The 143,611-nt window shown below is 42.8% G+C and overlaps 8 protein-coding genes across 14 annotated transcripts in view; 2 read left to right on the top strand and 6 right to left on the bottom strand.

Annotated features, from left to right (window-relative positions):
- Window positions 1–14,463: 14,463 nt before the first annotated feature.
- On the bottom strand, window positions 14,464–30,629 carry gng7 (guanine nucleotide binding protein (G protein), gamma 7). Of its 2 annotated transcripts, XM_084684506.1 has the most exons (4): window positions 30,104–30,627; window positions 27,826–27,966; window positions 17,516–17,628; window positions 14,464–17,334 (listed from the first exon to the last, which is right to left on the bottom strand). In XM_084684506.1, exons 3-4 carry the CDS (start codon window positions 17,594–17,596, stop codon window positions 17,209–17,211), a joined length of 207 nt encoding a protein of 68 aa, XP_084540632.1. In that variant the 5' UTR covers window positions 17,597–17,628; window positions 27,826–27,966; window positions 30,104–30,627; the 3' UTR covers window positions 14,464–17,208. The 2 variants fall into 2 exon arrangements, with proteins under 2 accessions (XP_084540632.1, XP_084540633.1); XM_084684507.1 differs by lacking the exon at window positions 27,826–27,966 and having other exon boundaries at window positions 30,104–30,629.
- Window positions 30,630–40,198: 9,569 nt separating this feature from the next.
- diras1b (DIRAS family, GTP-binding RAS-like 1b) lies at window positions 40,199–41,050 on the bottom strand. The gene is made up of 2 exons (XM_084683255.1): window positions 40,742–41,050; window positions 40,199–40,486 (listed from the first exon to the last, which is right to left on the bottom strand). The coding sequence occupies exons 1-2, from the start codon at window positions 41,048–41,050 to the stop codon at window positions 40,199–40,201; spliced, it is 597 nt and encodes a 198-aa protein (XP_084539381.1).
- Window positions 41,051–48,932: 7,882 nt separating this feature from the next.
- Window positions 48,933–54,006, bottom strand: LOC146299169 (receptor expression-enhancing protein 6). 2 transcript variants are annotated; one of them, XM_084684505.1, is made up of 7 exons: window positions 53,895–54,006; window positions 53,644–53,784; window positions 53,402–53,546; window positions 51,509–51,602; window positions 51,139–51,277; window positions 50,859–51,027; window positions 48,933–50,690 (listed from the first exon to the last, which is right to left on the bottom strand). In XM_084684505.1, exons 3-7 carry the CDS (start codon window positions 53,517–53,519, stop codon window positions 50,653–50,655), a joined length of 558 nt encoding a protein of 185 aa, XP_084540631.1. In that variant the 5' UTR covers window positions 53,520–53,546; window positions 53,644–53,784; window positions 53,895–54,006; the 3' UTR covers window positions 48,933–50,652. The 2 variants fall into 2 exon arrangements, with proteins under 2 accessions (XP_084540631.1, XP_084540630.1); XM_084684504.1 differs by having other exon boundaries at window positions 53,681–53,784.
- Window positions 54,007–66,813: 12,807 nt separating this feature from the next.
- On the bottom strand, window positions 66,814–75,796 carry LOC146299168 (uncharacterized). Its single transcript, XM_084682871.1, has 2 exons — window positions 75,683–75,796; window positions 66,814–70,512 (listed from the first exon to the last, which is right to left on the bottom strand). The coding sequence occupies exons 1-2, from the start codon at window positions 75,794–75,796 to the stop codon at window positions 69,961–69,963; spliced, it is 666 nt and encodes a 221-aa protein (XP_084538997.1). The 3' UTR covers window positions 66,814–69,960.
- tspan37 (tetraspanin 37) lies at window positions 70,369–84,390 on the top strand. Of its 3 annotated transcripts, XM_084684503.1 has the most exons (8): window positions 70,369–76,311; window positions 80,317–80,508; window positions 80,634–80,717; window positions 80,845–80,919; window positions 81,005–81,103; window positions 83,494–83,646; window positions 83,878–83,961; window positions 84,145–84,390. In XM_084684503.1, exons 1-8 carry the CDS (start codon window positions 76,252–76,254, stop codon window positions 84,220–84,222), a joined length of 825 nt encoding a protein of 274 aa, XP_084540629.1. In that variant the 5' UTR covers window positions 70,369–76,251; the 3' UTR covers window positions 84,223–84,390. The 3 variants fall into 3 exon arrangements, with proteins under 3 accessions (XP_084540629.1, XP_084540628.1, XP_084540627.1); XM_084684502.1 differs by lacking the exon at window positions 80,634–80,717 and having other exon boundaries at window positions 80,317–80,486; XM_084684501.1 differs by lacking the exon at window positions 80,634–80,717.
- A 1,609-nt stretch (window positions 84,391–85,999) lies between these two features.
- elavl1a (ELAV like RNA binding protein 1a) lies at window positions 86,000–95,773 on the top strand. 2 transcript variants are annotated; one of them, XM_084684499.1, is made up of 7 exons: window positions 86,000–86,245; window positions 87,089–87,148; window positions 91,870–92,050; window positions 92,649–92,752; window positions 93,483–93,651; window positions 93,794–94,019; window positions 94,205–95,773. In XM_084684499.1, exons 2-7 carry the CDS (start codon window positions 87,113–87,115, stop codon window positions 94,527–94,529), a joined length of 1,041 nt encoding a protein of 346 aa, XP_084540625.1. In that variant the 5' UTR covers window positions 86,000–86,245; window positions 87,089–87,112; the 3' UTR covers window positions 94,530–95,773. The 2 variants fall into 2 exon arrangements, with proteins under 2 accessions (XP_084540625.1, XP_084540626.1); XM_084684500.1 differs by having other exon boundaries at window positions 86,001–86,245; window positions 93,483–93,636.
- A 1,884-nt stretch (window positions 95,774–97,657) lies between these two features.
- Window positions 97,658–109,332, bottom strand: slc1a8b (solute carrier family 1 member 8b). Its single transcript, XM_084684498.1, has 13 exons — window positions 109,168–109,332; window positions 108,383–108,462; window positions 107,687–107,902; window positions 102,671–102,713; window positions 102,286–102,496; window positions 102,008–102,107; window positions 100,795–101,028; window positions 100,362–100,556; window positions 100,093–100,227; window positions 99,871–99,988; window positions 99,189–99,224; window positions 99,046–99,078; window positions 97,658–98,870 (listed from the first exon to the last, which is right to left on the bottom strand). Exons 1-13 carry the CDS (start codon window positions 109,330–109,332, stop codon window positions 98,724–98,726), a joined length of 1,713 nt encoding a protein of 570 aa, XP_084540624.1. The 3' UTR covers window positions 97,658–98,723.
- Window positions 109,333–137,686: 28,354 nt separating this feature from the next.
- Window positions 137,687–143,611, bottom strand: part of LOC146299164 (serine/threonine-protein kinase PAK 2-like) — a 9,237-nt gene continuing 3,312 nt past the window's right edge. For both annotated transcript variants that reach the window (XM_084684494.1, XM_084684495.1), the window contains exons 2-15: window positions 142,694–142,884; window positions 142,502–142,608; window positions 142,268–142,415; window positions 141,637–141,653; window positions 141,415–141,531; window positions 141,158–141,278; window positions 140,899–140,962; window positions 140,765–140,813; window positions 140,569–140,681; window positions 140,349–140,466; window positions 140,169–140,268; window positions 139,753–139,949; window positions 139,348–139,485; window positions 137,687–139,211 (exon numbers count right to left, since the gene is read on the bottom strand). In XM_084684494.1, the coding sequence (XP_084540620.1) occupies window positions 139,125–139,211; window positions 139,348–139,485; window positions 139,753–139,949; window positions 140,169–140,268; window positions 140,349–140,466; window positions 140,569–140,681; window positions 140,765–140,813; window positions 140,899–140,962; window positions 141,158–141,278; window positions 141,415–141,531; window positions 141,637–141,653; window positions 142,268–142,415; window positions 142,502–142,608; window positions 142,694–142,868 (1,551 nt within the window). In that variant the 5' untranslated portion in view covers window positions 142,869–142,884 and the 3' untranslated portion in view covers window positions 137,687–139,124. The remainder of the gene's footprint in view (window positions 139,212–139,347; window positions 139,486–139,752; window positions 139,950–140,168; window positions 140,269–140,348; window positions 140,467–140,568; window positions 140,682–140,764; window positions 140,814–140,898; window positions 140,963–141,157; window positions 141,279–141,414; window positions 141,532–141,636; window positions 141,654–142,267; window positions 142,416–142,501; window positions 142,609–142,693; window positions 142,885–143,611) is intronic.

The following is a 143,611-nucleotide window of genomic DNA, read 5'->3' as shown; positions in this document are numbered from 1 at the left end:
TGTAGGAGGAGTAGGCTTTCAAAGGTTTTTGATAAAACCGGAAATGGCGGGAAATCTATATAACCGGAAATTAACGCCATGGTGTGCGTTGAACTCGGCTTGATCCAGGGAATCCAATGGTACCTCATTTTTGAAAATGAGTCATACGGTTCAAAAGTTGCGTGTGTAAACACAAGTCCAACTTTGACCCATTGGTGGCGCTAGAGTGGTCTAATGGGAGACATGAAACTTGGTGTAGGTATAGAAGAAACTGTCCTTAATGAGTGTGCCAAATTTCACAAAAAGTTGTCGATGGGGTCTAGGGGCTGCCATTGACTCCCATGGTACAAGAATTACAAATAATAAAACCACCAATAACAATAGGTTTCCTCCTTACGGAGGAATCCTAAATATAACTGCAAGCAGTAATGGCGGATTCCTCCAAACACTGCGAACCATTGAAAAATGTTTATTTTTGACAAATTGTAACTGTATAGAAAAATGTATGCTGCAGAATTACCAATGGCATACCAAATCTGAAATGCAATACCATCAAGATCCACAAGGGCCTTTATTTCAAGCCAGTAAGTGAAGGAAGGGGGCTTGGTGAGCTTATCCATTCCAGAAAGCCTTGTATCTTTATGCATTAAGGCGTGGCCTGTAGCGCCACCTATGGGTAATGGTGGACCATTTGTGGTGTGGTAGTTACTCTTGGCCTATACTATTAATGTTTCAGGATTTTAAAAACTTTTTACCATTGCATATAAAATCGGAAATGCAATACCAACAGGATCCACATGGGCTTTGGGTAAAGTGTGGTAGTTACTCTTGGCCTGTACTGTCAATGTGTCAGGATTTGGAGACCTTTTTACTATTGCATACAAAGTAGGAAATGCAATGACACCAAGGTCCTCAAGGGCCTATGCTGATATTCAAGGAATGAGTCGGGGCTTGGTCAGCCCACACAGTCCTGATATGTTGCGTGTGTGTCTTGCCAAGCCCGCGCGTGTCAAGGGAAGAATGAGTGTCTGAGAATTTGGAGCATGCGCGGGGAGGAGCAGGGGACACATTTCATTGTAAATTTCCCTAGAAATTAGCCAAGCATGCATGTTTCAAAGATTCACCAAAAATCGACCTTTCATCTTAGAGTCAACTTTTTCTCAGATTTGTGTACTAAACATTCTTAAGAGTCTTCATATGAACTTGTTTGACTGGCTTACGTGTAAAGCATTGCGAACCATTGAAAAATGTATATTCTTGACAAATTGTAACTGTATAGAAAAATCAATGCTGCAGAATTTCCAATGGGATACCAAATCTGAAATGCAATAACATCAACATCCACAAGGGCCTTTATTTCAAGCCAAGAAGTGAAGCGCTTTAATCTTCACAAGAAGTGAAGTGCTTTGCGCTTTAGGGCGTGGCCTGTAGCGACACCTATTGGTAATGGTGGGCCATTTGTGGTGTGGTAGTTACTCTTGGCCTATACTATCAATGTTTCAGGATGTTTTTAACTTTTTACCATTGCATACAAAATCGGAAATGCAATACCAACAAGATCCACATGGGCTTTTGTTAAAGTGTTGTTGTTACTCTTGGCCTTTACTATCAATGTTTCAGGATTTGGATAACTTTTTACCATGGCAAACAAAATCTGAAATGCAATACCATCAAGATCCACATGGCCTTTGCAAAAGACCAAGGAACACTCTCCTGAAATGTTGCGTGTGCGTCTTGCCAAGCCCGCGCGTGTGTCAAGGGAAGACCTATGGGTAATAGTGGGCCATTTGTGGTGTGGTAGTTACTCTTGGTCTATACTATCAATGTTTCAGGATTTTTATAACTTTTTACCATTGTATACAAAATCGGAAAAGCAATACCAACAAGATCCACATGGGCTTTTTGTTAAAGTGTTTCTTTGCCTATACTATCTATGTTTCAGGATTTTGAGACCTTTTTACCATTGCATACAAAATCGGAAATGCAATACCATCAAGAGCCACATGGGCCTTTTTTTCAAGCCAATAAGTGAAGGGAGGGGGCTTGGTGAGCCTATCCATTCCAGAAAGCCTTGTATATTTGTGCTTTTTGGCGTGGCCTGTAGCGCCACCTATGGGTAATGGTGGGCCATTTGTGGTGTGGTAGTTACTCTTGGTCTATACTATCAATGTTTCAGGATTTTTATAACTTTTTACCATTGCATACAAAATCGGAAATGCAATACCAACAAGATCCACATGGGCTTTTGTTAAAGTGTTTCTCGGCCTACACTATCAATGTTTCAGGATTTGAGACCTTTTTACCATTGCATACAAAATCGGAAATGCAATACCATCAAGAGCCACATGGGCCTTTGCTAAAGACCAAGGAATGAGTGGGGGCTTGGTCAGCCCACACTCTCCTGAAATGTTGCGTGTGCGTCTTGGCCGCGCGTGTGTCAAGGGAAGGCTGAGTGTGTGTGAGATTTTGGAGCACGCGCGGGGAGGAGCAAGGGAGACATTCATTGGAAATTTGCCTAGAAATTAGCCAAGCAAGCATGTTTCAAATATTCACCAAAAATCGACCTTTCATCTTACAGTCAACTTTTTCACAGATTTGTGTTATGAACATTCTCAAGAGTTTTCATATGAACTTGTGATTGAATCAGAGTATCAGTTTTTGAATGGCTGATGTGTAAAGCATAATTTTAGCGTTAGCGATAAGTTCAATTTGCTTTATATCAATCATTTTTTGAGATATGAATTTGCCTTTGCACATGGTAACATGTTGTAGTGTCTTCCTCCGATCTACCAAGTTTAGTGTTGATATCTCAAAGATTTGCTGAGACATGACTTCACATCCTGTTTTGCGGCTTTTCTGATGAATTTGATTGGCTGTACCGGACAGACGGTTATGAGGATCAAAATTCCTTTGATAACTTTTGTGAGGCTTGGTCTGAAGATCATCTCTGGTGATTTTGAAGAAGATATGACAAAAATTGTAGGAGGAGTAGGCTTTCAAAGGTTTTTGATAAAACCGGAAATGGCGGGAAATCTATATAACCGGAAATTAACGCCATGGTGTGCGTTGAACTCGGCTTGATCCAGGGAATCCAATGGTACCTCATTTTTGAAAATGAGTCATACGGTTCAAAAGTTGCGTGTGTAAACACAAGTCCAACTTTGACCCATTGGTGGCGCTAGAGTGGTCTAATGGGAGACATGAAACTTGGTGTAGGTATAGAAGAAACTGTCCTTAATGAGTGTGCCAAATTTCACAAAAAGTTGTCGATGGGGTCTAGGGGCTGCCATTGACTCCCATGGTACAAGAATTACAAATAATAAAACCACCAATAACAATAGGTTTCCTCCTTACGGAGGAATCCTAAATATAACTGCAAGCAGTAATGGCGGATTCCTCCAAACACTGCGAACCATTGAAAAATGTTTATTTTTGACAAATTGTAACTGTATAGAAAAATGTATGCTGCAGAATTACCAATGGCATACCAAATCTGAAATGCAATACCATCAAGATCCACAAGGGCCTTTATTTCAAGCCAGTAAGTGAAGGAAGGGGGCTTGGTGAGCTTATCCATTCCAGAAAGCCTTGTATCTTTATGCATTAAGGCGTGGCCTGTAGCGCCACCTATGGGTAATGGTGGACCATTTGTGGTGTGGTAGTTACTCTTGGCCTATACTATTAATGTTTCAGGATTTTAAAAACTTTTTACCATTGCATATAAAATCGGAAATGCAATACCAACAGGATCCACATGGGCTTTGGGTAAAGTGTGGTAGTTACTCTTGGCCTGTACTGTCAATGTGTCAGGATTTGGAGACCTTTTTACTATTGCATACAAAGTAGGAAATGCAATGACACCAAGGTCCTCAAGGGCCTATGCTGATATTCAAGGAATGAGTGGGGGCTTGGTCAGCCCACACAGTCCTGATATGTTGCGTGTGTGTCTTGCCAAGCCCGCGCGTGTCAAGGGAAGAATGAGTGTCTGAGAATTTGGAGCATGCGCGGGGAGGAGCAGGGGACACATTTCATTGTAAATTTCCCTAGAAATTAGCCAAGCATGCATGTTTCAAAGATTCACCAAAAATCGACCTTTCATCTTAGAGTCAACTTTTTCTCAGATTTGTGTACTAAACATTCTCAAGAGTCTTCATATGAACTTGTTTGACTGGCTTACGTGTAAAGCATTGCGAACCATTGAAAAATGTATATTCTTGACAAATTGTAACTGTATAGAAAAATCAATGCTGCAGAATTTCCAATGGGATACCAAATCTGAAATGCAATAACATCAAGATCCACAAGGGCCTTTATTTCAAGCCAAGAAGTGAAGCGCTTTAATCTTCACAAGAAGTGAAGTGCTTTGTGCTTTAGGGCGTGGCCTGTAGCGACACCTATTGGTAATGGTGGGCCATTTGTGGTGTGGTAGTTACTCTTGGCCTATACTATCAATGTTTCAGGATGTTTTTAACTTTTTACCATTGCATACAAAATCGGAAATGCAATACCAACAAGATCCACATGGGCTTTTGTTAAAGTGTTGTTGTTACTCTTGGCCTTTACTATCAATGTTTCAGGATTTGGAGAACTTTTTACCATGGCAAACAAAATCTGAAATGCAATACCATCAAGATCCACATGGCCTTTGCAAAAGACCAAGGAACACTCTCCTGAAATGTTGCGTGTGCGTCTTGCCAAGCCCGCGCGTGTGTCAAGGGAAGACCTATGGGTAATAGTGGGCCATTTGTGGTGTGGTAGTTACTCTTGGTCTATACTATCAATGTTTCAGGATTTTTATAACTTTTTACCATTGTATACAAAATCGGAAAAGCAATACCAACAAGATCCACATGGGTTTTTTGTTAAAGTGTTTCTTTGCCTATACTATCTATGTTTCAGGATTTTGAGACCTTTTTACCATTGCATACAAAATCGGAAATGCAATACCATCAAGAGCCACATGGGCCTTTTTTTCAAGCCAATAAGTGAAGGGAGGGGGCTTGGTGAGCCTATCCATTCCAGAAAGCCTTGTATATTTGTGCTTTTTGGCGTGGCCTGTAGCGCCACCTATGGGTAATGGTGGGCCATTTGTGGTGTGGTAGTTACTCTTGGTCTATACTATCAATGTTTCAGGATTTTTATAACTTTTTACCATTGCATACAAAATCGGAAATGCAATACCAACAAGATCCACATGGGCTTTTGTTAAAGTGTTTCTCGGCCTACACTATCAATGTTTCAGGATTTGAGACCTTTTTACCATTGCATACAAAATCGGAAATGCAATACCATCAAGAGCCACATGGGCCTTTGCTAAAGACCAAGGAATGAGTGGGGGCTTGGTCAGCCCACACTCTCCTGAAATGTTGCGTGTGCGTCTTGGCCGCGCGTGTGTCAAGGGAAGGCTGAGTGTGTGTGAGATTTTGGAGCACGCGCGGGGAGGAGCAAGGGAGACATTCATTGGAAATTTGCCTAGAAATTAGCCAAGCAAGCATGTTTCAAATATTCACCAAAAATCGACCTTTCATCTTACAGTCAACTTTTTCACAGATTTGTGTTATGAACATTCTCAAGAGTTTTCATATGAACTTGTGATTGAATCAGAGTATCAGTTTTTGAATGGCTGATGTGTAAAGCATAATTTTAGCGTTAGCGATAAGTTCAATTTGCTTTATATCAATCATTTTTTGAGATATGAATTTGCCTTTGCACATGGTAACATGTTGTAGTGTCTTCCTCCGATCTACCAAGTTTAGTGTTGATATCTCAAAGATTTGCTGAGACATGACTTCACATCCTGTTTTGCGGCTTTTCTGATGAATTTGATTGGCTGTACCGGACAGACGGTTATGAGGATCAAAATTCCTTTGATAACTTTTGTGAGGCTTGGTCTGAAGATCATCTCTGGTGATTTTGAAGAAGATATGACAAAAATTGTAGGAGGAGTAGGCTTTCAAAGGTTTTTGATAAAACCGGAAATGGCGGGAAATCTATATAACCGGAAATTAACGCCATGGTGTGCGTTGAACTCGGCTTGATCCAGGGAATCCAATGGTACCTCATTTTTGAAAATGAGTCATACGGTTCAAAAGTTGCGTGTGTAAACACAAGTCCAACTTTGACCCATTGGTGGCGCTAGAGTGGTCTAATGGGAGACATGAAACTTGGTGTAGGTATAGAAGAAACTGTCCTTAATGAGTGTGCCAAATTTCACAAAAAGTTGTCGATGGGGTCTAGGGGCTGCCATTGACTCCCATGGTACAAGAATTACAAATAATAAAACCACCAATAACAATAGGTTTCCTCCTTACGGAGGAATCCTAATAACTGCAAGCAGTAATGGCGGATTCCTCCAAACACTGCAAACCATTGAACAATGTTTATTCTTGACAAATTGTAACTGTATAGAAGAATGTATGCTGCAGAATTACCAATGGCATACCAAATCTGAAATGCAATACCATCAAGATCCACAAGGGCCTTTATTTCAAGCCAGTAAGTGAAGGAAGGGGGCTTGGTGAGCTTATCCATTCCAGAAAGCCTTGTATCTTTATGCATTAAGGCGTGGCCTGTAGCGCCACCTATGGGTAATGGTGGGCCATTTGTGGTGTGGTAGTTACTCTTGGCCTATACTATTAATGTTTCAGGATTTTAAAAACTTTTTACCATTGCATACAAAATCGGAAAAATATACCAACAATATCCACATGGGCTTTTGTTAAAGTGTTGTTGGCCTTTACTATCAATGTTTCAGGATTTGGAGAACTTTTTACCATGGCAAACAAAATCTGAAATGCAATACCATCAAGATCCACAAGGCCTTTGCAAAAGACCAAGGAATGAGTGGGGGCTTGGTAAGCCCACACTCTCCTGAAATGTTGCGTGTGCGTCTTGCCAAGCCCGCGCGTGTGTCAAGGGAAGACCTACGGGTAATAGTGGGCCATTTGTGGTGTGGTAGTTACTCTTGGTCTATACTATCAATGTTTCAGGATTTTTATAACTTTTTACCATTGTATACAAAATCGGAAAAGCAATACCAACAAGATCCACATGGGCTTTTTGTTAAACTGTTTCTTTGCCTATACTATCTATGTTTCAGGATTTTGAGACCTTTTTACCATTGCATACAAAATCGGAAATGCAATACCATCAAGATCCACATGGGCCTTTTTTCAAGCCAATACGTGAAGGGAGGGGGCTTGGTGAACCTATCCATTCCAGAAAGCCTTGTATCTTTGTGCTTTTGGGCGTGGCCTATAGCGCCACCTATGGGTAATGGTGGGCCATTTGAGGTGTGGTATTTACTCTTGGTCTATACTATCAATGTTTCAGGATTTGAGACCTTTTTACCATTGCATACAAAATCGGAAATGCAATACCATCAAGAGCCACATGGGCCTTTGCTAAAGACCAAGGAATGAGTGGGGGCTTGGTCAGCCCACACTCTCCTGAAATGTTGCGTGTGCGTCTTGGCCGCGCGTGTGTCAAGGGAAGGCTGAGTGTGTGTGAGATTTTGGAGCACGCGCGGGGAGGAGCAGGGGAGACATTCATTGGAAATTTGCCTAGAAATTAGCCAAGCAAGCATGTTTCAAATATTCACCAAAAATCGACCTTTCATCTTACAGTCAACTTTTTCACAGATTTGTGTTATGAACATTCTCAAGAGTCTTCATATGAACTTGTGATTGAATCAGAGTATCAGTTTTTGACTGGCTGATGTGCAAAGCATTATTTTAGCGTTAGCGATAAGTTCAATTTGATTTATATCAATCATTTTTAGAGATATGAATTTGCCTTTGCACATGGTAATATGTTGTAGTGTCTTCCTCCGATCTACCAAGTTTAGTGTTGATATCTCAAAGATTTGCTGAGACATGACTTCACATCCTGTTTGGCGGCTTTTCTGATGAATTTGATTGGCTGTACCGGACAGACGGTTATGAGGATCAAAATTCCTTTGATAACTTTTGTGAGGCTTGGTTTGAAGATCATCTCTGGTGATTTTGAAGAATATATGACAAAAATTGTAGGAGGAGTAGGCTTTCAAAGGTTTTTGATAAAACCGGAAATGGCGGGAAATCTATATAACCGGAAATTAACGCCATGGTGTGCGTTGAACTCGGCTTGATCCAGGGAATCCAATGGTACCTCATTTTTGAAAATTAGTCATACGGTTCAAAAGTTGCGTGTGTAAACACAAGTCCAACTTTGACCCATTGGTGGCGCTAGAGTGGTCTAATGGGAGACATGAAACTTGGTGTAGGTATAGAATAAACTGTCCTTAATGAGTGTGCCAAATTTCACAAAAAGTTGTCGATGGGGTCTAGGGGCTGCCATTGACTCCCATGGTACAAGAATTACAAATAATAAAACCACCAATAACAATAGGTTTCCTCCTTACGGAGGAATCCTAATAATAAAACCACCAATAACAATAGGTTTCCTCCTTACGGAGGAATCCTAAATATAACTGCAAGCAGTAATGGCGGATTCCTCCAAACACTGCAAACCATTGAACAATGTTTATTCTTGAAAAATTGTAACTGTATAGAAGAATGTATGCTGCAGAATTACCAATGGCATACCAAATCTGAAATGCAATACCATCAAGATCCACAAGGGCCTTTATTTCAAGCCAGTAAGTGAAGGAAGGGGGCTTGGTGAGCTTATCCATTCCAGAAAGCCTTGTATCTTTATGCATTAAGGCGTGGCCTGTAGCGCCACCTATGGGTAATGGTGGGCCATTTGTGGTGTGGTAGTTACTCTTGGCCTATACTATTAATGTTTCAGGATTTTAAAAACTTTTTACCACTGCATATAAAATCGAAAATGCAATACCAACAGGATCCACATGGGCTTTGGGTAAAGTGTGGTAGTTACTCTTGGCCTGTACTGTCAATGTGTCAGGATTTGGAGACCTTTTTACTATTGCATACAAAGTAGGAAATGCAATGACACCAAGGTCCTCAAGGGCCTATGCTGATATTCAAGGAATGAGTTGGGGCTTGGTCAGCCCACACAGTCCTGATATGTTGCGTGTATGTCTTGCCAAGCCCGCGCGTGTCAAGGGAAGAATGAGTGTGTGAGAATTTGGAGCATGCGCGGGGAGGAGCAGGGGACACATTTCATTGTAAATTTCCCTAGAAATTAGCCAAGCATGCATGTTTCAAAGATTCACCAAAAATCGACCTTTCATCTTAGAGTCAACTTTTTCTCAGATTTGTGTACTAAACATTCTCAAGAGTCTTCATATGAACTTGTTTGACTGGCTTACATGTAAAGCATTGCGAACCATTGAAAAATGTATATTCTTGACAAATTGTAACTGTATAGAAAAATCAATGCTGCAGAATTTCCAATGGGATACCAAATCTGAAATGCAATAACATCAAGATCCACAAGGGCCTTTATTTCAAGCCAAGAAGTGAAGTGCTTTAATCTTCACAAGAAGTGAAGTGCTTTGTGCTTTAAGGCGTGGCCTGTAGCGACACCTATTGGTAATGGTGGGCCATTTGTGGTGTGGTAGTTACTCTTGGCCTATACTATCAATGTTTCAGGATGTTTTTAACTTTTTACCATTGCATACAAAATCGGAAAAATATACCAACAATATCCACATGGGCTTTTGTTAAAGTGTTGTTGTTACTGTTGGCCTTTACTATCAATGTTTCAGGATTTGGAGAACTTTTTACCATGGCAAACAAAATCTGAAATGCAATACCATCAAGATCCACAAGGCCTTTGCAAAAGACCAAGGAACACTCTCCTGAAATGTTGCGTGTGCGTCTTGCCAAGCCCGCGCGTGTGTCAAGGGAAGACCTATGGGTAATAGTGGGCCATTTGTGGTGTGGTAGTTACTCTTGGTCTATACTATCAATGTTTCAGGATTTTTATAACTTTTTACCATTGTATACAAAATCGGAAAAGCAATACCAACAAGATCCACATGGGCTTTTTGTTAAAGTGTTTCTTTGCCTATACTATCTATGTTTCAGGATTTTGAGACCTTTTTACCATTGCATACAAAATCGGAAATGCAATACCATCAAGAGCCACATGGGCCTTTTTTTCAAGCCAATAAGTGAAGGTAGGGGGCTTGGTGAGCCTATCCATTCCAGAAAGCCTTGTATATTTGTGCTTTTTGGCGTGGCCTGTAGCGCCACCTATGGGTAATGGTGGGCCATTTGTGGTGTGGTAGTTACTCTTGGTCTATACTATCAATGTTTCAGGATTTTTATAACTTTTTACCATTGCATACAAAATCGGAAATGCAATACCAACAAGATCCACATGGGCTTTTGTTAAAGTGTTTCTCGGCCTACACTATCAATGTTTCAGGATTTGAGACCTTTTTACCATTGCATACAAAATCGGAAATGCAATACCATCAAGAGCCACATGGGCCTTTGCTAAAGACCAAGGAATGAGTGGGGGCTTGGTCAGCCCACACTCTCCTGAAATGTTGCGTGTGCGTCTTGGCCGCGCGTGTGTCAAGGGAAGGCTGAGTGTGTGTGAGATTTTGGAGCACGCGCGGGGAGGAGCAAGGGAGACATTCATTGGAAATTTTCCTAGAAATTAGCCAAGCAAGCATGTTTCAAATATTCACCAAAAATCGACCTTTCATCTTACAGTCAACTTTTTCACAGATTTGTGTTATGAACATTCTCAAGAGTTTTCATATGAACTTGTGATTGAATCAGAGTATCAGTTTTTGAATGGCTGATGTGTAAAGCATAATTTTAGCGTTAGCGATAAGTTCAATTTGCTTAATATCAATCATTTTTTGAGATATGAATTTGCCTTTGCACATGGTAACATGTTGTAGTGTCTTCCTCCGATCTACCAAGTTTAGTGTTGATATCTCAAAGATTTGCTGAGACATGACTTCACATCCTGTTTTGCGGCTTTTCTGATGAATTTGATTGGCTGTACCGGACAGACGGTTATGAGGATCAAAATTCCTTTGATAACTTTTGTGAGGCTTGGTCTGAAGATCATCTCTGGTGATTTTGAAGAAGATATGACAAAAATTGTAGGAGGAGTAGGCTTTCAAAGGTTTTTGATAAAACCGGAAATGGCGGGAAATCTGTATAACCGGAAATTAACGCCATGGTGTGCGTTGAACTCGGCTTGATCCAGGGAATCCAATGGTACCTCATTTTTGAAAATGAGTCATACGGTTCAAAAGTTGCGTGTGTAAACACAAGTCCAACTTTGACCCATTGGTGGCGCTAGAGTGGTCTAATGGGAGACATGAAACTTGGTGTAGGTATAGAAGAAACTGTCCTTAATGAGTGTGCCAAATTTCACAAAAAGTTGTCGATGGGGTCTAGGGGCTGCCATTGACTCCCATGGTACAAGAATTACAAATAATAAAACCACCAATAACAATAGGTTTCCTCCTTACGGAGGAATCCTAAATATAACTGCAAGCAGTAATGGCGGATTCCTCCAAACACTGCAAACCATTGAACAATGTTTATTCTTGACAAATTGTAACTGTATAGAAGAATGTATGCTGCAGAATTACCAATGGCATACCAAATCTGAAATGCAATACCATCAAGATCCACAAGGGCCTTTATTTCAAGCCAGTAAGTGAAGGAAGGGGGCTTGGTGAGCTTATCCATTCCAGAAAGCCTTGTATCTTTATGCATTAAGGCGTGGCCTGTAGCGCCACCTATGGGTAATGGTGGGCCATTTGTGGTGTGGTAGTTACTCTTGGCCTATACTATTAATGTTTCAGGATTTTAAAAACTTTTTACCACTGCATATAAAATCGAAAATGCAATACCAACAGGATCCACATGGGCTTTGGGTAAAGTGTGGTAGTTACTCTTGGCCTGTACTGTCAATGTGTCAGGATTTGGAGACCTTTTTACTATTGCATACAAAGTAGGAAATGCAATGACACCAAGGTCCTCAAGGGCCTATGCTGATATTCAAGGAATGAGTTGGGGCTTGGTCAGCCCACACAGTCCTGATATGTTGCGTGTATGTCTTGCCAAGCCCGCGCGTGTCAAGGGAAGAATGAGTGTGTGAGAATTTGGAGTATGCGCGGGGAGGAGCAGGGGACACATTTCATTGTAAATTTCCCTAGAAATTAGCCAAGCATGCATGTTTCAAAGATTCACCAAAAATCGACCTTTCATCTTAGAGTCAACTTTTTCTCAGATTTGTGTACTAAACATTCTCAAGAGTCTTCATATGAACTTGTTTGACTGGCTTACATGTAAAGCACTGCGAACCATTGAAAAATGTATATTCTTGACAAATTGTAACTGTATAGAAAAATCAATGCTGCAGAATTTCCAATGGGATACCAAATCTGAAATGCAATAACATCAAGATCCACAAGGGCCTTTATTTCAAGCCAAGAAGTGAAGTGCTTTAATCTTCACAAGAAGTGAAGTGCTTTGTGCTTTAAGGCATGGCCTGTAGCGACACCTATTGGTAATGGTGGGCCATTTGTGGTGTGGTAGTTACTCTTGGCCTATACTATCAATGTTTCAGGATGTTTTTAACTTTTTACCATTGCATACAAAATCGGAAAAATATACCAACAATATCCACATGGGCTTTTGTTAAAGTGTTGTTGTTACTGTTGGCCTTTACTATCAATGTTTCAGGATTTGGAGAACTTTTTACCATGGCAAACAAAATCTGAAATGCAATACCATCAAGATCCACAAGGCCTTTGCAAAAGACCAAGGAATGAGTGGGGGCTTGGTAAGCCCACACTCTCCTGAAATGTTGCGTGTGCGTCTTGCCAAGCCCGCGCGTGTGTCAAGGGAAGACCTATGGGTAATAGTGGGCCATTTGTGGTGTGGTAGTTACTCTTGGTCTATACTATCAATGTTTCAGGATTTTTATAACTTTTTACCATTGTATACAAAATCGGAAAAGCAATACCAACAAGATCCACATGGGCTTTTTGTTAAACTGTTTCTTTGCCTATACTATCTATGTTTCAGGATTTTGAGACCTTTTTACCATTGCATACAAAATCGGAAATGCAATACCATCAAGATCCACATGGGCCTTTTTACAAGCCAATACGTGAAGGGAGGGGGCTTGGTGAACCTATCCATTCCAGAAAGCCTTGTATCTTTGTGCTTTTGGGCGTGGCCTATAGCGCCACCTATGGGTAATGGTGGGCCATTTGAGGTGTGGTATTTACTCTTGGTCTATACTATCAATGTTTCAGGATTTGAGACCTTTTTACCATTGCAAATTACAGACAATATTAAAATAATCCAGTTTGAAACATTAATTTAGATTGAATTATGGCCGTTAAATGACATCTATAGATACAGACTTTATTATTCCCATCATGAAGGGCAATTTATTTGAGAAGCTTGCACACACACCAAAATATCTATTGGATCTATTGGAACTGTACGTAATTTGGGTCAATGTTCTGTGTTACTGTCATTTATTGGTATATGACATATTTTTATACATACTGTATATATCACAGTATATATGTATATATCACATGCATTGTGTACATCCTACAGAGCCAGGGCCCTCTCAGGTCACTGGGTTACAGAGAGGGTTAGAGTGTGTGTGGTGGGGTGGTGTGAGGGTTTACTTGTCTCCTTGTGAGTGTTTCAGGGAATGTTACCAGGAAATGACCAGTTGCTCCATAGTAACTGTGAAGGTCTAAAAACAGAACTGAGATTGTGAATATTCTAGAAATGTAGGCTTGGCATTTAAACCATTTTCTGATATGACCTAGTTGGGGAATCGCATCACCCATTAGAACTGACCCAGGTTCAGATATGCTGGTCAAGATGATTGTAGATGATGATATTATCTGCCTTGTGTGCTCTGGAAGAAACAACTGAAAGCCTTTGCTTTTGTTAAATAATGCTTCAACTAAATATATTTTTAAAATCCATTCACAACAGTTGTTAAAAAAAAAAAAAACTTCTGGGGGTTCACATGTCAATCATTTCACTTTACTCTCTCCACCTTTATAGGCTACCTGTAGGAGCAGACCTAAAATCTTCTCATGAATCCTGATCCATCCTCACAGTAATGGAGTCAGGATAAGCTTGTATTTTTTTTATTTATTTTTTTATAAAAAAATAAAATACATTTGGATCAGCATCTGAAAACAGCTCTTTCACCAGGTGGCACAACTAAAGGTCTGGCCCAGTAGGAGGCACAGGCTAGGAGAATTGAACCAAATGCAGAACAATTAAAACAACTGAACGACTGTTTGTCAGCTTATAGATAGCCTCACACAGCATTTCTCCAATTGTTAACTCAACTGATTCTATGCACACCATGTAAAGTTTTGCATGTACACAATATGTGTTTGTCCCAGCTTTCAGTGTGTGTGTAAAAGAGAGATTAATTGAACATTCTTGAGTTGTGTGAGTATTAGTCCATACTGCATGTGAATAACATATTACTTAAGTTAACCCTGCAAACAAACCAACACAGCACTGTAAAAAAACTAAGAGTCTGCACCTATTATATCATGTTTTTATTTCATGTTATCTACTTTTCAATATATTTTTAAACAGCAATATCCATAAAATATTAACAGTGTGCAAGAAAACATGAGTTATGGCACATTAGAGAACAGTTACAAAAAATATATATATTTTCTTTATAATCAATCAAGGCAAAAAGATACATGTACAATATATGTATACACAGGAGATCAGAACTAAAAAGATGAGTCTCAGGCAGGGCACAGAGCCGACTGGTTGATGTTTGATACTATACTGTAGGTCCACCAATAACAAACCTCTATTCACCTCAAATGACCAGAAATGTATTTTGGGGTACAACACACACAGCAGATGTTATTCCTCGAGTTCAATCTAGAGCTGAGTGTTCTCTTTTAGACTGTTATTGTCAAATGAGTCAATCAGGTGCCAGAAGACAACCATGGAACAAAATTCACAAATATAAGGCAAACAATCAACCAACCAATTAATCAAGACAAGCCACCAGTCAAGCAGTTACTTCAGTTGGTTGTCATTGATATGAACCCAACAACTGTTGGTATTAATGACAACATAAAATATCCTTCTGAGTTTTGGCCTCAAACAGTTTCAGTGAGTGAACTGTGAAAGCTGTGTCTGTTTCTGAAGCACAAAGAGAAACAGAATCTGTGTGTGACTGTATTAATGCTCAATGTTTGCCTTCACAGTGCTTCAGCAGCAAAAATGAAGCCATAGTTATCTCCACAACTACTACATAGATACTATCCTGTGGTAGTACAGGCACCAGATGCTGGTTTTACTGCTCAACTGCAGCTCTTCATCATCAGACAACCTTTTGTGACATTTGAGAGAACATTTTGATTTGACTGTTTAGCTCCTATTCTCTCTCAATGCTTGATGCTTCCATACCAGTCTTTGTTCTCTTTCAGGAACCCTTGTTCTGTGTTTCTGCTGGTCCCATACTGTCTATGGCCACACTCAAACTTCTGATCTCAGATATCTGTACTAACAGCACAGTCTGTTCTTTTTTGTGTTTGTGTAAGGTAAAAGACAGTGGCCCAAAATTAACAACCATCCCGAGCAGTCTATTTCTCACACACACACACACTACTCACCAACACACAAAGTGTGTGTTAATAACAAAAACAAACATGCACACACAAATGTGGTTGAAAGCACATTCAGTCATGCACACACAACACCTCCCACACTATCCATAGTTCTCCTGCAGTCCGGATTCCTGTACAATGGTCACTCACACACATACAAACACACAGTTATCACTGATCCTGCATTCAGGCTCAGCACAGAAACCTGGAGTTTTTCAAACAAAGCCACTGACCAATGCAGACTTCTGTCCTCACCCAGCCCAACACAACATAATCCTCTGCCGAAGTACTGAGACTGCTTCATTCTTATTCTGATCACCCTGCTTCTCTGCCTTGTGGAGTTCGAGAACATAAACTTCTCTCCAGAAGGTAGTGGTGACCCTAACCACTTCCTGTTGGCCAGAGTGTTTCATGTGTGATGGGCCTATGCTTCAACCATCGGAGATGGGAGGTAACATCTACCTCGAGCTGCTCTGGCCTGAAATGACTTAACAAAAATACGGACAGAATCCTGACAGAACAGAACCGCTTACGCAAAACAATAAAATACTAAAAGAATGAAGATTCCATGTTAGTTTTTATCTTACAAACACAACAGAGTAATACTCCACTGATCAGGTGCCATGGACTTCATATAGAGGAAACTCAAACTAACCCAAAACAACTACTCTCCATTGATTCACTTCATCACGTGTCTGAAATAAAGTTTATACACTTATTTTGTTTCTTCTGGCATCGTTTTCCTTCTTGTCCTTTTATACAATCAAGTGTGTTTTAAGTTTGGAGAACAGAACCATTGCGGTGGAGACAGAGGACAGCAAACTGTTTGCTGGTGCTCCACATTTGCACTAGAAGCCAGACAAAGCAATCCGCTGGCTCTCATTGGGTTACAGAGACGGTTTGAGGGTGTGTGTGAGTGTGTGTGTGTGTGTGTGGGGGGGGGGGGCAAGTATGGAACTGTCTGGTTTTACTTGTCTCGTTGTGAGTGTTTCAGGGAATGTTACCACGAAATGACCAGTTCAGTGACTAAAGGTCAGGGGATCAGTACCCTCGCCTTAGACCAGAATACTCAGGTTCACTTCCAGGGCTAAAATATTATTATTGGCTTAGCTCAGTGAGCCAACAAATTAGACAGACAATTACAGTTAAATAACTGACTGGTTTTACACTCACACTCTTCCTTATTTTCATCCCACCATCGGCCTACACTATCCTTCCCTATTCCGTCCCTGTTCTTTACCGTCCTCTCCTCCAATATACAGCCAACCCATCACATGTACAACAAATTATATCAGTCTAATGCTCACTGTATGCAGATTACTAGAAATTATATAAATCCAAATCCCTTCTTAAAATGAATCCAACCCCATCCAGTAATGAGATCAGGATGTGTGAATGCAACCCAGACTATAAACACTGCCCGGTCATACTTAGGAACGCAGATAAATTGAACTCAGGCCAGAATGTGTCTAATTCTTTGCCCAGACCTGCCCTTAACTGTGGCTGTGGTGTTGTTTAGAATGCAACCAGCGGGAGTGAGCTTGTAGAGGGCTAAGTACATGTTCTGTATGTGTTTAATTGTGGGAGTGTGTGTTTATGTTTATGTGAGTCTATGTGTGTATGTGTAGGTATATTGTAGAAGGGGACAGGCACGGCTATAGGATGATGCAGGGTTTCTTGTCCTTGAAGGGGTTTTCAGATGTGGGCACCCCCACCAGCAGGGGATCACTACGAGCATGCTGCTCACAGTAACTCATCAAGTCTGCTGCTGCTTTGGACACCTGTACAGAGATAAGGGATTGTGTGTGTGTGTGTGTGTGTGTGTGTGGGGGGGGGGGGGGGTGGAGGTAGAAAGGAAGAAAAGGAAAAAGTGTGTGAGAGAGGGAGGGAGAACAGACTTAAGATTTAATATACAGTATTTGTTCTGATTTGATCTGTAGACGCACACACCCCATACATTACCTTAATGCGTTCTATTCCAGCCTCAATCCTCAGTTGCTCAACCAGTTTTCTGGCCTGGGCGATGTTATTAGTGGTAGACATGATCCATCAGTGTTCACCACACTGGAGAAGAACTGAAAGAGAGTGGGGTTGGGAAAGAGAGAGTACATTATCTACATTGTATCTTGTTGATTATGTTTACTGTTTAAGTATTCCGGTTTAAGTATTCCGGATGTCCGACGTGCGGCCATTAAAAGGAAGTTGCATGCAGTTTAATATTTTCGAGTCCATTGATTTCACCTACCTACCAATCATATGCGAGGAACACAGCTATAACTAATGTTAATAAACCAAATTCGGATTCAGATTCTGTTACAAGCCTATCAGAAGTAGAGCAGGGCGGGTCCTGGCAACCTAGTGTGAATGAGATCCATACGTCACGTTAGCCTTGTTGGTGAAGCATGGAGCGCAAATTTGTGAAGCACGTTGGTTTGTGTCTTACGCTGTTGATGGGGGCGTGGCCCAATATTTTGGGAAATGGGGCTTAAGTGACAAATGACAACATAAGACGACTTGATAAAAAAATACTAAGGCATTTATTTCTGCTTTATACAGTTTCTGTTCGGGATGTTTTTTTTGTTTTGTTTTTCGTGCCGTGAGGTTGGGGGGGCCGGCAGGGTGGCCAATCTTTGACCAATGGTGGCCATCATAATTAAAATAATCACTTGTGATTGGAAACGGATGACAAGTTAACTAAATTAAGCATGAAAACACAATTTCATCAATTCTATTCTTTATAGCTAATTTTTTTTCTTAAATCCATCATGGAACATATGATCAGGTCATGATGTTTCTGTCAGGAGAGTGGTGTAATGTGGATGATTGCAGAAACAGGAAACGATTTCAAAGTGAAAAAAGAAATAAGAAAAGGGAGAAGTTGAAATTACCTAAGCTAAGGCAGTTTTTCCAATCAAAGAATGCGTCCGTGGAAGATGAAGACATTTCTGATAACATTTCAAGTGCTGCTGGGCCAAGTTTAGCTATTGCTAGCAGCAGCAGATAAACAGCCACTTCAACAGCAACTAACGTATTTTAAGGAAAATAAGCTGCGGATTGTAGGCATACTGTGGCCTTTTTACAGTTTTCTTGTGCTTGTGTGGCTTATAGAGGGTTTTCACGGCGCGTCACCAGACCGGAAGTCGCCATATTGGAGTCACTCCGCATCACAACAAAGCACAGGCACTGAAGTATATACCGCACGTCGTCAAGGAAAATTGTTAATTATTGCCGTGTTTCAGGTTGCAACAATAGGACAGATCTAGAAATACACATGCAATAATATAGCTTCAAGCAACGATGCAGGTTCCTCCGCAAATTGGCAAAATACTATAAACATGTACACTGCCCAGAATGTGACGTCGGTGAAAACCCTCTATATTTCGAAGCGGGTTTTAGAACAAAAAAGTGGCTTTGTCACGGTCTCAAGATCTCTACAGAACGTACAGCTAATTTCAAGCTCGACACTTGAACAAGGGCTTATTATTTGAAAGAGGAATTATTTACTGTGTATTTACTATTACTGTGACGTGCTCAAGTAGGCAAATGGCGAGTAGAACATAACATTTCATAATAATTTCAGTAAATCAAACAGCTGCAAGACCCAATGAAATGTTATAGGTTAGCTAGCAAAATAACGCCAGCATCGTTAACAACATTACTTATTCAACTTTGGTAGTGTAACCGAGCTCTTTGTAAGTTTGTTTTTGTCCACGCCATCATAATTGTATATGATCGTGTGGACAATAAGACACGGACATGGGGGTGTTCCATCAACGTAGATTAAGGAAAAGCAAGACTTATTTCGCCAAGTCTCACTTACTTTAGCGAGAGTTCCGTTCCATTAAGGTGGATTATTCTAGTTGTAGCTACGTAACCAAGGTTCGGAACTAGCCTGACCCGTGTCAGGCTAAAAGTCAAGCTAAACCAAAATGTGTTGCAAATAATTTCAAACAGGTGTAATCAGAATCTCAAAAGACAGTTCCATCGAGTAAATTCCTGCAAAGCACTTTAACAGAGCCTGATTAAGGATTAGACATTCTCTGACTTTTTGAAGTGCAGACATGAATGATTCACGTGTTTAGGCCTACTTCATCTCCAAAAAATATATTAATTTAAATGAACAAGTTAAGAAATAATGTCACTTTATCTGTTTTCAAAAGCCATTGGTTAATTGACATGAAATAAGGCCTTAGAAACTAAGCAGAGCGTCAAGACAACATACAATCAATTATGGCATATCCGTTCTTTGACAAGCCTGTGGTGGATGAAGGTGCTCAGATTATACAAAGAGCGTTTATCCCACCAGCCTCAATATGACCTCTTGTCGGCTTCCCCAATATTATAGGTGTAATATACTGTCCCCATGGGTGTTTCCAGGCCCGATGGAAGACTCAGGGGGTGACTGCTTGGTGCCCCCATGGTTGAAAGTGTTTCTAAAATGCCCTCGAGTGGCAAAAATCAGACCAAGTGCCCTACTGTCTGCCATTCAAATTGTGAAATATTTTTGAGTGCCCAGGATGTCTCACACAATAAATGACAGTGTGCCCTCTATAAATGTAAAAACATGTCTTAATGAGTTCCTTTATAGTATAGAAAATGTGATGCAGTACCCTATAAGGTGCCCTTATAATGGCCTAAATTGGACTGTTCCCATGCCCTTACTTCCAATGGAAACGGGTGCTGTTATGAAGTGCCCTTTATGCTGCCCCTACATGACAGTGTCCCAAATGTTGCCCTTTCCAAAGAAGACAATTAGATGCTGTGCCCAACAGTCTCCCCTAATGTTCCCAAAAGGGCATGCTTTCCTAGAGTGAGTTTGTCACTGTCCAAGCCCCCTCTGGATCTGTGGAGGCAGACTATGTTAATTGGAAATACTCGTAATATAATAATGATAGTCGTGCTGAGCAATTGTGTGCAGTTTGGGTCACCTTCTAATCTAAAAAGTCAGTGCTGGATCTGTGCAATAGTCATTCTAGTGAATCCCTATTTTAGTCATGGTTATCTTTCCATTTTATACGGTGGCCCTGAAGTGCAAAACACCCCCCCTAATATGAGTACATCCCCCAAATGAAAACACTCCCCCGAATACGAGTCAACTCCCCCCAAATCTGATGACTTCTTCACCTCCCCCCAATACAAAAACACGCTCCCCCAAATGGAAAACAACATTACATTAACTCAAAAACACATTACATTAACTCTGAACAGAAAGGGTAGGTACTGCACTTCAGCACTGATTGGATGCAGTAGGCTAACAGTGCGTGTCCACTGCAGCGTCACGATGCAAGCGACAACATGTTTTCCATCCATTTTCTATGGAGCCAGGCGAATCGCTTGCGTGGTGCATTGTGGGTAGCGACGCGACACAACAGAGTTGACATTTTCTCAACTTTATGCAAATGAGGAGCGATTTTCGCTAGCGATGGCCAATCGGAGTGTTTTCTTGTTTCTCGTAACGTAGCAACCATGGTAAACATTTCTAACTTTCTAGGTTTCAACAGATCCTGTTTAAGGAGAGCCTTGCCACTCCCTATTATGCCCCATTGTACCGAATTTGGCTGCAGTTCCACCAAAGTTCCACTGGGGGTGATCGTGAGCGAGTGCATGGGAATGGGAGTCTATGGAGCTAAACGGCTAAATTTGTCTCTTTCGCCTGATTGTCGTTGAGAAATCTCCGAATTGATTGTAGTTTTTGCATGTTCAACATGGATTATAGGTCGAAAGTTGAATGAACGAGTACTTATGTCCTTTTGATTTCTTACAGGGTGAGTCGTTGTTGCCCATAACACGCTAGCATTCTGCTAATAAATGCTGATTGGTTAGTGAAGGACTGATACGACCAGAGCTCCCGCTTGATGGCATCCGAATCAGAATGCCAGAGCATTAGCAACATTAGCAACAACATTAGCAAGCCAAAAACTCTTTCTAGCATGTGTATTGACAGGGAGAGCCTAACCTGTCAGCTGTGTTGTCGATGCCCTGAGAGAAAAAAGTAAGTGACCAGAGCTTGCCGTAAAGCAGTAGTTCTGGTCGTACAATGTGTATGACGTCAATGACATTTTCAAAAGCTTTTTAGAACAGAAAAGCGACTTTAAAACAATCTAACAGCCAGCAGTGTGTATTATTTTTGCCTCCCCTTTCGAATTCAAATTACCAGACAAAAAATTATATCCTAAGAAGTGGATTTTGAGGGGTATAGTTCCATAGACCTCCATTCATTCTGCACTCGCTCGTTAGCACCCTCACATGGAACTTCAACCAGTTCAGAACCCGGAAGTTTCCCGAGAGTGGCAGTTCTCTCCATATTAGACATTCTCTGGTTTCAAGGTGGAGGAGAAACTAATCGTTTGTGTGGTTGCTTACCTGTACATAGCTGTATTTGTACAGAGATGTTAATAATAAAAAACGATGCATGGCGCAAGCTTGCCGAAGTTGTTGGTGCTTGTACTTTCTAATTCAGACATTACGTAACTTCGTTCTGTAGTAACTAGCTAGCTAGCCCGGCTGGAACTCACTATCGTATCGACAGATTAGCAGAGACTGAGGAATATAGTAAAACGTTTTTTACACATGTCAACGTGTATGTCTATTAAGCAGTTTTGTATTTTGTATACAAGTTGTATTTTGATCGATGTTGCAACTACGTACACCAAGTCTGCACACTTGGCCATGACAACTACAACAGCGATTTTAGAGAACTACATTCTACGTTCATCCGTTTGAAACGCCCCCGAGCGTGGTGAACTGTGGGAAGGCGAGCGATGGCAAGCGATTTGCGTCGCTGCAGTGGACACGCACTGTTACTGGCCAATTTATACTTCTGCGTTTTTACGCACACGCACACGGGGAACGCCCTCTCCGTCAAGAAACGCTCTCTGCGTGTCCTCGTAGAGCCCTCGCAGAGCTCTGCGTGCGCTTCCTGATTTTCCTGACTGTCCGTCGGTCCGTGCGTCTTTTTACGGATACCCCTTGGCTATGATTGGTCTGTATTACGAACCGTTTGCGTCAGGGGTGGGGGCGGGGTTGCCGTGACCAACAAGAGAACAGAATCCTTTGACCGCCATTGTTAGGGTAAGGGTTAGGGTAAGTTTTTACAACTCTTATTTCAGCTAAACAGTACATGTAAATCAGCATCTGAATTAAAATGTGACGAGAAATGGGCAGTGTAGTTGCTGAAAATGTGCTTATTTTATTGATGAAATGGTTCATTTGTTCATCTGCTCCGACCTTTCGATAACCTAGCTAGCATCGCAGTGCAGCGTCATCTACTGTTCTGGCTGTGAATTGCTTTCAGCACGCAGAGCCGTCGGAGTAGTATAAATTCAACCAGTCCGTCCGACTCCGTGCGTGCGTCTGTCCGTTAACGGAGACGCAGAAGTATAAATCGGCCTTAACAAGAAATATGAAATTGATCGACAGAAGTACAAAATGCAATCGCCTGGCAGAGTTACGTGCACCAGGACATTTGTTTGGCTATCGAAGAATGTAGCAAATTAGTATGCTACTTAGGCAAAAGTATTTAGTGTTAAATGTAAAAATCGATAGTCAAACAATAACTATCCACATTACTCAGTCGTTGTGGCATTTCGGTGTTCTGTAGTGGAATATTAGTTTTTTCTTCTGAGAAGTCCTGCTTCCTTCAACTGCGTTTTAAGCGTGCGCATAGGCTAGGCCAGTGTTTCCCAAAGACTGGGTTGCGACCCTCGGGTGGGTCGCAAGAGATTTTTGGGGGGTCGCCTTGTCACGATCTGAATCTCTGCCAGTGGCGATTTCTTAAACTAATTAATGGTCTAATATTTACTATTGTGTTAACATTTTAAATGCGTTAGAACACGTTCATATCGAAGACGAGTTCATTCAGAATCAGCTACATAAATTAGCAGGTCGACTGACTGATTTCCTTCTCATACATTCCCGTAGCGCCACAGTGCATTTCCCTGTTGAAGCTCAGCTTCTATGGACTTCAAAGGGGCTGCTTTGAACTGTTTTTTTCAGTGCTTCGAAACTATACGGTCATTGGATAAATGCTGCGATTATGTCCCGCCCATGGACGCTCAGGTGGGGGTGAATGGAGGAGTGGACTGGCCTGGATGCAGGGCTTCCGCGTGATGATTGGAGGGTCTGTTGAGAGACATCTCCTTTTGATTGACAATAATTTTGTACTATAAAAAGTCACCGAAGCTATTCAAGCTCAGTCCCATCGCGGATTCTGTAAGTGTAGTCGAATTGTCGAAAGAGCTGCTGCAACTTATCTCTTGGTATTTTCTTGGCGAAGTTGCTAGCGAGTTTTTATCATACATTTCAGACAATTATACACCACATGCCTTGTTTCTGTTTAACTTAATTCACACATTTTCTTCGAGTTTAATATTGTTTCGTTGATCGTTCCTTCATTCATTCATTCATTCATTCATTCATTCATTCATACATAGGCCTACTATACATACAGTAGGCTCGGCTAGTGTCCTAAGGGCCAGTGAACTAGAAAAACAATGTAAAATATATATGATTTATGAAAATGAACTTCCCCTATTTGAAAGACCAGCAGCCGTCTGTGCGTAATAAAACTCTTCTCGTTGCGCTCATTGTGAACTTTGATCGCTATTTTCCAACAGCGAGGTATGCCTTTCTGAATGATGAAAGGTGGATGCAAAATCCCTTCGAATTTGAGAGTCCTCAGGCTTAACTTGAGTTGACGCTTAGTCCTACAGAAGAAACCGAGTTGTTGCAGCCCAGCTGCGATCGCACTGACGCTATGGATCTGTGACCTTATCATTCTGGATAAGCATTTTGTCAGAATATCCTGTCCTCAGTAGGGCCAGTATTTCTAATTCTATGCTTATTCTTTTCACTACCACGTACATGTGCGAATTGGGATTTTCTGTGCTCACAAAAATGAAGACAAGCACAGAAACTGACTGAATGCTGCGTCTGATATGCGTGTTGCGCTCTCCTCCTGCACCACGGACTGAAACGCACTACAAAAACGCAGACAGGCTCACCTATCCCATTAGCAATGTTGAAAAGGATACAACATGTTTTGTATAATTTGTAATCTTTTTGTAATTATTTCATATTTTGTTCCAATATTGCTGGTTCAATTGAATGTTGAAAATAAGAATACATGGGCTATATGTTTTTTATAGCTGTATGTCCAATTAGGCACTTATTGGATACCTTCTTTAAACATTGCTGTTTCAATTGTTCAGAGAGAAGTGATCACTCAGTCTGAGATAGCTTATTAACAATGGCAGTAGGCGTACAAGTTCTGAAATAACAATACAATAACAGTAAAATATCCTCACTATTGTGCAATAATGGTCAAATCCACCTTTATTTTGTGATTTACGAATAATCTCTATTGGCTTGGGTCGCGAAGGCTTGTGACTTTTAAAATATGGGTCCCCAGAAAAAAAGTTTGGGAAACACTGGGCTAGGCTACTTATTGTAATATTGTGAAACATTAACAGCATATTTAAGATTATTTCATAGGAATGACCCTGATTAAAATAAAGAGTAGTGTCATGACTCTGAATTGTTAACACAAATGTTTCCTCTTTCCTTCCAACCAAAACGATCAAGTTCATGATAATGACAGAGTTACGTGGACTAGTTGTTTGGCTATCGATGTTTAAGTTTAACACGCAATTTATGCTTTTGCATAAGTAGCCTATGCTACATGCTTCGATACCCAAATAAATGTCCCGGTGCACGTAACTCTGTCAGGCTATTGCATTTTGTACTTCTGTCGATCAATTTCTTATTTCTTGTTAGTTAGCCTACTGCATCCAATCAGCGCTGAAGTGTAGTACCTACCCTTTCCGTTCAGAGTTAATGTAATGTGTTTTTGAGTTAATGTAATGTCGTTTTCCATTTGGGGGAGTGTTTTTGTATTGGGGGGAGGTGAAGAAGTCATCCGATTTGGGGGGAGTTGACTCGCATTTGGGGGTGGGGGGGGTTTTTCATGTGGGGGATGTACCCATATTGGGGGGGTGTTTTGCACTTCAGGGCCACCGTATAAAATGGAAAGATAACCATGACTAAAATAGGGATTCACTAGAATGACTATTGCACAGATCCAGCACTGACTTTTTAGATTAGAAGGTGACCCAAACTGCACACATTTGCTCATTGCTTTTATCCCAAAGCTCAGCATTTAGCCTATCACTTAATAAATGCGTGTGGCAAAGTCATTTTGCCAGATTGATCTGTGTTATGAACCGCTGACACAAGCCCATAGATAAAGGACTAAAAAATAAATGCCGCTGGGCATGGATAGAAGTGGATAGAAGAAGGTAGACGGCGAGCCTTTTGGCATTTGGCAGAAACTAAGAGAGCCTGGTGCTTGTTTCTGCGCGTTTTGCTCGAGGAAGCTACTATATGCTAGCAGCAGTAAGAAAGTGCTTGCCACGATGTTGCCGGAAGCAGCTGACCTTTGTCTATGACTGACCGTGTCTGCGACTTAAAAATATGTTTGTGCACATTTATTGCAGAACATGACTTGTCATTCACAATTTGTTAGCTACTGTTCACCTTGTGCAGAAAACTAGCAGAAAACAAAAATGCATTTCTCCCCCCCCCCCCCGCACCTGCCCACCTAAGTAAATTTCTTGTTTCTGGCCACTTATTATTCGAAGCTGGGAGGGCCGCCGGCCCTCCGACCCATAATTTTTTACTACTAATAAAAATGTCGGGGGGGGGGGGGGGGGTGTTTTCATTTGGGGGATGTACTCATATTAGGGGGGGTGTTTTGCACTTCAGGGCCACCGTAATTTTATCTTAAAGCTCAGCATTTAGCCTATCACTTAATAAATGCGTGTGGCAAAGTCATTTTGCCAGATTCTTGTTTCTGGACAGTTATTATTCGAAGCCGGGAAGGCCGGCCCATAATTTTTTACTACTAATAAAAATGTTGGAAGAAGATTGAGCAACACGGTTTGCCGGCCCCCCTTTCCCCCAGGCCGGTTGGTCTATTCCAAATGAACGTCTATGCAGCCCTTAGTGCCGCTTATACACAACAGTGACACTGACACATCGAAAGTTAGCTATAGAGACAATATGAAGATGGAAAACCAGGTTAAGAAACGTAAACGTAATTACCTTCACTAGACAATGTCTTACCAATTGGACAAAAGGCTTTGTTTGTTTGTTTTACATCAAGCTCAAAAAACTACTTTTCGCTCAAATCAGCCAAAATAATTTGCTTGTGTGCTACGCGCGCTCGCATTAAGCGTGGAAGTCCCAAAGCATCACATCAGGCACAGAATTTGCATGCATTAGCAGGGCGCTCGCTGTGGTGGCGTATACGGGACCAGTTCTGGTAGTCTGGTCTGGATCAAAGTCCAAGGCCTATTTTTACTCCCAGTCCGTCCCTGTAGGTAATGGATAGAGAGAATCCTTGAATCACTTAATCTTAATGGTTTTATTCTGTCCTCCTGTGGCCTAAACAAAAACATGTCAGGGCTAACCAGGATGCTCAAATCCTTCCCTAAATAAATCAAATGAAAACAAACACCTGAACCCTGAAAAATTATGTTAATAAAGTAGATCCACATGCCTTCACACTGTATGGCATTTACACTTTGGGATGTCACTGAATAACTAACATCACACCCCTCCACTGTCTGGTTGTAAGTCAGGTATTGCAGGATTTCCGGATGTGACTTGAGACACATCTAACAGCGGCAGAGCAGGGAATCAGGGCTTTATTTTTCGGACTGGTTTCTATGGAGATGGTTTGTCTCTGGCCAGGGGCAGTTTTAGGCACGGGCAGACTGCCATCTCACCGCCATGTCACGTGGGGGGCGCACGAGCATTTAAAAAAAAGAAATCTCTGAGCGGTTTTCTCTTATCGATCATTTCAGTTTGTGGGGAATTGGCATATTGGCGCCCCCTTCAGGCAGCTGCAGGCAACCTCTGCTTGCTGAGACGGTGCCATGCAGCATTTTCCTTCATTTGTCGCTGCCAGGTAGTAGCTGCTCCTCCCGTGGGCTGTGGCCGACGGGGTAGGGGGCGGCACAAGATTGTCTCTGGCAGAGTCAGGTTAAACTGTGTCTGAGGTGCTGGCACAGCCATGTGGTCAGAATATGTTACTGCAGGTCTTGAGGCTGTCATAGAATAGCAATTCTCAATCCTGGTGTTTGGGACCCCCTGCCCTACATGTTTTAAAGGGGTGGGGGGGGGGGGTGGCTTTGCAGTCCTTTCTGATAGCTGCAGCTGCTTACCTCTGACACACACACACATACACAGACACAACAGCCTTATGGGCTTACCTGGCTGATGGTGTGCAGATGGGGTTCTGCTCTGTATGACTGAAAACAACAGGTCAATGACAGGTGAGTTGTGGCAGGGGGATGTGCAGGGTTGGTTAGATAGACATACTCAGGTGTGTATGACTGTTGGACAGGAGAGAGCTGTGGACAGAAAAGAGCATGTATAGAGAATACTACATACAGTATTCATCTTACTGAATGTTACAGTCACACACACACAAAGAGAACAAGTACTTTACACTTCAATTTCCCAACCTCCAAATCAGATTGATAAAAGGTATTTTCAAGGCAGGATAGGTATGTTTTGCTAACTATTTTGACCTGAGTTTTAAGTATCTAAACCTAAATATCCCACACCCTCCATTCAAAGACACTCCCCTAAAACACATGAACTACCGTCAGCTCTGACAGTTCTTTTTTACTTTCAGAGCATTTGATAAATTGATTACTATCAGGATGTGAAGTGTATTTAATCAAAAAGTGCTATTCAAGAACATTACCTATCGTAGCTTTTCGTTAACAGACTACAAAGTCCTAAAATTACTGTAAAAACTACAAAAACTGAAAATATTTGAAGTATGACAAATAGAAAGAATTGTTGAGGGAATGTAAAGAAAACATGAACGTCTCTGGGAAAACTGACCTTGTACAGGCCATATTAATTCTGTAATTAAAACATGACTATGTCAAATTATCAGTCCTCTTCTGCCCAACTTCTCTCATCCTCTCTTCGTGCCTCTTTACAATCTACACTTTACCCACCCGCCCCCTCTCCCTCCATTTCTCCCCCTGGAGAAGGAACAGGAGTGTCACTTTAATTACTTCTCCTGTGCAGTAGCTAAGTAATTCATATATGTAATTGTGGAGCTTTGTCAGTTAGTGTGTATGTGTAAAAGAGAGGAAAGGAGAGAGACAGAAAGGAGAGAGGAGACAGGATGCAGAAAAGAGAGAGGATGGAGTGAGAGAGTAGAGAGAAATAGGATATATTCTAAAATGGCCACATGTTGGTTTATGAGTCTTCCCTCCCGCAAAATGAATATGCACTCTCCGTTTGGGTTTCTGCACATTTGTTAGGTTTAACACTAGATTTTTTGTGTCATAAAAATATGAAAGGAATTGTGTAGTAAAAAATAATAACAATAGGCCTAATAATAAATAATCCGTTTTTCATTTTCTCATTGAAATTTGCAAACTATATTTTAAGGAATCCAGTTTCTAAAAAATAGATCGAGGCTACAATGCTGTTTCACATTTAAATACAAGGGTGGTCACCATTTAACGTTAAGATCTGACAATAATTAGCTATGTCGCAAACTTTATTTTAAGCAATCCAGTGTCAAAAATATGCGCACGTAAACCTTCTACACTGAATCTGAAACACAGACAGCTATTCTGTATCCATTTCAAATTGACCGTATGGACCCGGTGACGTTAGAGGGCCTACAGCAGGAGACATCAATCGATAACATTCACGAAAATTCATTTATCCCCTGGGTATATAGGCCTGTCAATGTCAGGCCTATGTAACGGTACAGCCTGCTAGCACAGGTATCACTACAGTGTTGTCCGGGATCAGCCTACTCTCACACACCAGTTAACACCTACCATGCAGACGCAAACGTTATTCGTATAGGTAAGGGACAGCTTTATCAGCATCAGATTGCAGTGATATGTTCGCTCGGTGTTGCCGAGTCCCCAGATCCATAGACCAGGCATTCTACCGTGTGAAAACACAATGCGGGCATTTTGATAGATAGAACAGCATGTCCTCTCTCATGGCTATCTATACCCGCTTACACACACAAACAGACCCTGGGAAAGCACATACGGCCATAGGTCTAACGTAAAATGTATGACCGCTTGATAAAAGAGGTAGACAAATAGGCCCTATTCCGATAATAATTGTTTGCTATGAGAACAGGGTGGTGACATGTTTTAAAGCCGTCAATGTGAACCTATAGCCCAGCCATCGGGATACAATAGCCAATGCATTTATTTCACAGCAGTATTAAAGTAAAACAGACACTCCAAAGACATGTGTTACAATTCGATTTTCTGTAGTCAGCTACAGCGGTCTATCTTCGGCTGACCCTGTCCCCAGTCCTCCCCAACCTCACGCGGACAAGGCTTGGGAAATCTGAATTCGTGACACCGATGAAGCCTTCTCAGCAAACAGCCGCCCTCGGTGGCCAAAATCAGGAGTGACAAGCGCACTTAATTGAAAAAGAGAGACATGCTAAGAGATATTGACAGAATCTCCAAATATTTCTAAACTCACCTCCGAATGCGCTGATTTTGTGACTTAAAGGGCCAGGTTCGCTTCTTCCCCTCTCCTCGTTCACTTCACGTCTTTGCCGAGCCAAACGCCACCCCCTCCGTTACCCATGTCTGTCCACTGCCCCCCTCCCTTCGTTTCTCCGCCGCTTGTGACAAGCGTGGCAAGCGTTCTCTCACACACAAACTTGCTTTCCCCTCTTTAGATAAGGAGGTCGGAATAAAATAGATGAGGGCTTCTTATTGCAGTTCTATTGTCAGTTTGACATTTTTCCCACCAATGACCTAGACAAGAATGTGAGCTCGTGAGCTGACTCCCGATCTGTTGTTGAGAAGAGTGCAATAGGGCGGCCCTTGTCTCAGCACTGAAACCAATCGGCATTACAAAACGGCTTTCCCTCCACCTCCCTTACTCTAAAGTGACCGTTAGGTTGAGGTCACATACTCGATATTTCAAAATACTCTCTTATTGTCAGTAGGTACATTGCCTGTCTGAACGCCCATGGCCAGATTTCCCAGATTCGTTAAGAAGCTCTTAACGCTCGAGCTTCTTAGAGTTCTAAAAACGCTCTAAAACGCTCTTAGCGTTAAGAGCTTCTTAATAACCAATCTGGGAAACCCGGCCCCTTTCGTTGTTGTGTCACCACATGTTTGTGCAGATGCGGTGGCAGCCTGAATTGGAGAAAACCCACGTCTAGCAATAACACATAGTGACACTAGAGCACGCCATTACTCAAGTACTTCGACTATGTACTTGCACGACAAATGACACCCCATCGCAATTTTCATCCTTTCCTTAGAAGGCCAAATATGCTCTAATTCAACATGGATTACTATTCTCCTTCCATTCAATTCCTTGAAATCAAGATATAACACTTGACAAGCTTATACCTGGAATACTGAGAATAGCACCAAATGCAGGTCATAGTCCTGCAGATCCTTGGTCTTTTCCTACTTCAGCCAGTGGTTTATGTTTGACATGACAGGTGGATATAAACTATTGAAATGAATTGTTATTTTAGTTTAGTTAAGGGAATAATCCAGTTAAATGTTGGCACGAAGGTGAAGACATACAACTCACCAGCCGTTTTATTAGGTGCGCCTGTTCAACTGTACATTAACGTAAATATCTAAGCAGCCAAATTTGTGGTCACTCAATGCATTCAGGCATGTAGACATTGGTCAAGACAATCTGCTGAAGTTCAAATCAAGTATCAGAATGATTAACAAAGGTGATGTAAGTGAGTTTGAATGTGGCATGGTTCTTGGTGCCAGACAGGATTATTTGAGTAATTCAGAAACTGCTGATAAACTGAGATTAGCACTCATAACCAGGGGAGTTGCTAGGGTTCCTGGGGCTGCTGGCTATTTTCTTTTTTACTTATAAAAAGTAAAACAAATGTAAAAAGCACTTTTCAGCTAAGAACAGGAGACTGGCAACAATTTGCACAGACTCACCAAGAAGATTGGAAAAATGTTGTCTGGTCTGAAGAGTTTTGATTTCTGCTGCAATGGTGAAGTCAGAATTTTGCATAAACAAGAGCATGGATCCATCCTGCTTAACATCAATGGTTCAGGCTGATGGTGGTGTTATAATGATGTAGTAACTATTTTCTTAGCACACTTTTGGCCCCTTGAGCATTGTCTAAATCCCACATCCTACCTGAGTACTGTTGCTGCCAAAGTCCTTCCTTTTCTGACCAGAGTGTACGAGCTGTCACAAAGCTCAAATCATCTCAAACTGGTTTCTTGAACATGACAATAAGTTCACTGTCCTTATATGGCGTCCACAGTCACCAGATTTAAATCCAACAGAGCACCTTTGGGATGTGGTGGAACGGGAGATTCACCTAATGGATGTGCAGCCAACAAATCTTCAGCATGTGTGTGATGCTATCATGTCAATATGGACCAAAATCTCTGAGGAATGATAAACCTTGTTGGTCTGTGCTCAATAATTAAGTCAGTTTTGAAGGCAAAAGGGCAGTGTGCGAAATACGGGGGGGTCTGGGAGGGCTCGACCTCCCCGATTACCCCATGAACCCCCCTGAAAGCCTCAAAAGCAAAATTTGAAGGGGGTCTCAATGTTATTCAAAATAAATTAATATTGTCACTAATGGTCACTAAAATGTTTTTAATCTCACCATGTCCAGTATTCAGAATTCAAAAAATTTACTCACAATTCTTTTGGCCAAGCGGAGCCAGCCAGTCCTGTGTACGTATAGTTCGCCAAACCGAAATGTTGAGAAGTCAAGGGCTAGCAAGCGAAAGTAGAGTGTATCATTCACACACTTTGGGTTCACATCCAAAAAGTTGGCACCCAGAGATGAAGAAGAGGCACCGAATGCTGTTGCAGCTAGCACAGTGGGCCCACTCACTACCAGAACAGAGGATCCTCTCCCACACAGTGATTCCCCATAAGAACAACGTTTAGTTGAGGCCGAGTGTTCCGAAGACGCAGCAGGTGCTGAGGTAACGTTAGCTGCTACTGCTGCTAGAACAAGTGACTTGCCGGCTGGTTGGTAAACGAAGCAGGTGGGCGCATGGAAAGACCGCAACTGTATCCGATAGGCTACCTGGCATTTATTCAGTTAATTGCTCTTGTAAATGCGCCAGGTTGGTGCCAATTATTTGTCATGTCTGCATTGTAATGCACAACTTTGCTTCCTTGTTATAAAACCAGGGCCAACCCAAGGCATAAGCGAACGAAGCGGCTGCTTAGGGCCCCCTTGGCCACCAGAGGGCCCCCAAAAGCACATGAAATTACAGTTTAATGTACCGTGTTTATTCGATTAAACGCTGCCCTCGATTAAATGCCGCACCAAAAATTTAAAATGAGCGATGAACCAGAAATACGGTAGGGGCAGCATGTCCTGAAATACCTAGTAGCAGCATGTCATTTTAATAAACATTCTGTTGTGTTGCATTCGGGGTCCACTGCTAGCTATGCGTTTCAAATATCTAAATACCTTAGGCGACTTAGCAAATAGCTCTAGCTAGAAGGAAATAGAAGCTTACAAAAAAAAATCCAGAAAACGAACAGCAGTCTTGCGTATTGCTAACGCCTGTCTAGATTATCTATTGAAAGAACTGGAGAGAGAAGCAGGAACTCTTGTGTTACCAAGCTAAACCAGTTTACATGGCTACAGTAGGTAGACTAGGTGTTTTCGCTATCTAGCTGTTCTTGCATTCCTTGCAAATCAGCATTAACAAAAAGCAGATGAGATAGAGCTAACTAGTCTAACTAACATTGACATTTGATTGTTGTTTAATCTGTGATTTAGAATACCGTACTGTTCAAACTATCTGTACGAACATTTAATGTACCAAACTAACACGTTAGCATGCTAGCGCAGACAGCCTAGAATACCATATTTCTTAGAATAAACGTCACCCTCATACGGTAATTAAGAAAATATTATAATAATTGGCGACGCCGATAGGCCCCCAAATCAATTCTGCTGAAGGCCCCATAAAGGCTTGGGCCGGCCCTGTATAAAACAACGTGCATCCAAACAACTTTAGCCAATGCAACCTCTTATGTCAGTGTTGCTTTACGAATACTAGCCTACCAAATAGAATAATACTAGAATACTAGAATAATAGCATATCGGATGATCAAGAATGGTTAAGTGTGTGCGTGTGTGTGTTGTCATGTATGTAATATACTGATTGTCTTGGCATGCATCCATGAAATAGGTTCTATTTTATACCTACGGCCAGTAGCGGACTGGCCATCGGTAGCGCCATGTTTATTTTACATTAAGCTCCAAAAACAATTTTTCACTGAAATCCAAGCCAAAAAAGGAACTCCCTACTAGCATCACATCAAACCCAGAATGTACATGCATTAGTAGGGCACTGTGGTGGCGTATACGCAAGCCGGTTTTGGTGGGCCGGTCTGGAATCCAAGTCCAGGTCCTATTTTGACTCCCAGTCCGTCCTTGCCTACTGAATTTTTTAGCAAATTTAGATTGGTATTGCGCAACAATCGCGAGATGGGGACCCCCCCGGATATTGACGGGTATTTTGCACACTGCAAAAGGAGATCCAACCCGATACTAGCAAGATGTACCTGATAAAGTGTCTGGTGAGTGGTATATACGGTGGCCCTGAAGTGCAAAACACACCCACTAAGAAGAGTACATCCCCCAAATGAAAACACTCCCCCCAAATAGGATGACTTGCTCACCTCCCCCCAAATACAAAGACATGTTCCCCCCAAATTGGAAACGACATTACATTAACTCAAAACGGAAAGGGTAGGTACAACCCTTTCGTTGTTGATTGGATGCACAGTAACTAACAGGAAATAAGAAATTGAGAAGAAGTATGACATGCAATAATGACAGAGTCCAATCAGCGACAAAAGTGTTGTACCTACCCTTTCTGTTTTGAGTTAAGGTAATGTTGTTTCACATTTGGATGTACTTGTATTAATGGGTGTGTTTTGCACTTCAGGGCCATTGTAGGTTTCCCTTACAATCACTAACATAGATGAGATACAACATTCATGTACACACACATGCATAAACATATTTACATACACACACACATACATGCATGCATAAACACACTCACACACACCCATTAATTACAATTAACATCCATGTACACACTATCTAGGTCTACTGTCCCAGGTTTCTCTAACAGTGTTTCTTTGGTATTATGGACCCTCAGCACAGTCACTTACAACCACAATAGTACTATTTATAGAAAGAGAGAGAGAGCATTTACCGCATTGGCCTAATTTCCTTTGGAGCGTGAAATTATGCTGATGCCTATAAAACTTTTCCTTTGAAGTCTCTCTCTCTCTCAGTCTCTCTCTCTTTTTCAATCTCTCCGATTTCTTCCCTCACTCTCTCTTCCACTTGTTCTGTGACATTTGGTTTGAAGGAACTGCATCACTCAGTCTGAATGAAGACTACACTAGAACCTGGCATTACACTTAGTCTGGGTATTGTGACACATTTTAGCTTACAAGAACTCAGAACATTTAGTGGAACCCCATGACCCCCACTTTCTTCACTTTGGTGTGTGTGTGTCTGTATGTGTGTGTTTGCCTGTATTGTGTGTGATTATCTATTGTCTGGTAAACTCCACATCATGTCTCTGTGCATGTAAGGCATGAGAGTGTTTGTTTTTTAAGACTCTTTTTAAACACCAGATTACATGTCGACAGACAGTGATTAGCTAGATTTTGAGAGAGGGTGAAGTGTGTGTGTGTTTGTCATTAGAGTAGAGCACTACCTCAAACACAAGCAAACAGAGGGATGCTATCCCTTGGGCTCTCTCTCAGTAGACAATACATACACACCTACACACACGTACATACTTGTGTACGCCTCCACACATACAGCTTGTCGTAACACGTCACTCTCTTCACCAGGGTCACACCACGCAGTGATGCAACAGCCGTCACAGTGTGTCTCCATTGCAACCACGCTGGGTGCAGAATTCCCAAGTAAATGTTAACTAAAGAGAGAGGTCGAGTGAAGAAAATAGAAAAAGAGAGAAGAGAGAGAGGGTGGGTGGGTGACTGAGCGGCTGAAAAATTGACTCCTCCTGGACCAGTGTACAGAGGATAAAGATAAAGAAGACTGATAGGGTTTTGAATCATCCAGGTCCATCCAGAAAATGTTTGCACAAGCCAACTGAACCAAAACCCATGCTTTCATGGTTCAGGCGGTCAAATCACAGAAGTTTCAAAACTATCTCTGCTACATTTAAAAACAAAAACAAACAATAGACACAATCCAGCCATTTTTCAATTCACATTTTTATTAGGAAAATCATTTTGCAGATTGGATTATTGTTATCTATTTATATATATATGATATTTTCAGTTTGTCAGAGGATGCGTCAGCACAGTATATCTTAATAGGAAGACTATTGCTAGAATAATTATCTATACATTAGAATAAGGTAAAAAAAAAGGTTGCAACATAATTTCTTTTTACAAAAAATGAAAGCGATAAAACCAAAGCCATTAATGCTGCAAAGTCATTAAAAATACAAAGATGATTCACAGTTTGTGTCCTTGTTCTCATGCTGGCTGGAACACCAATAGGGACCATGCAGGGATGAGGGGTCAGAGATGTAGGATAATTCTCAACTACATTACCCAGAATTCTATAGACCCCAGAGGCCCGGTCCAGAAACATCATCCACAGATCTAAAGGGACTAGACAGGTTTGAGCAACATGGGATATGCTTTCCTTTTCAATGTATTCCATTGAAAACACAACGAGGCAGCTCTTGCCTGGTACTAGATTAGCTCATTTCATAGGTACAATTAAGTCACTTGTCAGTATCGCTTCCTCCTTCACCAGGGATATAGCTAAGGTCTTCTAACTCATGCTCGCAATGTTCACCTTTCACAAACACAGCTTGAGCCAGCTACACCACCGTAAATCTAGCAATTCAATGGCACTAGTAAGCAATATTTATACTAAGGAGTGAGTTACCCAACTCAACTCAGTTACAATAACACCAGATTCCTGTAGATCTAAAACACTGGGTAGTTACTGTTCCGGGCCAGAGGTGTGACTGGGACTGAACTTAAAGATGTCAGCTTTCTTACCTGCTAGACCTGGCAGGTAGACATGAGCTGATGGAACACATTTGAAACGGAGAACCACCGTCATTCTAATCACTCCTGTTCTACTTACTGACTGGGTGTGTCGCAATGTATCTGTGTTGTAGTTCTTGACTTTACTTAACTTACTTAACTTACTTTTTTTAATACACCATAAACCCTCCTCAGCAACGTGACCAGTACCCTGTTAGTTGCTTGCTTTGATATCAAACAATTGGATTATGTGCTTTCTCTCTTGTACCAATCCTAAAATGAGCTATTAACGTTTAGGTCTCTAATACCTTTCTGGGGAGAACAGCATTGAGTTTAAGGGGCCCTAGTAAGCATTGATCCTTCTGTGATCTGTACAAGTTTTCAAAGAAACACTCCATGACACTCATATCCTATACAAGCTCTGATTGGACTAGACAATGTTCAGCCAATGGAGAGAGATAGAACTGAGACTTTGTTGTGTGTGTACCTCAGAATCCTCATCTTCATCCTCGGGTCTTTCCTGTCCTTGGGTCCTCTGAACGTTATTTACAGATATCTACAGATGAAACAGATTGGGGCTCAATCCCAATGTCAGAACCAGACCCAATCTGAAATAAAGAAAAAAAGTGTCCTAGTGGAACATAACTAAAGGGCAACGTGGACTGATCTCCTGAAGGGAAAGGGGCTCAAGTCCTGGGTGGAGTTTAGTGGAGGTACTAAAGGAAAAGGGGCTTCAGTTCTGGGTGGAGTCTAGTGGAGGTAATGAATGAAGAGGAGCTCAAGTCCTGGGTCCCAGAGGTACTCAAGGTAAGTACAGTAACACACCAGTGAGGCTGTCACACCAGAGGGATGGACACAGTGGAGCAGAGAGAGGGATGGACTCAGTGGAGCAGAGAGAGAGAGAGAAACAGAGGTGTGTTGAATGACAATTTTGCAGACACACAGGTCTGACGCACTCTGCACAGAGACAGCTGGACACCCTGTTGCTATGCCTCAGATTGTGTATCGTGTTTACGCATGAGTGTGTGTAAATGGAAGGGGGGAGTGGGATGATCCGCCAGTCTGCTTGGTCTTCATGCTCATTTTGGTGTGTGCTTGTGTGTGTGTTGGTGCATGTGTGTGTCTAAGAGTCTGAGCAATATGACTCATGCTGAATGTGTGGGTAATCTCCACGGGGAAGCTTCAGATATCTGACAGACACTTCATGAAATCGCATGGAAACACACACAAACACACACAAAACAATGCGCACATGTACACGCACGCTAACCCACAGATGTAGAAAATCCTCCCCTGACAAACTGGATGAGACAGAGAGTGGGAGGCAGGGGCATCCATATTAACACAAAGTACAATCCATACTTACACACAGTACACTCCTTACTCACACACAGCATAATTCATACTCACAAACAGCATACTCTATACTCACACAGTACATTCATAGAAATAGTACACTCTTTACTCATGCACAACATACTCCATACTCACACAAAGTACAGTTACATACACACACAGTACACTCCAGACTCAGACACACACAACATAATCCATATTCCCACACAGTACACTTCCATACTCACACACAGCATACTCCATACACACTCTCTTCACCAAGACTCCAACAGTGAGAGCCTGCATTTTGTCACTAGATGAAGATGCTGTGATTGATTGACTTCAAATTAATAGTATTAATAACATAATACAGCATGGTTTCTTAACTATGAGTTTAACAAGGATGAATGTTGTGCTTTTCGGGTTCAGAAATGGCATGTACTTGATGATATGAAAAAGATCCTATTTAGGTCGAGAAAAAACAAACCAAAGAAATAATTTCCTTTCCTCTTATGCATTCTGGGAGTGTGTAAGTAAAGACACAGCTAGACACACCTGTTTTCACTCGTCTGATCTCACATTACGATACCCTGTTACTCTACCACAACCTCATTGTGCCTTGAACGCAATGCCGGTCCTAGCACAAGGTTTACCTGCACCCCCCCCCCCCCCCAGCCATATGACGTGCCGCGGTTAGCGCCCTCTGCTGGTACTGTATTTGAAACTCAAGGACAGTGGAACCTTCTCCACCATTGGTCAAATAAGATGTGAATCCCACGAGATTAGATCAACAGAAGAAAAAGGTACAAAACAATAACAAACATATAGATACGTCTATGCCTTACATTTAGTTGTGCTTCTGTATTCCAGAGCCTAGACTGATTACCTATAGTTTGGATCTCCCAGAACAGCTGTAGTCTCTCTAGAGATATTCTTTCACTTTGTTCAGAGAGTGCAATATGAGGGATCGTAGGCATGTCTCTCTGGTGGGTCTGAGGGCATTCAGATATTTTTGTGAGGCTGTGGTTGTGTAACACCAAACCATCTTGTGTGTGTGTCTGTGCGTTAATACACTATTCCCTGGCAATACCTCTCTAAGCCTTGTGAGGTACAGTACAATGAGAGTTTGATCAGATAGGCATGGGAACAGGAGTACTTATTAGCAAGAGGTCTAGCTCTGGTCACCCCTGAAAACCTTCTGCTCCAAAGCTTCATAGTCTCTGTACTTGTTGGATTCAAATTCTCAGAGGCTTTAAAACCTTTCCAAAATAGTTCACAAAGAAACAAAAGGCCACAGGAAATCCATTCTACAAAATAAATAAATAAAAATAACACAGGGTCAAAGCAAACTGACATTACCAATTTACTTATCTGAATTATCCCAGTCCACTTTCAACTGATTAATAATCTTTCCCATAAACGTTCTCATAACAACGTTTATTACTCTTGCATTCCTTAAACCAGAATGTTCAACCAGGTTCCATCCTCCACAAGGTTCTGTTGAGGACACAACGGATTCATCCAGTAGCCATACAGTCAAACTGAAAACCTCAAAGTCCTCTTATTCTCCAGAACAGTTCTAGACCTGCTTCCCAGTTCTGTCAACAGTATACCATGTTGACAGCTGAAAGATTCTCCAGGTTTTAATAATGTTAGTTGGGGGACAGTTAAGATCTACCTCTATCCTACATGAGGGGGGGTGGGGTGGGGGGGTGGCGGGGGAATAGAGGTGAAAAAGCTGACCGTCCCAGACCCTAAGCGTTAACACTTGTAGAAGAAAGCCAGACTGACCTGGGGCCAGTGCCTAAGGGCACCCTGATCCAGCTCCAGTGTATAGGTATCAGATATTATTTGTGAATTTTGGGGTAGAGTCCATAAGGACAACACTACCACACCTCACCAGTGGGGTCCGGGACTCCTGTTGCTGGGGTTCTGGTGTTGGATGGAATTTAGCAGGGATGTGAGTTGGTTCCAGTCTTGTGACTGAATTCATAGCTATATATTCACTACATCCACAACATTAGGGTTAATTAGAATGTTGAAAGGACTTTGGTCCTGGTTATAAGATCAGAGGGGCTGGCTATGAAGAGCTCCATCTTCAACCTTTCTTTTTTCGCCTCTCGCCTTCCCATCCCTTCCTCCTTCCTCTTCTGTCTCTTCATCCGTTTCTCCTCCCCTCTCTGTTCCTCATCTCTACATCACACTACACTTGCCCTTCAGTCTCTCTGCGCGGGACTGCTTCCCGGAGCGCTTGCCGTCGATGTTGAGGCTCATGTTCCTCTTCTTATCCAGGTTAAGGAGCTCCTGGAAGAGCTCAGTGACATTGTGGTTGGTCTTGGCTGAGGTCTCCATGAAGGCACATTTCCACTGAGTGGCCTGCGCCTCCCCGTCCTTGGTCTCCACCTCCCGCTGGGTCTCATCACTCTTGTTGCCCACCAGCATGATGGGAATGGCCTCCACGTTTCCCTTGATAGCCAGTACCTTCACAGGACAGAAAAGAGTAGAGTAAAACAGTCTTGAGTAAAACACTGGAGAGTAAAACTGAGTAAAATGGAGGATAGTACAACAGATTAGGGTCGATTAAAAACCGAGTGGTGTAGAGTAAAACACAGTAGATCAGAAACAGTGTAGAGTCGAATAGAGCAGAATTAAGTTTACTAGAACAGATCAGAGACAATTATAATGACAGGAATCACAAATACTTTGATACACACACAAACACACACACACACTCACCTGTTGGTAGATGGGCTTGAGTTCCTCCAGTGACTGTTTGCTTGTAATGGAGTAGACCAGGATGAAGGCATGGCCTTTGGAGATGGACAGGCGCTGCATAGCAGGGAACTGGTGGCTCCCGGTGGTGTCTGTGATCTGAAGGGTGCACACGCTCTTGTCACAGCTTATCACCTGCCTGTAGGTGTCCTCCACGGTGGGGATATAGGTGTCCCTAAAGGTGCCCTTGACAAAGCGCAGCACTAAGGAGCTCTTCCCCACTCCCCCCGCACCAAACACCACCACGCGGTAATCATTACTCTGCTCTGGCATTCTGCCCCCTTCAGGCTGCAGACAAAATTACACCTGGACAGAAGGAGAAAGGGGAATGAAGAAGACAGAAGGAGGAAAAGAGAGAGGGAGAGAGAACGGTCCATTAGGTTTGGTCCATCTGTTTGTCATGTTCTGACAGACATCCAGACTGTCCGAGAGGATTCAAACTCTTGCTTCCCACCTGAGGTGGAAACAAAGGCTCACTTGTTGCTTTGCTGCAACTCATCTTTATGTATGTCTCTGACCAACCTGCCTACACTGCAGTGTGTGTGTCTGTGTGTGTAGGTATGTTTCTGTTTGTGAGTGTTTGTATGTGTGTGTTTATTAATGTCTTTGTGATTGTGTACATCCACGTGTGTATGTGTAAACATGTGAATGTGTTTGTGTACGTGTGTGTGTGTGCAGCATGTGTGTCTGTGTATTATTCATTAGATCTGGAACTAAACTCATTATAAAGGGCTCTCTAATACCCTTAATAAGATGCCAGTTCAGCAACTTTATGGAGAGACACAGCAGAGTGACACCTTACTGATGCTCAATGGACTTCCTGTTTGATGTGCACTGTGTGAACACAGTTGGATGCTGTCAATCTGTCTGTCTGTCTGTCTGTCTGTCTGCATTCCATACATTCCTCCCTGGACACCACACATCACAAAATACTTTTGGAAAAGCCTTACTTCCTTTATAATCCTTTTTGCTTCATTTCAATCATACTCATAGACTCAGACAAACTTTTACAGCCTCGACTGGTTCTTGACTAGGGCACAGAGGTTGATGACTATCCTCCCAAAAAGGAGTCGTCTCATTCTTTCCGCTTCCTTCATCCCTGGAATTGGCGAGCTGCTACTCCTTAATGAATTAACAGTATAAATGCATCTGTACCAGCCCCGCCAAACTCCATTAGGAAATAGCTTTGGCACAGAGGAAACTCCTCTCTTCTGGATTGTCCCCCCTCCCCTCCTATCCCCTCCTCTCCACTCCACTCCACTCATGTCTTGGCAGCCTTTGACCATCTTCAAGAAACTGCTTAGAGCTAATGATTCATTCCAGTGTTTCTGTCATTGATGGACCAAAACAATTGGCAGCCAGTTGGCATCCGTTTGGGTTTCTGGTTAGAATCCTGCTTGTTCGATGAAAATTCAAAGGAGTAATGTATGGTAGTTGAGGGTCTGGGGTTGTATTTAGTGATGTTTTTGAACATCCCTAGGAGTTTTACAGTTTTTCTCGATTGGTTACACACATTTTCTGAATGCATACCTCATAGTCTCAGAACTCTACACACAAATCCAAAAAAACACACAATGGGCAAAACCCCTCACTTCTCCTGCTAAATTAAACTTTAAATTCAAAACAATGTTATTTTATCTCAAAATTGTATTTTGTTTTCAAATGACAAACACAAACCATCATATGAATAGACATTTATAAGAACCATTTGAACACTGATGTGCTCAATGTAAAACACTCTGATGAATGGAAAACATTTCTTCTTCCTTCATCATAGTGAGCCATTTTTTTGGTTCAGTGTTACACTTACTACAGACAATACATACATAAGTGTGTTGTAAAATATTTGAGAATATTCTTTTTATACTCAGAACCCAAAAATACACGGTAACAAATATATTTTACGCATTTTTCCCAGAAAAACTATGTACACAGTGTACATCCCAACCAACACAAAGTTGCACATACAGTGGTCTACATACAAAACAACAGAAGAATTTACTGTATAGTGCATACAGTTACATTATTATTAATGTTCTTTGTATTTGCCGTAATGTTATGGCGTTATTTTCTAGGAACATGTTCATGATTTCAGTTTCCTGTTCAGGAGACAGAAGATGTTCCCGACTGCCTTGTGTGGGTAATCTTTCAGTTCTGCCAAACAAATACTGTTACAAATACAAAGTAAAATACTGTAAATACTGTGTAGGAATACAAAGTAGGAATACATTTCCCAAATACTTGAACATACTTTATTTTTAGTCCTACAGAACAGTCCACAGGCAATACTGTACTACTGTACACATTGAGTACTGTATTGATGCAGTAGGCCTATTGCAATTTTGTAGTTAGAGTAGATTTCTTTACTATTCTCATTTCTGAAGGTCCGGATGATGGAAGCTACAGTGTACCTGCTCAAATTTGGCTGTACTCTTTGCCCAGCCTCCCTCATTGTTAGACCATGGTTGACCATATGGTCAACCATGGTCAACCAAAGTGACCATATGGTCAACCAAAGTGGCTCGGATCTCATCAGAGATTACGGTCCTTGGCCTTCCTCATCCTTGTCCTTCCTGTCCTCCTCCTCTTACTCTCCCTCCTCTGGCTCTGCCACTGCCTCTGTTTCCAATGTTGGCATCCATTGCTCAAAAACAGAAGAGGTCACCTGTTGCCCTTTTATGCTAAAGCTCTGATTGCTAATTGTAAAACTGTGTGACAGGTGTTTGTCCAAGCAATGAGTCAGTGTGCGTATTTGCATGGCAGTGTGTTCCTTGTGAAAACAAAATATTTTCTTCATGAAAATTGTGCCATATGCAGAGAATTGTGTGTAGTGTTTTGAAAAAAGTATGTTTTAGAACTGCAATTTGGTTATAAAGCAGGAATTGTGCTTGTAGTTTAGCAGAATTGGTTCATGGGGTTGGTGCATGAGTTACATGTTGTGGTCATTGTGTCTCAAGTACCAGTTTTTGTGTGTAAACAATTGAGAAAAACTGTAATGACAGTGAGATTTGAGGTGATGCCTGTCAGACTCAAATGGGTTTACAGATTGACAATCACACCAGTGTCAGTTTGCCTGCACATGTGTATGTGCAATACGCACGTACACACATACACATTCACTCACATGCACAAGCAACACACGCACACACCATAACACACCTACAAAGTTTCAAGTATACCCTTGGCTTTCAGGTGCTGGCAGATGTTATCAACTGCTGAAGCAGTCTAGAGTGTGTGTATGTGTGCGTTTGAATTTGTGAGTGTGTGTGTGAAAATTAGTGTGTGTATGGTGTTATGCCAAAGCAGTCAGGCAGATGACATCCTGACGCTCTCTGTGCACACATGAGCTCGGCCATTTTCAATTCTGTACATCTGCAAGAAATAGTGAGAGAGAAAAAAGCGAGCGAGGGAGCGAGAGAGCGAGAGAGAGAGAGAGAGAGAGAGAGTGTAACAGAAAGAGAAAAAAAATGAGGGGATGGGGATGGGAGAGGGGGTGGAAACAGAACATGCATTTGTAGACTCTATGTATCTGTTAGTATGTTTATACATCTGTGTGCACTGTTGTGTGTGCGTGTGTGGGTACATGCAAAAGTGTGTGGATCCATTTGTGTGTGTATACATGCATGTGTGTCTGCATGTGGCAGTGATGTGTGTGTTTGAAAGAGATTGCAGCTCTCTGGTCTAGGCTTACTGGCTAATCATTGAGCTTAACCTCCTCTATGCTCCTGGACTGCTCTGCATTGACCCAATTCCCAGGACTTAGCTTACCAGCAGCCTCCGTAAGACATTACACCCAGCTCTTAATATACATGGAATATACTACAACAGAGGCCTCAAATGCACATACAACCAACACATAAAACTGCAACATCTATTCCAGGGTGCCGATCATAACATGCTGTACTAGACGCAGAAGGCAGACGTGAACTTTTTACTTTTGTCTATTCAGGGAGGGTGTCTGATTTAGAACAATGCAAAAATCAGAAGGAAGGAAAAAAAGTGATGCACAACAAAAAAATTCCATCAAACTTAAGCAGAGGCATTCCAAACATTTCGCTTAACTTGGATCATAGAAATCATATTGTAGATTTAATTCTGAATGAATGGAATTGGAACAGACTTGACATTCAGCACTGCTACCAATGGTGGTAGGGGTCCTTAAGGATTCTAATTCCCTCTAATCTGATCTGTGGTGCCCCACATGACCCACAATAAATCTAAAATCCTATGCTGCTTGGTCTCTTCTCTTTAAACTGGGGTTCAAGTGAAGTTTAGACCAGGGTGTACTATGCCTTGGAAATCTGGCTGTTGGGTTTAGACAGACACATGAGTGGCAGGAAAGGCAGACAGACAGAATACAGACGTACAAAGAGGCAAGAGGAAGACAGACAATAAATAGAGACCATCAGACACGAGAGGTGGACATATAAACAGGACATATAAACAGGCAGATAGATAAGACAAGAGGCAGACAGGCAAGAGACAGCGAAACACAGAAAAGACAAACAAACAAACAGGTAAGAGAGAAACAGAGAGGCACGAGAATGTCCAAAAGGATGTCAACAAACCTCCTAAAGGACCAACTGCTCAAACCACACGTGGGTTTCCAATTACAGAGACGTGTACCAAGTGGACTGTGTTGTCAAATTCAACAACATATGGGAATATGACCCTGTATACCACAGCTTTACACACTCAACCTGTAGAACATACCACACCAGACAAATGCCTTAAAACAGGAAATCTCCATAATTGTAATATAACATTCTTCTACCATTCTTCTACATTTTTCTACCTGTGTTTTGTTTTCCTGCTCTATTTCTGGAAGTCGTTGAAGGGAAAGAATGGGGTGCAATAGGAATCCTATCTCTCCCTCCTTCCATCCTTCTAGCCCTCTCTCCCTCTCTCCTACTCTCCATCCTTTTATCCCTCTGTTACTTAGTTTACCCCTAACCGTGTTATACCTTACCCCTCCCTTCATCCCGCCTTCCTTTTCACCTTCCTCCATCCCTACCTCTTTCAGACTTTCAGGGCAGAGAATAGGCAGCTGGCAAACCACCAGCACTAACAAACCCCACCCAGAACTAGCTGACACCCCACCCAGAACTAGCTGACACCCCACCCAGAACTAGCTGGACTAACACACCCAGAACTAGCTGGACTAAAACACCCAGAACTAGCTGGACTAACACACCAAGAACCAGCTGACACCCCGCCCAGAACAAGCTGGACTAACACACCCACCCCTGAGTGTGTGTTCATTGTCATCATCCTAATCATAATCCTTCTCTTTCTCTTCCTCCACCTCCACATCCTCCACATCCATCACCTTCTCTTTCTCTTTGTCACCCTCTCACCACTCTCTTTCCTCATACCGTAGTCCTGTAAACTATTGTTATAAAACAGGAACGTGGGCACACACTGACACATCTTCTTACTCACACAAACACTGAAACACTCACCTACGCACGACCCACACACACCTCCCCCCTCCCCACTGCCTTCCCCTACCATCCCTCTTCCCAACACACACAGGCTTTACTGTCAGGCATCCCCTCGCTTTCTCTCTCTCTTTCTTTCTCTCTCTCTGTCTCTCTCTCTTTCCCTGTCTCACTATTCTCCACTCTTCAAAGCCTAATCATTGGAATAACCGTCTCCCATCACATCACTCCCTTTCCCCAATCTTCTCCTTCCCCATCCCCTCTGTGAACACACAGCAGCATCCATACAGTCACACCTACTCTCTCTGTCTCTCTATCTCACACGCACACACCTAGTCACACAACCCACTTATTCCTGCTCCTCCTTTTGTCTTGACCCCCCCCCCCCCCCCCGAATCCCCCATCCCCCTCACGCTTATAAAACCTCACATCAAACCGCAATCAGGGCAAACACAGTGTTTCCCGATGAAACCGGATGGCAGGGAGGGATTAACTATGAGGTTTAGAGCACGAGTCAGAGACTATGCGTCATGCTGGCGTCATTACGGAGTATGCAGCCTAATGAAGTAATGAAGGCGTGTAAAATTGATGTAATGTGTGCCCATAGCAGTTTTGCAGTGGATGGGCTCGGAGTTGGAGGGGGGGGGGGGTATGAGTTAAATTACATGGTGTGTTGTAGGACCACAGGATACGCAACGCCATTTCAGCCTATAGCCTACTCTGCTCGTTTCATTCATAAATACCAGAAGATCGCCATCTCGCTGGGGTGCCATCATTTTACAGTCGCATAGCCGTCCCCCCCCCCCGTTCCCCCCACACACACCTCAAAGCAAGGAACATTTCGAACACCCAGCTATTTTGCCTCTATTCATCATGTAAATACACACGACTGTGTCCTATGTCGATGGACAGCTTTTTTGTTAAACAATGGAACAATATTTAACGGATAGCAAAACAATATATTTGGAATCAAAGCGATCCGTTGTCCCATCTTTGTTATACAGGAATAGCGTGCGCACAACGGCCAACAGTGGCAGAAGGTAGCGAATTGTAATGCTACAAAATATCAACACTGTCGAACAGAAAACAATATATATTGAAATGCATCTTCATACCTGAACTTAAAGAATAGTTTCGTTTGTGTGTCCTCGGTCGAGACGGATGAAAGTCGAACGCCGAAAGCGTCTTACTGCATTTTACACGATTCATGTAGTCTCGAGCTCATGTCGTCCGATTTCCACAACCACAGCGGTCTTTCTATGTCTCTCTCTATTTCTATCTCTCTCTCTCGCTGAAGCTCCTGATACCAAAGATATGACGTGGGAGGTGCTACGATCTCTATCTCTGCACACTTTATCTTCTCTCACTCAACACTGTTAAAGCGGTGAAATGACAGCACACGTCTCTCCCGTCTATCGGTATGTATCCCCCTACTTCTGAATGGTGCTCCACATCGATCCTGTACACTTGAAGCGCACGACGCCCTACCAGCCCATTACGCACTTGTGCACGTTGTGTTGGTGATGCCTCTTGGTAAGGCTGAAGGAAAACATTCATTTTGCAGCAGCCAGTTTTTAAAATGGTCGTCTAGGGTCACACCATGTCTGTCTCGACAGCTAAAAGCTACACTGACTTAATCTGTACTTGTTTTACTCATAGATAAACCAGTGACAACGTCTAACTGGTAAACCAGTGATGGAATTTAGTCTTGTCTTAACTGACAACGCCACAGTTGCAAATGTTAAAATACACATAAACAAAATCACACAACAGACTGTTAAATTTACGTTAAAAAAAAGCTTCCCAGATTGTAACCAGCAGGCCTAGTTTTAGGGGTACTGGCAACCTCACACAGTGTAGGCTACGGATTCAACACTCTTTAAAACACGAATGAAGTCATGACTACGAACCAACTCTTTATTGGCAATTAAATACTGAGGATGCCGAAGATTGGATACGCCAATGTCATAAAATATGTCACGGTTTACAGCTGGGGTGGTGGTTTTCGCTGAGCGTCAAATCAGGACTACGGACAGCGACTGTGTCGTAAGAAGAAGCATGCTATCTGATTAAGCCATCCGTTCGGGACCACGGAGAGCGTCGACAAGTGAAAGCGTTGAAAACGTGTTCTAGGTTTCTCAATCTCTCTCCAGAATGGGGTTTGTTGTATTATATTATGATGACTTATTACCCGCCCACCCCTGCGCCCTACGCTTGTCTGAGTGCGTCGTTTCTGATTAGATCACGCTTATCTTAAAATTATATATATATATAAAGACGTTATCAATTGGGCAATGGACATTTAGCATCAAGACTACTCTGGTATGATCTATCATTAAGCAATGTACTGCAAGATCACACGATGTGATCGAGCCGTATCGTCCTGAGAGATTTCAAAGGCCGAGCGATGTTCATCCTGACATATGTCGTTTGTCTTCCTCTGTCTGTCAGTCAGAGTATTGCAGTACCTGTATGTAGTACAGCTACATTTTAAGTGTTTATTCTGCATTGTGGTTATGCAAAATATTTGAGCCCAGTTTTGTTTGTGTGTGTCAGTGTGTGTGTGTGTGTGATAGGGAGGAAGGAGGGACTCCTTCCCAGAGGCTCCTCTCTCCAGCTGTTCAATTCTCTGCTGTCTGGTCGTGACAGGCTATACACTGGATATTAACCCTCCACACACATGATCCAAATGACAAAGAATGGTCAGAAAAGTCTTACATTCAAATACATTTAATTTCAAAAGGGAAAACCGTCACAAGTATAGGACCTTCAAACTGAGACACCAAACATTCAACAGATCTTTCCGGACGTTCTATCCCTTCCGTGGCAGTATGGCCATTCTCTGTCCACCATTTTCTTATGTATTACATCCACCACATAGACACAATTGAGCTTGCATTTAGACTCCCTCAGGCGTGAGAATGCAGCCACACACATTACACCATGGATGGTTTAGCCCTGTGAATACCAGTAAATGTACTTGAAGTGACAGGTCAGTAAGGGAGGGATGTAGTCTTTGAAATGATTGTGCTTCAAAGTAAAGTACTTAATTGAGATATTACACAATCAGGAAAACCCAATCTATTTGTGATTACTGTACTGTACATTGCCATTAATGTGTGTTTTGAGTTTCATTACAGATTTATCAACACTTACAGTAGAGTTCTTAACTATTAATAAAACATGTCTGCACACATTTTATTATTTTGAGAAAGACTTAACAAAACAAAATGGAAACCTTCAAAAGTTTAGAAACAAGAAATTAATCTTACAATAAAAGTTATTGGATTTTGAAATGTTACGCCCACAACTTGGATAAATCCCTGTTTGTTCCTTGGATATACACTAGTTCTGTTGCTTTGGCACACCAACACATAGAACAGCGGTACTCAATTAGAAACCCAAAAGGTCCACTTACCAAATTTTCATTAGTCCAGGGTCCGGAACAGTGATGGACAAAATCCCAAAACAGCCTAAGACCCATGCCACTCTTAGATGAGGCTTCAGTTGCACGCTCTTGTTGGGTGGCTGATCTAACTATTACACTGCATGTGGCTTGGTATGATGATTGCAGTTGATTTATTTTTCTGGCCCTTACCTCAGAGTTATGGGGGTAATTTTGTTAAAAGTGTCCATGCTTTGTGTCATAGTGACGTTTCACATTTCCACTTTTGACAAGGGCAACCGTGTCATTGCAGATGAAACACATTGGTTTTGTAATCCCCACCGGCAGCGCAAATGCATTGTCAGTCCACTCAGAGCATTGTCAGTCCAATCGATTAGCCTGCGTTGTTGCTAATGACACACACAACCTGCGTGATCCGCAAAGGTTGCGGCCAACTTTTAGTGAGTGAGTTGTCATGGTGATTACAGTTATTACAGCTCCTTATTGGACCTTTGGATTGGACACGGAAGATAGAAACCACATCTAGTAGGAAAAAATATAGGCTATAGCGTGAAATCACACACCAATTAAAACTCACTTGGATCATGACTAAATTTAAATGTTGATTTTGACTTTGGTACAAATTGTATTGCGTCTAGGTCCCGATCCGGACCGGAGTCCACCTATTGAGTACCCCCGCCATAAGCAATGAGTAATTTATAGCTTTCATGACTCAGTGGAGTGACTATTCTAAATGGCTAACCTGGGCAATATCTCAACACTGAGGTGTACTACTTCTCTCTCAGTCATAACCACAAAACAGGACAGGCAAATAGCACATCTCCATCTGACAGAACCAGCCTTGGTCGATGAGGGAACAAAGGAGTCCTTTACTGCTTCTGTAGGATGGCAATGTTTAGGCTTATCACATGACAGCGATGATGGGTGGAACGTACAAACAGCCACACTCACACACACAGACACGCAGAGTGATGCATACAACTTACAGACATTCAAGTTGACACAAACACACACATTATGTCCAGTCCTCACTTGTTCTTGTCTTGATTGAGAGCCAGGTTAGCCGCTAGAAGCAGAAAGAGAAAGGGAGATGAACAGAGAGACAGAGAAAGACATCGATTGTTACTGATAATTGCAGAGACAGGTAGTTATTTACTTTAGCCTTAGCAACATTTTAGCACTGATCAGTTAGCTGGTGGTGCCCAGAATCTGTTAGTGTGTGGAAGTGTCTCACCCTCTCTGGTGACCGTATCAGCCATGTCTCTGGCCTTGCTGCTGAGGTCATTGACCACACTGTCCACGGTGGCCTGGTGCTTCAAGAACATGGGTCGGACCACACGCTTGTACAACACAGTAGAACCATTCCAGGAGACCGGAGCCATACACCACAGCAGGAACACACACTGGGGGAAGGAGCAAGGTCCTAGAGTTCACTCACAACATCCAAACAAGCAGCGACTTCAATAAGAAACCATTAGCAGGATGTCATCTAGTCCTACCCTTACTCTCCATACCTTGCCAGCATAGTAGAAGGGGAACCAGGATAGGAAGATGTCAGAGAAGAATTCGACAATGCTGAAGTAGCCATACACCACCCAGTAGGTCAGCCACTGTGTGTCATCATCCTTCTTGTTGCTCTCGATGGCCTTGATGCTAATTAGAGAGACAGGAGCAGGTTTAATTGACAAGACCAGGCACCCATTCAGAGACTCAAGTACACAACATTAAGAGAGCTGAGGGGTTTTGGTGCTGGGTCGGGTCTAGAAAGTACCAGCTTTTCAATGAGGCCACAAGGTTGAACTCCCTATTGAGGGACTGTAGGACCAGTAGTGAACCATTACTGATCTACAGTCTAAATGCAACCAATCTTTCTGCCTCACTTACGAAAAATATGCTGGATAGACAAAGCCGATGAGATTGCAGAGGAGTGAGGCTCCATACCCAAACATGAGGTACAGGACAATGAGAGCCACAGCACCTACAATAAAGGAATACAGAGAGGTGAAAAAAAAGACAGGAGAGAGTCTGTCTGCCTATTTACCCATCTCTGTGGCCACTGTGTGTTGAAGAGCTGAATAAACAGTACGTAGCAGATATCAAAAACACATATTGGCAATACTACAGACACACATCTTGTGTAAATAGCTAATGTGAAATATGAGCAATGGATTTTAAGCATGTAAAATATTCCACATTACTTCATATGACTAACAGTGATTTCAATTTAAGCTCTATACAAAATATTCTAATGAGGCCCATTTGCAGTTAAGGAACACACACAATCTACAAACAATGAAAACCGATCTAGGTCCTGAAATAATCGCTTAATTTATTATGACAGTTGTATTGATTGCTATATAAATACAAAACCGGTGGAGCAGGTTAAGAGGGGGAAAATAGCTTGTAGCTATAGGGCATAGAAGGTACAGTATGCTACATGTCTACCACTCTGCTTCCTGTTTGCATATGAAAATCCTAGCATGGTCACATGTCCTTGGTTACATTATCTTTTTTCCATGATAGCATGATGGACTTCTGACTGGCTTCAGCCATAGGACTGAGTAGTGTGTCTATATGGTAACTACCATAATGTCAATGCAATATTAATACAATGCCAAACCACATGTTCTGAGGCAACAGTGAAAGAGCCAAACTCAGACAATGCTGACCTCCCCCCCAGTCCAAGGGAGTAGGTCATATGATCATCTGCCTTGGTATATTATCACATAACACACACTAGGCCCAGGCCAAAATGTAATCTTCTCACCCACAGTCTGACAGTATATGTGCCAACTGCTCACCAACTGTGTTAAAACTAGGCTGGATGAGATGGCAGTTGTTACTACAATATACCACAGACACTTCCTCTTTGCATCAGGACAACACAGAGAATACAACTACGTGGTATTCTCAGCACCCCCACCCGGTCCAAAGTCCAAAACACATGGGTGTCACAAGCATCAGCATGTCACACAAAATGCAGACTAAGCAGAAGTACCACTGTGACATGTACCAGACTGGGGGGGGGGGGGAATCCCTACACAAAAAACAAACAAACAAAAAAAGATATTGTAAAATGAAGGAAAAGATGAAAAAGCATGTAGGGGATATAAGTCTCAATTAAGCTACATGACATGGTGTGCATCAACTGATGGCCAAGTGAATGAACTGGATGGATCAATGAAGACAGTTCGACAACTAGCCAAAATACTACACTGTCACTGACTGTAGTAGGTTAACGCCACTGAATTCATATTAAACATTAAAATTAGAGTAAAACCTGTCCAAACCCAGCTCATCCCAGTGACAGTCATACTATAATCACCCGCCATCTCTGCCTCAGTCTTGCACTTGGTATTTCAGGGCATGTTAAAAATACCCCCTGAGCAGACAGCTGTCATTGGGAAATTAGAAACTGTGAAATCAACTGCAATGCTGAATCAGAATGCTATCCATTATCAACGACCTTCAAAACAGATTTGATTAGGTTGCCTATGCATTTGAAATCATAGGACAAGTCCGGTCAATTTGGCGTATTAATTCGTCAGCTCGTACGCTACTTGATTCGTATAAATACCAACTTGGCAGTTGATCATGGGCAAAACCCATGTTAGCAAATAATGTTAGCAAATATTACTTGCTAGCTAACAGTTTAAAAGTAGCTAGTGTGCTGATCTGGCTTAACGAATTGCCAACTGTTCAGGTCCATGAGTTTAAACTCCAGTTCGCATACGTGCAACATTGTAGCCAAAACCATTATGGCGTCGAGTTATTTACCTGAAGTGATATATTGTTTTTGAACTCCTGTTTTTTCCTCCAACATCGACAGAAAATCTGTCACAAAGTTCTTTTCATTCAGAAAAGCTTCATAGCGGTCTTTGAGTTGAGCCAACATTGTCTCGGACCACTTTGGATTGGATGCCTAAAACAAAGAACAATACCATAAAAACAACTAGTTAACGCCGATGTTAAACACATATAGTTTGTTAATTATTTGTCAAATCCATAATTTTCCTGACCTATTGCTTAATTTGCCCGTAAAGAAAGCGCACTCACTTTTACAGGCGAAGTTTGGGAGGAGTTTTCTATCTTACGTCCCTCTGCCCAATCAGAAGGCGCTTTGCATTGACTTGGTCACCAAGGCAGGTGATAACATTATTCTAAGTTATGGACAGCAATAACTGCAGTTAATCATTACTTTCCCCGACAAACTGTTTTCAATGTCACATACATGCAAATTTATTAACACTTTAATTTAAAAAATACTCACCTAAAATGTCATGAGAAAACATTAGGCTTAGTAGCATAAAATAATAGAACAATGGCAACTACTTCTGCAAATAGCTCCACTGCTTGTAGTTTGCCTACAGGCCTCTTGCCACTAGAGGCCGCTCTATGTTGAAAACAACAGAAGAATGACAAGATATTTTGAACTAGTGATGGGAAGTTTGGTTCATTTTACTGATTCGGTTCGTTGAATCTCGTTTAGTAAAATGAACGAATCTTTTTTCGAGTCATTCGTTCATTACAACCGGGGGGAGGGGGGGGGGACGTATACGTGTATACGTCCACTGCAAACACGTATCATATTCTCATGTAGGTTATTGCACGACATGTGCACCAGCAGATACTATTTCAAAAGAAATTCCTGCATTAAAATAACGTATCATTAGTTTGTATGATTTGGTCATGTATTATCACACTAGCATATAATTATCACGTCACACAATTACACTGCACTAAACTGTAAGTGTAAATGTAAAGTGAAAATAACAAAACTAGTCAGTAGGATGATGTAGTTAGTTATCATTCACGTCTTACTAAAACGGCGGCCACGCAAAAGGGAATAAGGAAACTGTTTCCTCTACTAAAAAATACAATGCGGGTCACGTGAAAAAAAGGATCCAAAGACTCGTAGAAAGACCGAGTCGGGAAATGAACGAATCGTTCATTTCCTCTAACTACAGAGCCTATGCAGGTCACGTGAAAAATGATCCAAAGACTCGTTGAAAGACCGAGTCGGGAAATGAACGAATCGTTCGTTTCCTCTAGCTACAGAGCCTATGCAGGTCACGTGAAAAATGATCCAAAGACTCGTAGAAAGACCGAGTCGGGAAATGAACAAATCACTCGTTGAGAGGACTCGTTACTCCCGAGTCCTTATAAGGATTCGTTCAAAATGAACGAATCGTTCACGAACGACACATCACTATTTTGAACGCAATAAGCCTAGGGCCTGTACTACGAATCAAGATCAACATGCCCTGGATTACTTTCAGTTACCCGGCTACGCGAAGCCTAACAATCGTAATCACGATAAGCAGTACTAAGACGGCGGTTATCAATTCTATAACTCAACCCAGATCTTTCCAGTCTAGAGACGTGCGCGTTCACATAAAGGGGCCGTGTTTGCACCGTATGTCAATTACAAACATGGACGAAACAAGAGCCGCACATTTCACGCAGAAGGAGCAAACAATCTTCCAAACTTTTTCTACTCCTCCTGCGTGAAATATTGTAATACAAGCATATAAGGAATACAGACATGTAATACAGTCAACATTCAACAAATAGCAGACGCTGTAAATGCGTAAGCTACATGACTTATTGAAGATGTGACCATAATTACACGTGTACATTCCACAACGTTAAACTTTTGATGCTTTATTATTTGAGTTGCAACCCTGCAGTGGAAAACGATCGTGGGAGCAAATGAAAAAAATAAAATAAAACCATAATTCAAAACGGTGAGTAGCAGTAGGCAATACTTGCATATATTTTAAGGGCAACAAGTAGGCTACAAGGCTGAATTGCCTGAATAAGTCCCTTTTGTAGGATATTGTATAGCAGAAAAACGACTATAGAACAATGAAATTGCTTGCAGCCAACAGGAATAAAAATTAGGCAACTGGGGGGGAGGGTCTCCTCCACAGGACTTCACTCCTGTCGAGGAGCTGGCCCTCTCCAGCTATCAGGGTAACCCCATGATGGAAGGAGTGGAAGGGGGCATTTTTTCAGACCCTGGTGACAGTGGTGGCAGCAGGTTGGAAGCCCAGGCATATGTATGTTTCAAGTAATCTATGTGACCATGTTCATTCAACAAATATTTATGAATATTGTTGGAGTGAAATGTATTACTGTTCTCTGCATTAACAGGAAATACAGTGGTGTTGCTGCCACCACACACTGTCGTCCCACTGTGCCATACAGAGGTAACAGTGAAACTAATAGTCATACCATAGCCATACAATAGCCATATGTGGTTGCTGAAACTGATCAAATATACCATTTACTTTCTCAAGTTGAGGTCCTAGATGAACAGGAAACTGTGTCTGCCTACTCATTTTGGGGGTACACTTTTGAGTTATATTTACCACTTGCAACAAAGATTGTGAGAGTGTGTGAAAGTGTGGCTGTGATTGAAGTGTCTGTAATGACTTACTAGTGGTGGTGGTCTCAACATAAGACACAAGTCATTAAAGTGCTCATTTAAAAAATGACTCAATTGATTAAATTGCTATGGTGTTAAACTCAGCAGGAAGAGGAACTTCTTCCTCCCCCTGAGCCTAGGGCCTCCACTTCAAGGCCAAGACAAAGACACAAGGTATAAGCAATGAACCACAGTAATCAAATCGACACCTTCAACTTTCTCCAAGTGTGCCTTGCAAAGGGACATTGTTTTTCATTTGTTTCAGGTTGGAGCAGACAATGTGAGGGCCCTGTATAAAAGAACCCTGGAGCTCGATTATAAGAGGTTTTTAATAAAAAAAAACAAGGCTGGAGACAGAAAAACTGGAATATGAGAAGAGATAGTACATGACTGAATGAATGACACTAAACTGACATATTTTTCTGTGTTCGTAGGGGAGGGAGAACACATGAGGATGTATTTGTTAAACTTTTGTCTTCGTTTTGATCTTTTTATAGCCTGACGTTGTCATACTCATAATTCTAGTCAGAATATGAGTCTGAAAACTCTCCGTTGGGCTGAGACTACGGGGCGTGTTTCAACCGAACTCATAAAACAAATGCCTCTTCGCTCAATTGGATAGACCTACAACCAATCAGAGCAACGTAATATGTTGTTTGTTGAAAACAAATTAAACCCAAGGGCTCTTTCGTGACGTTGTTGATTACGTTACTGTTGATCATCTGTCCATCATCGTATAAAGCCCGCCCTGGCAATTTCATTGGTCTGTCCCGATCCTGGTTTTATGTAGTTGTTCCCAATACGAGACCCTCCAGACCCAGCTTCCCAACCAAATTTTTTTGTGGGCAGGGAGAAGTTGGGCTGGCAGCCAGGCTAATCTTTTTATACCTTTTTGTGGCTTTTTGGTTGTGCCTTTTGGGATCTTTTGTGGGGGGTTTCACCACTTCTCTCTTTCAATGTCCTATTTATTATTTTTGAAAAATGCTATAAAAGTGAACGAAACATCAAAATTCAATGAAATTAGTGAGATTATCGTTTATGTATCACTTGTGAAGAGCTTTGTACAGATACACATTGTTCTTTTTGGTTTGAAAGGTTTTGGTGGAAAGAAACCCCAATTTCTGATATGGAAATGATTAGGAAATGGGTCACAGCAACCCAAGGACAAAAGGGTTAAGGGGAGAAACCCCAGTGAATAGGGATAACATATCAACATGAAACCTCCCAAATTGATAATGATAACTAATAGTAAGTCAAATAATGTTTGCATTACTAGTTTCCTGTAAATGTAGGCCGATGTTCAAATGAGCAAATGATTAAGTTGTAAAATATGATATCATTTGCATACATTTCCAGAACGGAAATCAGAACATTGAGTGAAAAACCTTGTTTCATTTTGTCAACATATTAGAGTCCAAAGTTTTTACAAAGGGCACTTTGGATATCTCTTTTTCATCACTCCATTAATCAGAATATGGTGGCAACAGCCATCAAAGAAAATCAATTGAAAATTGCGCGGCACACCGTGTTCTTGCTCAGGTTCTCCGATTCACCCGCACTATAAAACTACCCATAGCGAAATAACGAAACGCTGTGCATTCAGTCTGTGGGACTGAGAGCACAGCTTCAATGCGTCGCATTGGCAACATACGGCTGAAGACGCTGGCAATATACGTAAGTCCCTCTGCTATGAATCTATATCTTTCAGAAAGATAGTCATGATGGAATGCGAAAGGGTTTTGTCGGTCTCTAAATGTTCTGGCTCTTCTGAGCGCACCTCTCACTATCCGCGCACCAAGCACGGATAGTTTTTTTAAATTTATTTATTTTTATTAGCAATTTCAACAATGTCAAATGCTTTTGAGTTTACAAGATGCATAAAGTAAAAAAAAACATCAGAGTAAACATGTATCAATACAAATTAAAATAACAAAAAAAATTACGCTAGGGGATATAAACCTTTACATGAATATATTTAAATTACTACAGATTGTTACTGTTTTAATGGCCTTTTGTCTAAGATAATTTTTTATTGAAAAAATATACTGTCTGAGTTCTCTGTTCAAGGCAATAAAGCAACGTTTTCTTGCCATGAATTTGCATCTATGAATATGATACTTGGCCATAATAATAATAAGATAAATTATATATACAAAGGTGTATTTCCTGGGGGGTGTTCCATCATCGTCGCTAACGCAAGTCGCGCTGACACGAATAAGTCTCACTTGGGTAAACGTCAACTTAGACTTAAGCAGAGCCTGTTTAAGGAGAGCCTTGCCACTCCCTATTAAGCCCCATTGTACCGAATTTGGCTGCAGTTCCACCAGAGTTCCACTGGGGGTGATCGCGAGCGATTGCATGTTGAATGGGAGTCTATGGAGCTAAACGGCTACATTTGTCTCTTTCGCCTGATTGTCGTTGAGAAATCTCCGATTTGATTGTAGTTTTTGCATGTTCAACATGGATTATAGTTCGAAAGTTGAATGAACGAGTACTTATGTCCTTTTGATTTCTTACAGGGTGAGTCATTGTTGCCCATAACACGCTAGCATTCTGCTAATGAATGCTGATTGGTTACTGAAGGACTGATACGACCAGAGCTCCCGCTTGATGGCAACCGAAGCGGAATCAGAATGTCAGAGCATAAGCAACATTAGCAACAACATTAGCAAGCGAAAACTCTTTCTAGCGTGTTGTGTATTGACAGGGAGAGCCTAACCTGTCAGCTGTTTTGTGGATGCCCTGAGAGAAAAAAGTAGGTGACCAGAGCTTGCCGTAAAGCAGTAGCTATGGTCGTACGATGTGTATGACGTCAATGACATTTCAAAAGCTTTTTGGAACAGAAAGGCGACTTTAAAACAATCGAACAGCCAGCAATGTGTATTTTTTTGCCTCCCCTTTTGAATTCCGAATTTAAATTACTAGACAAAAAATTATATCCTGAGAAAAGTGGATTTTGAGGGGTACCTCTCCATAGACCTCCATTCATTCTGCACTCGCTCGTTAGCGCCCTCACATGGAACTTCAACCATTTCAGAACCCGAAAGTTTCCAGAGAGTGCCAGTTCTCTCTATATTAGACATTCTCTGTCTTAAGCCTCAAGCCGTTCCACTAACGTTCCGTTCCACTAACAGGCAACGCTAATTCAAGCTAGACCTCAATAAGCTTAGACTCTGCAGCCCAGATCAGGCGATCGTCAAAAAGAGGAGTTATGTCGCAAAAAGCAAAGCGTAAAGCAGCAGAGAGGTGTTGTTTCAGCAGCGTAAATTGAGTTTTTGAGTTTTTTGGGAGTTGTCCCCAAAAAGGGCAATGTTGCCGCAATTAACATAGCAAGGGAGACAACTTGTCAAACCATTACGACCGTTTAAATGCGTATATTGTAGACCAACCAAATCTACTTAACATATATATATGCATTTACGCCTACTGATAATTAGCGTAATTTGATGAGCTGTCTGAAACCGTTCTGACAGGCTAGCCTATGGCCGATATTCTCAACAGGAGATTGAGAATAATAGCCCAAAAAAGAACGTGGGAGCAATTGAAAATTGTAGGATAAAATTCAAAACACTGAAGAAAGCCATGGTTAATTGCACTTGATGTGGGCTAATAATGTTTTTGTCTTCACATCTTGAACGAAATCAATAAAATACTTCAAAATAACTTTGCCACACGTATTTATTAACTGAGCTTTAAGATAAAAGGGAAAGATAACCATGACTAAAATAGGGATTCACTGAAATGACTAGTATTGCACAGATCCAGCACTGACTTTTTAGATCAGAAGGTGACCCAAACTGCACACTTTGTTTGGCAGAACAGTCATTTTAAATTGCTCAGCATGACTAGCATTATTATATCAGAATATTTCCAATTAACATAGTTTGCCTGCACAGATCCAGAGGGGGCTTGGACAGTGATAGACTCACTTTGGGAAAGCATGCCCTACAGGGAACATTAGGGGAGATTGTTGGGCACAGCATCTAATTGTCTTCTTTGGAAAGGGCAACATGTGGGACACTGTCATGTAGGGGCAGAATAAAGGGCACTTCATAACAGCACCCTTTTCCATTGGAAGTGAGGGCATGGGAACAGTCCAATTTAGGCCATTATAAGGGCACCATATAGGGTACTGCATCACATTTTCTATACTATAAAGGAACTCATTAAGACATGTTTTTAAATGTATAGAGGGCACACTGTCATTTATTGCATGGCGCATCCTGGGCACTCAAGCATATTTCACAATGTGAATGGCAGACAGTAGTCAGGGAGTCACCCCTTGAGTTTTCCAATGGGCCTGGAAACACCCATGGGGACAGTATATTGCACCTATAATATTGGGGAAGCCAGAAGAGAGGTAATATAGAGTCTTGTCAACATATAGGCTACTTTAAACAATGAAAATACTTTATACAATTGAATAAAAAGTCTCATTGATTCTTTGTGTTTCATGATTACCTTGGAGCAAAGTATACCCTTCATATTTCCTGGCATAGTTCAAGAACGTCCCACATGCAAAGACATAGACAGATGCAGACAGATTGAACAGTGTCAAGGCTTGGCTACAGTGGGTTTGCTTCCTTGTGTGTGATTCCAGCAGACTACATAGTCTAGGCCTACCTACATAGTCTGCAGTCTACTACCCTTCTTTCTACTATTATGGTCTACTCTCCTTTCTACTACTTTCTACAAAGGATGGTAGGCTGCTCTTATGTGTTCATTGCAACTTTTATGAACGGTGACGACATGATCGTCATGAATGAGTTTGTGGGCCGGGTTTTTATACTGGTTGATTTCTGATCTCAAATTTAACCTGCTCCCGACCAGGTTAGCCGTTTAGCATGTGTTACCATGGCAATCTACCCCGGTAACAAGTGATCCACCGTCGTAGTACAGACAACCCTGGGGTTGTAAAGTTGGTTGGAAGTTCGATATTCAACAGACATTCGGACGCCCGTATGTTTAGGGACCATCAACAAATTACTCATTTAAAATTTCAAAAGCTTTTCTAGCCTGGCTTCCAGCCCAATTTAGCCCCGCCCACAACAACAATTTGGTCGGGAAGTTAGGTCTGGAGGGGCTCGTATTAGGGACAAACTATATAAAACCAGGAGCTGGGCGGACCAATGAAATTGCCAGGGCGGGCATTATACAATGATGGACAGATGATCAACGGTAACGTAATCAACAACGTCACGAAAGAGCGCTTGGGTTGAATTTGTTTTCAACAAACAACATATTACGTTGCTATGATTGGTGGTAGGTCTATCCAATTGAGCGAAGAGGCATTTGTTTTACGAGTTCGGTTGAAACATTCCCCATAGTCACAGCCCAACGGATAGTTAGACTCATATTCTGACTAGAATTATGAGTATGATAACGTCAGGCTATAGCTTTTCAACAACATGAACTAGAACTTAAATAGCTTTTTGGTCATGTAACCTATCATCCTCAAATCTAATTCAGAGTGTTCATTGACTATGCATACATGTTGCACAGCCTTTAGTTTTTTCTTTTTCACCTCAAACTGGATAACAGTCTACTTGCAAATTACAGACCAATATCAAACCTTCCATTTATTAGTCAAGTACTGGAAAAGATAGTTTCAGTCCAACTAAATTATTTTCTTGAAGAAAATAACATTCTGGAAGTCTCGCAGTCAGGTTTCAGGAAATATCACAGTACTGAAACTGCTCTCACCAAAATAATTAGCGACCTCAGACTAAACTCTGATGCAAATAAAGTCTCTATCTATATCCTTTTAGATCTCAGTGCAGCATTTGATACCATTGATCACAACATCCTAATCAATAGACTGGAAAAGCTTATTGGGTTCACAGATAGTGTATTGAACTGGATGAAATCATATATCACAGGAAGGAAGTTTTATATTAGTTTAGGAGACCATAGGTCTAAGAAACATGAGAACTGCTACGGGGTTGCTCAAGGAAGCTGCCTAGGTCCATTACTTTTCTCTCTTATATGTTACCACTCGGTGACATAATCAGAGAACATAACATGAATTTCCATAGCTATGCGGACGACACACAACTATATATATCCACTGAACCCAACGATGCAACGGCCATCAATTCCATTACCAGCTGCCTGTTGGCAATAAACAAATGGATGAATGATAACTTTCTTAAATTAAATGAAGACAACACTGAAGTCCTACTATGTGGCCCCAAATCCAAAAGAGAGATGCTTACTAAGAATCTAGGAAGTTTAACCCCCTGGCTTAAACCAGAGGTGACAAGTCTCGGTGTAATCCTGGACTCAGATTTGAATTTCAACTCCCACATTAATAAAGTGACCAAAACTCTTTCACCTGAGGAATATAGCAAAGGTACGACCATTCATTGACCAAAATGATGCAGAGAAGTTAATTAATGCTTTTATATCCAGCCGGCTGGACTACTGTAACGCACTTTTCGCTGGTCTTCCCCCAAAAAACACTGAAAGACTGCAGCTCATTCAAAATTCTGCAGCTAGATTATTAACCAAAAATAAAAGGAGAGAACACATTAGTCCTGTCCTAGCTACTTTACACTGGCTCCCTGTTACCTTCAGAATTTACTTTAAGGTCCTATTCCTCACATACAAAGCTCTACACGGACAAGGACCTAGCTACATTGCTAACTCTCTTATAAACTACACACCAGCTAGAACACTGCGATCATCAAATGCAGGCCTATTAGAGGTCGCCGGAAGCAGCCATAAGAAGATTGGTGATGCTGCCTTTGCCAATTACGCCCCAAAACTATGGAATAAATTACCCATAAATATCAGAGAAGCAAATACCCTACACATTTTTAAAAGACAGCTTAAAACCTACCTTTTTAGCAAAGCATTTAACACATTTTTATCTCAGAAGGGCCTTCCAACTGGTAGTAGTTAAATTATTGTTTTAACAGATTTGCTTTGCATTCCCGCAAAGATTGCGGCTTGTGTTTGACTTGCACTATTGCTTATGTGTTACATTTTATCAATTTTTGTTGAGTTATTGTATTTTGTTATTCTGTAGTTTCTATTATTATTATAATTTTACTCCGCAGATAGAGTGCGGCTTGTCTGGGTTGTTATATGTTTGGAAACTGCACGAGGCAGCTCGGATCCAAGACGGATTCGAGAGACCGCAGATAGAGTGCGGCTAGTCTGGTTTGTTATATGTTTTAGATCTATTACTTTTATCACTTGTATTATTGTTTTTGTTGATATTATGTAAAGCACCTTGAGCTGCAATTCCTGTATGAAATGTGCTATATAAATAAAGTCTTAAACTATTTTCAGTGAATTGTTTAGTATTTCAAACTTCAATAGCTTTTTGGTCATGTGACCTATCATCCTCAAATTGGTTTAAGAATGTTAATTGACTATGCATACATGTTGCACAGCCTTTAGTTTTTTCATTTTCACCTCAAACTATTTTCAGTGAATTGTTTAATATTTCAAACTTCAATAGCTTTTTGGCCATGTGACCTATCATCCTCAAATCCATTTCAGAGTGTTCATTGACTATGCATACATGTTGCACAGCCTTTAGTTTTCTCATTGTCATCTCACACTATTTTCAGTGAATTTTTCGGGAATTACATTTAGTCATTTAGCAGACGGTCTTATCCAGAGCAACTTACAACAAGTTCAGGGACATTCCCCCCGAGTCAAGTAGGGTGAAGTACCTTGCCCAAGCACACAACATCATTTTGCATGTCTGGGGATCGAACCGGCAACCTTCTTCCAATTCCCTAACCTTTCAGCCACCTGACTCCCTCCTTCAAAAAACTTCAAAAAAGAGTTTTGGTCATGTCACATGTCATCTTTAAAGGGTTCACTGACTAGTTGAATGAAGAATCAATTAACACGTTGCCGTCTGTCATCTCAAGTTGTTAACTTCTTTCTGGCACAGAAACAGCTGACCAGCTGACTCATCCCCTTGCGTTTTGATTTGCTGTAGTAAACCTACTGATTGAAGGTGTACGCTGACCCACAGGAGAAGACCGTATCTAAACCCGTTGTTTAAAAACTGTTTCTTACCCAATGCAACACAGAATTCCTTATACCTTACTCGTGTGGACAACACACTCTGCAGTGTATTTGTATGTTTTTAAATACTGTTTTTTGTGTTGTCAATAAATATTTGGTGTTAAATGTAAGCTATATGTATGTAGCCTTCTGTCTAAAACGGAGGTTGTCATGTAGTGTAGTCAAGTATGTGTAGAATGTGATTATTAATAGGACTAAGAAATCTACCCCTTTATTACCAAAATATAACATGTTGAATAACTAAATAAATGATAATATTATCAATACTAATTACAATTTTTAAAAGGCAGAAGATTGTTGTAATCATTACAAATACAATACAATACTGTATTTTTCGGATAAGGCTGCACAACAACTAATACTATGGAGCTTTTTTTCTACTAAACTACAAGAATACACATCAAATAAAAATACAAAAAGTAATGATATTCTATACAAAAGGCTAGATGATAGGACAAATAATAAGAGATATGACAAAAACAAGAACAATGCAAATGGTTACGCCATTTTAGTGAGTGCTTGTTCCAACTGGACAACACTGACTGATAAAGCAAGGTGAAACCAGGAGTCCAGTCTTGTGCAGTGTTGATGTCATTGGTGTCCAGTTGACCCATGGGATGGCAGTTCATAGTTTAATACAGCAGACTCCAAAGAGCTGGATCTAGTGATCTGCTTTAACAGCAGGATCTGTACCTAGTTAGTGCTTGTACTTTTGTGCTGGTACAAGTGGACCATTGTATTCACTCACTCTTGACTGACTCCCTGGTGATGAGAGGGGGCAGTGGAGTAGGCCCACACAATCTCCATACTCAAGTAGTATACAAGTAATTGTCAAAGATGCTTTACTGAAAGTAAAAGTATCATTTGAAATTGTGTAATGAAATGAAAGTAGGCCTCAGTAAATAGTAAACTTTTTAAGTATGTACAAAGTATGGAGAATGTGTCACATTATCACATTATCTCCAGTGAACAGAGATACAATATTTAATTATTGTGTCTTAATACCAACAATTTCATCTCCCTTTACAATAAAAGCAGTTTCTTTAGTAGCTTATGCTTCTCTGAAACTGTTGATTACAATGACTGTGTCCAAAGCCATCCTCGTAGGTCCTTTTTCAACTTTCATTTTTTTGGTTTATGATCATTGTCATTGTCGTCATAGCATGTGCGCTAGCTCCACAGATGTATGTCTCTGGGCCATGGCATCTGACTCACACGAAACATATTAATAAGGGGGAGGGAACTTGTAAGAGAAATGATTAGTGTAACAGGTTAGAAAAGCAGTTTGAATAATTGCACAACATATTCTGTTACGTGTATTTCAGTTTCTATTTTTAATCTTTTATTTTGAAATCACAAGCACAGCTGTACTGGGAGTCTCTGCCAGCCCCCCGTCTCCCCTTGTTTTGTTCCTTTCCCCCCCTTCCTCTTTCCTGTTTGTTATATGCTGGGAACGAGGTAGGCGGTTGAATTTCAGTGGTGGAAAACAATCTGATTAATATTGCCTTTAAAAATAGTCATCTATGTTATTATCTATCCTTTTACAACTGATTATTAATATGTGTATAATATATCTGAACTATTTTTGTGAAATATCCCTGTGACGTATGGTTTATATGCTATTTTCTCTTGCCTGTTTGTTATATGCAGGGAACGAGGAATGAGATATATGCTGGCAAAGAGGAAACAAATACAACGTCTCAGCAACGGTTATCCACGGGTCACATTTATTACACAATGCAGAAGTTATACCGGTTACATTAGGCTATCCCAGCGTCAGCATATAAAAAGAACCAATGCCGTCCCTGGTTCATCAAATCAAATCAAATTTATTTGTATAACCCTTTTTACACGCAAGCATGTCACAGAGGGATTCACATACGCCCATAGAACTGCCCCTCAACAAACCTAAACCCTCAGGGAAGACAAGGAAAAACTCCCAGAAAAACTCCCAACGGGAGAAAAAAATAGAAGAAACCTTGGGAGGAGCAATTCAGAGAGGGATCCCCTCCTCCAGAGACGGTTGGTAAGAGAGAGGAGCAGAACACAAGCTAAACATAGTCATACAATGTCAATGGGTTTTGAAACACCAAAAATCCATTGTTCGGCTTTATAGACGTTGGATGGGACCTGGAAACTCGCTGTTGGCCGTCATGGAGACTGGTTTCCGGTTGATGACCTGGTCCAGCGTTGGTAGACCGACGACCAGGCAGGTCCTGACAGCTCAGACCCCCCACACCACAAGGGATGTGTGGGGGGGACAGAGAGGAGAACAGGGATTAGAGAATGCCAGGAGCAGCTAACAGTTACAGTCGTAATAGAATGAGATCCCCACCGGTCAAGTGTGGACTAGTGCAGCAAGTTAACAAAGCTAAGAGGGTATTTGATGCAGCCCCACACACCAGGACAGCGACAGCCCCCCTTGGTTGGAACATGAAATCTGTTCCGGGGGAAACAATTCTAAAATAGGTTATATTTATACGAATAAGGATGAAAACAACCAGTTGTCTCCAACTAGTAAACTATAACAATAAAAATATACAGCAACGGAACTATTACAGTAACAATATACAATAACAGGTTTACTTTATTTGTAACATTTAAATGGCCAGTGAGAACATAAGCTAAAATTACAATTTAAAAGTTACATGTGATACACACATAGGCAAACGCACACCCCGGGTTTACATAGAAAGTACACACATACTTACCTTTAACAATCATAGAATTGACTAAACAAGAACGTTTTTAATCTAGTTTTAAATGTCGAAACAGTATCAGCCTCCCTAATTGAGACAGGTAATTTGTTCCAGAGAAGAGGTGCTCTATATGAGAACGCCCTACCTCCAGCAGTTTTTTCCTTAATTTTGGGTATTACCAGGTAGCCGGCATCTTGAGATCTTAGAGTCCTTGCGGGACAATAGGGTGCAAGGAGACCGGAGAGGTACAGTGGTGCCAATCCATGTAGAGATTTGTAAGTAAGTGTAAGACTTTGAAATCAGCTCTGGCTTGGATAGGGAGCCAGTGTAAAGAGATAAGAGTAGAGGTTATATGATCAAACTTTCTTGTTTTTGTTAATAGTCTAGCAGCAGCATTTTGTACCCGCTGTAAATTTTTCAAGTAGGTAATTGGGAGGCCAGAGAACAACACATTGCAGTAGTCCAATCGGGACGTAACAAAAGCATGTTTTAGTTTTTCAGCATCATCCTTTGAGAGGAATTTTCGTATTTTGGCAATATTACGTAGATGGAAAAATGCAGTTCTGGTGATTTGTTTAATATGGTACTCAAACGAAAGGTCTGGGTCCAATGTGACTCCTAAATTTTTTACCAATTGGCTTTGAGATACTTTGACGCCATCTAAGTTTAAGGTCAGATTGGATAAATTATTTCTGTATTTTTTAGGGCCGAAAATTTGAACCTCGGTTTTATCCGAATTAAGAAGAAGGAAATTTGCTGTCATCCAAGTTCTCAACCCGGAAACACATTTTTCCATAGCATGTGGAAATTCTCCAGGCTTTATGGACATGTATAGCTGAGTATCATCTGCATTACAGTGAAAATTTACCCCAGAGCTTCTAATTATGTTTCCTAAAGGCAACATATAGAGTGAAAATAACAGAGGGCCTAGAAATGAACCCTGTGGTACTCCGTATTTTACAGTAGTGCTCCTGGATGAGCAACCATCATAGTGGACATATTGTGATCTATCAGATAGATACGATCTAAACCACTGAAGTGAAGTACCAGAGATCCCAACATAGTTCTCCATACGCTCCAGGAGAATCTCATGATCCACAGTGTCAAATGCTGCACTAAGGTCTAGAAGAACCAGAACAGAGATAGAGCCCGCATCAGAGGCTAATAATAGATCATTGACTACCTTAGCTAATGCAGTTTCAGTGCTATGGTGAAGACGAAATCCAGACTGGAGAGGTTCATAAAGCTGATTTGAGGAAAGGTGCTCAGTGAGTTGTTGTGCCACAGCTTTTTCAAAAATTTTAGAGAGAAATGGCAAATTTGAAATGGATCCAGGATCCAGGTTTGTTTTTTTAAGAAGGGGCTTAATAATAGCTTGTTTGAAATCGTCAGGGACTTGTCCAGTTACAATAGATTCATTAATAATACTAAGCATGGGTGGTCCAATAATAGGGAGAAGTTCCCTACAAAGTTTGGCAGGGAGGGGATCAAGAAGGCAGCTGATGGGTTTCGAGGAATCTACCAGCTCGATGAACGCTTCCCTAGAAATAGGGTTAAAGTGAGTAAGAGCCTCAACATGCAGCATGCTGGGTATAGAGTCAAATTCAGTGTTGATGGCCACTCCTCCAGGACTAGTCTGTAGTTTGTCCCTTATTGCATGGATTTTTTGGTCAAAGAAATCTAAGAAATCATTGGGAGAGAGATCTGAACTAACACAGAGTGTACTTTTCTTAGTGAGTTTTGCAACAGTGTCAAATACGAACTTTGTGTTGTGTTTGTTCTTACTAATCAATTTAGAGAAATATTCTGATCTGGACCTGATGAGGACTGGCTTGTACTCCATTTGGCTGTCCTTCCAGGCCAGGCGGAAAACCTCCAATTTAGTGGTACGCCACTTATGCTCTAATTTTCTAGTGGACCTCTTGAGAGTGCGGCTTTCCTCTGAATACCATGGAGCCATTTTCTTGTCTTTTCTTTTCCTTGGTTTGAGTGGGGCAACAGAATCTAGGGATAACTGAAGAACCAAATTCAGATCCCTTGTTTTAGCATTTAATGATTTATTTGGGACGTCCAGTGCTTCTAGTGCAGCAGGTAGAATACTAGCCAGTTCCATAGCTGTGTTTGGGGTTATGCAGCGGCTAGTAGAAATATTCTGGGTGCCTCCAGGGCTCTGGCAGAGATCCATTTTAAAGGTAACCAGGCAGTGGTCTGATAATATAGGATTGTGGGGGTGGACAATGATGTCACTAATCTTGATTCCCCGTGTGAGAACTAAATCCAATGTATGCGAGTGAAGATGGGTAGGTTTAGAAACCACCTGAGTGAGACCTGTGGAATCCAATAGAGCAGTAAAGGCCTTACTTAGAGGATCTTTTGGGTCATCCACATGGATGTTAAAATCACCCATAATTAAGACATTATCAGTATATGTCACAAGATCAGCACTAAAATCTGCAAATTCCCCTAGGAAGAGGGAATACGGGCCGGGGGGCCGCTATAGAGTAACTAAACTAAATGAGGGAGGGGGGGCAATAGTAGAAGAATTAGTACTTTTTAGAGTAGTTGGTGGTTTCATGCAAATGATCTCAAATGATTTAAAGGTATTTACAGAAGGTTGAAGCTAGCTTTATATATCATAGCAACACCGCCACCTTTCTTTGAGACACGAGGGATGTGTGAGTACGCAAAATCCGGAGGCGATGCTTCATTCAGGGAGGAATATTCTTCAGGTTTTAACCAGGTTTCGGTGAGTCCAATCAGGTCCAGGCTGCATTCAGACATCAGATCATTAATCAAAACGGCCTTTGGGGATAGAGATCTGATGTTTAGGAGCCCAACATTCCAGTATGGATTTTTGGCAGCTTTAGACGTAGGTAATCCTTCTGAAAAGGTGGCACTGCTATCACGATACTTAGTAGGAAGAGCAACGGGGGAGCAAGGCTAAATACATTTCAAATTGGTATAATTCCTAATAATTGAGGGCCTGAATTTGGAAAAATGGCGGGGGACAGACACCGTCTCAATGGGAGAAACAACATCAGCATCCACGCTGGCTACACTACAAGCTGAGTTATCGGGCCCCCAACAGCTCACAACATGCCTATCAACATACCTATCAGACTCTCTAAGAGACTGTGCCCGGCTTGTTCTAGTGAGTGTCAGGCCTGCTCTAAAATAGCTTTAATATTCCTAGACAAAAGAAAAGCACCTCTCCAGCTAGGATGGAGCCCATCACTTTTCAACAAGCCAGGTTTGGCCCAGAAACGAGACCAATTATCTACAAATCCTAAACCCTGTTCTGAGCAAAAGCGAGCCAACCAGCGGTTGAGAGAGACAAGCCTGCTGTAGATCTCGTCAGTCCCTCTAACAGGTAGTGGGCCAGAGACTATTACTCGATGCCGACTCATCTTTTGAGCAAGGTCACATGCCCGAGCTATATTAACCTTCGTGACCTCTGACTGCCTCAGCCTTACATCATTGGTGCCGACATGAATGACAATATTCTCATACCTATCATCAGTGCGTGCGCCATGTGCCTTAGCCTGGGCATTTGCCTTAGCCCTAATGCTAGCCAGCACCCTAAGATTAGCTTCTATGTCGGTAGCTCTAGCCCCTGGTACACAGTAAACTGTCGCTGGTTGCTCTAATCTAATGTTAAGAGTGATGGAGTCACCGATCACTAACGTCTGAGGAGTCCCACTCCTATTCTTCTTATCACGTTTTTATTTTACACCAGCCCAAAAGGTGGTTCAGCCAGCCAGGCATTCGCCCGATGTGACAAATTACCAGTCCAGGCCTATTTGACTTTACAGTTGGCCTTTGGGTTTTACCCCTTACTCCAATTCCTAGGAGTCGAAGGGTTTGGATATATCACTGTCATTCACACAAATTGTGATTGGATAAGAGAAAGTCTCGGCCTCTAAATGGACATGTGCAAATGTATTTTGTTAGCAGTTAAACAGGCCTTTGAAATATACAGGTCACATGACCGAAAAGCTTTTGACGTTTTAAAACATTCAAAAATTCATCTACAATAGTGTGAAAGGAAAATCCTTCAGGTTTTATTCACCAAGAAGGTTTACACAAACATGGAATTTACTCTGGCCGGAAGGTGCAAACAATAAACATATATGGATCTTCAATCAAAGAGTATAAATCTACAGTAGTCTAACTAATCCTAGGAAATAACAATCTAAAAAACAAAACAATTACAATTCTAAATGGTAAACTGTTTTTTATTTTTTATAATCATATAATAATAAGAATATGTATGGGCAATAGTGCAAATAAGTTGGCTTGCGTGTAATGCAACAGGTGTCGGATGGACTAATAATAAATAATAGTTAAATGTCAGTGGGAGTCCTTGGCCTTGTTGAAGAGGCCAGTAGAGGATGGAAAGAAACTGTTGTTGTGTCGTGAGGTTTTGGTCCTGATGGACCGCAGCCTTCTGCCAGAGGGGAGTAGCTGGAACAGAGTGTCCAGGGTGGGAGGAGTCGGCCACAATCTTCCTCACTCGCCTCAGGGTCCTCGAGGTGTGCAGGTCCTCCAGGGTAGGCAGATTGCAGCCAATCACCTTCTCAGCAGCGCAGATGATACGCTGCAGTCTGCTCTTGTCCTTGGCAGTGGCAGCAGCATACCACATGGTGATGGAGGAGGTGAGGATGACTCAATGATGGCTGTGTAGAAGTGTACCATCATTGTCTTTGGCAGGTTGAATTTCTTCAGCTGCCGTAGGAAGTACATCCTCTGTTGTGCTTTCTTGGTGAGGGAGCTGATGTTCAGTTCCTACTTGAAGTCCTGGGAGAGGATAGTGCCCAGGAAGTGGAAGGACTCCACAGTATTGACTAGGGAGTTGCACAGGGTGATCGGGTGAGTGGGGCTGAAGTCCATATTCACTGTCTTAAGACCATTAAGCTCTAAGGTGTTCTGGATGCACCATGTCACTAGAATGTAAGCTTCCCAGCTGTAATCAGTGAAATGGATTTGAGGATGATAGGTCACATGACCAAAAAGCTATTGAAGTTTGAAATACTAAACAATTCACTGAAAATAGTGTGAGGGTAAAATGGAAAAACTAAAGACTGTGCAACATGTATGCATAGTCAATAAACACTCTTAAATGGATTTGAGGATGATAGGTCACATGACCAAAAAGCTATTGAAGTTTGAAATACTAAACAGTTCACTGAAAATAGTAAAAACTAAAGGCTGTGCAACATGCCTAGAGTATGGGAGTTGAATCTGCGTGAGTGATGCCGTTTGTCTAGAAAACGTGGAGTGGAATTCTATTGCTATGGGTATTTACTCTAGCCTGGTCCTAACCATACCCTCGTACATTTCATTTGTACAGAGGATCTGGGATCGCCCCATAGACAAACGTTAACTTCCTTGAAGGGGGGTCCTCTGTTGAAGTTTAAAACTATTGGATCTGCCCAGAGCCACTCTGATTTGCCATAACCAATCGCAAGCGTTCGCCTTAGCCAACTCCTTCAGCACTACTATGACGGAGCTAGCTGCCGTAGCTGGAAAATCAAACTTTTCCCGAACCCCGTGGGGAGGAGGGTCACAACATCATGGCCACCTACAAAACTCAGCAAGGAATGTTTTTGCTACGGCTTTAACCTATGGATATTTGGCAGCGATGCCACAACCGCAGAATAGTTTTGCTCGCATCTTTCTCCGCCGCCATTACTGAACTACTCAAACTAGTGCACGACATTAACGTCATCGTTCTCAGCCACTCCCTCCGTTCGCTGATTGGACCTACAAAAAATGTGTTTCTCAAAACCAACTTCAAAGTCAAGCTCTCAGACCTAGTACAGAAGCAAAATCCAAATTGAGCGGAAGTACGTAGGAGGGCAGAGCCAGGCTATATTTTCCCTACTGATAAAGTGGAATGGATTTGATTGTGAAGCAATGGAAAGATTGCTGGACTTGTAGACCAGTCATGAACTAACATTTTGATCGCAAAAGTGGGGGAGTCCAAACGGCTCTTTTTTTAATTGGGAGGGAAGTGACCCCCCCCAAGTTACATTGCGGCGACGCCCATAGTTATACTTCACACCATTCTACACCTCAAACATCAGGGAGGGCTGCCTATTGTAAATACGAGCCTGCTGAAGATAGCCAGCATCTCGGATTTCTTTAACCAAGCCTGTTTCATTGATCATTTGCCTGAGACAGCAAGCTCCGTTAGCCAGGCTACTTTGGCCGATCACTTGATCAGGCTATTTAAAGGTATCCGTGTGACTTTTGTGCATTGACAAGTGAAAGGTAAATATACTTGTCCAAAGGACAAGTGCCTCAAAAAGTTAATGTCAAGCCCTGTAATCCAGTGAACAGAAATATATGATGACGATGACCTGATCGACACTCCAAGTGTAGTGTTCTTCCTGGGAGAAGTTCGTCTTTTGCAACCATGCGCAGTTGAGCCAGCTTGACAGTCGTGTGACGTAAGGTGAAAATTGGTCTATAGACCAATTATTTGTTTGTAAACATTCGGGATGCGCGCGCAATGTAGCTGCAGAAAACCGGGAAAGGATAGCATTTTAAATGGCAAAAGGACCACACGGATAATACAAATAGTTAGATTTAAAAAGACCAAAAAGGTTGAGGAGGACAGCCTTTAAGAGAAAGCGATTACCCATTGATCTGTTGCATCAGAATTTTGATTCGGGTCACGAAAGTCTTGAAATTTGAGTGAGAATGTCGCCCGGTACAGACCGCATAGTCGAGCCGCAACCATGTCTTCACGTCATGTCACAAAATTCATAATTTTACAGTTTTACAGTCAATTCTACATCTAAAAAGTAGAGCAGGGCAGCTTTCAAGAGATATGGGAATTCTGCTTTTAGCCAGCTGGTCCGATTATTTTTCTGATTTGTTTAAACTGGCAATCTGAGTGAGACTGCATCCCCGTTACACTGTTTTGACATTAACCTCAGTCAGGCTCGCTCACTGGCAGTGTGCACAATGTTGTATTTCACTCCATACTACACCAGAAACGTCAGGGAGGACTGCTTAATGTAGATACGAGCCTGATGAAGATAGCCAGCATCTCGGATTTATTTAACCGAGCCTGTTTCATTCGTCATTTGCCTGGGAAAGCGAACTCCGTCAGCCAGGCTAGTTTTGCCCGATCACTTGGTCAGGCTATTTAAGGGTATCGGGGTCAAGTGACTTTTGTGCATAGACAAGTGAAACGTAAATGTATTTGTCCAAAGACCACAAGCCTCAAAAAGTTAATATCAAGCCCTGCAATCCAGTAGCCAGAGATATATGATGACCTGATCGACACTCCAAGTGTAATAGACCGGGGAAAAGTTTGTCTTTTGCAACCGACATGCGCAATTGAGCCTGCTTGACAGTTGTGTGACGTAGGGTGATAATTGGTCTATATGTCAGGCCGATCAGGTCCAAGCTCCTTCACTTTGAGCTTCTACGGTGGCTCTGAAGTGCAAAACACAACGGCAAATAGCAAAACACAACGGCAAATAGCTAAACACAATGGCAAATAGGAAAACAGAACGGCAAATAGGAAAACACAACGGCAAATGGGAAAACACAACGGCAAATAGGAAAACGCAACAGCAAATAGGAAAACACAACGGCAAATAGGAAAACACAATGACATTAACTTCTGACGGAAAAGGTAGGGCCTATCTAGCAGAAGATGGACCCTCCTGATTTGACAGACGGACTGTCAACGCCACACTGACGTATCCTCGGCGCGTTCGACATGACCCGACTTCATGCGGCGCTGACTTGAAACAGTGAATTATGGTTACACTTTTTGTCCGACTTGAGACAGCGCCGAGGATACGTCACTGTGACGTCGCCATCAAAGTACCATGAGATCGATTCGAGAACTGCCGGCTGTGTAGCCGAGCGCATTTTCTCAAGAGCAACTGCACGGGTTCAAGTGACGACACAGCTATTTCATGATTGGCCAGACTCACACATGACAACTTTGACGCGTGTTTTGTAATATTCGGACACCTTCAGTCTCGCCAACGATCAAAAAAGTTTAATTGAATTAAAAATGTGTTGAAGAAAGGGTTTTAGTCAGCCTCTTCACTAACAGAGAGACTAAGTTTAATTATAAATTAAATTAAGCAAACAGCGCTTGATCGGCCATGACTGACATCAACGCAGCAAACCACGAGAAGCTGGAATGTCCGACTTCACAGAGCCGTTTTCAACTTCTACCCGACTGCAAGCGGCTACACTCGCCGGTCGTTTGATGCAGCTGCAGTCTATGTCGAACGCACCTATTGACTCAGAGCTTGCCATAAAGCAGTATCTCTGACCGTACGATAGTGTATGACTTCATTGACCTTTTAAAAGGCTTTTATAACAAAAAAAGCTACTTAAAAAAATCTAACACCAAGCACTGTGTATTCTATTTGCCTCACCTTCGAATGCAATATTCAAATTACTAGACAAAAAATTATATCCTGAGAAAAGTGGATTTTGAGGGGTATAGCTCCAAAGACCTAGCCTGGCTGCCAGCCCAACTTCTCCCCGCCCACAAAAAAATTTGGTCGGGAAGTTGGGTCTGGAGGGTCTTGTATTGGGAAACAACTACAGAAAACCAGAATCTGGGCGTAACAATGAAATTGCCAGGGCGGGCTTTATACGATGATGGACAGATGATCAACAGTAACGTAATCACCCACGTCACAAAAGAGCGCTTAAATTGAATTCATTTTGAACAAACAACATATTACGTTGCTCTGATTGGTTGTAGGTCTATCCAATTGAGCGAAGAGGTATTTGTTTTCCAGGCTCGTTTGAAACACGCCCCGTAGTCAAAGCCCAACGGAGAGTTCTCAGACTCATATTCTGACTAGAATTAGGAGTATGAAAACGTCAGGCTACCAAAGACTTGCATTCATTCTGCACTCGCATGTGAGCGCCCTCATATGAAACCAGAGTGGAACAGCAACCAGTTCCAAAGCCGGAAGTTTCCCGAGATTGGCAGTTCTCTCCCATATTAGACATTAGGTTTGTTCGACTTTATGCAGCGCCGGTGTCGCCTGCAGCCGCCTGTAGCCCGGCTGACTTGAGGCAGCCAATGGCATTCTCAGTTTCAAGTCAGCCGGCTGCAGCCAGCCGTCGGCGCCGCCGGCACTGCATGAAGTCGAATATACCTAATCTCTGATGTTACATTATCAAACGCTTTAAGGAAATGTTCCTCTATCTGTTTGTTAGCCTGCCACACACCCGAACTGATATTTCCGCTTTTCGAGCGCATCACTTTTTTTTGCTGAGTATATCAGTTGTTTCGCTACAGTCAGTCCGACAGTTTTGTAAATAACTTGACGAGATTTTGTTATTGGATATTTTTAACACAGAATGTTATCTTTTGCTTTGTCAGTATCACCCCTGTTTAAGCGATCGTTTTCATTTTTTTATCTTGGTTAATGTCAAAAACGTGACTGCGAAACATGAGCGAAAACAGGAGAGCATTTAAAATAGTTCTTCAGATTACATGCCAGCTTCTTTGGGTAAGATATGTATTGATGATTAATACGTAGTCTGTGTTTTTATAACAGTAAAATGAAATTAATCACGGAAGTTATGTTTTACTACAGAAGTTTAAGTAGACGTTATGTGTGCACTCAAGATCGGCCCCATCAATATAAAAAAATTCGACTGTACTTTTTACTGTAGCATTCTAGTGACTAAGTATTGTATGCATGTCTGTCCAATTTATAGTTCTTTCAAGTTGTTGCAGATTAATTGCTTACATGCTGCTGAGTTCACATGACTCATTAGAAGGCATCACAGCCCCTCTCTCTCTCTCTCTCTCTCTCTCTCTCTCTCTCTCTCTCTCTCTCTCTCTCTCTCTCTCTCTCTCTCTCTCTCTCTCTCTCTCTCTCTCTCTCTCTCTCTCTCTCTCTCTCTCTCTCTCTCTCTCTCTCTCTCTCTCTCTCTCTCTCTCTCTCTCTCTCTCTCTCTCTCTCTCTCTCTCTCTCTCTCTCTCTCTCTCTCTCTCTCTCTCTCTCTCTCATGCTTTATTGTCATGACAGTTCGGGTTGAACAGTATTGCCAAAGCAGTCCATATTGAAAGGACATTTTAACAAGTAAAACAGTAGCGTAAGTGTAACTGTAATACATAAATGCATGTTAATATACAAAAAGGTTTTAACAGTCATACAGGGTTGGTTCACTGTCCCTCAGGTTGTGACATTGAGAGACATATCTAGCGGCAAGGCTTGCAGTAGGCCTTTCGCCTAGAGATGTCTTTAATTTCTTGTTTATATCAAGCTCTGTGTAGTTTTCAATTAACTGGTTAAATTTTTCCAGATATTGATCTCTTCTACTTTTATATTTGTAACATTCAAGTAGGAAATATTTTTCAGTTTCAATTTCTCCTGATTTACAGTGCCCACAGATTCTGTACTCTTTAGGTAACCATGTATTTTCATGTATTTTTCGATTGCAAGGGTGTGGTCACACATTCTGTATTTAGTGAGCAGCTGTCTCTGCTTTATGTCCTTGACAGTATATAGGTATTCAACCATTTTATAGTTTCTATTCAGGCCCCAATAGCCGAAGGCCCCTTTTTTAGGAGTTTTTGTTTTCTGTTGAATAGTTTTATTCTGTTTGGTGTTATTAAAGGGGAAGGAGGTGTGCAGGGCGGTAGCTGGTTTGTTAGTCTCATAACCAGCTGGCACAGGGGGCTCTTCTCTGGGTTACCTTCATGGACTGCAAGGGCTTTAGATTGTTTCCTCAGGACTGGATTTTAAATGGGTGTACAATTTTAATTATCTTTCCTGGATTTTTAATGTTAAAGGAAATTGGCCTAATTCAGCACCACATACGTTTGTGTTTTTTGTTGTTGTTGGAGTCTCTATTGGGTGCTTTTCCCAACTATTGAAGTCTAGATGGCTGAGTGGGCACAATATCACTTCCGTAGAGGCTTGATGATGCTGTCGAATATTTTACACCAAATGTTAATTGGGATGGTTATTTTGTAAATGTTGTGTTGTATTGCATCCAAAGCTCTACAAGCTTTTTCTTTAAGTGCATTTACTGCCAAGCAGAAGCTACCAGAGGCTGTTATTTGTAGGCCTAGGTATGTATAACTCATTGTGTGTTCTATAGTTTTGTTTCCCAGTATGAATATGTGCCTCTTTTCCTGACATTTGGGCTTTTTTTGTGCAACCATGATTTGGTCTTTTTTGTATTGACTTCCATGGCCCAATTTTGGCAGTATTCTTCTAGTCAAACCAGTTGCTGTTGTAGCCCTTCTTTTGTGGGTGACATCAGAACCATGATGTCTGTGTGTGTCATGGAGAGGGAGGCCGGGTGCAGTTGATTGTTCAAGGGTCTCTGCTAGTTGATTGATAAAGATATTAAATAGAGTGGGGCTTAAGTTACAACCCTGGCGGACACCCCTCTTTTGAAAGAAAAAAATGTGTGTGTTGGTCACCAATTTAAATACTGCATTTGTTGCCTGAGTACATAGATTTGATGATGTCAAATGTCTTCCCTCCGATGGCACATTGGAGGAGTCTGTAGTAGAGTCCCTCATGCAAAGGCTTTTCTAGTTCACAAAACAGGTAAACATTTAGCTATTTTTCGTTTGGTGTACATTTTTTTAGTGTATAAAGTCTGTACATTTGGTCTGTGGTGCGATATTTGGGAAGGAATCCTATTAGATTTTTGCTGAGTGTACTGTGTTTATTAAGGAAGTTTAGGATTCTGTTGTTTAAGATACTACATAATAACTTCCCCAGATTACTGCTCACACAGATACCTCTGTAGTTGTTGGGGTCACATTTGTCTCCATTCTTGTAAGTAGGTGTTATTAAGCCTTGATTCCAAATGCTAGGAAAGTGTCCAGATTTTAGTATTATATTGAATAACTTGAGGACTCCTGTCTGCATTTCTAGAGAGCTACTTTTAAGAATTTTATTTCTAATATGGTCGGGACCACAGGCTTTTTTGGCCTTAAGGGACTGGATCTTTCTTACCAATTCTTCCTTTGAAATCGGGAAATCAAGTGGGTTTTGTTTGTTCTTCATGGTTGCTTCTAGTTCTTAGTTGTTTGATTGTTAGGTTTTGGTTTTAATCCATACTTAGTGGAATTTCTTCGTATAGGCTTTCAAAGTGTTTTTCCAGATTTCCCCATTTTGGATAGGTGGTACCACTGCTCTTGAGGTGTTCATGTTATTCCACCTTTCCAGAATTGGTTTTCGTCAATTGACTGTTCTATATCATTAAGTGTAGTTTGTTTATATTGTTTGAGGATTTCGCAGTACGTCAGGCGTAGGATCATGGTCCTCTGGATGGAGGTGTTTCAAGTTTGAAAATTTTCTGAGTTCCTTTCTCATTTTTTTGCACTCATAATCAAACCATTTATCTTGTTTAATTTTGTTAGGTTGAATATTTACTTTCTGCAGGCTTGTTTTGCAGCATTGTGAAAGATATGGTTTATATCTCTCAAGGCCATCTTAACACCCTCTTGATCAGCTTCATATTGATTTTGGTCACAGAAGCATTTAATTGTGTTGGTAATTTTTGTTGAATTCAAGGCTAATGTGAATTTGTTGGCACTGTCTGTGTCCCATCTGTAGGGCTGGATACGTTTGTACGGTTTTAGAGGGATCAATCATTGTGCTATTATTGCAATTTGGCTTTTTCAGGAACACATTAATTTGATTGTGGTCTGAGAGTGGGCTTTGCTGCCTTACAGTTAATGCATTGGAGAAAGGGTCCATGTCTGTGACTGTATAGTCTACTATGCTGCTTCCGAGTGTTGAGGAGTATGCGCACCTCCTTAAGGAGTCTCCTCTGATTCTACTATTTAGGAAGAACAGGCTTGAGGTGCGACAAAGCTGTATTAATTCCCTCCCACAATTATTTACTACTCCATCTAGACTGTTCCTCTGAGTTATGCTTGGTGTCATGTATAGAGGACTCAGGCCAAACACATGGTTGTTGCCTGTCCTTGCGTCCAGGTCTCCACACAGCAATACATTTCCCTTGGACTGGAAATGGCTAATTTCTGTGAGGAGGAGGTTAAAAATATACTCATTGTAGTATGGAGATTCTGCAGGGGGATATAAATTGCACAAAGGTATATATCTTTTTCTATGCTACTACGTTTTTGTAGTTTTAGCCAAACGTGTGATTTCCCTTGTTTAACTACAGCTATGTGGTTGGCCAGGTTTCCTTTGTACCATACCAGAATTCCACCAAAGTTGGACAGTGTTCAGTTTTGATGAGGGTACTGAGACTTCATAATCTCTCTCTCTCGCTCTCTCTCTCTGACTTACTGGAGTTCAGAGAGTGGGTCTAAGTAGTTGAAGTTTACAATACTGTCCGATGCACAAACACATGCACAAACACGCATACACAAACACACATATAGGAGGAGAAAGTTGGGATTTGTTCTCACATCAGACAGCGCGCACATCAATCTTTAGAAAAGGATAATGGTTTTACATTTTCCTCCCTTCCTAATTTTTTAACTTTTATCAATTCCTTGTCCCTTCTCTCAGTTGGTCGCTTTGGTGGTGGGCCTGAGTGGGGTTTACCTGCTGTTGAACTACAACCAGAACGGACTTTTCTTCTCTCACATGTACATCATCCTCCCAGGAGTCCTTGCTCTTGCCAGTGCCGCATGCCTATTGGCCAGTGGAGGCTTGGGATGCTGGGTGTCTATGAGAGAGTCAGTATGGGTTCAAGCAGTGGTAAGATAGTGCCTGTGTGTGTGGATGCGAGGTTGGTGTGTATTTCCGTTTGTGGCAGTAGCGTAGCCAGATAAAATATATAATAATAATAATGATAATATATATGCAGAATTATTTATTGGAAGCAATCAAAAATCTGGGGGTCCAGAGATGACAATGAGGGGGCCAAGGCTCATGGCTACGCTATGGGTTTGTGGATGTTAGTGTGGGTAGGTGTGGACTGGATGTGTGTGTGTGTGTGTGCGTGCGTGTGTGTTTGGATCTGTGTGAGTGAGTGTGGTGTGTATCAATGCGTGTGTGTATGTGCACACATTCTTCTGATGTTTTCTTCCCCAGTTTGTCTACGTTCTGGTCATAGTGTTGTGCCTTGAGGCTACTGCTGCTGCACTGGCATATTTCAACATCGGACAGGTACGGTAATACAGACAAAGCTAACACTCACACCCTTTATCACATTATTATATGGTAGCATAATTATGTGTCTGTGTGTTTTCAGGTGCATTCAGAACTGGCTCCTTTCAGAAGTGTGTTTCAGAGATACACAGGCAGCAGCCAGGATCTAGACTCCAGTGCTGTGGATGCCACACAGGACGAGGTAGTCCTGCTTATCAGACAGAGATCCAGATCCCCCACAGGGATCTATACCAGAAGCCTGTACTGCAAAGCAAGTTCAACATACCCAGGATATTTGCGACCTTAGTTGGCTCCACTAAACCTAACAATCATGCATAACCAGTATCACAACGGTGGTTATCATCACGTTAAGTTAACCATGGTTTTCTCAATGTAGCTTTGAGCATGTTCACATAAATCGGGCAGTGTTTAGAAGGAAAGCTGGCAAAAATATCAGACTGTGTGAATATGTAAGTAAATAGGCTTATCAAGATTATTGCCCCATCAATAAGGAACAAGTAGGTCTGACTATAATTACAGTTCTGTATTACATAAAAGTAATGCATCGCATAGATGTTTTCATGCAGCTTGTAAGACCATTTGTGATTTCAGTTGCAACCCCTGCAGTGTTAATATGGGAGCAAGCACAGAACAAATATGAATATAATTAAAACCGGTACATGGGCTTTCCTGCAGATTGTCAACAAGTACAAGGCCTTCCTACAGTAAGAGACCCTCTCACCATTTGAGCACTGATGTCCACAGAATCTTAGAACAATAATGATGCAAGTTTCCAAGAGAATAGATTGGTTGAGAGGTGGTGCTTATATATGTATTGATCTGTTATCTCAAACAATCTGCTCCAAAGCGGTTAGGTGTACAGCATAAATTGCCATGGCAATATACTCCTGTCAAAAGTGAACCACTGTCGGTACACTGAAAACCCAGCATTAAACCTGAAGTTTCCTCACTAATCCCTAATCCTGTATAGTATAGGACCCTTTGCAGTATTGGTCTCAAGTATAGGATCTAAACCTTGATCTTGACCTAAATGTAGACTGTAAACTGAACCTTAACCCCTAAACACCAGATCAAGACCTAAACTAAACCTCAACCCCAAATCACCAGATGGCCTCTTCATTCCACTCAGCATCAAACGTTTATGACTTTTGAAAGATACCGCTACCAATGGGTTTGAAGGGGTCTGGCACCTTGATTGTCCATCCATCCATCATCTACCGCTTGTCCGGGGATCGGGTCGCAGGGGCAGCGACCTAAGCAGGGAGGCCCAGACTTCCCTCTCCCCGGCCACTTCCACCAGCTCTTCATGGGGGACCCCGAGGCGTTCCCAGGCCAGCCGAGAGACATAGTCCCTCCAGCGTGTCCTGGGTCTTCCCCGGGGCCTCTTCCCAGTGGGACGTGCCCGGAACACCTCACCAGGGAGGCGTCCAGGAGGCATCCTAATCAGATGCCCGAGCCACTTCAGCTGGCTCCTCTCGACGCGGAGGAGCAGCGGTTCTACTCTGAGCCCCTCCCGGATGACCGAGCTTCTCACCCTATCTCTAAGGGAGAGCCCGGACACCCTGCGGAGAAAGTTCATTTCGGCCGCTTGTATTCGAGATCTCGTTCTTTCGGTCACTACCCATAGTTCGTGACCATAGACTTCGCCTTTCGACTCAGCTCTTTCTTCACCACGACGGACCGATGCAGAGCCCGCATCATTGCGGACGCCGCACCGATCCGCCTGTCGACCTCGCTCTCCATTCTTCCCTCACTCGTGAACAAGACCCCGAGATACTTGAACTCCTCCACTTGGTTCAGGATCTCCTCCCCGACCCGGAGATGGCACTCCACCCTTTTCCGGTCGATTACCATGGCCTCAGATTTGGAGGTGCTGATTCGCATCCCAGCCGCTTCACATTCGGTTGCGAACCGCTCCAGTGAGAGCTGAAGGTCACGGCCCGATGAAGCCAACAGAACCACATCATCTGCAAAAATCAGCGACCCGATCCTGAGGTCACCAAACCGGACCCCCTCAACACCCTGGCTACGCCTAGAAATTCTGTCCATTTAGGTAATGAACAGAATCTGTGACATAATGCAGCCCTGGCGGAGTCCAACCCTCACCGGAAACAAGTTCGACTTACTACCGGCAATGCGGACCAAACTCTGGCACCGGTCGTACAGGGACTGGACAGCCCCGATCAGGGAATCCGGTACCCCATACTCTCGGAGCACCCCCCACATGAGCCCCCGAGGGACACGGTTGAACACCTTTTCCAAATCCACAAAACATGTGTAGACTGGTTGGGCGAACTCCCATGTACCCTCCAGGACTCCGTGGAGGTTAGAGCTGGTCCACTGTTCCATGGCCAGGACGAAAACCACATTGCTCCTCCTGAATCCGAGGTTCGACAATCCGACGGACCCTCCTCTCCAGGACCCCTGAATAGACTTTCCCAGGGAGGCTGAGGAGTGTGATCCCCCTAAAGTTGGAGCACACCCTCCGGTCCCCCTTTTTAAAGAGGGGAAACACCTTGATTGTTTTCATTTGAAAGGTAATGTTTCCTTGTTTCATATTCCTTGTCCTAGCTGCAGTGCTGTGGTATCCATGACTACAAGGACTGGCAGACCACGCCCTGGTTTAATCACAGTGGAGGCGTCAGAGTTCCACACAGCTGCTGCAACTCCACCTTCCTCACCTGCAATGGTAGCCTGGACCAGCCCTGGCAGCTCTACCCGAAGGCGAGCTCACTCGTCTACTACGAATACCTATCGTCTTCATGGTTACATGCATGACATGGGTGTAGTTATATATTTCAAGTTAAATGATAATCCTTGTCATCACCACCGCATTACCATCACTATGTATAACTCACCTGACACTATCTCTCCACTTGTCTTTTTTTCTTCACTTTCATTCCCTTTATTTGTCCCTTGGTCTCTTAACCCCTATTTCTCCTTCCTTCCTCACAGGGCTGCCAGATCAAGCTGGAGGAGGCCTTGCTGTTTGTACTGAGCCTCATCGTGTGGTCATCTCTAGCTGTGGCAGTGGTGGAGGTAGGTATGCACCATTAATGCAAAAATCAACAACCTGGAGCCAGTCAATTAAATGATTAAAACCTTAATTCAAGACCAAGTCCATGGTGTGGCTGTTTAAGAACTCTGGTTATCAAAAGTAATGTTGGGAAATATATTGTTTGTAATTCAGTGTCTGTTTGTTGGTCAATTTTTATTTCTTAGATTGTTGGGTTTGTGAGTGTGGCCCAGTTGATGCGGGATCAGCCACTGCTGGAGTATCGAATTCTGGACAGAGACTGAAGACTGAGAAACGCAGACTACTTACATTTCCTTCGTCTAAGTTGTCATGTCCTACACATCTACGTTCCCCACATTTATGTGGCACAATAGGAGGGACCTATGGAAAGCAAACTCATGTTTATTAACAGTGCTGAACGATCAGAATTAAAATGATTTTTCCAAGTTAAATCAATCCTTTTTTTCATCATAGTTGTTCATCCATTGTAATATCCCTTTAAATGCAAACAATTCATACATGTGTAAGGGGCACTTATTATAAGGTTAAGTGAAGTGCTGCCTTTCTAAGGGACTTTTCAAAAAGAAGAGAGAGAAGAATAAATATAGAATAGTTTACTCGAATTATATAGCCAGCATTTATTAAACATCAAATATCAAACAGTATGACCTTGAATGAGAAAATAAAGAAAATACAATGACCTCAGAGCTCTGATGAAATAAACCCAAAATAATAAACCAAAGTGCATCTACCCGGGTAGTATGTTTTTGTGTGGTGAGATCTCGTTCTTATCTGTATGATGCAATGAAGGAATGGTGAGTAGAATACAGTCCGTGTTGCAGGCAAGATGACCGTGCACGTCTTCTGCTGCACGTGTCCAACGGCGAACTCGTCCAATGGAACCTTCCCTCAAATCATGCACCCAAAAAAAAAAAAACCTGCATAGCTAGGCAATATTCAATTACTCTCTCAATAACTTAACCAGATCTGAAAATATAACTCTTATTAAATCTTTGCATTCACTATATACATGCAACTCAAGCACTAGCATATCACGTAGTAACATAGCATGGAATGACTTGGAATGACATGAAATAATTAACTCACGTTCAACTCCGATTGGTTTTAGTTTTAAACTTATGCAGTACACATATCATCAATACATTTTCACACAATTTATTAACTGAATTAACAGCAGAATAGAAATATAGAGAACTTCACGTGCTTGACTCACTAAACACATCTATCATGCTATGTCTGCTACTAGTAACACAATGACGAACATAAGTAAAACGCTCACCGGAGAAAAAGAATAGTAGAAGAAAGTAAACTCCTTGTCGTATTTTCGACCCGCTATTTCTTCCTTGGAAGTAGGTTTGGTGGGAAAACCATTTTTTACGAGCTCTTCAATGTTATCTTTAACTTATTAATATATTTTATATACCTCCAGCTCACGATCGTTCTGCTGTAAAACGGTTTTCTTCTTCTTTCTAAAATCAGTAGCAGCTTTCCCTCTCTACAGCACCACCACTGCTACTGCCACCTACTGGACAAATATGGTGTGCAGAGAAACATAACTAAGTAGGCTATTTTCGAGTGGATTACACATGAATAATGTGTATGGTTCAACATCAGGACACAATACGACAGATCCTCAAATTAGTCAATCCTCAAGGTGTTGATCAATTTAGAAAAGAGCAGCGTCTTGACTGTGTCCGGTTGAACCACGAACCAATTGAAAAGTAGAATTTGATCAGGTCATCCATTAGTGCAGGCTTTGTACATGGCAAGCGACTGCGTCTGTGCTGTCACGAGGTTGACCATGCAAAGGGAAGGAATGAGAGAAGTTCCTTGAGAAAAAACAAATCCATATTTTCGACTTAATAATATTGGAGAATCTCCGAGTTTTTTTTCTCGCAAAATTACTAGTTTTTTTTCTTGCAAATTTGTGACTTTACAAACTCGGAGAATGTCGGAGTTTTTTCTCGCAAATTTACTAGTTTTTTTCTCGCAAATCTGTGATTTTTTTTAACCTACTGGCCCTAATACGCCGTCGTAGAAAAGCCTCCAGAAGTGTGGATTGCGTAGATTTAGAAAGAACACTTCACAGTAGATGGCGGTGTATGCACCCTTACGTTGGCTGCGATCAAGGAAGAAGAATAGTGACTAGCTTGGTGGGCGTGGAACCGTATTCGCCATACACTTGCTAGGGTGCTGTCAGTAAGTAACCTTCCGTGGTTGTGCAGCTTGCTGTCAAACTGAGCAAGATCTTAACCGAAAACAGCGAAAGAACCTCTACAAAAACTGGTAAGATTTAGCATATTGGCTATTTCTATGACTATTGTCCATAGTTATATTCTATCTAAGTCATTTGACAACTTAGCCAAGTTGGAACAAAGCAGTCAATGCCTGCCATGCTGTTTTTGAGGCCTTGTAGTGTTCGCTAGCTAGCTTGGCTAACAAGGATTGGCGAGCTTCGAACTCGGCTAGTTAGCTCTAGTTAGATATTTAGTGCTAGCAATGCAAGTCAACACGGCCGAATGAGGCCGTCGACATTTTTTTATGAGTGATATACCGCATACAAGTGTAACCCGTGAAAATATAGGCACGGTTATTGTTTAATGGGTGTCGATGAAGCTGGCGAACTTAGCCCTAGCATAACTAGTTCAGCTAGTTGTGCTAGCCTTCACCCGCGGAAATATGTTCCACGCTGGCGTGGTAGACTAGTAAGTACGCTCAACTGTAACATTTATAGCTATAGTAAGCTTAGTAACTAGCCAGGTATGTCTGGACAAATCAGCAAGCCTGCAAGTCACTCAACTAACCGCCGGTATTGTTTTGATACAGTACTGCTGTGTTGTAGCTAGCGAGTGATGTGCTGGCGCTTTGCTAACTAGTAGCTTGCAAGCTATTACAGTGCCCACGCCCCCTTTAAAAACCTTTAACTAGCTCTAGCTAATGCTACCTACTACTAGACTAGCTCTGTGGCTAATTAACGTGTTAAAAAAGCTATCTAGTAGCTGATTGACTTGAGCCTGTGCTGTGGTCGTATGTTTATTTACGTCTATAGTGGCTGAAAAAGTACAGTAATGTATCACCTTTACCATCTTGCATGTGTTTATAGTTTTTTTTTCTTTCTGTCATTTCCAGCCTCAGGAGCAGTGAAGGGTCTTCATGGCAGTTCGAAGAGGACACATTAGGTACTTAAAAGTGAGTATCAGTCAAAGGCCAGTACTTTGAGGAGTAACGATCGCAGAAAAGCATTTAGGAAATCAAGCAAATGTTTGCACCCTTGAGTGCAACTGACAGGGCTTGTAGAGCACAGACCGCCTCATTCGATCCCACAGGCAGATTTTCTCCACCAGAATACCCAATATTTTGGCATACATAGGATATATTTTTGACAGGTACTCATGAAATTGAAACTTACTGAATCACACACCTATCTGAAGCCCAAAACACAGGACAGCACACTATATAAACTTTTTTTGGACTGTGCAAAGCTATAATTAGATTTTGAACCATAAGCACACTTGGTGCATAGCAACTGTGGCCTACATATAACACCCAAGCATATATTTCACTATTCTGAACCGTGTACATGGACTGCCTCAGTTTGTCATGTTTTTTTAAACAATCAACTGGGTGCCTTTTAGGGCTGGGCGATATATCTTTTTTTATTTTTATCGATTTATCAAAGTAAACTTATCGTAACATCAATTCATTTTCAATAATGTCGATAAGGAATAATTAGGAACAGCAGTCCATTTAATTTCTGTGATGCAGCAGGAAGTTGCAGAGAAATGGTTGCCTACGCTCACAAAAATATGCTGAGCACCTCAAGTGGAGTAGCTAATGTTAACTGCGGAAAATGAGTCTTATTGCCGAAAACAGTGCCAGCGATAGCCATGGCGAGGGAGCAACTTCCAATGAAGAAATTATTGATAAAAAGGGTTTGTCTTCTTCATAAGTTAGGAAGTGATTTGGCTTTTTGAAATCCAAAGAGCAGAGCAATGTTCAGTGCAAATTGTGTAGTAAACAAACAGGTGGCTACCAAGTCTGGTAATACAACCTTTTTTACCACCTGAAGGAAAATCACTCGTTGGAACATGCAGAAAGTGTGAGTTTGTGCCAAGGTATTTATAAAAAAAGCAAGGTTTTTAAAAACCTAAGTTACTTGACCCTTGGTACGTGCTCTCTGGCTGATAAGATGACGTTTGAGAAACGATGGTTTTATGGATTCATTGACATCACCACACACTCTTCCTCTCCCACTCATTCCGAACCCCGGTTTTACATGACTGCATATTTCCTTACTCTTACGAGCCGTTTGCTGCTGTAAATACGTCACTGGCATTGCTGAAGTAGCCACTAGCATTTGTGCTTGGTGCACTGTTGTCAACTTCTACAGGGCTACTCGTAGATTTGTCCTCCAAATCTGCAGATATTGTCCTAATAGTTCCTGTTTTGAGCCACAGTTGTAGTATTTTTAAACCATTCATAATTTTAGCTTCATCCCCTAAATCCCTGTATCTGTCCATCACAGATGATCTTGTAATAGTAGTACTAATACTAGTTAATTAGTTTGTAACTTGTAGACAAATTGTCTAATATTTATACAAATAATACAGGAAAGGCCAAATTTATTTTAAATCCAATTTCACTAATCTCGTGGTTAAGGTCTTTTTAATTGTTAAAAAAAATAAAATAAAGTATTGCATGTTTTAAAAGGAGTTTCACAGTAAGTTTTACATTTCTAAAATATTCTATTATTAATATTTGTCAGAACATGGTTTTCCTACATAATAGGGCTGCACGATTATGGCCAAAATGATAATCATTATTTTGATCAATATTGAGATCACGATTAATTATCACGATTATTTGTTGATTTTAACCTAATCAAATTTTATTGTCACAATGCATTGTACCTGCATAATGAATGTGAATAAAACTCAAAATATACCATCAATAAAAAACAAATACATAGGGCTCGACATTAAGGCTTGTCCGCTTGTCCGGGACAAGTGGATTTTTTTGTAGGGCAAGTGGAAGAGAAATTTACTTGCCCCACTGGACAAGTTAAAACTCACACAAAATAAAATGCCGCGTTACTTCATGTTATGTTCTACTCATTACGTGTATTTTACCGATTTTATTTGACCGAATTCGTCATTAGCAAAACACAGATCTGTGTTCGCTCGAGTGGCTTAGTCCCAAGAGCTCTACAGACCTTGCAGCTAATTTAATGCTCAACAATTGAACGGGGGCTTATTACTTGAAAGAAGAGGAATTGGAAAACTGTGCCTAGCTCAAGGAGGCTAATGGCTAGTAGAACATAACATTTCAGAATAATTTCAGTAAATCAAGCATCGCTGCAAGACCCAGTTAAATGTTATACAGCTAGCAAACTAACGTTAGCTAGCATCGCTGACGACATTGGCTAACTCAACTTCGATCTATCCTCTGTATTTGCAAGCTACCTAAACTCATACTGTATCTAAAATAAGGCTTTAGGGATTAGCGAAGGCAGGTCACAGGTAGTTTTTTTTGTTTTTGTTTTCTTTAAGATAGCAGCCTTATGACCAACTGCTATCTGTTGCAGAATTTTCCTCACGTTACTCTTGTCTGTAACCGTCTACATCTAGAAACTGAGCTGTATGGTGCAGGGAACAACTCTGACTGGCTCATGGAGGCACGTGATCAGACTTTAGGTGTATTTGACTCCATGCAGCGCCGCAGCCGGCTGCAGCCTGCAGATTGGATAAAGAGTTTACCATAGCCAGAGAATGTCTAATATAGAGAGAACTGCCACTCTCGGGAAACTTCCGGGTTCTGAACTGGTTGAAGTTCCATGTGAGGGCGCTAACGAGCGAGTGCAGAATGAATGGAGGTCTATGGAACTATACCCCTCAAAATCCACTTTTCTCAGGATATAATTTTTTGTCTAGTAATTTGAATTCTGAATTCGAAAGGGAAGGCAAAAAAAATACACACTGCTGGCTGTTAGATTTTTTTAAAGTCGCCTTTCTGTTCTAATATCTTTTGAAAATGTAATTGACGTCATACACATCGTACGACCAGAGCTACTGCTTTACGGCAAGCTCTGGTCACTTACTTTTTTCTCTCAGGGCATCGACAACACAGCTAACAGGTTAGGCTCTCCCTGTCAATACACATGCTTGAAAGAGTTTTGGCTTGCTAATGTTGTTGCTAATGTTGCTAATGTTGCTAATGCTCTGACATTCTGATCCGCTTCGGATGCCATCAAGCGGGAGGTCTGGTCGTATCAGTCCTTCACTAACCAATCAGCATTCATTAGCAGAATGCTAGCGTGTTATGGGCAACAACAACTCACCATGTAAGAAATCAAAATGACATAAGTACTCGTTAATTCAACTTTCGACCTATAATCCATGTTGAACATGCACAAACTACAATCAAATCGGAGATTTTTCAACGAAAATCAGGCGAAAGAGACAAATTTAGCCGTTTAGCTCCATTGACTCCCATTCAACATGCACTCGCTCGCGATCACCCCCAGTGGATCTCTGGTGGAACTGCAGCCAAATTCGGTACAATGGGGCTGAATAGGGAGTGGCAAGGCTCTCCTTAAACAGGCTCTGCCATAGCCCAATACATAAAATGACACATTTTCCGACTTAAGGAGACGTTTATAACTCCTCCCCAACAGCAAGCGGCAACTCTTGCTGGTCGTTTCATGCAGCCACAGCCGATATGTCGAACGCACCTATTGGTTTACGGAACGTTAGATTGGCTTTGCAAAAAAAATTGATACGGAACGTTCTATGAACGGAATGACGCATTTAAAAAATCGCTTGATCACGCGAATTTGGGAAGCCAAAATCGAGATTGTGATTAAAATTTGATTAATCGTGCAGCCCTACTACATAATAATAAATAAAAACTGAAGAGGCTACTCTTTCTCATTTAGAAATTCGGGATTTATGAATGTGCAAGTATCAGCGGCCTTTTACATTTAGTCATTTAGCAGACGCTCTTATCCTGAGCGACTTACAGTAAGTACAGAGACATTCCCCCCCGAGGCAAGTAGCGTGAAGGGCCTTGCCCAAGGACACAACGTCATTTTTCATGGCCAGGAATCGAACTGGCAACCTTCTGATTAAAAGCCAAATTCCCTAACCGCTCAGCCATCTGACCTCGACTTTTACCTCACCCACCACTGTTGCATGTGCTCGGTTCACTGGTGAAATCAACGCTTGTCAAGATGGCTAGATGAAACATCAGCCGTTCATGTTTGTGTCTAAAACAGACCCAGACTCAGATGAGAAGTCAGTTGTGCACCAAAATCGGGAACTAGCGGACATATAAGAGTGTAGGTTGCATATGTCATTTGTTTTTGTTGTTTGTTAGCTTGTAATTGGCATTGACTGACACTGCATTAGTGGTTGTGAATTATGGATTATCTGAACTGTATGGGTGTAGAGGGAGACTGTTGTAACTTGTTTTCCAATTGGAAATCATTACTGTTAAAGGCCTGATTGGCAAGGTTTGTGAACCTGGCAATTTTAGCATGAGATTGAAATGATTCAAACCAAAATATCCCACCCTCTCCCTTCAAGCCACTCCTTCAAAACACATGTACCTGCTGCCTGACGACTGCTGGGAGGCAGGCAGACAAATAGCCCGTCCCATCATTGCATTCGGTCCAAATGCCATCCAGTCTTTAGGGCCGTCCGACCTTAGTGATTGGTTGTGTTTATTACAGTCCTGCGATGCCCAATGATATTGGATTGATTTTATTTTACTGTCAAACCTTTTAGATTTATTGGTTGCTGTCAGGATGTGAAGTTTATTTCCATAAATATGTAACAAAATGCTTTTCAATAACATTACCTACCCTGCCTTTTAAGTTATATTCACTTTTTTCTCCACCCATCAATCCACAGGAGGTGTATGACATGTCAAACGGTTATGAGGACCACATGGGAGGGGACGAGGGGAAGGATGCTAAGACCAACTTGATAGTGAACTACCTGCCCCAGAGCATGACCCAGGACGAGCTGCGCAGCCTGTTCTGCAGCATCGGAGAGGTGGAGTCAGCCAAGCTCATAAGAGACAAAGTAGCAGGTACAGAACTGCTTCTCCCATAATGCAACATGGGAGACCCGTCACCTCTCAAGGGCAATAGTGCGCATAGCCAGTTAGCCAGCCATGGGGTGCAGTTGGTCTGCTTGTAAGGGTTACAACATAGGACCGCCTGTGGGCTGGCCAGACTCTCCCTCAACAACACAGAACAACAACCTCCCCCCTCAGTTCAGACACATAAAAATAAAATTGACACTTCCGTGAACATGGAAGGAAATGTGAGTCTTGTCCTCGTTATTGGCTGAGAGCACAGCAAACATGGCCACCTTGAGACTGTTTGCTTGTAGATATTTTGTCATGTTTTACAGAATATGATTCAGTCATTATTTTTTGGCCTAGGCTGTTTACTTTAAGGCATTTTAAATTGTTTTCTTTAAAGGTAGATTTTTATGAAGATTCTGACAAAATATCTGTTCGTTATGGGTTCTGTTTTCAATTGAACTGGATATCTTGGTTGTTTTTCTGAGTAGCATGACATGTGTAGCTTTGTTTTGTTTCTAAATTTATTTGTGCAGTATGCAGTTTTTGAACAATACGTTTTTTTGTTTTATTTTATTGTTTTCCTTTTTTTTTTCTCTAGGCCACAGTTTAGGGTACGGATTTGTTAACTATCTTAACCCTAGTGATGCAGAAAGAGCTATCAGTACTCTGAATGGACTAAGACTACAGTCTAAAACTATCAAGGTAACGTGCAATAAGGTGTTCCTACATGTGTCAACCCAACGATGTCATGTCATTTGCTGTAGCTAACTATCCTCTGGCTCCAAGGCTGTCTAGCTCCTCAACACACCAGATAGGACAGCATTATTAGACTAGTCTGAAAGCTCACTGACAGCCTTGTATATGAGTAGAGAGGGCCCACAGACCTGACAATAGACTTTAATTTATTTTCTTTTTCAAATGTGTTTATTCAAGAAAGTTTTGATTGGGTTATTGAATATTTTTAATCCGGATTACTTAATTTTTCTTCTTTACTTTAATTTGTTTTGTTATTTTTATTTCTAATTGAAACACCGGTTAATGGGATTTCTTAATTAGCCTAGCTCATAGCTTAACCCTTGCTTCCATAAGTCTAATGACCAAGCAAATGGAATTCATCACACTTCTTTTGGGGGGGATTTTAAGAGCTGATTTGATTGTAGTGTATGTTGGAGTATAGTTGAAACAACCCTGAAGTTTGAGATAAAACAGTACTGACTTACCTTATGGACAAATTACATGACACATTAAAATAATGTGTTTAAACACCGGTCCCCCCCTATAAAAAAAAAATAAAATACAGAAAGTTGATGTGATAATAGGGCTCTATGCATTCAGTGCCTGTTTGAAACTCGGAACGTTTTAGCAAGAGAATGCTATCCTCCTTTGCTGACCTTGAAATCTAATCTGCTCTCTGCTGCCTCCTGGTGGTTAGGTGTCGTACGCGAGGCCCAGCTCTGACACCATCAAAGACGCTAACCTGTACATCAGTGGCCTTCCTAAGACAATGACCCAGAAGGATGTGGAGGACATGTTCGCCCGCTATGGACGCATCATCAACTCCCGTGTGCTGGTGGACCAGGCCTCAGGTGGGGCAGGAGATGGTATTACAGAGTCCCAACTTTGTTCTATTCATTCTTCTGCCTATGTTCTAGGATGCTCAAACTTACCTTATTATATTCTTATAATTATAATCGTTAATGAAATGGTATACTCTCCCAGTCACCTAGTATTCCGTGTGTGTAGGTCTGTCTCGGGGTGTGGCGTTCATTCGTTTTGACAAAAGGGCCGAGGCTGAGGACGCCATCAAAGACCTGAATGGTCAGAAGCCGCCTGGGGCCTCTGAGGCAATTACCGTCAAGTTTGCTGCCAGCCCCAACCAGGCCAAGAACACCCAGCTGATCTCCCAGCTCTACCACAACCAGTCTAGACGCTTCGGGGGCCCAGTGCACCATCAAGCTCAGAGGTTCAGGTGAGAGGGGCTTACACACGCACATCTTGTTTGATGAGTGAACCTTATTTTAGGATACAAACACGCTCTCCTTTTTCTGTGAGTAATTTATCATATAACGCACACAATCTCTCCTCAAGTCACTCTAATGAGCCACACGTGCAGCTTTGTTGACAGCATCTCTGCCCAATCCCCCTCCCCCCCAGGTTCTCACCGATGAGCGTGGACCACATGAGCGGCATGTCTGGCGTGAGCGTGCCCAGCAGTGCGTCCTCCGGCTGGTGCATCTTCATCTACAACCTGGGCCAGGACGCGGACGAGGGCATCCTGTGGCAGATGTTTGGGCCATTTGGCGCCGTTACCAACGTCAAAGTCATCCGAGACTTCAACACCAACAAGTGCAAGGGCTTTGGCTTCGTCACCATGACAAACTACGAGGAGGCGGCCATGGCCATCGCCAGCCTTAACGGTTATCGGCTTGGAGACAAGATCCTGCAGGTGTCCTTCAAGACCAGCAAAGGCCACAAGTAGAGCGGGATGGGGAGGGGTGAGGGAGGGAGAGCGACCAAGAGAGAGATGGGTGCCACCAGGCGTTTATTGCAGAGAGTAGGACTTAAGTTGTCAGAACAACTTGTTTAAGCATATTCTAACTCTGAGCTGATTTTCAGTCATTGCATCTTTGTACTAGTCTAAAAATGTATAGACATGACAGATTTTCTTCTTTGTTTTTACACTTATAGGGAGGGTTGGGGGTGTATCCCATGCTGACCAATTTCACATTTTAAGAATGAGTACATATTTCTGTAAGTGAGGCTAGATTATTGTCTTTGCCATACGTTTGCATGGTGGATTCTCATCTTGTAAGAGTCCCTCTAGCCAGTGTGACGGTAAATACAATACAATTCAGTTTCTCAAACATCTGTTAGGTTGATTGGCAGCATTTCACACACTAAATTATGCTTGTTCTTCTGTCTGTTTCCTGAGAAGGTATGCAAAGCATTTCTTTACCAGGAAGCAAGCAGCAGGGTGATATTCCCCTGAACCAAAGCACAGGAAAGCTTTGCTGTGTGCCAGGATTGGACTCCAGTGTAGAAATAGATGCCTTAATTTATCATCAGCTCCACCACCCTGTCACTCACTGTGTCTGCAGTGATTCTGAGAGCAAAGCACTTTTTAATCGTTTTGTTTTTTAGGGTAGCGTGTCAGTAGTTTTGATGTAGTCATCCCAGTCACTGACTGGCTAATGCAGGGTGCATCCAAGTTTTAAACACATCAGTGTTGGCACTGGGGGGGAAAGCAAGTGTGTGTCTACCAGTGAGGGGAAACTCCTAAAAACCGTCCTGTTTAAGGACCTGGAAGTACGAGGTGAGGATAAAAGAGATGGACCAAAGAGATTGAAGGATATATAAAGTATACCCCCCCCCCCCCCATTCGTTAGTAAAGTAAAATGAAATATTGGTCTTCCACTTCTAATTCTTCTCCCCCCTTTTTGAAGAGAATGTCAGAAGAGGTACTAAAACTGATGTCACAGACCTGAGAGCAACTGCGCTTAAAAAAACAACAGATTATTTCATTTTATGGCTTTGTTTTCTTTTTGAAAGAAACATTTATTTTCAACAAGTAAAGATGGGTAAATGTGATATTGTGCTAATGATCGAGTTGAGGGAGAATTTATGGCCTTTGATCCTTTTTGTTTTTAGTTTAGTTTTTGCTTATTTTCCTCCTTTTGTTTTGATTGAATATGTGATCATTAAATTTTATTTCGTTTTGCCGAACTTTCAGTTTTGTTTCATTTCTTTTATTTACTAACAAACTTAGTTTTAAATTTTTATTTCCATGTTGATTTAGGCCCTGAAGAATGCTACTCGTGGTAGAACCCCACTCTGCAGCCAGGATGAAAGAGTTTCTGAACAGACAATGTGTAATTGTAATGTATTTCAGTACAGGTTTCTGGATATATTTGGCAATGTATCAGACAGTATTGGAGCAGGAGGTTTTGGACCAGAACACTGACTAGCCTGTAGATAGAATAGATGGTTTCTTTTCTTGTCCTTTTTCAAGACAGTTTGTTACCACAGTTTGTACTGAGCCTCAGATAAAGATGTATATTACACCAATACAACCACATGACACATACTTATTGGTATACTTAGTGTAAACAGTGAACATTTCCACATGCTAAATGCCAGGGTGTTTATGACGCTATGGGAGAGAGAACTAAACTCTGGCCAGCATGCCCGTTTCCAGGCCAGAGATCTGTAACTGGGACCCGAGGCAAGCAGTATGAAGAATGGGTTGAGTGGGTGCCTGGGGCCATGTGCAATGGTACGTGCTCTACGTGTTCTGGTTTAGCTGTTTAAGTTAGTGGGGAGGCCAATCATTTTGGAGGCATTGTGTGTGATACGTTTGAGTTTGTATGGTAACATTATAGCTGAGGTCTATAGAACCCATGCTTATAAAGGCAAACAGTTGGACCAAACAGAACTACTCTCAGTGGACATGCACAGACCAATCAGTACCTTTCTGTCCATTAATCTCTTGCTTATATTGGTCCAATACACTATAATAACTCCTTTTGTATTTAAGGAAAATTCTTCATTGGCCAAAAAGATGGAAGTGGAGTTGGGTGTTCTTGTGGTTGGTGCATTTTTCTCTGCCCAATACTTCCTGCTAACTGACCTGGTATAGCAATGTATGGAACACAAGTTGTAACTGGTTCCCAGGCCGATGACAGTAATGTGAAGATTGTGTAGGTTTTGGAGATGAATTATCCTTTAAATTATCTTATCAGACATCCGTCCCTCCCGTTATCTCGGTGATTGGACACTTCCTGTTGGCTGTCATTTAGATGCTTGTTTTGCTTGTTTTTAGATGCGTAAAGGATTTTCAGTCTCTCGTTCAAGTCAACCATCTATACTGTTGCTTCTCCCACTTCCTGTTGGCTGTCATTTAGATGCTTGTTTTGCTTGTTTTTAGATGCGTAAAGGATTTTCAGTCTCTCGTTCAAGTCAACCATCTATACTGTTGCTTCTCCCCCCCCCCCCCCCCCCCCCCGTGCACTTTCGCTCTCACAGCGGCCTTGCCTGTCTAACACCTGTTTGACTTTAACAGCCACACACACGCATACGAGGAGCAGATAGACCAGTGCATCCTTTTTTTCTTGTACATGTTTTAGGGAGCAATATGTTAAATTTTATGACTCAAACATTTCACACTCCAGTATGTTGTTAGTCATGCTCTGATTAATTCTTGTTTTTACAGATGGAAATATCCACCACATTACTTTTTATTGTTGGCCTGTAGGCCTAAAATTAATATTGAATACAGAATGTGATATTTAAGGAAATAATGTTTTTTCCATGTAAATTCCCTCCCTCACAATAAAAACAGGTAAGGTACGAGAAATGTCTAATCGTATGTTTTACTCGCATCCTTTTGATATCCTTTTTTTCATTGACTAGTTCCAACACACTGCCTCTCCTCAGACATCAGTGTGAAGAAATCCTTGAGGGGAAACTAGACTCCCAGTTGAACTGATACCTTGTTTTCCAGCCTTAATTTATGTTTGATATTGGAGACCGCCATGTCAGCAGAGGCACTTGGATGTAATTTATTTCACAAGTTTTATGACATAGTACTAAAAGTTTGTACTAATGTTGGGAGTGTTTTACCTTTTTGTTTAGTTTTTTGCTTATGCGTTTTGTTTCAAACAAACCAATGTATATGTTCAATAACTAACATTATTTTTAATAAAATGAGAAATGCCTTCAGATTCTGTGTCAGGATTGTGGGGGAAATTTGCAATAAGGATCAAACACTTTAAATGGTTTGAATTTTATTAGAAAATTAATATCACCAGGACATCAAAAATAACGTATCACGTATAAAAGCAAACATTTTCACTGTATTTCACACAATTTGTTTTCCATCATTCCTGTTGATGCCTCTAAACCAAGTTCAACATACAATCTTAGTTGAATATGTTATCCACCTACTCATCTACCCTATCCAATCACGTGTGATAATTCTAGTCTGCTGACTCAGTATAGACATATGCTACTATACATGGTAAAAGTGGACCTGCACTGTGCCTAAACAAAATATATCAAACATATGGTATGAAGTATTTCAAGTCTCAAGGTTGTAACATTCTCAGCTGTGACATGGTAATGTTTTAAGGCAACTCCAAAACCGACTGCACAATGACACTTAGGATGTGCATAATGGGACAGAGTGGTACATTAAACAGAATACATTTAGTATACTAACAAAAATTAGTTGATTTTATCTCTAACCACGTCGTCAAGCAATAATTTAAAAACTCTGAATACAGAAGTCTGATGTCTACAAAAAACAGTCTGTAGGCTGAACACTTTGCCTAAAATGTGTGTAGCGCATCACAGTCCTGGGCAACTGCTGTTTCAGTCTGACACGATCATATAATGTTGGATCTGTGTACACCTGTGAGACCCAGTCAGTCAGCCAGGCATCCAGTCACAAAATCAGGAGGAAAAGTGCTTCTTCTTCATGGCACAGGTGTGAATAATCAATGTTTTAACAGAACTGATGTCTCCTTTCCCAAACTGCATATTCAGTGTATAGATCTGGAACATTAAACCCACAGGCTTTGATACAGTAAAAACGGTGACCACTCTTTCTTGCTTGATGCCTTGAGATTTTTGTGTGTGTATGCGTGTGTTGAAGGCAGCCATCTGTTGATGGACCTCAGACCTGACAGAGAGCATAGCTTGGGACAGGTTTCTCAGTCACAGACTCTCCATCCACGTCGTACACATAGTCGCAGCGATGAGACAGGAGGGGGGCCTCAGACATTGTCACACTGTGGGTGCCCAGGGAAATCACTGTGTCCCTCTGCGGAAAACACACAAGTACAAATGTTTCACAATATCTTCTTTTGAAAGATTTTAAAAGGATTTCTCTGAAGATTTCATAGAAAAAAGTTGAGTAGCCTCGCTTCTTTTTGTTCTTTCTCTCTCCCTCCCTCTCTTTCCTTCCCTTACAAAGTCAGTAGAAGTAATGTTCTTACCCGATTTGGATTGAAAGAAATCATTGTGTCCCTCTGCAGAAAAACACACAAGAGACACTAGGCAATTAGTTAAATGGTCTCTCTCTCACTCTCTCTGTCTCGCACACACATCCTTTCCTCTCTAGTCAAGTTAATGTTCTTACCCGGACTGCATTAGAGAGGGAGATCACCGTGTCCCTCTGCAAAAAAAACACATGAAACTAATTAGATTATCTCGCGCACACACCTTCTCTTCAGATTTTACACAGTGTGTGCATGCAGCAGACTACAACTATTTGCAAACTGTTCGCAAACTCCTTACAAAGACATGTTTGGTCCCCGCCGTAACTGAGTGATAGCCGGTATTTCGGTGTACCGAAATCGGTGACCTGATCTGTGACCACGGGTTCAGCCAATTTTGGTGGACAGGGGCAGGTCTGGGGGGTTCCCAGTGCCCATGTGACAACAAGTTTGGACCCCCTTGTGGTCCCCCTAAATGTAGAGTCTGAATGATTTTAAACCTTGTTTTTTTTGCCTACAATGCAGTCAAGAAAACGATATGACAACAATCATGTTTAATGTAAATGTAACTGGCCCCTCTAACAGTACAACTGGCCCCAGCTTGCCCCCCCCCCCCCTCCCCCAGTTGAAATGGTTTAGAACCTCTAGTGTCAGTGGAACAGCAGTTTAATGCACACGACTGCATTAAGATCGGTGCCCTGATCAAACTTTGAAACTATTCTCACTAACGTCGGAGATATGTTATTGAACCTACTGTCTAGCACTTGATGTTACAGGTATAATAAATGCACTTTGCAAAGTTGGATGTCCTAGTCATGTTCATACCCGGTTGGAGTTCATTTCTTTTGGTGGACCCAAGTCAAAATCATCCCTGCAGAGGTGAGCCATGATCCCAGCAGCCAAGCCATCTCCCAGGACATTGATCATTGTGCGGAAACGATCTCTGAAAAATCAGACGGTTGTGTACATTGTTGCATGACATCTTATCACCTCCTTGTTAAATCCAACCATAAATGCTGTGGTTTCCAGACAGGCTATTGTACTCACAAGACCCAATCGATGGCCACGATGAGAGTGATGTCAGCGGGCGGCAGCCCCACGGAGGTCAGAACGATCACCATGGTTACAAGGCCGGCCTGAGGAATTCCAGCAGCCCCAATACTGGCTGCTGTTGCTGTGATACTGCGGTACAACAACCAGGATGTGAATCATAGCAAATCACACCACAACATGAGAGAACGAGAGAAATAAGTAAAGAGAGAGGGAAGGAAGGAGAGAGAAAGAAAGAGAGACAGAGAGAGCAAGGGTGTTTTCACCTGATGGTGACCAGCTGCCCGAAGTCCAGCTCATACTCGTTGACCTGGGCGATGAAGATGGCCGCCACAGCCTCGTAGAGTGCTGTCCCGTCCATGTTGATGGTGGCTCCCACAGGCAGCACAAAGCGGGCTATCTGCCGGTCCACTCCACAGTTCTCCAACAGACACTTCATGGTAATGGGAAGGGTGGCCGAACTTGGGGAGGTGACCAGAAATAGACAGGGATAGAGAGAGAGAAAAGGTAGAGATACAAAGACACAGACAGAGGAAAATGGGAGAGAAATGGAGGGGAGATAGACAGAGACAGAAAGAGAGACAGAGAGGGACAGAGAGAAAGAATGAGCATTTTTGATTTTCATTTCATCCCCCTGAATTTGCATGCTGACGGTCCGCTTCCACCCTACCCAAGACCCAGCCCGCAGAGGAAACCCACCTGGAGGAGGTGGCGAGAGCGATGACCAGGGCTTGAAGCAGGCCCCGGATGTAGGTGAAGGGATTTTTGTGGGTGAGGATGAAGTAAAAGAGCGGCAGCAGGATGAGACCATGGACGAAAAGTCCCGCCAGGACCGTGATGAAGTACATGCCCAGCTTCTCCCCCAGATGGGCTGGGTCGTGCATGTCAAGAATCTTCCCCGCCACTAGGAATACGATACCAAAAGGGAAGTACCTAAAACACATAGACACATGGACTGTAAATCCACTGTGCATGGCTATGTAATGTACTGTCCATTCTGCCTGTGTCCTGTTCACGTCACTGGCATCTTTCCAGTGTACTGGGCATTAGACATGCCATGCAGGGTTTGAATTACAGGGGGGATTGGGGGGGTTGACCCCCCTAATTAAGACTTGGACCTAACCCAAATAAGGTAAAAACAACAGGTCGGTCGGCGTGTTTGCGAGTCAGTGGATCTAGTGTGGGAGGAACAGGAGGAAACTAGTGAATCAAGTGAATAGAAAAGTAAATCGGCATGCTCTTCCAGAAGCTGAGGAGGAGCAGAGGGTCTGCATGTGTGTGAACTGCATGTGTGTGAACTGCATGTGCATGAACTGCATATGTGTGGACTACATGTGTTGGTATGAACAAACACAAAATGGTTCATACAGAATGTACGATGTTATATTATAATGTGACCTGGGACAGTAGGTGTGTGCGTAGAGGGCAGGGTACTGCAGAGACTGTAGGTCTTTATACTGTACATGAGATATGCACATTTATCAGATGGTTTCCATTGCAGTGGTTGAGTTGCAGCATCACGACTCATGCCGGGTGACGAGACTAATGGTCCCTGCAATCCTAATCTGAGTCCTGTCCACATGCCTGGATCATCAAATCCCTGCGCTGTGTGTGAAGGACAGTTCAGACACGGATGCTTAATAGTTTTGAAAGTCAACTAATCTTGAGACGTAATCTGGACATGGAAGCTAAACTGCCTAATCTGATAATTCTGTTTGTGTAGGAGAGATTAAGAGTATGGTCAGTTATGAACATTAGATCTCATCTCACCACAGGCACAATATGCAATGAACATCCAGCCTTGTACCTCTTTATGTGTGTATCCTTGTGTGTGTGTATGTGTCCTTATGTGTGCGCTGGAGGTCATTATTGTGTGTGTGTGTCCTTGTGTGTGAAGGATTTGCTGTCTCACCACATGGCCGCGGTGATGATCTTCATGACACACTCATTGATGCACTGGCACACGTGGACCAGGGGTGTCCCACGCATCCCCATCTTCCCCAGCAACAGACCTGCACAGATGGAATGAGGAATCACAAGTCTGTGTGTATGTGTGTGTGTGTGTGTGTCTATACTTGACTGTTTGTGTTTGTAAACATCCATACATATTTGACTTAATGCGTGTGTGTAAATGTATGTGAATTCCTGCAAATATGAACATGTGTCCATGTGAGTGTATGTGTGCCATACCCATGGTAGCAGAGAAGATAACGATCCCCAGAACGTTCATGCCCTTGCTGCTGCCAGGGACAATCTTGTACTTGATGTCTGGAGCAGGGGTGATCTCAAGGAAGACCGGGTGGCCAAGCTGGGGGTTGTGGTAGTCAGGCATCACGTACACGTAGTTGGCCTGGGACTCGCTGCTGCTGGAGGTCACGATGGGCACGAGATCTGTCCGATACTGAGGGGGGAGCAGGGGGTCAGGGTCAGAGATCAGGGTCAGAGGTCAGTGTAAGGATTCCTTTCATATTGCGTGTGCATGCATTCAAATTGTTGGAACCTCAATACATAATATAAAGGTGTGTCCAACATGTGTTTCCAGGACTGTGATACTGACACATCGAAATCCACTCACCTGCTGAAAGGTTGCTTCAACCAGATTGGAGGGGATCATGTTTCTGTAAAGATAGAAAATAGAAGAATGTGTTGGAACTGGAGCCCTTGTCCATTCCATTTAAATGCAGTTCAATTTATTTTTGTGTAGTCAATTGTATTGCATTGTATCATGTTGTGTTTTTCTGTGTTGCATTGTCATGTATTGTGTTCACTAAATACATGGTATACTGCCTCAGAGGAGGATAGGGTAACCTCTTCAATATGATTTGGATCTTAGCAGGACTTAGCCAGGAAGGCATTTTACCAACTCATCTACATGGACATTCCTAAATGAAGACCAGGGTTCCTGAATCAGATCCCTTTACTGAATAACTCATCTTTATTTAGAAAGCCGTATTGGGAAGCAGAGATCTGAAAATGTGGTTATTTTAAGACTCTTCATTTAAACACAGCTGAGAAAAAGCTCAAGGGTTTGACGTTCACCTCAGTTGGCTGTTTCCCCATCGTACCACTTTCTTGACAGACCCCGTCGTTTGAGCTCCAAGGGTGGATGGGAATGGGATTCTGTAAAAGTCTATGTTGTAACTATACTGCCACAACCCCGTTATCATGGTCAAACGGGTTGTCTTGGCTGAGCATTGGGAAGGAGTCAGGTGGTTGTGTGTGTGTGTTTATAGGAGGACTAACGGTGAGGAGTTTGCATGCCTGTAATAAATGCCTAATTTCACTGGATAACAATTAATACATTTATGTATAATTATGCAAAATATTGAATGAATGAGGATGTCTCTTTCTTCGTGAACTACCAGAATCAAATTATAATACACTGCAAATGTTACTCTTCCACAAGTCTGCAAACGCCTTTGTAAGCAGAGATGTGTTCAAAAGTTTAAACAAATCGGGGCGACAAAGCGTTTGCAAACATTTAGTTTCTAGATCCCAAATCAAACGCGGCGAATCAGGAGCAGACACCATGTTGTCAGAGCAATCAGCTGCACTTGCACTGGTGACGTCACTACATCTCCAAGGCAACATATCAACAACTGTAGAGTTTCAATAACAAATACTTTGTTTCTAGCCTGGCTGCCAGCCCAACTTATCCCCGCTCACAAAAAAATTGTTCGGGAAGTTGCATCTGGGGTAGCCTGGCTCTGCCCTCCTACGTACGACGGCTCAATTTGGATTTTGCTTCTGTACTAGGTCTGGGAGTTTCGCTTTGAAGTCCGTTTTCAGAAACACATTTTTTGTAGGTCCAGTCAGTGAACAGAGGGAGTGGCTGAGAACGATGACGTTAATGTTGTGTACTAGTTTGAGTTGTAGTTCAGTAATGGCGGCGGAGAAAGATGCGAGCGAACCTGTTCTGTGGTTGTGGCAACGTTGTTGAATATCCATAAGTTAAAGCTAGAGCAAGAACATTCCTTTCTGAGTTTTGTTGGTGGCCATGATGTTATGGCCTTCCTCCCCACGGGTTAGGGAAAAGTTTGATTTTCCAGCTACGGCAGCTAGCTCCGTTACAGTAGTGGTGAAGGAGCTGGCTAAGGCGAACGCTAGCAATTGGTTATGGCAGATCAGAGTGGCTCTGGGCACATCCAATAGTTTTAAACTTCAACAGAGTACCCGCCTTCAAGGAAGTTGCTTGTCAATAGAGCCATCCCAGACTCTCTGTGCAAATGAAATGTACGGGGGTCTGGTTAGGACCAGGCTAGGTCTGGGGGGGCTCAGTTGCGGAAAAACTATACACAAACAGGAGCTGTTCGGACCAATGAAATTGTCAGGGCGGGCTTTATACGATGATGGACAGACGATCAACAGTAACGATCAATCAACCACGTCACCAAAAAGCGCTTGGGTTGAATTTGTTTTCAACAAACAACATATTACGTTGCTCTGATTGATTGTAGGTCTATCCAATTGGGCGAAGAGGCATTTGTCTTACGAGGTCGGTTGAAACACGCCCCATACTCACAGCCCAACGGAGAGTTCTCAGACTCATATTCAGACTAGAATTATAAGTATGACAACGTCAGGCTACTTTATTTTGTTTATTTACCTCTGCGAACATTCGGGAGGTCAAAAATAACTACTTACTAACCTATTAAGGTCATGCCGGGAAATATCAAACTGAGGCTGGAACGTATTGACCGAGCGATAGCGATATTGATACGGCAAAGCCGATATTTCCCGGCATGACCGAACGGTCGAGGTTAGTAAGTAGTTTATTATATGGCATTTTTAGCTTCTTTTCATTTTGTAAACGAAAATAAATGGTACCTCTAGGCTAATTGTAGCTAGCTCTCAAGTCTTCTCACGCTGTGTTTCATGTGTTGCCTAGCAATTCAGTACTTTTGATAAAAAGCGGACAACAAGCTAAAATGGCTTTAATTTCAACACAAAATAACGACACAAGTGATTAAAAGAGTCTAGTCTTCATCCTCACTTTCGATGACAAATCTTTTCAGCATCATCTGGATAGTAAAACTCAGCAGCTGACTCATTGCTCATTTTGAAGATGACGTCAGAGGGCAATACGGAGCCATATTGACCGCTGAGGAGGGCAATACGTGTCTGGCATGACTACACATTAGCCAATCAGAAAGCTCGTACCGTTGTTGCCATATAATAATATAAGTTAATGTTATACATACATGTTAATAAAGTAGCAGACATACATGATACAACACACCAGTAACCAATTGACATTGTGTTAATATACCGAAAATATCCGTGAAATGAGATGGTGCTGCTGTCTGTCCCGCCGAAAACCATTCAAACAGGTTGACAGCAGTGGGTTTTTTTTTTTATTACAGCGAGCTACTGGAAACATGTGACAAAAAAGCTCTAGCTTTTTTCCTGCGTTTCACTGGCAGTGAGTGTTCACAATGTTGTAGTTCACTCCATTTTACACCAAAAACGTCAGGGAGAACTGCCTTGTGTAGATACGAGTCAGCTGAAGATAGACAGAATATAATACAGATTTCTTCAACCGAGCCTGTTTTATTCGTCATTTGCCTGAGAAAGCGACTTCCGTTGGCCCACTCCATTGAAAACCATTCAAAAAAGTTGACAGCAGTGGGGTTTTTTTGGAACTACAGCGAGCTACATGAACCACGTGATCACGTGTCGGCGAGATCAAAGCGTGTCGCAACTCTTTTTCTATGGTTCTGGGAACAGCGTATTGGTCCAATTATTACACTATTATATAAGATTTTTTTAAATATAATTTCTCTTTTTATTATTATTATTTTTAGGGGTGCTGAGGTTAAATTTTGCTTGAGCACCCCTAAAAAGGGTCTAAAATCGCCTTTGCTTTGCATCATACCAGGCACTGTTCTAGCTATCTATAATTCTAGAAGTGTGTCATCAACATCATCACAGGCACTGTGTCCTATCCATAATTCCAAGAATCTGTGTGTGTGCCACCAATTTTATCATGGACACTATGCACTATCTCGATATAGTTCAAGGAATCTGTAATTGTGTGCTTCACTGACATCTTAATCACTGACTACATCACGGGCACTGCACTGGTGTTTAAAAAGCGTGAAATGACCCCCAAGCCAGTAAACCTATCAAACATGATAGAGGGCTCAACTTACCTCCAGAACCTGTCTTACAGCCTTACATACGCAATCGGCCAGCCCAGGCTCTAAAGATAGCCCTGATCTTGTCGTCTTAGCTGGTGCTCTGACACGGAGCCCCTGATGTAAGCCTGGTCGCAACGCAAGCCTGCACAGGCCCTTCTCAGTAAAGCCTCCACACTCGGCTCTTCTTAGAAGATGGAAGCTTAAGACAGTCTGATATAATGATGACCTAGGATCTCCACTGCCGGAAGAGTTAAAGATCCTGTAAAGCAAATTCCATGATTTGCTTCTCAGTACATTATGTACGTGTGAAATGAGTTCATGAAAGCATGTGCAAAGCATGAAAACTTTGTCGCACTGAAATGTGGAATTAAACCATTGAACAGTTTGTTTTCCGTATTCAGCTCAGGTTTTGTATAGGCGGAGCCAAAACCCGACCAATCTACATCACAGCGACCTATCACAGACGGTTGCATTCTGTTACTCAGCTGGTACGATGCAAAGCAGTGGCAATTTTAGACCCTTTTAAGGGTTGTTGCTAAATTCAATACATTTGAGGAGGCGAAGATTCAGCTCTTTCAGACAACACGCCTCCCCTGTCTCAAGTAGAGAAGAATGCTGATTTTCTCATCATTTTTTTTGTTTGAATTTGGATGGGTACTGAGTAGTTAACAACACATTTTTCTGTGGTGTGATGTACTCATTTTAAATTCCACTTTACAGGATCTGTAAACCGGCCAGACCTAGCAGGTTCTGAAGGGCCTAAATGTGGTCAAATTCAAACCGAGTCGACTAAGGGGATTGTGTGACTGGAACAATTAATAAGAATGAACATGAAACAATAATTTTTCAGTTAACCTGTGATCTTTGATCAACTAATCCAGACTTATCTGATTTTTCTATCCATACATTCAAGTTTGTAATAAAGTTGCCTTCCTGGCACGTGTAGACCAGGTGGTCGTCAGTTTACAGGGTTATACTGGGTTAACCAGGACTGCACTAGGTGCACTAGGTCTAACTGGTTTAACAGAGTAAATCCTCAATACCACCACCAACCACTGACTAAATAACCTGTCTGATCCTATGTTTAGGAAACCCGGACGGAGCATTTGCCAACCTTTGGAGTGGAAATTGGCTGTTGATATCTAAGGTATTTATGTATTTAGAAGGGTCATGCGGAATCCCTGGGATTTCACCAGTCTTAGAGCTACACTCAGATTTGACTCATTGGAAAAGAGTGTGTTTATTTTGTGCCCATGGCTCTTTTCTAAAGAAACATCTGTGGGATGATTTTGAGAATAGCAAAAGAACGTCCTTGTACAAGTCAATTTTTGCAAAGCTACGTGTGTGTATCTGTCATGCATGCTGGAGTCTGTGCATGCATGTGCTCATGTGTGTGTGAAATTGTGCAGGTGTGTGCATGCGTGTATGCTGGTGCCTGTGCATCCAGGTACCTTATGAGGTCCAGCAGGGCATCTGCAGAGGTCATGACCGGGCCGGTCCCTCCATGATGTCCCTCCTTCTCTGAGCCCGTGCCAGGGTGAATGATTAGTACCAGCACGATGCCCACGATGACAGCGATGAAGGTGGTCCACAGATAATAGGTGATGGTCAGAATGCCCAGACGCCCACTAGCCTTAGTGTCCATGGCTGACAGGCCTGACATGAGACTGGACAGAAATGGAAGGACTTTAGCTTTCCATTTTTTTCTACAGTCTGTTCTTCCCATCGTTTCTATCGACAAAATATTGTGTAACCTTTCATTTGTCTTCTATTATGACTGGAATAACATTGCCGAAGCATTCTATTCGAATCAATTGGGTTTGATAGACCATTGTGCTGTTATTATTAATTTACTGTTCAGGGGTTCAGAATGTTACACCAGTACCACAGCCTTGTCTAAACAAGGCAGTCACATTGAGAATCCATTTATTGGAGTACAACTAGAGGCTTCAGAAGGTGCCTATGACACTGTAGCCAAGAGACAAGTGATAGCGACTGGCCAAGAAACCTGTGCACAGCAAATCCACAGCACATTGCTAGATAACTATCTGGGCACTATAAGGTTAAGGCCCTTGTGTATTATTTGGATTCCATCTGGACCAGAGATTAATTGTGTTATTGGCGGCATTTGGGTGTTTTAGTGTTACCTGGAGGTGATGAGAGGCAGGATCAACATCTTCAGCATTCTCATCAGCAGCTCTCCAGGGAAGGAAAAGTAGATCTTAGCCTGAAAGACACACACATGCACACACACAGATGTAAATAAACACACATGCACACACACATGCATACACACACAGACACACACATACATGTGAAGTTTGTGTCTTTATTTCAGGTGCCTGGCAGAGGTCCATTGATATCAACCTACTGTAATCACTAAATTGTGGTCAACAGCAATATATTCTTGTTGTGAAATAAATAAGTACAGTGTATACATACTAATGTTAAGGTTAGGAATTTTCTGAGACCTGTATTGTATTATTTGACAAACTACAGTAGAATCCTGGCTCAGGCTTAAGTATAAGATTACTTGAGAGTATGTCAGAAAATTAGACAGTTCAAGTTTTGTCTTACTTAAATAGAGTGGCAAGACATGGATTAACCTTCAGAACTAGAAAGAACAACAGTATTTTACAATGGTCACAGGCTTCTAAATCTCTGTATAAAGACACTACAGAAAAATGTCAACGCCTTTGTACTCCATGTTAACCCCACGTTGAGACCATTGTGCCAGGTTTTTACCCTCATCTGCTGCCTGACCTCCAGTTTGTTTTCTCACATAAGACCTAAAGCTCATGTGGCGTCACTAACTATGGGATCTCCCTGTACCGGGCTCAATGTCTGATCTAAAGCATTTATCGGCAACTAATATTTCCACATCCTCATACTGGATCCCCATGAACACATGTGTCCCCTACACGCCACTCACCTGAGTGGACAGGTTGAAGGTCCGGAGGAAGAAGCCCAGCACACAGCCTGTCACCACCGCCATAACAGACAGGGTCAGGAGTCCATTCCTCTTGCAGTAGTCCTTCACATACGCCCTCACCTTCACTGGCAGCACCCTTTTAGACACCGTCCTTATGATATCCATCCTGCTGGTTTGGGTTACCTACAGTCCTGTTCCTAGCTGGGTCTCGACCTTGTACCACAGTGTGTCTGGTGGCTTTGGGAAAAGGTTGCTAGTCCAGAGCCTCTGGACCTCCAAGCCTGGATGCTCCTTGTTCTCTTGCTCCTGCTGCACTGACTGCTGCTGTATTAACTGCTGTCAGCTCTGAGTGACAGCCAGTCACACACTTCTGGACATACCCAGACTGAAGGAGGAAGCCTTGGCTTAATAGGTCCCAACAAAGCACACGCTAACAGGATTAGACAATCCAGAGTTTATGCTTCCCATAGACTCCTGCCGAAAACAAGCTTAAGAGAGCCCAGGCTTTTCATTCAGAAATACTGTTCATAGAGCAGTACAAAACGCCTCCTCTAAATCTTCGCACCAAAGGTTTTGCAGACAAGACTTCCAGGAAATACTACAGAAATTGAGGCATTCATTTCTGGTCAAATGCTGCAAAGACAGTGTTGATCTGTCAGTGTGCAACAAATGCAACAAATATACAACCATTTAGTGATATTGTATAAGTTGCTGTTGCATTGTCTTGTAAACACAGATGGTGCGATGATGCTTCCTGAAATGGATGATTTGGGGATTTAGTTTGATTGTCCAAAAACTTTGACTTCAAAGATTTTCACTCTGTAATGTGAAAATGCCAGAAACAATGTGACTTCATATTATTAATTACTTACTAACCGAGAGGCTGGAACGTATCAACCTCGCTATTGCTCGGTCGATACGTTCCAGCCTCAGTTTGATATTTCCCGGCATGACCTCACTCTCGGTTAGTAAGTAGTTATCATCAACCAGTATGTGTACAAATCCAACTGTATTTGAGGGCAGGTAACTTGACTGTGACTAGTTAATTTACTGGATTGGTCTCAGTGGATTTACTTTATCATGTTGAAATCATGTAAAAGCTGTGCCATCAAAGTAATATGCTTTAACAGTCAGTTCCGATTTTCTTACTTTACTTGTTATTCTTATATCAAATCTGAACACACATACACTGATTGGTCTTCTTAGATGTCCAATCAAAATAGCAGAAGTCCAGCAAACAAATGCAAAGAAATCCAGGATCACAAAAACAATGTATATAATATATGACTTATTGCATACACAATACATAATTAAGTGCATTTGTATATAAAAATATTATTACACCTTTCCCTTTCCTAAACAGGATTTAAGATAATGTGACGTCTCTAGAGTATGGAGCTCTGTAAGCACGCTGTAGTTCAACTGTAGTTCACAGTATAATTCAATAAACATTACAGGAGGACAAAGTTAGAGACTAACCTTTGTTGTGCTTTGTTACTAAGCTGTGACAGTCTTACCGAGAGTTTAGCCTGAGTAGTCTATTCAGAGACAATGTCAGCCAGTACAGGGATTGCTGTGGCTGAGCCATATAGGTATCACTTTAACACAAGTGTCCTCAGATTATCATAGAAGCACACTCACATGAAGTGGCATGTTGCCACTGTGTTCTATCCAGTCCTGATCTTTTGGTTTTAGAGAGTCCACTGTGGGATTGGTCTAGGGAACACAATAAGGTTTCCAAAGAATGAAATTGTAAAAAAAAAATGGCATTTACGTTCTGGCAAATATTTTGTATACAGTATGCAATGCCGGCCGTCTAGTAATATGAACTATAGGACACTATAGAATGAGGTAAACAAAACTCAATAGAAGCATAACAGGTCAGTACTGTGACCCAGACGTCCCAGATGGTTTCAGATGTTCGGCTGCCCTCCAGGGCCCTGCTAATCCCATGTCTCTGTGTCCTTGCAAGCTAAATCTCTCCTCGGGTTGCATGTGATGCTGTTCCAGCATCCGTGCCAGTATTTGAGTGTCCAGGGCCCCTGTCTCGTCACTCCTTCCTGCCACACCATGCTGGGCAGTGTGACATACAATACAATCACCTCTAATGCCCTTCTGGGACAATGAACAGGAAGAAACTTGAAGGGTGCATATATGTATGCAAAGAAAGATGAGAAAAAGCCTAAACACGCATTGCAGCCATACACTCATACTGTATATATACAACCACACACATACCCAGACATACTGCACACACACACACACTTACATACACACAGAGGAACAGAAAAAAACAACGTGGCCAATGGAAAGGTGAACATGGCGAGCCAATAATTTCATTTGTGGATAAAGGTGATGGGTGTCTAACACGGCATGTGATCTTGGTTCATGTCACTGTTACTCCACATGACAGATGCTTTAGTAGATCTCTATGAGAATTATGTTTGTTTACATTGTTGTTGTCTCATCTTACTCAGGGTGGGTTTTCTAAATACAATGTCCTTAAGCGATCATCTTCATCTGCAGCAAACTAAACATAAATAGTTGAATGAACATAAAAAAGATTCAACAAATAAGACGTAAACTGAAAGTTTTAAAGACATGACTAACGAAATAAAACCATGTGCTGTTGAAACATCTTGTAGAAAGTGTCCCGCATTTGGGGTTGAGGAAGTTGGCAACCCTAGATGTAACTGTCTGGAATGACTGTATTAAAGAGTGTTCAGATAATTACACCTTTAGTGAGCCCTTCTTCTCCAGACATCATTTATGATCCTGTTTTCGAACTGCTCCTCCTTGCTTGCAAGAATAAACAGATAACAGGTCATAGAAATTCCACCACAGACCCAAATGCAGGCACAGACAGTGGAATTTGGTGATGCAAAAAGGTTATAGTGCAAAAGTCCATGTGATGCACAATGGAGATAGGAAGAGTGACAATCCGGGGTCTGGTCAGCAGGAAGGTGTGACAGTCATGCAGGTAGGGCTGACGAATAGTGATCTTGGAGAGGGAAACAGGGTAAGGACAGTGTGTTGTGCGTTTTGGATTATTGCGAAGACTGTGGCCTGTGTTTTGCTGAGTTTGTCAGGTAGTGTCCAAGAAGTCAGAGGCGGTTGCAGGCAAACCAAGGTTTTTATTTAGAAAAACCGAAAAGGCAAAAACTAAACCAAGAACACCTCGGCAACTCGGCCGGAAACAACCAACTCGCCCGTTACAGACGGGGAAAATAACAAAAACTAAACAGATGTTCTAAGCACTGGGGGTAGTCGAAACATTACTTCCACACAAGACACAAGACACAAGACACAAGACACAAGACACAAGACACAAGACACAAGACACAAGACACAAGACACAAGACACAAGACGGGGTGGCCACATACGACGATCTGACAGAGACCTGCACACAGAAGGAACATTAAATAGACAGGGTAATCAGTGGGTTAACACAAGACAGGTGGTGACAATGACCGAAGACAAACGATTTGACATCGAATCTGACAGACAAACAGACACACCCACAAGGGGAGGGGGAACAGAAAGACAGTCATGACAGAGTTACATTTTTATTTATATTGGGAAATCACAAAGACTGTGGCTCGAGATACTACAAAGACTGCAGCCTGTGTTCAGAAGGGTTTTATTACTTTTATTACTTGTATTATGGTTTTTATCGATTTTATGTTCGTTTTTTACAATCGCTATGACAGTTTTTTCAATACCTTTAACAAGTTTCCTAAACTCTTAATACAGTTAGCACAACATCCGTCTGTATAGGCTGTACAATTAACACATTTTTCTTGTTGCTTTGACACAAAGTGCATAGAGTAAACACACATTTTAAATGCTTTAACTTGTTTTACACACAAGCTCAACCAAGACCAAAACAATCGATTTTTACTGCCCAATTTAACAATGCTTTTACACTGTCAGCAAAACAGATAACATCATGTTCAAAACCTAAATTATTGGCCAAAGTCAAAGTGAACATCTGTTTATATTGTGATTTGAAACACAAATATATCCCCTGTATTTTACATATTCCATTGCTACTGAGAAACAACTGAAGTTATGCAAATACTTAAAATCACAGCTGATTCCCAACTAGGAAACACTCAGATGTTGAGGTTCTTTCAATTGCATGACCATATGGTATAGACAGTACAGAGGACCTCTTTGGGATGATCTGGTGTGGAAAAAGAACAATATTAAACTATAGAGCAACACAAAGAAAGTAAGAGTACAGTAATGCTGCTCGAGGGAGAGGGACACAAGTACCAGGACAAGGGAGAGAAAGAAAAGTACCAGGATAAGGGAGAGGAGTGAGACAAGGGCAAGGGAGAGGAGTGGGGCAAGGGAGAGGGAGACAAGTAGCAGGACAAGGGAGAGGAAAACAAGTACCAGGACAAGGGAGAGGAAGACAAGTACCAGGATAAGGGAGAGGAGTGGGACAAGGGAGAGAGAGAGGAGTTAGAATGTGTGGTGGCACTCAGAGAAGGGGCAGAGCTAGGGTAATACTGTGAATGGCAGCTATATGGCATATTTCTTGCAGTAATGTCTTCTTGCAAAGGAAGACTTTACATTATATTTCTGTCTTCTTTTTTTCTTCAATACAGTAACCATACTTTCCATAATGCTACTCTGAGATGGGTCATTCTTTTTTGTTTTTCTGCAGCAAAAGAAACAAAATGCATGCATTTACTAAACCCAACAAAACAAAAAAGTAGAGAGGCTTCAAATAAAACTGCATTGCAAACACAATCTATAATCTATATACTGTGAGACCTGACACATAGAAAATAATGCAGTTTCTGTAATTCCATCTGATGTTAGTATTTTTTATGACATTGTGCTATGAATGATTAAATGTTCCCATTGAAAGAGAACGTGTGTTAGTGTTTTGGTAGACATATGTAATGTTTAGTGTATTTTTGTGTTATAACAATTAGTGTTTGAGTTTAGTTTACATTGTGTGATTTTGAGCATTAAATGAAAAATGTTGCCAATTGTGTGTCGTAGGTGCGTTAACAGTTTAAGAAACTTAGAAGTGTTAGAAAAAAGTGTCATAGCGATTGTAAAAAACTGTAAGCACCTTAAGATGCAATACTTGTATGAAATGTGCAATATAGGCTAATTAAAGTCTTCTTCTTATTATTATTATAGTTGCAGCAAACATGATGGATAAAAAAACACAAAATGGAAATACACCGTTTTGCGGTTGGTCAAAGACGCAAATTAAGCTGCGGTCGCAATGTTAGTAAATGAGGCCTTAGGTATCAATATTGTCCTAGGTTTTTATAAATGTGACCTTTATTTTGCCAAGGTCTGGAAGCTGTTCGTGTCTGTGATGGCTGTTTGATATATCGCTGCATAAGTCATAAGTGTTTCCCACACAGACGTATTCGTGGCGGTGCGCCACAGAATCAACACCGGCCGCCACATATTGCGTTTCTAAAAAAATTTCAAAAATGATTTAGGTTAAAACACGCAGCGTATTCGTTCAGCTGCATTTCCTTTCTCTGCTCTTCCTCCGTCTCACTGTCACTAACGCATCTTTCTCACATTCGCACAGTCAACGTCAGCACACGTTAGCAACGATGCATACCTACGCCGTTCTAGTGGTTGATGTGGTAAAGTAGGAAGGAGGTGTCTTACTTGGTTTGAACAGATTCATGCTTAGTACAGTAAGTAAGACATGACATTGTCTGATGCCACTATACAATAAGTAGCGAAAGGTCTATGAAAGTTGAGGCTACTTTTCGCTAGGTACCTACGAACATGTGTTAATCAAAGGTTCCCCTTCGTTCTTTTGGTTAGAAGTCTCAGGAGCTAGCTAGCTACTTACCCGGCATGATGGAGCCGACCAGTTAGCTAAATAGTTATTTAGCACTAGCGTTGCTACCTGCATATGCAGAAATTATTTGTTTGTTGTTTTTGATTTTGGTAATCATTTTCAACCCCCCGCCCGCCCCCTCCATAAATAGCTTTCTAATCTGTGGGAAACACTGAAATATAATTTTTATGTCTGAAATATGCTCTGAGGACATATCAATGTTGTCACTATTTTGTACTTTGATACTGTCTACGTACACACGACTAACCTAGTTGTAACTGATGAAATGATCTGATGACACCAAGGAAACCATTTGCATGCATCTTAAAAACTGTGACTTTTGGGTGTATATCTATTTGACGACAACATGTAAGAATGCCAAAGTCCTCGCCAAACTCCAACAAGGTCTATAAACGCTTGTCAGAATCATTGTTACTTTGAGCAACACAACTAGAGCCTCGTAGCAGGCAAGTCCTCCTTGTTAGCAGACATACAAATTACTTGACAAAATTGTATTTGCTGTTTAAGCCATATGAATTTAAAATAGTGTGCTGTGGTAAAGTTTCCACCACATGTCATAATGACCGTTCCACAGATGTTCATCATTGTTTATGGTTCAGTGAACAAGCATGGGAAACATTTTTTAACCCTTTAGAATAAAGATCTGTGAAGTTACTTGAATTATAAAAAAATTATTTTTTAAGATACAGTCTCCTGAAAAAGGCAAGTTTCTTGCTAGGAACAGATACAGTTCACCAAGCAACCTAATAGACCTGGAAAGAGAGAATTGAACTAACACTGAAGTGCATACTTTAAACGCATTAACTTATCACACACACACAGACACATACACACAGACATTCAAGAAACAAACATGGACATGAACACTATAAGACAAGAAGGTCTTGTGAGGAGACATTTTAGATATGTGTACATTTGTTATGTGATCATGTCATTCATACATTTCTGTGGACATAAGAGTTTTGGATGTAGAAGCCCAAACTGGGATCCGTAACCATGCCCACTATCTGACCTGATACCTGGAGGTTTCTGTGAGCTGTTGCTATAAGCTGCTGTGGTAACTTGGCTATGATCCAGAACATATGCCCTTAACCCTTGTGCTGCCTTCGGGTCACATTACCAAAAGGTTCATAACGAACCATCGTTGTGTTTACCCAATTTTACCCTATACAAAAGCAAATAAAAATAATTTTCTTTTCACCTTCGCAATGTGGGGGGTCTGAGACAGCCCAACGATTAAAAGAAAATGCTTCATTTTGTTTTTGTATGCGGTAAAGTTGTTGCAAACAACGGTGGGTCACAATGACTGATGGGTCAGAATGACCCGAGGAGAACACAAGGGTTAAGATCCAAACCCTATGTCAAGGGGTGAAACACTGGGGTGCTATGCAGAGGTGCTCGGCAGTGAGGGCACTGTGACGCCAGGTAGCGAGTCCTCCTGGAAACTAGGCAGTGATGATACCTGCAGCAGAACAGGCATTGGGGATGGAGGTTGCAAAACAGGGCCACAGGGTTGGCCAGGAGATGATGGATATGGGGCAGGAGAAGACTTCCAGGGAATAGATGGCTGAACAGACATTAATTCAACCCGTAGTGGTCTGGGTGAGCTGGACTCAACCAGGGGGACTGATGAACTGGGCGGTATTGTCATGGCCGCAGCTGTGCCCCCCTGTTGTTTTTGGTTTTGCCCTGCCCTAGTGTTTCCCTGTCATTGTCTTCACCTGTCTCGTTAGAGTCATTGTGTCCACCTATTTCTCGTTTGGTTCTGTGTATTTAGGTTTCTGTGTTGTTTCCAGTCTTTGTTGTTTCCTGTCTTTGTCTTGTCCTACTACCCATTGTCAAGTACCCTAGCTGTTTTCCTGTTTTTGATTGTTAAACCTCTGTTCATCGTAATGCCTCGCATCTCTCTTGCAATTGGGTCCTACCCCTCCACTCACCCTGATAGAAGGACAAGACCACAAATGTACCCAGCAGAGGGATCACTAAACCCTTTACTAGGGACCCGCCTACCCTTGGGTGGACCCCGAAGCCTGCGAAGGAAGACCGCGACCTGGTTCCTTCCCCCGGCTCCAGCCCCGTTCCTGCCCTGTGCCCCAGCCTCGGTCCTGCCCTGTGCCCCATCCACCGCCTCCTCCGCCAGTGGACTTTTGGCCACCTCCTCCGCCCGACCCTCTGCCCTGCCTCCGGGCCGACTTCCGGACCTGCGCCGACCCTCTGCCTTGCCTCCGGGTCGTCCTCCGGACCCGCGCCGACCCCCTGCCCTGCGGGATGCCGGGAGATGTCCCCTTGAGAGTGGGGTTCCGTCACGGCCACAGCTGTGCCTCCCTTTTTGGTGTTTTTGGTTTTGCCCTGCCCTAGTGTTTCCCTGTAATTGTCTTCGCCGGTCTTGTTCTTGTTAGTCATTGTGTTCACCCATGTTTCATTTGGTTCTGTGTATTTAGGTTTCTGTTTTGTGTCCAGTTTTTGTCCCTAGCTGTTTTCCCGTTTCTGATCATTAAACCTCTGTTCATTGTAATGCCTCGCATCTCTCGTGCAATTGGGTCCTACCCCTCCACTCACCCTGATGGGTATGGGTCCAAGATTGGACTGGGAGGCTACTGGTGAGGAGACTATGCTAATCAGGAGGAATATTGAGCTCCTCACAAAGGTCATCAGACTGGCGACCTCTATGTAAACCATAGTAGCTGGACTGGGGTCTTCTCCAGGGGCCCGTTCTCCGTATGTCACTTATTACATCCGAGATCAAATGACACATCCAAGATGACATCATCGTGCTAATTATGATCTGGCTAATTCGGTTCTTGCAACACCCTTGATGTTTGTTAGTATAGCTGGATTGAGTTATGCGTTGGTCAAAAAGGGGGTATGTATCGATTGTAGAAACCTTGATCAGTAATGCTGCTATTGGCTGCTCACATAAATCTATGGCTCACCATGGCCAAACAGAGCACCCGTGTTTTTCCGCAACAGAGCCAAACAGCTAGAGCTTGCTCGAAGGTTACTAAATTGGAAGATTTAATCAAAATGCCCCAACACCTCAAAGTCTGCAAAATCCAGGAGAGAGCTGGCGAAAAGAAGCAGACAAATTAAATGTAGTGACCACGTTAAATGTTTTATCGCATTTCAGTAGGCTAGGACTATTTCTTTGTATTTTCTTATTTTCATTATTACTTTAATGAAAAGCCCCTCCGTGAGTCACCACCTTACCGCGGTGGAGGGGTTTGCGTGTCCTAGTGATCCTGGAAGCTATGTTGTCGGGGGCTTTATGCCCCTGGTAGGGTCTCCCAAGGCAAACAGGTTCCAGGTGAAAGACCAGACAAAGCGTGGCTCAAAAAACCAACCATGAAGAAACACAACAATGGTTCCCAGTTGCCCCTGCCCGGAAGCGGGTCACCGGGGCCCCCCCCTGGAGCCAGGCCCGGGGGTGGGGCTCGATGGCGAGCGCCTGGTGGCCGGGCCTTTTCCCATGGGGCCCGGTCGGGCACAGCCCGAAGAGACAACGTGGGACCCTCTTCCAGTGGGCTCACCATCCGCAGGAGGGGTCATGGGGGTCGGGTGCAGTGTGAGACGGGCGGCGGCCGAAGGCGGCGGCCGAAGGCGGGGGCCTTGGCGGTCCGATCCTCGGCTGCAGAAGCTAGCTTTAGGGACGTGGAACGTCACCTCGCTGGCGGGAAAGGAGCCTGAGCTGGTGCGCAAGGTAGAGAGTTTCCGGCTAGATATAGTCGGCCTCGCCTCGACGCACAGCACGGGCTCCGGAACCAGTCTCCTTGAGAGGGGCTGGACTCTCTTCCACTCTGGAGTTGCCCTTGGTGAGAGGCGTCGAGCTGGGGTGGGAATACTTGTTTCCCCTCGGTTCGGTGCCTGTACATTGGGGTTCACCCCGGTGGATGAGAGGGTAGCCTCCCTCCGCCTTCGGGTGGGGGGACGGGTCCTCACTGTCGTTTGTGCTTATGCACCAAACGGCAGCTCAGAGTACCCACCCTTTTTGGAGTCTCTGGAGGGGGTGCTGGAAAGCGCTCCTCCCGGGGATTCCCTCGTCCTCCTGGGGGACTTCAATGCTCATGTGGGCAATGACAGTGAGACCTGGAGGGGCGTGATTGGGAGGAACGGCCCCCCCGATCTGAACCCGAGTGGTGTTCTGTTGTTGGACTTCTGTGCTAAACACGGCTTGTCCATAACGAACACCATGTTCAAGCATAAGGGTGTCCATATGTGCACCTGGCACCAGGACACCCGAGGTCTCAGTTCGATGATCGACTTCGTAGTCGTGTCGTCGGACTTGAGGCCGCATGTCTTGGACACTCGGGTGAGGAGAGGGGCGGAGCTGTCAACTGATCACCACCTGGTGGTGAGTTGGCTCCGATGGTGGGGGAGGACGCCGGTCAGGCCTGGCAGGCCCAAACGTAATGTGAGGGTCTGCTGGGAACGGCTGGCGGAACCCTCTGTCAGAAGGAGCTTCAACTCCCACCTCCGGGAGAGCTTCGATCATGTCTCGGGGGGGGCCGGGGACATTGAGTCCGAATGGGCCATGTTCCGGGCCTCCATTGTTGAAGCGGCTGACCGGAGCTGCGGCCGCAAGGCGGTCGGTGCATGTCGCGGCGGTAACCCTCGGACCCGGTGGTGGACTCCGGAGGTGAGGGATGCCGTCAAGCTGAAGAAGGAGGCCTATCGGGCTTTATTGGCTGGTAGGACTCCTGAGGCAGCTGATGTGTACCGGCAGGCCAAGCGGAACGCGGCTCTGGCGGTCGCGGAGGCAAAAACCCGGGCATGGGAGGAGTTCGGCGAGGCCATGGAGAATGACTTCCGAACGGCTTCAAAAAGGTTCTGGACCACCATCCGGCGACTCAGGAGGGGGAAGCAGTGCTCTGTCAACACTGTATACGGTAGGGACGGTGCGCTGCTGACTTCGACGGGGGACGTCCTGGATCGGTGGAAGGAATACTTTGAAGACCTCCTTAATTCCACCAACACGCTTTCCGACGTGGAGGCAGAGTCTGGGGACATCGGGGGGGGCCCTTCTATCTCTGGGGCCGAGGTCGCCGAGGTGGTTGAAAAGCTCCGCGGTGGCAGGGCCCCTGGGGTGGACGAGGTCCGCCCGGAGTTCCTTAAGGCTCTGGATGTTGTAGGGCTGTCTTGGTTGACACGACTCTGCAACATCGCGTGGACATCGGGGACAGTGCCTCTGGACTGGCAGACCGGGGTGGTGGTTCCCCTCTTTAAAAAGGGGGACCGGAGGGTGTGCTCCAACTTTAGGGGGATCACACTCCTCAGCCTCCCTGGGAAGGTCTATTCAGGGGTCCTGGAGAGGAGGGTCCGCCGGATTGTCGAACCTCGGATTCAGGAGGAGCAATGTGGTTTTCGTCCTGGCCGTGGAACAGTGGACCAGCTCTATACCCTCCGCGGAGTCCTGGAGGGTACATGGGAGTTCGCCCAACCAGTCTACACATGTTTTGTGGATTTGGAAAAGGCGTTCGACCGTGTCCCTCGGGGGCTCATGTGGGGGGTGCTCCGAGAGTACGGGGTACCGGATTCCCTGATCGGGGCTGTCCGGTCCCTGTACGACCGGTGCCAGAGTTTGGTCCGCATTGCCGGTAGTAAGTCGAACTTGTTTCCGGTGAGGGTTGGACTCCGCCAGGGCTGCCCTATGTCACCGATTCTGTTCATTACCTATATGGACAGGATTTTTAGGCGCAGCCAGGGTGTTGAGGGGGTCCGGTTTGGTGACCTCAGGATCGGGTCGCTGCTTTTTGCAGATGATGTGGTCCTGTTGGCTTCATCGGGCCGTGACCTTCAGCTCTCACTGGAGCGGTTTGCAACCGAATGTGAAGCGGCTGGGATGCGAATCAGCACCTCCAAATCTGAGGCCATGGTTATCGACCGGAAAAGGGTGGAGTGCCATCTCCGGGTCGGGGAGGGGATCCTGAACCAAGTGGAGGAGTTCAAGTATCTCGGGGTCTTGTTCACGAGTGAGGGAAGAATGGAGCGCGAGGTCGACAGGCGGATCGGTGCGGCGTCCGCAGTGATGCGGGCTCTGCATCGGTCCGTCGTGGTGAAGAAGGAGCTGAGTCGAAAGGCGAAGCTCTCTATTTACCAGTCGATCTACGTTCCTACCCTCACCTATGGTCACGAACTATGGGTAGTGACCGAAAGAACGAGATCGCGAATACAAGCGGCCGAAATGAGCTTTCTCCGCAGGGTGTCCGGGCTCTCCCTTAGAGATAGGGTGAGAAGCTCGGTCATCCGGGAGGGGCTCAGAGTAGAACCGCTGCTCCTCCGCGTCGAGAGGAGCCAGCTGAGGTGGCTCGGGCATCTGATTAGGATGCCTCCTGGACGCCTCCCTGGTGAGGTGTTCCAGGCACGTCCCACTGGGAAGAGGCCCCGGGGAAGACCCAGGACACGCTGGAGGGACTATGTCACTCGGCTGGCCTGGGAACGCCTCGGGGTCCCCCAGGAAGAGGTGGTGGAAGTGGCCGGGGAGAGGGAAGCCTGGGCCTCCCTGCTTAGGTCGTTGCCCCCGCGACCCGATCCCCGGACAAGCGGAAGATGACGAGACGAGACGAGATTATTACTTTATCATCTAATGTCATAATTTAAATGTGGTTCCAACAAATTAGGCTAATGATGTAAATGACACCCTCATGGGAAACCCGATAGGCTGTCTCTCAAAAATTGCACATTAATCGCAATGTGATTGATTAATGATTAATGATTAATATTACATTTTGCTAATAATTTGTGCAGCTTCTGCAACAGGTTGTCGTAAAAACGAAGCAGGTTTAAGCTTACGGAACTGTTGCTATGACAGCAAGTCCAGGATGAGCTTTGAAGAACCGAACAATCCAAGATCATAACAAATCGTCAACAATCAAATCTAGCTAACTGAGTTAAGTACGTACGGAGAACGGGCCCCAGATGTTGACTCCACTGATGTTGGGTAGAGGCCACGAGGAGCCACACAGCCTGACTGAAGTCAAACATTCTTTCAAAGTAGAGACGCTTCTCAGCTGGGTCCAGCCAGGCAGGACTGGTGAGTGGTGAACCTGGAGGTTTTGCAAACAATATGGAGATAAGGCCAACTAGGTTACTCTATTTAGAATGGCTGAGACATTAACGTGTAGCAGTTGAACAACAAACTGTCAAAGTGACTGGAGATCCAGAGAGGATATACTGTTGGGTTGATGAGTTAATAACTGGTAACCAGCAGTTGCTGGAGATTGGAGCCACACTCACACAGACAGACCGATAGGGAACACTAGGGAGCAGGGAAACACTCACAAACACAAGGGAATACATTTTTAAGTAAGCATATAAGGTCAGTTCAAACTTGCTGTCTTTCTGACCATCACTACTTTAGTTTCAATCTGCAACTTCATTTTCAGTCTGACTTCATTCCAGTCTAGATTAAGGGGATTTATTCAGGAAGTTAATGAATAATGTTGATTAAAATACTCCTGACAGTGACGCACACCCTATCCCTTTTAGTGTTTCAGTGAAGAAAACACGCTCTGATGCTGACCCTGAACGCAACCTCCTCCACAGATCCTTGTAAAGAGGATTAGCTGTAGCATCCTGGCAAGAAAGCACATTCTGTTGGCTGGAGCTGATAGGTACTGGCACCTATTGCATGTGCACATCTTGTCATTAGGCTTTACCAGGAGGAAGTGACCCGCTCAACTGATCTGTCTGACTCCTGACCTTTTCATGCTCCCTACTCACCTCTCCATTCTTCATCCCCCCACCTGGTCATATCTGTGTCTCCATCAATCTGTTCCTCCAAACCTCCACCACCCCTTAACCACTCCACTTCATCTCTCCATCCCTCTAATTTACTACTGTCAGGAGAAACTGTCCAAAACATTAACATTAATTTTTTGCCACTGACAAAAATGTTACTTAAAACTAAAAATACTAAATATGACTTTAAAACAATTATTATTTTCAGTAATGATTACAAATATTTAAAATCTTTTAGTCAAAATGAACCCTGCCTGGAAGTAATGGATCCCTTTACATCATTATGTATTTTGCATATTCAGGACAATGAGGCAAATGGAGTGTAAAATAGTATTTAATTTATATCAAAAATTTTATCAATGTAATATGTAACAATTACATGAACACTGTTTTAAAACAATGTTGACTTTGTGAGGTAGATGGTGTGTCAGACGTTACCCAATAAGCAGCAAGTGTATATGAGCCCCACCATGTTAAAAAGGCAAAGTGCCTGCTGCAAGTGAAGACATCGCATAAGCGACATCTTCCCAGATGACAGGATTTGAGGTGTTGCTTGCAGACATTGCTATAGTGTAGCTGTGGGCAGCAAGAGTGTGCTGATGACACAGGCTATGTACACCTGTGCCTTCATGTGGGTGGGGAGTTGGCCATTGTTCCACACTCTAGCTGTGAGCTTCCCAAAAGTTGAGGCTGCTTATCCAATGTGGCTGCTGAGTTCAGCGTTGAGTTGAATTATTAGTGATAATGGAACCATGGTAAGTGAAAATGCATACATCTTTCTGTGTGTAGTTGATGGTAATGTCAGTGCCCTGTCCCATCCTCTTGGTTGTGTTTAGGCTGGAAGTCCTGGCATGCTTGGGTGAACCGGCCCATGAGGATTTATGCTCAAGGGTACTCCTGGGAGTTTGCCATTCCTGTTGCATGGATGACGAGTGGAATAGTTAACCAATTGTCCTTGTGTGTGTGTACACTCCCTCAGTTGATGGGTGCTAACACACATCCCTGCTTGACACCACAACCGATTTTTGGGAGGGATCTGAGCTGGACCCATCAAACTGGATGGTGTCTTGCATGCAATTTCTATCAGATCCAGCTAGTGCTAGGGACCAGTCTGACATTCTCTGACATTATCTCCCTTTGCGTAAGGGTTTAGTGTGTACTCATGGTCAGTGCTGAAATTGTCTAGGACTAGGTCATTGTTAAGAAATAACATACTGGGGTGTTCAAGCTTTACCTGTTTTCACCCAAAATGTACTGAGAGGATTCTGCATTCCAGCAGCATGCATTACATAAGAGCAATTCACATATTACTACATTGTGGGTCAATAACATTTCATTTTGAGTTGATTCATATTCAACCTTGGTGACGTTTAGGTGCAGCAAATATAGTCAATGGTTGAATTGGGAGGATCCTGCTGTTGCTGTCATCTGATTCTGCACAGGCTTCATCAGGGTTGTCTCCTCCATGGGTGGATTATTATTGACTCATAAACTAGTCACTTCGTAAACTAGATTTTAAACATTAATTTAAATGTCATTACAATACAATACAAAGCTTACAAAAAAACAATGCTTAACATAGAGGCTAAACAAAGACATACTATTACAAACTGCACAGTGTATAATGCCATCAGTTTAATTTAGTAAGTTAAAGTAGATAATTTTGTAACCTCATTCACTGAAGAACTGTGAAATCCCACAGACAACAAGCTATATATTATGTGGTATAAATATGACTACATTTAAAATAATTTTATTCATATCTGTATTTTCACCTGTATATTCATGGGTGGCAGGATAGGCACATTTTGTGAGCCTCGCAATATTAGCTTGAGTTTGAAAGGATTCAGTCCAAACTTTCCCACTCCCTCCCTTAAAAGACACTCATCTAAAACACATGAACGTGCCGCCTGACTACTGCCGAGATGCAGACAGACAAGTAGCCAGTTCAATCATTGCAAGATTGGACTGTCTGGTCCGCATGTCATCCAATCATTAGTGCTGGTCCAACCTTAACAATTTGTTTATTACAGTCCTGCTAAGACCACAGATATCGGATTGCCCACGGATATTCAGTTTACTGTCAAACCTTTAGATTTGTTGGTTGCTATCAGGATGTGAAGATTATTTCAGCAAATATGTCAAAAAGTGTTTCTCAAAAACATGGCCTACCTTGCCTTTTGATATGAGCCACAAGGATTACCACCAAAAAATGTTCTTATGCAGACAGAACCAAACTATTTTATATAACATTAGTTTGTAAGACATTGTTGTGATTCATACATAAATGTAATCCTCTCTCTCTCTCTCTCTCTCTCTCTCTCTCTCTCTCTCTCTCTCTCTCTCTGTCTCTCTAAATGTAGCGCTCTTACCTCAAAGGCGCATATTGATGCTTCTTCAACGACACTTGACCGAAGGCTTGGTGGCTCTGGCATTCAAAGCACACAATGATTGACATCACTAAGAGCCAATTAAAATTGAAAGAGCACATAGGATGGCCAATCAGATTACAAGGGGGGGACAAGTGCTCCTTGTGCGATCTGCAAGATTGAACTGGCTGGTCCGCATGCCGTTCAATCATTAGTGCTGGTCCAACCTTAACTATTTGTTTATTACAGTCCTGCTAAGCCTACAGATATCGGATTGATTTCAGTTTACTGTCAAACCTTTAGATTTGTTGGTTGCTGATCTGTGTAGGTGATCTGTGTGGGTGTAGGGGCAAGATAGCGGAGGGGAAGATTAGGATGATTCTAAGGACCGTGGTTGTACAGGGGCCCAGCAGAACCCCATACTTATGATACGTACGAAACTCTCCAGTATGGCCCGGAGTACAAATTAGCCAGGGGCCGCAGAAACCCTAGTGGTGCCCCTGTGTAAGTGTGTCTGTAGCTCAATAATCTCAAGAACCAGGCACTGAAAGAACTTGCAAGTCGACAGGTTTCTTTCTCATGACCCAATGACTTTATTGTGAAGCTGTGACATTGTTTGGATGAGTGCTTTGCGTAAAATAAATATTAAACGCATTGGTTGCCATGAAGGAGCTGTTAAAAGATGGATCCATGGATCCTGTGAGAAATAACCGTGTTAAGCTGCACTAAGCAATGAGGCCATGGTTCTCGCAAGCTGCAAATGGGTATACAACAAGAACATCGTTCTTATGAATTTAGCACAACCCATTATGCAAAAACTCGGCCTAAGTTGCCTTTCAATGCAAACGCACACAAACTCCAGTTTCATTAACTCTGAATCAATTCACAAACATCTTACTCAGCAGTTGCATCGTGGGCACAACACTATTATGCTAAAACTAGTCCCTAACATTAATCACTGGCATCACTGGTAACATTGGCAGAGGCATAGCACTAGTATTTAAATACATATTAAGAACATTTTAGTTTTTTCTTTACCTATAAAAAGGTTGTAAACAATCTAAATAAGAGAACAAAATAGCTATATGTTTGATAATGCAAGGTTTAGGTAATCTTCTCTAACTAAATAACTGGTTATTTGAAATAAGGTTTGGGCATTTTCTTATAACTAATGAACGGCAATTTACCTGTAGGTCTTCTTGCAGTAACCATTAGTAATTAACTAGTGTAGTGTGTGTCAGCCTCAGGGTTGGCCCTATTTTTTTTCCATCCTTGTTGGCTGTGTTCTTTTTGGTTCCAGTAGGGTTGTGGAAGGAGCTATCCTTGATTATCTTGATGCTAAACATGAATCATCCTGGGCTCAGGCCTGCAAGATCCACTTGATCTCTTGCCTTGACCGGCTTACTGACATTGTTCTTTTGTTTGATTCACACTCCACGCATACCATTTCAACACTAACACTGACATTGCAAACAGTCTTATGTTACCAACACACCCTCTTGTATTGTTTATCACATTTACTTAAATTAAAATATGTAGTGTAAGTTGCAAGCTATGTGTGGTATCCCTTTTTTGTCACCTACTCCTGAGCCAGGTTGTGACAAACATTATAAATTGGGAAGAGTGGGGTGAGTTGAGCTACTTTTGATTTTTGGTGACTTATAGAAAGTAGATGACAGTAATGGGTTCAATATATTTCAAGTTGCGTGATTGGAAATTATCCGATCATATTTGAAATAAACCGTTAAAAAAAATGCTGTCACTTGGTTTAATTTGCCCCAAGTGTGAGATCAATTGTAATTTGGGAGATTAAGGCCAATCTCTTTTTTGCTTTATGGGTCTGGCCATCCTCCCATTCATACAGATTTCCCTCCAACATGAAAAGTGTGGGCCAATCAACCTTTTTTCTATGGGGCAAGTTGAATTTATACAATAACTGTACAGAGGAGTAGTCCAGTCATTTTAAGACAAAATGGGGGTCAACCTAGGACAAATTTTAACTGAAGCAAACTCAACTGATTTTGTTTTTGAATTTTGATTTTGAAAAAAGCCCCCCCCCCCCACGGGACGCAATCACACGCAATATGCACCTGTCTTTAACAGAAATGACCATATGACTGTCTCTCGCTCGCTCTAAATACAAAATCCCCGATTTCTGGGATATTGAATAGCATTTGCGGGCGTCAGGGAGCCGCTATTGAAATGCAAGAGACTCCTGGAACTTCCGGGAGACTTAGGACCTGCAAATACATTTTTAGTTTGTCTTGATGTAAGTAATCCACTCAGTAATTTTCATGGTGATATCTAAAGGTTAAATATTTTATCCTATTCACGTGAGAAAAAGAATGAATAGGTATGAATAGGCTTTATTTGGGTCTTTTTTTCGAAACTTTCCCCTAATGGAATTCTTCAGGGCTTTTTTCCCCCTTACTCAGGACATATTGAAGATACAAAATCAGTTGTTTGCTTCTGTTGCAATTTGACCTAGCTTTTTTTATAAAATGACTGGACTCGAGTGCCATTGAGGCATTTTCATAAACCAAGATTACGTTTCATTGCATCTGTCCAATTCTATTCATGTGCGTCTGGAGGGATTTTGGTATGCGCCCATTGATAACACCCTTTGGATTAAAAACATTAAATGAAAGGTTCCAGGCAAATACACATTTGCGAAATGGTCTGGCAATGCCAGGCTAGGCAAATGGGGTAAAATTGTGCCAGTGATCATGTTGAAGTAAAACAGAATATCTTCACCTCATTCTATTTTATATTAACCCTTGTGCTGCCTTCGGGTTACATGACCAAAAGGTTCATAACCAACCATTGTTGTGTTTACCCAATTTTACCCAATACAAAAGCAAACAAAAAATGTTTTCTTTTAAAAACATTAACTGAAAGGTTCCAGGCAAATACACATTTGCGAAATGGTCTGGCAATGCCAGGTTTTGGCTTGCTAATGTTGTTGCTAATGTTGCTAATGCTCTGACATTCTGGTTCTGCTTCGGATGCCATCAAGCGGGATCTATGGTTGTAGTCAGTCCTTCACTAACCAATCAGCATTCATTAGCAGAATTCTAGCGTGTTATGGGCAACAACGACTTACCTTGTAAGAAATCGAAAGGACATAAGTACTCGTTCAATCAACTTTTGACCTGTAATCCATGTTGAACATGCAAAAACTACAATAAAATCTGAGATTTCTCAACGACAATCAGGCGAAAGAGACAAATTTAGCAGTTTGGAACTGCAACAAAATTCGGTACAATGGGGCTTAACAGGGAGAGTCCAATTTTTTTGTGGGCGGGGCTAAGTTGGGTTGGCAGCCAGGCGAATGAAATGGCTGAGGGCAGACGTTCGCGTCAAGATATCATCTGGGATACTTCACCTAAATTACGTTTGAATGTTGTTTTGGATCTGTAAATAAAAGTGGGAAAATGGCACATATCAGCCCAGGAATTTGGGAATTGTGTGTGCCTGCTCAGTCTTGATTGGTCTACTTCTGAGAGCACGAGTGGGTTGTGAAGTGGATGGCCCATCGCTGGAATCAGAGGGTCTGCCTCGCACTGGTCTGCCTGGCCCATCGCTAGATGCAGAGGGTCTGCGTAGTGCAGGGTTGCAGGGTAATTGTATGGGTGGCGCAGGTGCTGGAACATCTTCCTTTGTACCACCTGCAATGCTGGCAGCGATGGCAGTTGTTGGTTTCCTGCTGGTGGTGAGACAATTGGGTGATGGCCCTCACCAGCCCATTCACGGTGCACACAAGCTGGCCTGAATCTCGCCTCAGAGTCCTGCTCATGTGCTGCATGTCCTTTGATAGAGCTTGAAGAGCCCTCGTTTGACCGCGTTGCTCAGTTAAGTGAGTCAAGCTCTTCAACATTTGCACTACATGCAGGGCGTTGAGAGGAGGCAAATCCAGGCACTGTCGAAGCTGTCGGTCCAGGTTCACTGGAGGTGCTTGCTAAAGGACAAACAAAGGATAACACGCTACAAGCATTCTCTGTTCCTTGTTGCCCTATTAAGTGTTGACATACAGTTTGTATATAAAAAAGCTCCCAGTTTAACGCCATGTTGCCCTTTTGCATTTGTCTGTAATAAAATTGATTTGAAACCTGAAATGACCCTTCTTCCAGAAATGACATTTTTTATAAAGTTTAAGTGCATGAATGTTTGTTTGGATTTCAGAGTTCTTAAATGAATGTAGTATAACTAACACATGTATCTGGATATATTTAAGATACAGTATTTCATGCAGACAGAGAAGGTGCAGTCAGGTGTTGAAATGTATTTGACTTTGTATGGTACTTGAATGTTGCATCCCAAAGGAACAGAGAAAAGTACACCATGTGTGTGCTATTTAGTTGTGCAACCACTCACTAACGGCAGCTAAGGCCGTGTGGAGTGAAACCTATACACAAAGGGAGCTCTCCTGCAACAGGATTGGTGACCACTAGTCTAAGGAATAAAAAGGTCAATATCTTTGAGTGACCCAGTGAGTCACCCAGCGAGACCCTAAAATTTAACTGATAAATAACCCATATTAGGCTAATTGAGTTAGATGGGGGAAACTTTTACTTTGAAGGAACAGGTAGTGCTGAAGACACATTCGGCCAATGACAGGCATTTCACGCTTACCTCCACCCACGTGAGAAAAATCCAAATATAAAGTTGTTTTATGGATTATGTTTAAAAAACGGGAAGACAAAATAACACGTCAAAATTTGTTTTTCCGTTTTTGCAGAAAAACAAAAAAACAGACTCACAAACGTTTTTCGTATTCATGCGTGTTCCATTATAATGATATAAGGAATTAAACTCACGTACACGGACCCATTTCACGCTTACCTCCACCCACGTGAGAAAAATCCAAATATAAAGTTGTTTTATGGTTTGTGTTTAAAAACGAGAAAACAAAATAACACGTCAAAATCCGTTTTTCCGTTTTTGCAAAAAAACGAAAAAACGGACTCACAAACGTTTTTCGTATTTATGCGTGTTCCGTTATAATGATATAAGGAATTAAACTCACGTACACGGACCAATGAGGCCCATTGTTTTTTAAGTCTTCTGTTCTGTTGATGGCTGGCAAACAACAATCTTAGAAGGTCTGGGTCACTTGTGGCTGTTATAAGCCACAAGTACAACTAAAGCCCACCACATGAGGCGGCGGTTGTGATTGTACATCCGGTTCAGAAAAACCAAAGGATTATGGTCAGTATACACTTCGACAGGCATGGCCGTTGAACCAACATACACCTCAAAGAACTGTAATGCTAACAGCAACGCCAGTAGAATATCTGGCCTGACAAGGGTTTAACTTGCGGGAGAAAAAACACACAGGACGATCAACGCCTTCATCGTCCTCCTGTAGGAGCACCGCACCTGCCCCCACCACACAGGCGTCCACTTCCACTTTGAAAGGTTTGTCAAAGTTCGGAGCTGCCAAAACTAGAGCAGAGCACAACAATAACTTAGCCATCTCAAAGGCAGTCTGGCTTTCAGGAGTTCACTTAAAGGGCACCTTTGGGCTGATCAAAGCGGTCAGCGGGGCTACTACGGACGTTTTTTTTTACAAAACGTTCTGTAATAACCCACCATGCCCAAGAACCGGCGTAGCAGGCGACGAGAAGTGGGCACTGGGTACCGACTGATAGCCTCGACTTTCCTTGCCACAGGGCGCATCTGTCCACAACCCACCTCCTTTCCCAGATAGGTCACAGTTGTCCACTGTTAAGGAAGCAGCCTGTAACCGCTCGAACACCACCTGCAGAGTGGAGACATGTTCATCCCAAGTAGAGGAGTGAACCACTAAATCATCCAGGTAAGCAGTACAGTTTCTCACCCCAGCGAGCACTTTATTCACTAACTTCTGAAATGTAGCTGGTGCATTATGCATGCCGAATGCCATGACCTTGTACTGCAGAAATGTGTCAGGCGTAACAAACGCTGAGATTTTCGAGGCACGTTCTGTTAAAGGAACCTGCCAGTAACCTTTCAGCATGTCCAATTTACTCACGTAAGTAGCAGACCCGATTGTGTCAACGCAGTCATCAATGTGCGGCATCGGGACAGAGTCGGGCACGGTGACCGCATTGACACGCCTGTAGTCTGTACACAGTCTGGCCGTGCCGTCTGGCTTTGGCATTAAGATGCAGGGATAACTCCACGGGCTGCTGCTGGGTTCTGCCATGTCGTGCTCCAATAAGTACCCTGTCTCTTTCCTCATCAGCTCCCGCTTACGGGCGTTGACTCTGTATGGGTGCTGTCGAATTGGAGCAGCACCCCCTACATCCACGTCGTGCGCCAGCACCGTGGTACGAGTAGGAACATCCTTAAAGATCTCAGGAAAGTTGAGGATTACCGCTATCAGTGTTTACTGTGGTCTAAATGTGGTCTCTTATGGACGGCAAGACTTTCAGACTTTCCGAATTGCTCAACCGTTCACCTTGTACATGAGCGGTCATGAAGGGTCCAACCCTTCCTCCTGATTGTCCTCCAGGGAGTCAGAGCACAGTACTGCAGTAGCAACGACAGCCGGACCTTGGACACTGGGCAACAAAGGTTTACGGACATAATACTCTTTAAGCATGTTCACATGACAGAGCCTTGACGAGCGCCTTCGCTCTGGTGTTCTCACAACATAATTAGTGTCACTTAACTTTCTCTCCACCACGTGTGGACCAGTATACTGAACGGACAGAGACGAGCCCTGTACCGGCAGTAACACTAAGACCTTATCCCCTTCCCTAAACTCGTGGATTTTAGCCTTCTTGTCGTAACGGTTCTTCATTTTTGTCTGGACCGACAAGAGAGTTTGGTGTGCCAAACTGTGACTTGGACGAAAGGATGTTTTCCTTAAGCACCTTCAACGGACCACTTGGGGTATGTCCGAACACCAAATTGGCAGGACTGAAACCCAAAGACTCCTGTACTGCCTCCCTAACAGCAAACACCACATACGGTACTCCCTCGTCCCAACCACCTCCCGTTTCCAGACAATACTTACAAAGCATTGATTTAAGAGTTTGGTGCACCTTGGCTTTCTGGATGGTAAGGACTTGATGTCTGGTGGCGGATGGAGAGGTTACGCAACACGTGACAGTAGTTTGGACATGAAATTGCTTCCCTGATCAGTTTGGATTTCCTTAGGAAGACCAAAAGTAGTGAAGAATTTCATGAGCGCTTTGGCCACGGTCTTAGCGGTGATGTTCCGTAGTGGAACGGCTTCAGGGTAGCAAGTAGCACAGCACATTATGGTCAACAAAAACTGGTTTCCTGACCCTGTTTTTGGTAATGGGCCCACACAATCCACAATAATCCTGTCAAATGGTTCCCCCACCACTGGGACTGGACGGAGAGGAGCGCTGGGAACGGATTGGTTGGGCTTACCCATGATCTGGCGCACGTGACACGTTTTGCAATACTCTACAACATCCGACTTTAACCCAGGCCAGAAAAAGTGTTAGACAATTTGGTCATACGTGATCCCCAAGTGGCCACACCATGCCGGGTCATGAGCCACAGACAGGACCTGCTGTCTATACAACGTAGGAAGCACCACCTGTGACACAGCGCTCCAGTGGCCGTCTATGTCATGCGCTTTCCATTTGCGCATCAGTACACCGTTGTCTACGTAGTACGCTCTCTTACTGGCTTTTGCTTCCTCAAGGGAAACAACTGATCGAAAACATGTCGCCAAACTACCATCCCCCTTCTGGGCCTCAACCACATTGGAGGTTGTAGCGGACAACAAAACATCCCCTAAGTGGGTGCTCTCGACCCTGGCAGCTTTTATGGGTGCCTCGCTCTCCCTTGACACAGGAGCATACTCTAAGACAGAATCTCCTAGATTCACTAGGTCTCCCAACCTTCTGCTTTGTGCTCGAGTGACAACACAAGCTGGAAACACGTGGAAACTCCGAAGACAACACATCATTGTCTGACCCGGTGTTTGGTTTTTCCTCCACTTCCAACACCAGTTTCACTGTGCCGCCCGCAATGTCATTGCCAAGGAGCAAAGACACACCTTTGAGGGGTAGTTTCTCCACCACTCCAACCAGAAAACAACCAGAACCAATGTCGGACTCTAAGTTCACCCAATGCAACGGGACTGCTTTTGTCCCCATTCCTATCCCCTGCAGTAGTACATTAGTGCCTACAGTAGTGCTGTCTGAACAAGGCAACACACTGGCAAGGATCAGGGACTGCGCAGCCCCTGTGTCCCTCAGAATAGCCACACGTTGCCTACTCCTTTGGTCACCTGCCAAGGACACCCAGCCGGTGGACATAAAGGGCGTGTAACTGTCTTCTGACAAAGGGGTTTTAACTGTAAAGATGAACGACTGGACTAACCCCACCTCCTTGGGTCTACGTGGAGGTGATCTCTGCTTGTTTTTCAAGGTGGGGCAGTCAACTACAACATGCCCCACCCGGTGGCAGTAAAAGCACTCTCTACCTTCAGTTTTCGTAGACCTCTCGGCCAATTGAGGACAAGCGTAACGGGACAACACCACAGGTTGGGGATTGGAGAACACGGTCTTATGGGTTAAGGCGTATTCGTCTGATAAGACAGCCGCCTGAGCCATGGACGCCACTCGCTGCTCATTAAGGTGGACCACGGTACGGTCAGGCAGGTGATTCTTAAAGTCTTCCAGCAAGACTAGTTCCCTCACCTCTGTCAGGGTAGTGGCCTTGCTGGCAGAACACCACTTATCAAAAAGGGACTCTTTGTGTCTGGCGAACTGTACATACGTCTTGTTGGTTGTTTTTCTGTGGTTCCTGAAGCGCTGTCTGTAAGCTTCAGGGACCAGTTCATATGAGCGCAACACTGTGGCTTTTACAACATCGTAGTTGAGACTCTTCTAGGGACAGGGAGGCCACTACCTCCTGAGCCTTTCCGGTAAGCCTGCACTGTAACAGTAATGGCCACACTTCTTGGGGCCATTTCAGCGCTCCTGCCACCCTCTCAAAAGCTGAGAAATAGTTGTCTACCTCAGCTTCCCTGAAGGGGGGCACAAGAGCAATATTCTTGCTGACGTCAAAATGTTTAAGACATTTTGACGTCACTCGCTAGGTGACAGTGAACCACCCATCCCCGCCTCTAGCTCCATCTGTCGAATCCGGATTTCCTTTTCTGCCTGTATTTGCAGTTTCTTAACCTCTAACTCCCACTCAAATGTCCTCCTGTCTGCCTGGTCCCTCAACACGCCTTCGAGATGGGACAGACGAAGGCTGAGCTGTGTCGCCTCCCCTGAACCAGGAAAAACAGGAGAACCGGGGTTGTATTTTGACAGCATTCGAGGAGCGGGGAGAGGACCCTCAACCCCCCCATCCGCCGGCCGTGCGGGCAAAGACCTCAGCAGCTCTTTGCCTTCCACATCTTCTTCCTTGCTCTCGCCCTCTTCCCCCATCGTAACAACCACTTGATCTAACAAACCACCCGTAACAACTGCCAGGACCTCGGCCCTGAGAGTTTGTTTTCTGGCTGCGATGCCAAAGTGATCCGCGTTCGCTAACAGGTCCGCTTTACGCAGCCCTGACAGGTCTGAATATGACGGGTCATCAACAAATGCTGAAAGAGCTGACGCTGCCATGTTACACTCCTAATGACACTACAAAACACTTCACACAAAGCCTTTACTCACACCCAGAACACCACGCCTCAACCACACCGACCACCAAGGCGTCCGAGCAGCAGAAAGTCAAGATCCCGGACGAGCCCCCATTTGTTATAAGCCTACGCCTGTAATGGAGGGAACCTGACCCCTGCCACCGCTCCGGGACTCTCAAAGGCCAGTGAAGGGTGCGCAGAGCAAGGAGTGCAAATGAGGACTCAAACAAATGGTACCAGCGGAATACTAAGGCTTTATTTTGTGCCACCACGGTATAGTAAATAATAATGGTAATGGAGAAAATAATAAACAGGGACAAGGGGAGGGCTGGACAGGACCAAAGAAAAGAAATCAACATAAAGTTCCCAAAGCTAAACACAAAGCAACTGACACACGAACGAGGTGTCCTAACCAAAAATACACCAGTGGTCTGCCCAGGTCTAGCTGGTGTATATAGACAGTAAGTACTTCCTACGGGTGATGTATACCCCCGGGCAGCTCTAAACTGCTTCCCAGCCCCAGAACAAAAGAACAAGAAAACTGTTCTGGACACACTTAACACTACAAACAAAGCAACTCAACACAACAGGACAAAGAAAACAAGTCAAACGGACAATGGTCAGCACAGAGGGTAATCCAAAAAACTTCTCCTTTTATTATTTTGTCAGCTAGCTAGCCGGATAGCCAGACACTTGGCCTACAGTTGCCGACTTCGAGACCGGTGATAGCCAACATACCACCTAGGAAGACATAGTGTTGGCAGTGATTGTTAGCTTTGCAGACGAGTTCCACGTCACACGAGCGAAAGCCATGTTTATAAAGGTAACTTCAGCGCAACCTCATAGCTATCAAAGATCAAGTCCCCACACGTAGGCTACTAAGTCACCGCCATCACTCCCATACACAGACAGAGATGACACAGACATTATGGGCAAAGCTTGTCTACATTGTATGCTTTTCGGCAGTGCGATGCCACTGTCACCCCCATACAGGTAGCATAGCTATCTGCTGCGTTGGTCTGACGATAACCACGCCCATCTCATTTGCATGTGAGATGTGAAATAAATACAGCACTGAAATAAATGTGGAGTGGAAATAAATGTGGTGTGGAAATACATGTGGAAAAAAATGTGGTGCCGTAAAAGTCTCAAAAAATAAATAAATGTGGCATTAGGAAATAAAAGTCCCATGAATTAAATACATGTTGTCTTTACAAAAACGTCATTTTTAAATAAATAAATGTATTTATTTATTGATGTCGGTAAATGGATTCAGCTATATAATTATATAATGTTATATTTATATATTTATTACCATCTTTTTTTTTTTTTCAGAGTTTATTTCATAGCCGTATTTATTTATGTATGTATTTATCTATTCATTTACCTATTTATTTATTGATTTAATTTTGACTAACTCGGCGTTCCATAGAGCACAGGCGACTGTTTTCTGAAGTATAAATGCAGCAGCCTGAGCGACACTTTTTTTTTAAATCGGCGACCATTTCAAAAGTGTCTGCGACATAAGTATAAACTAGGCTTTATTCCCCCCCCCAAACAAACACAGAGTGGCGCAATATATACTGGTGGAGGGGTGGTTGATGACAGGAACCAGGTGAACCGGATTATGGAGAGGAGGAGTCATGCATAGGTGTTGATGGTTTGATTCGCGCCACCTATGGGGAACAGACAGCACAGCAGGGAACACACACAAATACAACACAGAACACCACAGACTGGGGGTCGTAACAGTGGCACATATTATTCACTCATTTTAAGCAATCAATCTACCTGAACAAAATTAGACGAAACGGAATAGAAATGGAACATTCTTTTTTTTTTGAAAATCGTTGACCCTAGTGCTTTATTCATTGCAAGAATGACAGTGCAAAGTTACGTTGTTAAGATTTCTCAAATATTTATTTCATGACACATCGAAAATGAGGCAAATTGCGGTACGGCTGAACTTGAACTGATGTTTCGACTGAAATAATAATAATGGCAATAATAAGCAACATCACTGGCTAGCTAGTGTTAGCTAACTAGCTAGCAAGATTGCATACAATCCATTCGCTAAAGTTGACAATACAACACTTGGATTTTAACCAGTCGACTATTCCTCACTTGTTGACAAATTACCGTGTTTGTCTTCCTTAATGGGTGTGCTATGCAACGAGTAAGATATTTGTAGGCCTAGTGTTCTTGCACTGGCTATTTAGCCTGGCTTCCAGCCCAACTTAGCCCCGCCCACAACAACAATTTGGTTGGGAAGTTGGGTCTGGAAGGGTTCGTATTGGGGACAAATTATATAAAACCAGGATCTGGGCGGACCAATGAAATTGCCAGGGCGGGCTTTATACATGATGGACAGATGATCAACAGTAACGTAATCAACAACGTCACGAAAGAGCGCTTGGGTTGAATTGAAGGGTGTGTTTCGATGAATCTATCAGCTTTATGAACGCTTCCATAGAAATAGGGTTGACGTGAGTGAGAGCCTCAACATGCAGCATGCTAGGTACAGATGACAATTCAGTGTTCATGGCCATTCCTCCAGGGCTAGCCTGTAGTTTGTCCCTTATTGCATATATTTTTTGGTCAAAGAACTCTAGGAAATCATTGGGAGAGAGATCTGTACTAACACCGAGTGTACTTTTCTTACAGTTTTGCAACGGGATCAAATAGAAACTTAGTGTTGTGCTGGTTCTTACTAATAAACTTCGAGAAATATTGTTATCTGGACCTGATGAGGACTTGCTTGTACTCCATTTGAACACAAAGTTAAACATAATTTGCCCTTACCACATGTCTTCTAAAGAGTTTCGTCATACATGAACACAGATGGGTCTTGATTTAAATCCATTACAGACATCAGACACAGTAAATGGGAGCTGTAATAGTTCCCTCTTCTGTCAACCACTGCCTCATCTCCGAGTAACAAGTCCACAAAGGAATATTTTCAAGTCTATCTTTATTCATAATTTATGCAGACTGTTTCAATGATTTTTCTTCTCAGTAGAAGTTCTCGGTATCATGAATAAGAAAAAACAAACTATAACTAAAGGGATCCTGTTTTCATCAGACTCCATTTGACTTCCGAGTTGGAATGTCTGCTCTATGATTTGCCATATAAAAGTTCCATGTAACAGCTTAGGGGTCACACACAACACCATGGCATCATCTGAGACAGTACACAATACGGTCACCTATCAAATTGTTAGTTACACATAAAAAAGATATTTTATACAGACTTATAAAAGCTTGTGAAAAGATTCCAGATTTTAACAGGGTTTCGTCATTGAAGGTACGTAATATACAAAACAAAATAACTCAATATTGGGGTTTTGCCTACAAAATATGACTTTAAGAAGACACAAATTATTGTCATACAGCCAATTAAACATTTTTCTTTTTTGTAAGTTTTTTAGATTGTTGTTTAGTAAGAACAGAAATGGAACGCATACAGCAAACATGAAAAGTAGAACCACCGTGTAACATCTGAGATATAGTATGACAAGATAAACAGACAGAACAGTTACACAAATGTTCCAGTTCAGGCACAATCCTACATAACCTAGGAAATTTGAAATACCGGGCTTGCTATACGTGTATGTGTGTGTGTGTGTGTATGTATTGTGTGTAGAATAAGATAAATGTATGTATAGGTGTGTGTGTGTGAAGATTGTATGACATATGTGAGGCACTTGGAGGGGAGTTTTGAAAGTAAAAGGTGACAGGGGTGTGTTACGAGGTGGTGTGAGGAGTGCTACCATGGTTCTATGTGTGTTTAAAAGGCACGGGCTAATGGTGCTAATCACTAGCAGTGTGGAAGCAACACTGTCAGTGAAGAAGAGGCACTTGGGTGTTAGCATGACAGGGCTAGATCAGCAAAAAGGGATCTAACCAGCAATGCTACCAATGCTAAGAAGGGTTTATGGCAAACCAGTAATGAGAGCAGTGATCAGGAAAGTTGGCAGATAATCACTAATGCTAGCAGGCAGCCAGGAATGTTAACACAGTGCCAGTGTTTCTAGACATTAAACCATTATGGCTAACTAGTTATAGTATCAACCGTTAGCTTGTTGATCAGTGTCAACCTTTGGTCGCAGTAACTGGATTATCGCAAATGACAAATGTTGAGTTTTTCACTGGCTTGTGCTTCTAAAAACATTTTGCTAGAAGTTTGGCAAGGGGTTAAGAAGTTAGGTGTGACAAGGACAGTAAACAGTCTAATACAGTCCTTTAGATCTCAGATATCTTCTATGAATCTACACCGGACGAGCTGTAACAATCTGGTAATTAGCAAAGTTAGCACAATTGTTAACAAGGATAGCTAGCTCAGGTGAGTTAGCTAGGCAGGCCAAGTCAGCAAAGTTTCCTTGGCTAGTTAGTTTAGCGGTTGCTTTTCATGGCCTCCTTCGCTGCCAGGATGAGAGGGGTGAGGCTTGATAAAGGCTTGGCCAGCTTCAGGAACGGGTGCTGCAAAGACAAACAACACCATGTTAATTTGCTAAACTTCATCCACCAATGTGGTCACAAAGTGTGTATGGGGTGTATGAGCCACCTGCCACTGCGCAGGACTATGCAATGCTACGTGTGTGTGTGTCTATAGTACCTGCAGCAGCTCTCGACCACCCCCACGTTTCTCCACGTCCATCTCCAGACAGCGGGACAGGAAAGATCTGAAGACAGGAGACAGCTTCTCTGGACTTTGCAGCTCAGGGGTGCCGTTGGTGGCGATCAGATACAAAGCCTAAGAAGGGACACAGAGAGATATTCTACTGTTCACCTGTCTCGTCAGTCCAGAAACAATACCCCACAAAATAAAATGGAAAAATCACAACGGCCAAGACTGGATTGTATATCAGTAGTCACTTTACCACAACCACACACGCTCACAAACACACATATGAACATCTTTTACACCCATATTTCTGTAAAGACCAACTTTTCTTGACTAGCTTCATGTGGTAGATTGTTGTGTCCCAGGAACAATCAACATCCCCTCCCACACACTCACCCTGAGGGGGTTCTCGTTGAGGTATGGAGGTTCTCCCTCCACCATCTCTATGGCCATGATGCCCAAGGACCAAATGTCCACCTTGGGCCCGTAAGCCTTGCGGGTCACCACCTCTGGAGCCATCCAGTAAGGCGTGCCCACCATGGTGCTACGCTTACTCTGCTCTGGAGTGATCTGGGCGCAGAAGCCAAAATCAGCTGGAGGACAGAGAAGCAGGGGTCAGTTTATGAACATTAAAAACCCTTTTAATGTACTTTAAAGAATGTTGCCGTGATGGTGGGTCACAGATTTGTAAATGTTACTGTAATGTGTGTGCTTGTGTATTACAATATTGTGACTACTGTGTGTATGTTTGTGACTGTAATTTATCTTGCATGTGTCTTTTTGTGCATGTGTGTGCACGGGTGTGTTCTCACTGAGTTTGACAGATCCATCCATGCCCAGCAACACGTTGTCACTCTTGATGTCCCTGTGGATAACCTGGTTTGCGTGGAGGAACTCCAGAGCCTGCAGACACTGGGGAGGAAGGGAGAGGAGCGTCACGCACATGCACACACACACACCCCGCCCCCCCCCCCCCCGTAATCTGTGCGTACCTCTCTGCAGACAGCGGCGATCTGGGCCTCGTCCATGCATGTTTCAGTCACCACATCAGTCAGGGAGCCTCCTGCCAGATACTCCATCACCACAAACAGCTCATCTCCCACCAGGAAACTACACACACACAAACACTGTAAATGACTACTCTTCACAGACCAAATAAATGGCACATGGGATTTTGGCTGGCTTTTGTTGGTCCAAGGAGTACTGCTGTACCTGTCAACAAAGTTGACAATGTTGGGGTTCTTCATCTCCTTCATGACCAGGATCTCATTAATGATCAGCTCCTTCTTGGGTTGCTTCTGCAGGTTGATCTGCTTGATAGCCACCTGACATACGCAAACACATGGTTTGTTTATCCAGGCTCAGTTCAGTCAGTCGCGCGAGCGAAAGATACAATAAGATACTTTACCTCCTGACCAGTGGCAACATCGATGGCTGTGTACACCGTACCAGATGCCCTGTGAGAGACGGAGAGATTTAAGGAAGTAAAACGTCACGGTGAACACATCTTCCATGTTGCCCTCTATGTGTGCACCAGTTTACCCCTGGCCGATCTTCTCATAGCGTGTGTACTTCTTCTTGGGGTCTCCAATACTGACAATTGTTCCTGGGACACAGCAAACAGGAGTTAGATTAGTCAAGCTGGTCCTAGCGGGAATATGGGTGTTTAAATGGAAACATGCGCGCTTGTGATCGTGTACATTTTTGTGTCTGTGTGGAAATGAACGTGTTGGTTTTTAAGTACAGAAAACAAACACGTGACGGGATATTTAGCGTGCGAGTGTGTGTATGTGCTACTCACTGAGTTTATCCATGATCTCTTCATCGGTCATCTTGCCCTTTCTCCTCTGTCTGTCTGCTGCCTTGGCAGCTGCGTCGCCCTCCACCGGCGGGAGGGGTTCAATCACAGACTTGGTGTACACCTGATGCACAACATGAAGTGACATCAGCACAGGGACAAGTGACATCAGCACCTGTCGCACGTCACAGGCTTCTGTGTTTTGGTCTTGTTTGACATGAAGTCGTGTAAACATGGAAGGGGTTCTCCCCGGGACTCACCGATTTAGTGTGTTCCGGCCTTGGAGCCACAATGGGTGGCGGAGCTTCATCATCATCCTCGTCATCGTCTGCACCCTTTCCTCCTGATGGCGACTGCTCCGAACTCTGCTTCCCTGGCTAAACACACACACATAACCTCAATACACACACTTCACCTATACTGTTCTAGAATTGAAGACATGTCATTAGTAGTGGTATAAAATCAAGTAAACCAGTACTTACCGATTGTGCATCTTTGTCTGAAAAAGAGAGGTGACAGAGTAATGTCATTTCTAATCCATGTTTAGTGTATACAAAGTGAGACAGGGAGAGGAAGCAAATGAGAGAGAGAGACAGAGCTCAGGGTTTCCCGCAGCACTTTAAAATTAAGGCGGCCGCCTAAGCAACACACGCCTACCGCCTTAACTACGACTTGTTACTGCCATGTTACTCTGTCCTGTTTTCTCCCTTCCATTTTAAAACGCCAGGCTCCCTTCCCTGCAGAACACATTAGTCTATCACAGTGGTTCTCAACCCTGGTCTTCAGGGACCCCCTGTCCTGCATGCTGGCATTCAAATGAATGGTCGTTAACAGGCTTCCGCATAACTAGACGACGACCCATTCATTTGAATCAGGTGTGTTGAAGCAGGGAAACCATGTAAAACATGCAGGACAGAGGGTACCTGAGGACCAGGGGTTGTGAACCACTGGTCAATCGCAAACTACCCCCCCCCCCCCCCCCGCATTAGTATATCGCACAAATTTCCACCCCCCCCCCCCGGCAAACCCCACCCTACCACCCAACACATTTTCTGTGGGAAACCCCAGAGCTAGAAAGAGAGAGTGACAGGACGGAGGAGACCAGAGACCGACCTGAAGAGGAGAAGCTGAGGTATTTCTGTTTGCCGCTGGTTGAATCATAGAACTTGAGAATGTCTAGGACAGCCTGAGGATTCTGCTTCTGCTCCGATTTACTGATGTTTGACGTCTGGAGGAGACGGGCCCACTGTTCTGGCATGCCCTGGACACAGACACGCACACATAGGGATCAATACACACACACATAGATCAACACACACACAAATACACACACAAACACATACTTACAGTGAACTCTCCTGTGACGGCATCAAAGCCCACATGAATGGTGTGTTCAAAATCTGAGGGGGAGGAGATCTCAGGTCTTTCCTTGTCACGCTCCTTCTTTCTGCCTCCTGGAGATGGAGAGAGACCATGTTACAGGTCATCAATGCCACGTGTGTGTGTCTGCCCGTGTGTGTGCCCACAAGTGCGTCTTACCCTTCTCTGAGGCAAACATGGAGATGATTTTGTTCCGGGACTTTCTCTCTTCCGGAACTGAGGGCAGAGGCCGAGTGTGATTGGCTGACAGTGGGTCTTTGGCTCCTCCTCCTTGGCTGCTCATCCTGACAGGGGGGGCGGGGGGCTTGTCTTCACACACTCCGCTGTCACACATCTACACACACGTCCACCTGCGCAAAGGGAGAAACCCACACTCTATCACACATCAATACTGAAGCACCTAGGATTGGTTCTGGGTAATGTTTGAGGGAACAGAAATGCAAGTGCATGTGAAGGAAAGGAAGTCAAGTTGTGAGCTCCACGTGTTATGCCGCACATCCAGAGTGTGTGTGTGTGTGTGGCAGAAAGTTTCAGTAGGGTGCGTGTCCACGTGTATGGGGTTCCTGGCCATATATATCAAGGTTTCCCACAACACTTTTCAGTTAAGTTTGTTTTTTTGTTTGCAATATCTACCGTCCTGTTTTGTCCCTTCCATTCCAAACCGTGACCAACGCCAGTCTCCCTTCTCTTCAGGACGCATTAGTCTATCGCACAAACTAGCTACCCCCCCCCCCCCCGGTCTGACAGCAAACCCTACCACCTTAACTAACACAGCAGGAAACCCTGTATATATAATATATACAAGGTTAGATATATTGATACAGTCTTGTCTCGTCTCGTCTCTCGTCTCGTCTCGAGACGAGATATTGAGTATTAAGGCCGATCTTTTGTTAACAATTTGTCCTAATAAGGAGAAATATCCATCTGGCACCTTTTCATCTGTACCTCAAGCACGCACGCACGCACACTGTGCAACATAAAAGCTGAGAAGTCGATAAAGACAAAACTATGGAGCCACTATGGAGATGCACAGGTGACATCATCAACATGAAACAGGAAATGCATAAAGTTCACCGA

This window comes from Hypomesus nipponensis, chromosome 3 (assembly GCF_054491055.1).
Source record: "Hypomesus nipponensis isolate SF chromosome 3, ASM5449105v1, whole genome shotgun sequence".
Lineage (NCBI taxonomy): Eukaryota > Metazoa > Chordata > Actinopteri > Osmeriformes > Osmeridae > Hypomesus > Hypomesus nipponensis.
Note: the sequence above shows the minus strand (reverse complement) of the source record. Positions and strands in the feature narration are given on the sequence as shown.

Coding starts and splice junctions, on each gene's coding strand:
- gng7 (XM_084684507.1), bottom strand. CDS start 17,596: ATGTCTACCACTAATAACATCGCCCAGGCCAGAAAACTGGTTGAGCAA. Junction 17,335..17,515: donor CTGGAATAGAACGCATTAAG/GTAATGTATGGG, acceptor ATCTCTGTACAG/GTGTCCAAAGCAGCAGCAGA.
- diras1b (XM_084683255.1), bottom strand. CDS start 41,050: ATGCCAGAGCAGAGTAATGATTACCGCGTGGTGGTGTTTGGTGCGGGG. Junction 40,487..40,741: donor TCAAGCCCATCTACCAACAG/GTGAGTGTGTGT, acceptor TGTCCTGTGAAG/GTACTGGCTATCAAGGGAAA.
- LOC146299169 (XM_084684505.1), bottom strand. CDS start 53,519: ATGTTGGCTCAACTCAAAGACCGCTATGAAGCTTTTCTGAATGAAAAG. Junction 51,278..51,508: donor GTCTATCCAGCATATTTTTC/GTAAGTGAGGCA, acceptor CTCTCTAATTAG/CATCAAGGCCATCGAGAGCA. Junction 51,028..51,138: donor CCTTCTACTATGCTGGCAAG/GTATGGAGAGTA, acceptor TCCTTCCCCCAG/TGTGTGTTCCTGCTGTGGTG.
- LOC146299168 (XM_084682871.1), bottom strand. CDS start 75,796: ATGGGAGAGAACTGCCAATCTCGGGAAACTTCCGGCTTTGGAACTGGT. Junction 70,513..75,682: donor AGAATGAATGCAAGTCTTTG/GTAGCCTGACGT, acceptor AAACGTGATAAG/AAGAATAGGAGTGGGACTCC.
- tspan37 (XM_084684503.1), top strand. CDS start 76,252: ATGAGCGAAAACAGGAGAGCATTTAAAATAGTTCTTCAGATTACATGC. Junction 80,509..80,633: donor CAGTATGGGTTCAAGCAGTG/GTAAGATAGTGC, acceptor ATTTATTGGAAG/CAATCAAAAATCTGGGGGTC. Junction 80,920..81,004: donor CATATTTCAACATCGGACAG/GTACGGTAATAC, acceptor GTGTGTTTTCAG/GTGCATTCAGAACTGGCTCC.
- elavl1a (XM_084684499.1), top strand. CDS start 87,113: ATGGCAGTTCGAAGAGGACACATTAGGTACTTAAAA. Junction 87,149..91,869: donor GACACATTAGGTACTTAAAA/GTGAGTATCAGT, acceptor ATCAATCCACAG/GAGGTGTATGACATGTCAAA. Junction 93,652..93,793: donor CTCAGGTGGGGCAGGAGATG/GTATTACAGAGT, acceptor CCGTGTGTGTAG/GTCTGTCTCGGGGTGTGGCG.
- slc1a8b (XM_084684498.1), bottom strand. CDS start 109,332: ATGGATATCATAAGGACGGTGTCTAAAAGGGTGCTGCCAGTGAAGGTG. Junction 102,108..102,285: donor TATCTTCTCTGCTACCATGG/GTATGGCACACA, acceptor CCATCTGTGCAG/GTCTGTTGCTGGGGAAGATG. Junction 98,871..99,045: donor TTTCTTTCAATCCAAATCGG/GTAAGAACATTA, acceptor TGTTTTCCGCAG/AGGGACACAGTGATTTCCCT.